Genomic DNA, 121,270 nt, shown 5'->3' with positions numbered 1-121,270 from the left:
TCATCACCCTCTCCCCAAGTCCTCCCCACAATCTCCCAGTCGTAGAGGTTTTTGCAATGCAAATATTCTTAAAAGCCTATGCTATTAGTCACAAGGGATGGGTCCTTCCTGCTGTTAGTCACAGCGATGGGCAATGGACTCTTTCCATTGGTTTATGCTTTTTATGAAGTGAAGCAACTTCCTCTGCAGGTCACCGCCTCCTGGGGAGAGCAGGCGGAAAGCACTGCCTCTGTGTGCGGGGGCGCGGCCGAGTTCAGGTTTGTGGATCTATTTGATCTTCAAGCCAGGATACAATCAGAAGAGCAGCGGGGCAATTATTTATATTAGCGACGGGATGTATATTTTATACATAGTGCCTTATACTTGCTTTAACTAAATATCAGGCTTTCCCAACTCTAAAGAAAAAGCGTATAGTGAGAAGGAAGCAGAAATATGTTTGCATGTCATGTCCCACAAGCGGCTTGCGGCTGGGGCGGGAGGCTGGGGCTCCGCGGAGCTCTCTGCACCTTTAAGGCTCTCTGTCCTCAGTTTTCCTGTGACATTTGGGAATGCATCGCAGCGACTCTATAGCACACTTCCATTGCTGAAACAAATGAACTTTAGAGATGTAAGATGTACAGGAGACAGAGAGTGATGCTAAAAGCATTTGGCTTCCGTTCCAGGCCTAGTTTCTCCCTCCACTTCCCTCTTCAGCCCATTCATTCACTGAGTATTTGCACGTTCCTCCCACGTGCTGGGCGCTCTGGGTGCCGGCAGCCCAGCTGAAGGGCAGATGGCCTCTCAGAGCTTGCAGTCCGGAGAGGAGCCTGTGGAGGGGGAACGGGCAGGTGTAGGGAGGGGGACACTGAATAAGAAACTTTAAAGAGAAGGTTTCGGTCAGTGAGACGTGAGAGGTACGGAACCTGAGGAAGGGGCAGCGAGCTGTGGGAGGCTCTCCCGCCAGCTCGGCAGCGGCTGAGCTGAGTGCTGAGGAGCCACGGGGTGGGCGAGCGCACCGATGACCAGCTCTCCTCACAGGAGAAACAAAAGCTCTTGGAAGGAAGAAAATCTGGAAAGTTTAAAAAAACAGAAATAAAGTCTGGAGTTCAGTGACTCAGCAGGAGTATTATGGAAACAGTCACCGAGGCAGGAGGAAGCCCAGGGCTGTGGGCAATAAAAAGAAGATCGGATTTTATTCTAGGCAAAATTAAAACCTGTTAGGCAGTTTAAAGCATAAAAGAGATATAATCTAATTTACCTTTTAAATATCATGCTAGTGATTAAAATCCCACTAAGACGATGGTCACAGAGACGGGCAGTCCCCAGCAGAGGGCATGGGACGCTGAGGCTGTCACACGCAGCTCTTAGGAGAACCATCTGCTGTTTTCCACTCCAGCTAACTCAGCCAGCCCCTGAGGGACACACGTAGAAATGCACACGTACTAGGATATTGCACAAAAGATATATTTGCTAGAATGCTCATGGCAGTAGTATTCATCCCATAAAAACTAGAATTTACCCAAGTTGCCATCAGCAATAGAATAGGCAGAATGACATGCATACCATTGTGGGAAAGTGAGAGGACCCCTCTGTATCTCCCCTTCAACCTACAGCTAGTTGGACATTTCTAACCCAACACAGGCTCCTCTGCTCAGGACAGGGAGCCGCCCGAGAGGCCGCACAGCGCTGCCTCTGAGGCAGGTGTTGGGGCACACGTCCTGGGACAAAGACGAAGCCTGTCTCTGCAGTCAGACTCGGGCAGCCTCAGCCCCAGCCAGCATGGCAGCAGAGGAGTTAACGGACAGCGCCTGCACACAGCCAGCAAAGGGCGAGCCGGGCAGAGCGTTGTCAGCGCACAGAACCCAGTGCCCTCTGTGATCGCCGCGCTGCTCACATCACCAGAGAACCTAGCAGCAGTGGCCATGGAAACCAGGGTAGCAGCATGGCAGGGTGGCAAACTCAGCTCCTACACACACACACACACACACACACACACACACACACACACCGGCCACACCCCCTCCCGTTATGCTGGTGCTGCCCCAAGACCCAGGAAATCCGAACACATCTGGGTTAGCCATCACCTGGGTCAGCCCTGCAGCCAGGGAACTCACAAGCAGCACACAAATAAGAGAAAACTAAAAGTTGCACTATAGCACCATCTACTGGGGAGCCAATAAAAAGACCTTTATCAATCGGCTATATCCTTAAAAATAAAATGGTAGGTACCTAAGAAAAGTGTTCACTACTTCAGATGCATCAACTCACTTTGTACAGAGATGACACAGTATTGCAGAAAGCAATAACAATTCTCCAGAAACCAAACTCAAAGCCATGAAGATTGTGATATAAACGATAGAGAATTCCAAACAGCAGGAATAAAGAAACTCAATAGGATACAAGAAAACTGAGAAAGGCAGCTCAGCGAGCTCAGGAATAAAAATTAATGTAGATGAGCCCCTTACAGAGGTATTAAAACTCTAAAAAGTAACTAAACAGAAATTTTAAGCTGAAGAATTCAATAAATGAGATGAAGCAGACCATATGAAAGACACAATTTGTGAGCTTCAAAGATAGAAATCTAGAATTGATTCATGTGGAAGGGGAGATAGAACTAACACTTTTTTAAAGTGAAAGAATACTAGAGAGAGATTAAAAATGGCAGCAGAGTGGGGAGGGGACAATGGGGGAATAAGCACATGAAAGATGAAATAGAGAGGGCCGGAGACCGGGATGCCAGGACACAGGCTTTATTGAAGAAGAGTACCACTGCCGGCTGCTTCCAGAGAGAGAGAGCGCGAGGAAGAGAATGAGGGCCGGGTTCATGCCCTTTTAAGGGAGGAAAGGGGACAGGGCTTAGGGCACTCAGCACACGCTGATTGGTGGTTCCATGTAAGGCCTATGATTAGGGACCTAGGAACTTAGGAATGGGGGCTTAGGGTATTTGTCAGGTGCTGGTTGGTGGTTCAGTGCTCAGGAATATCTGGCTGCAGGTGGAGTTTATGTCTGTCTATCAATTAGAGGAAGGGAGGATCTATCAGGACACATATGTAATACCTTAACCAATAAAGGGGGAAAAATGGCAGCAGAGTAAGTGTAAACTACACTGACACTCTCCCAGGACTAAACTGGAAATACAACCAAAATACAGAAAAACACCCTGAAAAATCAACTGAAGACTAGCTGGAGAGAAAAGGTGGTGGTGGAGGATGGAAAGTGGAGACACACAGAGACTGGTAGGAAGTACAGAGGGGTGGGAGGACGGCGGCTCCCACAGACAGCACTGGAGGTCCAGAGGGCTATCTCAGCTGTGGGGTTCCCACTGAGGACTGCAAAAGAACCCCACAGAATACCTGGCTGTGGAAAGCAGCAGTTGCTGTCTGCCTGCCAGAGATGACTAAAATTCAGGCACACTCTTAAAGGGCCAATGCAAAATATTTGATGTGCAGCTACTCACCTTGGGCTCCGACAAAGGGAGTGGAGAGGACTGAAGCTGTGTGAGGAGAGGACAGAGTTGGGGCCCTGGGGTGAAGCTCAGAGGGCAGCCACCCCGGTTCCTGTGCCGAGTCTCCTTCACACTTTGGAGGACATCTTTCTCGGGCAGAACTTTGTTATCCAGGTGGATTTTGCCTGGAGAAAGGCAGTTCCCCCCCTGTTGGGAGACCTTGTGGTCTATAACTGGAGCCAAACGGAGACTCTGAGAATAACAGTCAGACTGCAGACAGAGGTGGATGTCTGGAGGCTTTGAGTCTTTGCCTGCTCTCCTTCTGGGCCCAGAGCTAAGAAAAGCAGAGCCTGCTTGGTCCTTTCCAAGGCACTCGGCCAGCAGAGGGAGCCACGAGCTGTGGTTTGCTGATAGCTCCCAGCAGGGGATCCAGGGCCCATCAGAAACAGTCTGACATGGTCCTGGCTAGAGGTAGGGAGTTGTAACATATCCCCTCCCTCTGTGGGGATGATGCATATGTCTGTGTATATGTGTTATACATAGACACAAACCCAAACAGGCAGCCAAAATTGGGAGACAAAAATAACCCAAAAGGAAGAACAAGAGAATTCTCCAGAAGAAATAAACGAAACAGAGATAAGAAATTTATCAGATATAGAGTTTAGTATAATGATGGCAAAGATGCTCAACAACATGAGAAAAGATATAGTAACTGAAAAAAGAACAGTCAGAAATAAAGAATGACAGAGACAAATAAAGAACACATTGGAAGGAATACACAGCAGAGTAGGGGAAGTGGAGGATCAGACCAGTGAATTAGAAGACAGGGTATTCTAGAAAAAAATCACTCAACCGGAGAACCAAAAAAGAAAAAACAAAACAAAACAAAAAAACAGAAATCAGGAGGGCAGCTAACCCATTATACTTCATAAGCATCTGCAGACACAGCAGTGGGCCTTCCCCAAAGCCACATGTGTCTATAGCCACCAGCCTCACATATCAACTCTGATCACCCAATTGTAAATTCAGACTTATTAGTGACATCTCTGGGTTTGTAAAGAAAATTATGGTAATTTAAATTCGTAAACATTCCAGCACATATGGAAGAAATTCCAATATCGATATATAGGGCTGCCATTCAGACATGCTAGAGCTTAACACTGCGACACTTGAGATTTCTTTTGCTGTTCATTGTGACACTTGAGATTTGTTTGTGTTATCATGAATTTCATGCCTAAATTGTAAACATGGTGTGCATTCTTCATTATTTTTTTTACAGATTTAGTCTTTGGAATATCAACAAAATTTAGGGTTTTTGAAGCTTTTTGTGTCGATGATTTATTTTTATTTCACTTTTGTTTTTGTTGAAATTTCTGTAGAATTGAAAATTATCATTATTTTATTATTGAATTTATTGTTGCAATCTGTAATAATAAAAATATAATATGCAAATCAACTGAACAACCAAACAGCAGAATAACCATTTGGATGACCACACCATGACACCTACTGGCACCAGGTCAGCCAAGCTGAGTGCAATGTGATTGGTGGGGAGTGTGGCCATCACCCCATGGTCACCCTATAGAGGAAGGCCCAGGCCACCAACAGGCGGGCTGCGTCGGGCGGGTGGGCGGGGCCTCCCTCTGTTGGGATGACTGGTCATGGGGCTTTTGGACTGTGACAGGACACAGGCCAGGCTGAGGGACCTACCCGCCTCCCCACCCAGTGCACAAATTTCATGCATCGGGCCTCTAATATATTATTTTGTGCAAATAAAATTCAATCCCCATAAATGGCATCAGTTGAAGAAATAAGCAAACAAAGCACCCCACAAGCAGAAAAAATGACATCCTTTATTCAACTCCAGAGTCAGATGATTTTTAAAATTAAATTAAAAATATTGTGGTGTGTGAGGTGGTGGCAGTTAATAGGTTAAGTGAGCTGAGGAACAATGTGAAACATGATAATATTTGCATAGCAGGTGTACCAGAAGGAGAAAACAGTAAGCAAGGGATAGAGAACATGTTTGAAGAAATAATGGCAGAAACCCCCAACCTGCTGGTGTAAAAAGTCAGACAAGTACAGAGGCCTAGAGTCCCAAGCAAGAAGAACCCAAACAGGCCCATGCCCAGACACAGCAAAATTAATATGCCAAAAAATTAAAGAAAAAGAGAGAATCTTAAAGGCAGCAAGAGAAAAGCAATTTGTTACCTACAAAGGAGTTCCCATAAGGCTGTCAGCTGATTTCTCATCAGAAACTACAGGGCACATGGGAGCAGTCATCTTGTGTGTTGGAGTGATGGTCAATCTGCATATTACTCTTAGATAGGATAGAGGCCTGATGCATGGGTGGGGGCCAGCTGGTTTGCCCTGAAGGGTGTCCTGGATCAGGGTGGGTGTTCCCTTGGGGTGTGGAGTGGCCTGGCGAGGGGCCTGTGGTGGTTTGCAGGCTGGCCATGCCCCCCGGCAACCCAAGCAGAGGCCCTGGTATCTGGGCTTTATTTATCTTCTACAATTGAAACTTTATAGCCTGGAGAGGAGCCCACCTTCTGCTGGCTCCATGGAAGCAGCCATTTCTGTTGGAATTTATTTATCTTCTATAATTAAAACTTTGTAGCCTGGAGTGGAGGCCTGGGCCGGCCAGGGCTGCAAAAACTTGGCTTCCTCCATTGCCCAGGGAAACCTTAGCCTCCAGCTCTTCCAGCTCAGTGGCTGCCACCATTTCTGTTGGAATTTATTTACCTTCTGTAATTGAAACTTTGTACCCTTGAGTGGAGGCCTTGCCCTGCCAGGGTGTGTGTAAAGCTTGGCTTCCTCCATTGCCAGGGAAACCCAAGCCTCCCTTCTGCTCTCTATGGCTGCAGCCATTTTGGTTGGGGTTAATTTGCATACTCTTTCTGATTGGCTGGTGGGTGTGGCTGGTGGGAGTGGCTTGTGGGTATAGTGGAGTGATGGTTAATTTGCATATTGCTCTTTTATTAGATTGGATAGTTATATTTATAGGACTACAATGAAGTGTGAGTACTTATCTTTAGAATTTGAGTGATCTTTTTCTTCCTTATAGTTTTCAGAAATTTCTACATTCTCTCCAACTAACATTGTTTCCATAATACAAAAAGGTTTTTTTTCAGTTTACATAAGAAATGTTTCTACTACAATCAACTTGCAGAGGGATGACATACCAGCTTCCTAAGAGCCTCTCCCTTACCTTTCACTCCTTCCTGCTTACCCTGCAAGCAGTGCATCTTCCCTGGACGTTATTCCTGATGTTCTCCCAGCCAAGCACCTCCACTCACTGCCACGTGCCATGCCCCTGGGTCACCTCCGGCCAAGTGTTCCAAGGAAGACAGGCTCTGTGGGGGAAGAAATCTGGAAGCAGCGGGGCAGGTGTGAGGAGCAGCAGGTCCTTCAAGTCTGTCCCAGGTCCAGGAGCTGCTGCACCCTCGGGACTCTCCTCAGCGCTGGGCTCGAGCCCAGGGAATGCCCAGGACTGAGGCACGCTAATCATGCATGCCATCCCTGGGAGAAACTGGAGCACGTGAGTTGAGATGGGCACGTCTTCAGTGTCAAAGGTTAATAACCATTCTAAATAGTGTCATACGCTTCCTGTAACTCTTGTTCTCCCTAAATCTCTCTCCCTCCCCGACCCCTCTCTTTCACACACACACCTTCATATTTTGGTTGTAAATATATGTTATTACAAAAAAAAAAATAGTTCCTTCCACCTGGGTGCCCATGCTCATTTCTCCAGGCATAGCTTTTTTTATAAATTACAACTGCCTTTTACTCTCATGATTCATCTGTGCATTTTTAATAAAAAGAAACAACTTTCCCCTTCAAGGCTGAAAGGGTTAAAGAGAATAAAACAGGGCAGAGAAAGACTTACTGTGCTTAGCAGCAATCCTGCAGAAAGCCTTGAGCACAGCATAGTTCAGGTAAGCAGGAGACACCCCGCATGGAAGGAACCAAGGCCGACCAGACCCCTTGTCAGCAGAGTGGCTTGCAGCCAGCAAGGATGAATAAAAACCTCTCTCCCCCTGCTCTCTTCTCTGATGCCTTTCTCTGTCTCAGCCCACCTGCACCCAGGTGCCCAGAATAAAATCTCTTTTGATACATTATGGCCTCATGTCATAGGTACATGACCCTGACTACCCTGAACTTCTCAAAGGCCCAGATTGTTCTCTGCCCCAATGGCCACTCCCTCTGTGGGCTCCACATCGCCAATCGCCACATGCACAGATTCTTGACCCCAAAGGGAAAAGATTTTCTTCTGACAAATTAGCTTGAAGAAATCTCTGATTTTATAATTGTAGTAGGGGCCCAGTGCATGAAATTCATGCATGGATAGGGTCCCTAAGCCTGGCCAGCAATCAGGGATGATTGGGGCCTTCTGGCTGCCAACTGGGGCCTTCCTTTGTTTCAAGCTGTCCCCCTGGTGGTCAGTACATGTCATAGCGAGCAGTCGAACTCCCATGGGTCAAACTCCCAAGGGGACAATTTGCATATTAGACTTTTATTATATAGGACTAGGGACCCAGTGCATGAAATTCACTGTATAATAATGATTATACTTCAATTAACATTTGGGGTGGAGGGTCCCTCAGCCCAACCTGCCCCCTCTCACATACTGGGAGCCCTTAGGGGATGTCCTGCTGACAGCTTAGGCCCACTCCCTGTCTGGCCTCCCTTTGTGGGAGGCAACCGGGCTGATCAGGGGAAGGCACCAGGCCCATCACCCTGTGCTGCAGCCACTGCCAGTCACCACAGACACCAAGGTGTTTTCATCAACATGGACTCCAGTCCCTTCACCAAGAAAAAATGACAACTTTCTTTAGGCGTTTTCAAGATGTGTCTTTCATAGGATATGACATTTCTTTATTTTTGTTTTTATCCTCACCTGAAGATATATTTCCATTGACTTTTAGAGAATGTGGAAGAGAAAGGGAAAGACAGAGAGCAACATCAAAGTGAGAGGAACATTTTGATTGGTTGCCTCCTGCATGAGCCCTGACCTGGGCCCCAACCAGGGAGGAGCCTGCAACCTCGGAACAAGCCCTTAATCAGAATCCAACCCAGACCCTGCAGTGGGCAGGCTGGGGCTCTATCCACTGAGTCAAACCGGCTGGGGCAGGATATGACATTCCTTAGCCCTCCAGCAGCAGACCTTTGTTTTTTTCTCCAGAAGTGTGGTGGAAAAACCCTAGATCACCTTTCTGGATTCTTAATACCCAAGTTACTAAGAATATTACCAGTGGCATACAGGGAGCTTAGCCAATGTGCAGTCAGTAAAGGTGTTTCCTCTGTAGTTCACACCAATTGTGGGCTGGGCCCTGCCCAGGCCTAAAGCCTCTTGGGCAGGAGAGGAGCTCCAGCTCCCTGTGCCCAGGCCTTACCTCACAGTGACCTGGGTGCCAGGATGTACCTGGGACACAGGCCCTGGTCGTCTATGTATGCAAATTAACCGACATCTTTTTGGGGGTTAATTTGCATAGTCACTCTGATTGGCTATAAGCATAGTAAAGGTATGGTCAATTTACATGTTTGTCTATTATTAGGTAAGACTAGTGACCCTTTACACAAAATCACGTGAGATCCAAGACCCATCGCCCCTCCTGAGCACCATGGGACTGCCCTGAGTCCCAGAATCCCACCCTGCGTGGCTGGTGCACCATGGGATGGTCCCAAGTCCTGGAGTGCCACCCTGATGCCCCACCTCTGGGCTGTGCTCAGGGCCACCAGGCCCACACCCACAGTGTGCACATGGGACCATGGAAACCGTGGCAGAAGTCAGCCGCCAGCCCCACCCCCACTGTGGGTGGCACCATCTTATGACAGCATTGTGAGGGTTAATTTGCATATTACTTCTCTATTATTTATATAAGATAATGATTATACTTCAATTAACATTTGGGGAGCCCATTATGTCAAAATACCAAAACAGGATTAACTCACTAAAATTGTATTAAGTAAAAGCTACCAACATTTTAAAAAGTTAACACCAAGATTATACAACCTGCTCTCCCTCCACATCCCAAACCTTAGAATTTGAAAAAAGACACATTTTGGATAAATAAAAATTTCTTTTGTCTGTACTGACTAAGAGCTAAACTTAAGAAAATATATTTTGTCTTGAGATTCCACCTAAGTTACTGTTCAGGGGCTTTGACACATATAAAACCTTGAAACACTAGAAGTCCCATTTTACAGATTAGAAAACTGAAATTCAAAATAACCAAGTGCTTTGCTCCAGTTTCAAAACTGTGACAGTGCAAGAATTTATTACACTCAGGTCTCCTCCCACCAGTTGGAGAAGTTATTCTAAAGACAACAAGAACATGAAAGCTATTGTAAGGAACAGTTATCTGATAAAAAGAGGAATAAAGAGCCTCACAACAAAAGTAAGACTTTCAGATGGCTGTATTGACTTTCCTGTTTGTTGATACATTGGTTTGTAAAACAACCAAAATACTATCCTGAAAAACTTGCTGAATTCTTTTATGAGAAACTGCGCATAGGCAAGCTTTCTGAAGACCGGATTCTAACATTTTTATGTTCTTACTAGAGGCCCAGTGCACAAATTCATTTTTATTAAAAAATCTCTTAGAAATGTGTCAATCTTTTTTCTATTTACCACATGTGTCAAACACAAGGCCCGCGGGCCAAATCCGTCCCGCCAGGCCTTGCAATGTGGCCCGCACCGCGCTGTCATCACTGCACTCCGCTGCGTTTCCATCACAATGACAGTTTATGACTGTTCAGTAAACCATTCGGCCCGCGATTTAGGCTGGATTTTAGATTTTGGCCCCTTCTCTGATTGAGTTCGACACCCCTAATTTAGACCATCAAACACCCTTTAGAGCTGGGGCTGGCAGAGGGTCAGTGCGAGCGCCAGCCCAGCCATCAGTGGCCAGTGACCACCTCCTGGGCCGCGGGACCCGAGCTCCCAGTGCCCTCACCAGGGCATCGTGCTGTCTTCTCCCGTCCTTGGCTTCACAATGGCGTGGCCTCCTCCCGTGGCGTCAGTGGTCACCCCAGTTCTATCTCTCTACCCATTCTTCTGCTATGACTGGAGACAGCAAAGCTTATGCATAGAACTGCCAGTAGCAAAGCTGCCATTTTCTGAGGACCTGCTGTTTGCTAGGCACTGTGTATGTCATAACCTACTTCTTGTCTTTAACCCTCACACAATGCTCTGAATTAGGCGTTTTGTCCACTTTATAGGTGAGGACACGGGGGCTCAAATTGTTGGACCAAGTGCTGATACCATATGGACAGTGGAGGCAGGGCTGAGGGAGGGAGGGCTCACACCATGTGGACGTGGAGGCAGGGCTGAGGGAGGGAGGGCTGAAGGAGGGAGGGCTCACACCATGTGGACGTGGAGGCAGGGCTGAGGGAGGGAGGGCTGAGGGAGGGAGGGCTCACACCATGTGGACGTGGAGGCAGGGCTGAGGGAGGGAGGGCTGAGGGAGGCAGGGCTGAGGGAGGGAGGGCTGAGGGAGGCAGGGCTGAGGGAGGCAGGGCTGAGGGAGGGAGGGCTGAGGGAGGGAGGGCTGAGGGAGGCAAGGCTGAGGGAGGCAGGGCTGAGGGAGGGAGGGCTGAGGGAGGCAGGGCTGAGGGAGGGAGGGCTGAGGGAGGCAGGGCTGAGGGAGGCAGGACTGAGGGAGGCAGGGCTCACACCATGTGGACCTGGAGGCAGGGCTGAGGGAGGCAGGGCTGAGGGAGGGAGGGCTGAGGGAGGCAGGGCTGAGGGAGGCAGGGCTGAGGGAGGCAGGGCTGAGGGTGACCCCACCCACTCTAGCTGACTAGCCCTTGGTGGACCAGCTCTGAGCGGAAGAAAGGCCCTGCCGGTGCTGGAAGGGAAGAGCTGTCACCAGGTCTGCTCGTTGGAGCTGCAGTGACACCACGTGTGCCCGTTGTGTTTGCCTCCTGGTCAAAGAGGAAAACAAGAGACCTTTTGTGAAAGTGCCAGTCTGTCCACACTCCCGCCTTGCTGGGCGGCACAGGTTAGTAATCACACCATACATTGCACCCCTCTCAGGAGCAGCAGAGGGAGCACCGAGGCCCTGGTGGGGGCGCTCACTGCGGGCTCCGGGCCCTGACCCTCCGGGGAGGGTGCCCTCGCCCTCCGTTGGGCCGGGCATGTGGTGTGAGCGGAGGGGGCGCACAGACACTGCCACGAGAGCCCTCAGTGCCAGGTTTTGACAATTTTATTAGAAAACAAGTACAGCCCACTGATCGATGATACACGCTGTACATGAACTGGTGTTTTCACTAAAAATATATTTGCCATCTGCTCTGACTCATTCACACACAGGAGTCTGCGGCAGCTCCTCCTCATTACGGTTACAGGTGTAACTGTCAGTGTCCGCCATGCCGCTCCGCACGCACCTGCGGTAAACGGAGCCGGAGGCCAAGCAGCGCTGGAGCGACCCCTTCCTGCCCCCGCCGACCGCCGAGCACTCGCTGGCAAACTGCCGGCGGGCGCAGTGAGCCCAGCTCGCGAGGAGGCCCTGGCAGGGCAGGCTCAACGGAGGGTTTGAGGGAAACAGCAGAACAGAGGCAGCTCCCAGGGAACTCGGGGTCCACCCTGTGCCTCCCCCGCCAGGCGTGGCCGCCCTGGTGTCTGCCGCACCTCAGCTCCTGGCTCAGAGTGGCCTTCCTGGACTCCTGCAGGCATTTCTAAGCTGAGCCCCTCACCCAGCAGGGTGTGAGGCACCTGATCGCCTGTGGGAGGGGACAGACCCCCTTACACCCCCCAGGTGTAAGGGGGAGTAAGGGGGTCTGTCCGAGACCCCCGAGGCTGCGGTGGAAAGAGGCGCTCAGTGGGAACAGCGGCTCCCACCACGCTGTCCGCACGGCTGCGGACGGCATCCCAGAGAGCGTGGGAAGGGGTGGCAGTGAATCTGTTTCTGTCCAGTTCTGATTACTTCTGAGGAAAAAAATACCAATGGAAGTTTGTGTTCCCCTAGAATGTTAAATATTAAAAAGGCAGAAAGCAAAGGCCTGCATGTCCAGGTGACCTCAGCAGACGCGCACAGCGGTGCAGTGCTGTTTCTCTGCCCGTCCTGGGCTGCTCCGTTTTAAATGTTCTACACAGAGCACAGCCTGCTCTCCTTATTTACCAACATGCCTTCACTTCAGGGAAGAATACACGGAGGCAGAGCTTTTCCATAACAATCTAACGTGATCTTGTTAGTTCCGACATTCACAGGAATGAGCAGCAGGCCTGTGCTCGGCCCCACCTGTGAACCACCGTTTCTCCCTCAGGGGGGGCGGGGAGGACAGCGTGGTCGAGGTCACATCCGCCGCCTGGAGGCCGGCCAGCGGCTGAGTGACCTCACACAGCCCAGGCGGGGAGCCGGGGAAGCAGCCGGCGCTCACAGCGCTGCCCGGCCTGGGGCCGCGGCTGGACCAGCCCCGCGGGCCAGGCAGTGGGCGCCGGGCACCAGCTCTGCTCCTCGCCGCAGGCTGGGGGAGAGCAGCGCTGAGGGGCAGCTGACCTGTGGGTCTGTGTGGCCCCGTGGAGGAGGAAGAAAAGAGCCGTGGCATGCGGAGGGTGGACAGAATGGCCACCGGGCACCACAGAAGTCCCTCCTGCAACTCTGGCCGTGGACTCTCCGGCCTGTGGCTGCAATGGCAGCGTTACAGTCTGAACGGCAAAGCTCAGGCTCAAGCTGCTGCTGGCGGGCGTGCATGGACACGCAGCCCGTGGGCGGCTCTCCCACTCGTCTCCCCACCCCCTGCATCGAGGGCCCGGCCATCCCTAGCCTGGCACAGTCCCTGAGCCGATGGCGGCGGCGTCCATCTCAGTGGCTGGTGTTTGCTCAGCGCGCTGTGGGCTGCTCGCTCCCAGGGCCTTTTCTCGGCAACTCACGTCCGAGGGCAGCGAGGCCGGGCAAGGCCTTCCCCTCTCTGCTGTGGCCACCCACCTGCTCCCCAACAACCCGGCTCCCGGCCCGGTGCAGGGCCACGCGAGGGCTCTGTGCGCATCAGCAAGGCGCCGGGCAGCCCGGCACCCCGGGCTCTCCCTGGGGCCGGCCTGCGCGGGGCCGCAGCGGCTGCTGCACGGGCATGTGGTACCGGACCTGCTTCCAGAACCTTGTCTTTGCGGACTGGGGCCTCCCCGCCGTCCAGTCCCCGGACCAGCGGATGGCCCCCTGCTTCCGCCTGAGGAACTGGATGGACTCGGGCATTTTCTCGTAGTCCTGGATCTTCTCCAGCTCCAGCAGGATGACCTTGACCCCATCCTGAATGAGGGCGTTGTACAGCCCGATTTGCTCTTCGGACATACTCCCCAGCCAGCTGAATCCCGATGTTTCTCGGACCAAAACAATAATGAGCCTTCTGCTCTTCCTTATGTTTTCATTCGTGACCTCAGCAACGTCTAAGAAACAGGAAGCGGCATGGTAAGCGCAGTCTGTTTACAATCATTCTCTCCAAAACTCAACCCCAGAAAAACCCGCCCCCTGTCCGCTGACCCTCGGGGCCTACTTAAGGGCTAAAGGAGGGTCCCGCTGAGAGACCAGCTCGCACACTGGCCCCAGGAGCTGAGCATCCTCTTAGGACTCAGAGCACTTCCAGTAGAAGTTTAAACTCTGTTGTTAATCCGGTTGTCCTGTTTCTCTTTTATTTTATTATATCGGCTGTAAAGCAATTTTCAGATTTTTCAGATCTAACTAGCAATTACGTTTCCCAAAACGAAATACAATTTACTTAATCGTTGCTTCAACAAAATATGAGAAAAGTAAATGCTTTGCATTAAATAGTGTGAAAATCATCATTACGCACCACTGAAGAGGGTCTTAAAATTGTCAAACACGTGGGCCTATGCCAGTCGCCCAGAAAGATGAACACCAATTTAATTAAACCAATTAACTAATAAATTAGTTTCAAGACGAGACTTTTACTTTTCCCTTTACACTCATACCTTCCCCAGGGTAGTCATCCCTTCCGTAAATGAACAGCTTGTAGCCACACTGTTTCTCTAAGACCTCAGGCAAGATCCTAAACACAAAAGCATCCAAGTGAGAGGTGGCCCCATCCCCAAGGGTCTTCGGATACAGGATGTACGCATCGTAGGTCTTTCTGTCCGAAGCTGAAGGGGAAATGCGACATTTTAGAACCACAAGGAAAAATACGAGGCTTGGAAAAGTCGATAATGCACACATGTACTTCAGAATGAACGATTCTTCCGTACGATGGCAAGAATGAAGTTTCAATACAAAGCGCAGCACACCTTTCCGAGTGCTGTGCCCACACCTGTCTCTGTCACATTTACTGCAAAGCTGTTCTGATGTCACTGACTGCACCACATGCAGCGCCCTCCACCTCTGCACAGGGGCCTCCAGTCCGCATGTCCCTCTCCACGCCACAGTGCCCTGTTCTACCATTTTCCCTTCTATGCATTGTGGCAGCATTCATTTTTTTTGCAAGATTTAAACAAAAGAGAGAGTGCACGCATGAAAATTGAGTCCTTTCTTTGATTTGATAGCAAATCTTGGTTGACCTGTCTTCTGCCAGCACAGAGCAGGTCCTCAATAACTGGGCTTTTGAAAATGCTCTAAATGCCACTTACCCACCACTATCAGCCTAGAGCAGTAACTTGGAAAACAATGTCAGTCTGTTCAGTTATGAAACTATAATTATATATATAAGAATAACTAGTATTTTTATATGTTACATTTCATTTTAAAATTTAAGTAAAAGCCCTCTTAGTTATCTTATATATCTCTTAACTATCCCCTCTCTTAAACAAGACAATGTTGCATAAAATAAAAATTGTACCTTTTTTCGGGAAAAAATCATAGCAAGAATCCCTGTACCAAAGTACAATGTCAACCTTGAAGATTTTATAGATGAAAACAACGCTCGTAATCACTACTGTTAACATGACAAATATGCCAATTATGAGCTTCTGGAAATTGGGGACTAAAGCAGAAAAGAGACAAAACTTTTATTAGAACCAAAAGAATTAAAAATTTGAGCACAACAAATTAAACATCTCTATCCCAGAGAAACCATATTTGGGACTAGCTATAATCCCAAATCTCAGATAGTATTAATTCATCCATTATCACTTAGTAATGGGTATTAATGTATCGAATACAAAGACATCTAGAATGGATACCATGTAGAAAAACTACAGTGCATTGTACTAAATGTTCACCTAAGTAATATAGTATACAATCTCATAGAAAAATAACAAAGACCAAGGTCTAGAGCACTCTATAGTAAAAAAAAAAAAAAAAAAAAAGTCTAAGTTATTCAAAAGCCAGCAAAAGTTCCTAGAGGTAGAAGCGTCAGGTGGGAAAGGTGAAGGCTAGGGGGAAAGAGAGGGTTGGGGATGTCACATAGAATGCTTAACACTTTGATGTTCTCCAGGCTTCACGGGCTAATTATTCATCCAATGATTGATTACCGGGTGGGGGTGGGGAACAGGAAGAAGGTGAAAGAAAGATAAGGAGAAGAGGGTAGAGAAGAAGAAACAAGAAAGGGACATACAAATGTCAGCAGTCCGGAGGAGAACCAAGAGGGTGGTATAGGTAAACACTGGTACTCACCACCTTGGACAATAACATTGAGACTACAACTAAAATACAGAACCACCATCATTCAGAACTGCCTGAAACGTGGCTGACTAGAAGTCCTACAACGAGAGAAGTAAATATGAAAGTACACTGAGATGGTAGGAGGGGTGCAGACATGGAATGGGCTGGTCCAACAACGCCCATGTGTGGCGTTTTAATCGGGAGGGAGATCATCTCTGTGGAGGCCTCTCATGAGGATCAAGGGGTCCCAGCCCCACACCAGACCCGCAGCCCAGGGTTACAGAGCTGGGAGGAGAAGTCCCTGTAACTTCAGGTTGTAAAACCAGTGGGAATTGTGGCTGAGTGACTCATAGGCAGCTGGAGACCCACATGTTCTTCTTAAAGGGCCAGAGCACAAACTTACTCAGACTTGATTTCTCTGAGCTCCATCACCAGAGCAGCAGCTTGAAAGGAACCTGGGACATTCAGAGAGGAACTGGATTGGAAATTCAGGGGCAGTTTTCTTCCAGACAGGCCATTGTTCCTAGGCTGGGACCTTCCCCATTGCAAAACTGACTGGCAGCCATATCTTCATTTCCATCAGTCAGGCTCACACTGTTAGCTCTGCCCTGGTGATTCTGAGACCCCACCCCATCCAATGTGCAGTGCCACCCAAACTATTTGCAGTGACTTTTTCATATGAATGGCCTATCCTGGCTCTGGCTTCAGATTTTCCTAAAATCTCTTAAACAAGCAGCATCTGGCATCAACATGCCCCAAACCTATCAATAAGAGGCCCAAGACTTCCTTGCTTCACAGCTTGACCTCTCCTGGGCACTTCCAAGTCAAATCCAAGTAGCAGCCATCTGCAGATATCTCTGTAGCTCCTATCCAGTGGCCCCAGGCAGTGACTAACTTTGCACCTCCTGGGAAGGCCCAGAGCCTGTACACCTGGTGGACAGGTTCAGACCAAACTAGATTACAACTCTACACATACTCAGTGTGCACCAAAGCCCCACTGAAGCAAGTCTGCTTCACAGGGGTGCTGCCTGCACAACAGCTCTCCCACTGTAGTCACAGCTGGTCCTCAGCCAATTGGCCTAGAGACCAATTCCTCCCGGTCATGCCAACAGCAATCAAGGTTCAACTACAAAAGACTGTGCACTCAGTCCACACAGGGGTGCACCTAGAGTGTCCAGCTCAGGTGCCTGGAAAGGCTGAGCCATTGGGCCCTACAGGACACATACTACACAGGGCCACTTTACCAATTCCAGGACACATAGCAGCTTTATCTAATACATAGAAACAAACACAGAGGAGCAGTCAAAATGCAGAGACAAAGGAACATGTTACAAATGAGAGAACAGAAGAAATCTCCAGAAAAAGAAATAAATGAAGTGAAAGCATGCAAACTACTAAATACAGAATTCAAAACAATGGTTATAAGGTTGCTTAAGGACCTTAATGATAGATTCAAGGAGCACAGTGAGACTTTCAAGAACCTTTGTGAGAACATCAAAGACATAAAAAAGGACCAGTCAGAAATTAAACTAAAGGTGGTGTCCGCCAACTAAACTGAAGATGCAGCATTTTAGTCGTTCACAGATTGATGTTTCTACAGTATTGCTTGCTAATGATCTGAATGCATTGGTGATGATATAAGTCCTCATTCTCTCGCCTGAGTGGGAGACCTTTTCCGAGTGGCATTTCTCAGGGAGTGTGTACAGTGGGCCCGCAGGCATGTGGGTCTGGGTGGTGCATGTGCTCTCCTATTGTGCCAGTGTATTGGTGTAGACTTGCTCTCTTTTCAACTGTATTTATTGCTGAATTTCTCAGCATAAACTTATCCCATTGTATTTTTTATAAATAAATATTTTAACATTAAAAAAAGAAATGAAGCACACACTAACTAAAATAAATAATAACTTACAGAGATTCAATAGTAGATTAGATTATTCTGATAGTCTAATCAATGATTTGGAATATGAGGAGGCAAAAAACACCCAATATGAACAACAGCAACAACAACAAAAAAGAATCTAAAAAATATGAAGATAGTGTAAGGAGTCTCTGAGACAACTTCAAGAGTATCATTATTCACATTATGGGGTGCCAGAGAGAGAAGAGAGAGACAAAGATATTGAAAACCTATTTGAAGAAATAATGACAGAAAACTTCCCTACCTGGTGAAAGAAACAGACTTGGAAGTTCAAGAAGCACAGAGTCCCAATAAAGAGATACCAAAGAGTCCCAGACGAAGACACATCATAATTAGAATATCAAGGGTTAAAGACAAAGAGAAAACCTTAAAAGCAGCAAGAGAAAAGCAGTTAATTACCAACAAGAGAGCACCCATATGACTATCAGCTAATTTCTCAACAGAAACTCTGCAGGCCAGAAGAAAGTGGCAAGAAATATTCAAAGTGATGAACAGTAAGGACCTACAACCAAGATTAGTCTACCCAGAAATACTATCATTTAGAATTGAGGATCAGATAAAGAGCTTCACAGACAAGAAAAAGCTAAAGGAATTCATCACCACCAAACCAGTATTATATGAAATGCTGAAGGGCATTCTTTAAGAAGAGGAAGAGAAAAAGGAAGAAGGAGAAGGAGGAAGAGGAGGAGAAGGAAAGAAGAATATGAACAATAAGATGGCAACAAATACATATGTATCAACAATTAAATCTAAAAGTCAAAGTACATAACAAGGAATCTAATAAACAAAATAGACTGATGAATAAAATAGAACTAGAGGCATGGAAACATGGAATAGACTGATGAATGAATCTCAGAGGGAAGGGGGACAGAAAGAGATTAACCAAAGATCTTATATGCATGTATGTATTACCTATAGACACAGACAAAAGGGTGGTGAAGGCCTGGAGTGGGGTGTGAGCTGAGGCAATGGGGGAGGAGGGCAGTGCAAGGGGGTATCTGTAATACTCTCAACAATAAAGATTTAAAAAAAATAAAAAATAAATAAATAAATGTCAGGGATATGTAGGCATCAAGAAAAAGAACCTGCCCAGACAATGGGCTCAGTGGTTGAGCATCAACTCATGCACCAAGAGGCCATCAGTACAATTCCCAGTCAGGGCACATGCCTAGGTTGCAGCCTTGGTGAGGGGTGCATACAGGAAGCAGCCAATCAGTGTTCTCTCTCGTTGTTTCTATCTCATTCTCCCTCTTCCTTCCTCTCTCACTAAAAAGACAAAAACAAAACAAAACATATTCTTTAAAAGAAAAAGAGAACCTAAAAGCTCTCTTATTTTACTTTTTCAATTTATGTCTTTGACCCATCTGCAATTGATTTGGGTAGAAAGTAGAAATCAAGATATACCATTTTCTAGACCAATAGCCAATTGGTTCATTTGATTGGTTATATTTACAATCTTCACAACTTTAACTTCATACAAGATCATGGTATCTATAGTATAAATATTATACACTTGTCATTTTTATTTAAGACCATCTTGACTGTTCTTGACTCTAGATTTCCATATGACTTTTAGAATAAGCCTGTCCACAACACACACACACACACACCCATACTTGCACAGACAGTGCTGAGATTTTGAGTGGGATGTTTTTTAATCTATAAATTCACTTGGGGACAACTAACGTCTTTATAATATTGAGTCTCAACCCATGAACATTGTATATTCCTCCATCTATTGAGATATTCTCCAATTTACTCAATAATATTATTGTTTCTTTAGTTTGTATTACAGAGCTCTTGAACCGCTTTTGCTAGCTTATTCCTGTCTTTGATAATTTTTGATGCTACTATAAATGATATCTTTTAAATTAATTTTATTGGTTTGTTGTTGGTATTTATAGATATACATAGAAATACTACACATATAGAGATTAGTTATCTTGCTAAATTTATTAAGTCTAATGGTTTGTCTGTTCAGAATTTCTTGCATGTACACATTCATAAATACCCTATTTTAACTACAAATAATCTTAAGTTATTTCACAAATTAATCTCAATACTGTGTCTTAAGATTATACAACTCATGAAAATCAATAACTTCTGACTCTCTGGAAAGTGGATATTTAAACTTCCCCTATAGTTGGTTGTTTAGGTTTAGTGAATAGAGCATTGGCCTATGGACTGAAGGATCTGGGTTTGATTTGGGTCAAGAGCACATGCCCGGATTGTGGGCTTGATCCCCAGTAGCAGGGCTGGGGGAGGGAAGGCAATGCAGGAAGCAGCCAATCGATGATTCTCTCTAATTATTGATGTTTCTATCTCTCTTTTCCTCTCTGAAATCAATAAAAAAAATTTTTTTAAACCTTTAAACTTCCCCTGCACATTCATCATTCACCTAAAATATGCATCAGATACCTACCACAACCAGACTGAAATTGCTACTAGTCCTGGAGATAGAATAGTTAGGAAGATAAATGGTCTGCAGCACTGCAGAATTTACAGCCAAGTAAAGAAAACCAAGTATGACAACTCCTGTGGCGGCGGGGACACACACACACACACACACACACACACACACACACACACAGAGTGCTAGCGCCCTGACCTCCTCTGTTTTGGCAGAGAACAGGACAGAAAGGCTCCCTGGCAAAGAAACAGTTCAGCTGAGAAGTGGAAGAAGGACGATGTTATCCAGGTTAACAGGAATCCCAGAGCATTCTGGGCAGAGGGAATGGCATTGCAGACCCCCAGGTCACAGAACCCTACCCTGGTAACATAAAAGCGCATTTCCAATAAACAGTTTTATTGTTTACCTGGGTGTATGAATTGGACATATGCTGAGTTTATACCATATTTATTCTTGGCTATGCAGGTAAATGGATATAGATAAAATTCACTTTTCACTTTTAAAATATTAAGCATTAGGATGACTGTATTCGCGTTTTTGGATGAAGGATTTTCCACTCTGTTCAAGAGAGAGAGAGAGAGAGAAAGAAAGAAAGAAGTTGTTTTAAGTAAACTGCATTAACAACAAATAAGACACATGCATTGTTTTTCTCTTTATTTGTTGCATAAATTACGGCAGAAACAATCACCAGCCTACCCACAGGTATAACAATCAGGTTGTTAGAAACAATGATCGAGATGTTGTGAACCTAAGTTCACTACTGTTAAAAGACTCAGTAGGAAACACCGAAACCGGTTTGGCTCAGAGTGTCGGTCTGCGGACTGGGAGGTCCCAGGTTTGATTCTGGTCAGGGGCATGCACATTGGTTGTGGGCACATCCCCAGTAGTGGGTGTGCAAGAGGCAGCTGGTCAATGTTTCTCTCTCATCGACATTTCTAGCTCTCTATCTCTCTCCCTTCCTTTCTGTGAAAAATCAATAAAATGTATTTTTTTAAATTAAAAAAAAAGACTCAGTAGGAGAGAAATCAATAGAAATGAATAAAAATCACCAGCTTCCAAAAAAAAAATATGAACATATGCATTTTGTCTCCATGTGGCACAGAAAAGAACATATGAACAAGAGTAGAGCAGGCAGATGGCAAAGGGTCTGAAGGTGATGCTAAGGAGTCAGGAGTTTATCCCTAGAGAGGTTAAGGAGCCCCTGGGACTTGGGAAGTGGAGGGCATGATTCTCGGCCCCATGTTATGCGTCCTTTTTAGATTACTTAATAAAAAGTGGAATAACATGAAGATTGCTTCACCAGAATGTTGCAACATATGTAACTAATATAACAGAAAGCCTTCCAAGTGGTCCTGAATTTGCACCACGATGACATGAATTTTTAATTAAAATAGAGGCCCAGTACATGAAATTTGTGCATGGGGGAGGGGGAGTCCCTCAGCCCGACAGACCTGCACCCTCTCCAATCCAGGAGAGCCCTCAGGGAATGCCCTCCTGATGGATTAGGCCCATTCCCCATGGTTCTCAGCTCCCTGCGGGGCCTGCCTGCTCCACACCATGGCAATGGGCAAGCAGGCCCAGCTGGGTGCTGTCTGCAGGTCCACTTGCCTGCTCACAGGTTGCCACAGCTACAGCCAAGCAGGCCCCACTGTCTGCTGTCAGCTGCACAGCCGCTGATGGTCCTGGGAGCCTAAAGGTGTGGCTTGGCAAGGCTGCCCTTGCCTCCCAGGGCCAGCAATAGTATGAGGAGGCTGTGTGCTTGGCACCCATCACTGGGACCCAGGCCGCTTGGCACCACCCTGCCCCTGGCTGCTTGATGCCTGCCTATGCAAACTAACCTGCCATATTTGTCAGGCTAATTTGCATACCCACTCCTGATTGGATGGTGGGTGTCACAGAAGTATGGTCAATTTGCATCTTTCTCTTTTATTATTGTAGATGTGCAAGCTCTTGTAAGTCCTGTTTAGCTTTACAAAACTCAATATGGATGGCAAAGTGTTAAGAACCAATCAACTGCCAAGTAACTTTTGCTATTAGGTTAAACCATCAAGAATGTAAAAGTATGATGTGCAATTTAACATCAAAATGTCTCTGCTGTGGCTGGCACTCAGCATACTTACTGTATGTAGTCTTGTACCAGCACTGGGTCTTCATCATCAATTAGCGACCCTTTCCACTTCCAGTAGACATTGTTAATGTAATGGCTGGTGACATTGCACACCAACTGTAGCTGGGATCCTGTGAAGCAGTGTATTTTAAAGCCTAACATTAATGAATTTTTATGTGATCCATTTATACATATTAACAAATGCCTACTGGATAAGAATTTTAAATTATAGGAAAGCACAAAGAAAAAGAAAAATCACCCTTCCACTTCCCACCTAGAAATAACCACTATTAGCAACGTTACGTATCTCATTCCTTACTTTCTCTGTTACACATGTGATTACTAAATGGGGTATTATCACTATTTGTAACTATTACTGTGCTGGCAATGTTGGCTCACACGATTAGCCTTCCAGAATAGGCTCCTCTGTGGCTGCTCAGCACTGCACAGTCAGACCGAACATGCCAATCATTTCCCTGGTGCTAAGGACCATCTGTTCCTAATTTTTATTACTGTGATTACTATTCCAATGAGCATAGTGGTCTTGTACTTCAATATTGTACACTCTCTAAACCAGCCCCTCTCACCCACCCAAGACTGCACTTCCCACTCACCCAGCAGGGAGCCGTGCATCCACCCCAGGCTCCCCCCCTACCCCCCAAGTCAGTGCCGACACTCACATCTCTGCCTGTATTTCTTGAATTAATGGTGAATTGACACATTTTTATAAGCTTAGTGCTCATTTGCCTTTAAGAACTGCTGGTTATCCCTATTGCCCGTGACTTACTGGCACCATTGCAACATCTCTATCACACATGGAACTACTCCAAAAACCCTCGGTGTTCCTTGCTTTCATCTCATTTTTGTTTATGGAAATCCTTTGGTAAAGATTTTGTTATTTTTTTGTTTGGTCAAATTTATAACTGTTTATCTGTTTTCACTATTTTTTCCCCCTAAAATCCACCTCTACCATCAAATTAGGAAAATATCCATGTTTATTTTTTTCCCCCTAAAATCCACCTCTACCATCAAATCAGGAAAATATCCATGTTTATTTTATTTGGGGCATATAATACCAAGAAAGGCTTAGCTGTTGCAAGGGTTTGTGGCCCTCAAAGGGCCATAGTGCACGGACAGACACATCTGTGATGTTCAGTTCTGAGAGGAGTGGTGCTGGAGGGAAATGCCTCTTTAGGCTCCCAAAGGGGCAATGAAAAAGGCCTGGAAGTACTGTGTCCGCCTCTATAGGCCCGTATGTAATTGTGAGTTATACATGCTTGTCCGTTTATAGCTAAGAATTTCTTTGTATTAACGTACATCATGAATAACAAATCAACAGAATCCATAGGTCATAACTCTTCCTTTTGAATCCTTGTCTTCTTTCTGTTCCTATTACAGAAGAGGAGTCTTTACACTAACTTGATTTTTGATCCTCTGGTACCAAAACCTGTCTTTGCACTTAGACCAGCGGTTTCTAATGGAATGTTCAGTGATGGTGAAAATGTGCTCAATATGTGTTAATCCTGAAGTCACTGGTCACATGTGGCTATTAAGCTCTAGACTGAGAAAATAATATTCAATAGAACTAAATTAACTTACTTAATTTAAATTCACATATGCATAACTACATGTGGCTAGTGCCTATTGCACTGTACAGGGCAGGGCTGGATGCTTATAAGATTTCTTTATTCTTAAAATAAACAATGTACAAGTTGACTGCCTTGTGAAATGATTTCCTAGAACGACATCCTTTTGCCTGCAGTCTAGCTCTCCTGCCTAAAGGCTTACTCCGGTGTCAGAGACACACTGCGCAGAAGGCACATCTCACCCTCTGCCTGTGAGGTTGGCCTTCGGCTGTGTTCTCATGAGTAAAAGTCTCCACAGGAAGGTAAGGACAGCCAAACCAGATGTGGTTCGATTTGTACTACAATGGGCAATAAATCCAGAGGAACATTTAATATACAGCCTATGCCACTTTCTCTCCAATTATAGACATGTCCAGTAAACCGCGTAGGCTCTGTGTAGTAAAGGTAAATTTATCTTCTCTTGAATTCAGAATAAATGCTGCAGCCTGTCCTGATTGGAGGCTACTTACCCGGGACCACTTCCATCGTCTCGTTCACCGGACTCACAATCTCAGGGCTCTGGGGCCTCTTCTCCTCTGAAATGAACACCCATAGGCTCTAAGTCTCGCACAGACCAGAGTCTCAAATGATAACAACACTTGGCAAGTACATCGAACTATACATGGCACCTGGAAGATATTCCCTCAGTGCCAGACACGTTTACATCAGGAGACAGAGGCAAGAAGTGGAAGAGGCCCCAGCCAAATCACAACAACCCGCTCCGGAGCCTGCCCCTCTGAGCCCAGCAGCTCGGGCTCCACAGAACCACGGCGGTGCAGGCCGCCCGCAGACACAGGCTCCCCAGAGCCAGCCCGCACGGGCAGGGCGGTGCGTCCCTGGCGGAGCATCTCCCCGCAGAGGCCTGCAGCGCTGGGCCTGCTCAGACACGGACCTTCACTAATGGCCGAGTAGAATGTCAAGAATTTTTGCACAGTTTATTAAAACAGGACGAAAATATTAAGTAGCTCCAGAGATCAGTCTGTTATTTACAACAAGATTGGCTTCCAGGGGTAACTGTGGCCACGCCTGGGGAACTATGAACTTAAGCATGAGCTCCATAAGGCAGGGTACGGTCTCTTCGGTTTGCTCATTCGGTGTACACCCAGGACAGTTCTGGCACGGAGTAGGTGCTCAATAAATCATTCTGAATCTCTCTTTAGAAGATTAAAAGTGACCTCACCCTGATTGAGCACGCTATGTCCACACAGGGACCAGAAAGGACGGTGGAGACTGTCTGCTGGCTGCCTGCTGCACATCCAGAAGGACAAACCGAGCTACACCAGGCCCAGAGCGAGGCTGCTCACAGCTCGAGAGGCTGTGGCTGCTGAAAGTTATGATTCACTGGTGCTAGGTATTAATTCTGACTCAACAAAATAATATACTTTGAAGAAATAAGTACGGTGGAATTAAGAAAGCTCAGCTGTGTCAGGCGGCTGGTTCTGGGTCCCTGCCCGGGGCGCGCCCTCCCGTCCTGTTTCCCAGCACGGCTGTCAGTAGAGCCCCTTTAACACTCAAACCCGGAGTGAGCGTCTCTGTGGTACCGACGCTGACAAACCGGATGCTTACAGAACACTCATGCACTCTTCCCTGCCCCGGTGATTTTTAAGAGTGTATTTTGTTGTGAAATAGTTTTTAATATGAAGCAATTGGAAATTGAAAGCTCAGGAAATTAGTAAGAATAATTATCATACACGACTTATGGGGCTCTCAGAAAGAACCACCTTTAGCCACTGGAGAGGGAGCCTGCCCACTCAGCTGGACACATGGCTCCTGTCTGTCTAACCAGCACTCGGCCTCCGCAGGGCATTTAGCACAAACTTGAAAACCATGTGACTCTGGCAAGCCATCCAGCTCTCGTGGCGCAGCTCCTCCGGGCAAGCAGGTGCCGGCGGAACCGGCTCCGGGCCTCCGGATGGGAGTCCTGGCCGCAGCTGACTCACCGAGAGTGAGGAGCTGGATCACCCGCGTGATGGGGTAGCGCTTTCCCAGGAGCACGTAGGACGTGCGGCAAGTGTAGTTCCCTTTGTGCGCTTCAGTCACGTTCGTGATGATGAGCTTATTTGATTCCCCAATGAAGTTTTCTTTGTCAAGAAGTAGAGGTTTGCAATCCTAGATAGAGCAACAGGGAGTATTGAAAACCAATTAATAACTTTCTCCAATCTGCCAGGAGGAAAATTCCATTTTCCCGTATCAGCAAATGTGTTATACATATGTAATATGTATATTATGTTTTATATATACTTATACATATATACAAATATATATTTATACACACACTCACGCACACACACACACACACACACACACACATATCTATCTATCTATCTATCTATATATATATAGATAAAGATAGAGAAAGGAAGATAAAGAGAGATTCCTGCATAACAAGTTTTAATGTTGTGATTTTTGTTGCAAAAGTCCTAATTATATGCCTAGGATATTAAGTACTCACACCTATGAGCCTTGCACTTTGAAAACAAATTTACTTGGAAATAAAGGGAAGCCCACTGGAAAGAATGCTCCCACTGGAGTGTGCAATGCTCACTCCCTCTCCCCAGATATTACTGATTGTGTCTTACCCCGCACAGCACGCTTCCCAGAGAGGCCCAGCAGCGCAGGCAGAGCTAAGGTAGCAAACTGATCTGTCCATGGAGTGCCAGCCACTCTCTTCTCGGGCAGTTACACACTGCTGCCCTGGTGCGGTGGCGCAGTGGTTTGGAGCATCCTCCACATACCAAAAGGTAGTGCTTCAACCCTCCGTCAGGGCTCATCCCCAGGCTGAGGGTTGGATACCCAATCGAGGTGTGTATAGGAGGCAACCTATTCATGTTTCTCTCTCTCTAATCAATAAAAACATATCCTCAGGGAAGGGTTAAAATAAAAGAAACTATGAAGTTATTTGAGGACCACTTGATATTTTAATTAAACACAAAAGAATAAATTTTGTGCCCTGTGTTACTCAGTGGTTAGAGCACCATATACCAAAGAGCTGCAGGTTTGATTCCCAGTTAAGGACATGTGCTTGGGTTGCAGGTTCAATCCTTGGCCCCAGCTGAGGCATGTGAGGAAGGCAACAATGGATATATCGTTCTCACATTGATGTTTATCTCTCTCACCCTCCCTCTCTTCCACTCTTTATAAAAATCTATAGAAAAAATATCCTTGGGTGCCCAGCCGGTGTGGCTCAGGGATTGAACCTATGAACCAGGAGATCACCGTTCAATTCCTGGTCAGGGCACATGCCCGGGTTGCAGGCTTGATCCCCAGTAGGGGGCAAGCAGGAGGCAGCTGATCAATGTTTCTCTCTCATCATTGATGTTTCTATCGCTCCCTTCCTCTCTGAAATCAATAATACACACACACACACACACACACACACACACATACATACACACACACACACACACACACACACACACACACATATATATAATGTATCTTTGGGCGAGGATTAACAAATAAACAAAAAAGAATACTTTTTAAAAACAAATAGTTATCTCTTAAAAACCCTAAATTTATACTGCCTTATCTTTAAACTTCTTTTCTTACTATACTTTTCTTCGACTGTATCTTCTTAAGAAAAATAACAAAAAATAAGCTTTTAGTAAAGTTGCAAATTAAATATATGTAGTCTTACAACTTTTAAAAATATGTCCTATTAAGTTTTACTACTCAAAAGTAAATGATATGCCAAATGAAAATGTACTTTGCAGATTCAACATATTGTCTGTGAAAGAAAACTATTTCATATGTTGGAAAAGTAAAATACTATATTTAATATAACATTACCGGATACATAGAAGCATGAACAAACTATTGGACCTCAGAGAGAAGGCAGGGAGGGTGGCTGGGAAGAGATCAAACAATGAACTTGTATTCATATATGCATGACCAATGGGCATAGACAATGGGGTGGTGAGGGCCTGGGGCAAAGGCCTGGAGCTGGCTGGAAGAGGTTAATGAAGAAAAAAGAGGACCTGTATAATACTTTCAACAATAAAGATTTAAAAAGTAATAATTAAGACATTACCTTATCCCACTCTATTTTGGGTAACTTATTATTTTCATCCTTAAAATAATCCAAATAAGGACACACAAGTTTTCCATTTCCTGCAATGATGAGTTTCTGTTTGTATATGGTTTGTGCACTGTAACACAAGTCAGGTTCATGTTGTACAAACTTTGCAGTTAGTTCAATCTTGAGGCAGTAAGTTGAATTGCTAAAATAAATCAAAACAGGTGGATCAATCATTATTAAAGGACATTTCTGTCTTAACTATGGTAGGAGCACAGCACACATGTCTGTAACACGTAACTTCTTCCTTACCTCACGGTGCAATAGTACTGTCCTGAGTCCTCGACCTTAGCTGGAACAAACCACAGCTTATCTCTGTACTGATGGATCCTGGAGCCCCTTTCCATAGATATAGATGTGTTGCTGTCATTTTTATACCAATTTATAGTGCCTTTGTTTTCATTTGTGTAAAGAGGACATATACGAACTCCAATTTCATATGCAGAAGAAATTAAAATTATTTCTTCTTTACGTTCCTCACATTTACCTTTAGAAGGAAGAAAGGAAAAGCAAAATCTGTATGAAATCTGTCAATGTTTCTTGATATAATATCTACATATAAATGTATCAATTACTGAATACATAATTCATAAGAAATATTTACAGCCTTATGATTAACACCACTAACTTGGAAGTCTGAAAGATTTATATTAAAATTCAGTGGTGTTACTTACTACCCGAGTGCCCTTGAGCAAGTTATGTAAGCTCCCATCCCCTCGCAAGTCATCTAAGAACGGGTGAAAGTGTAGCAGGTGAGAGATGATTCAGGACAAGATGGAGTATAAGGGCTAGACTTGCCCTCTGACCTGAACAACTGAAAAATGGACAATGTTTATGAAACAGTAATGTCCATGACACTGGACATAAAAAATAGAAGTATCAGAAAGCGGGGACTCAAAGGAGGCGAGCCCTGTAATTCTCCCAATCACTGGGATTCTGGACCAGGGCATTGCGAGGAGAAAGGCCAGGCCACGCCTCACATTCTCTGGGTGAAGAAATGGAGCTGGGAACCCCAGGGAACCAAGTGTGCGGGCAGAGCACCGATCGATCAGCCCTGCACCCAGAGCGAGCAGGAGGGAAGGGAGCAAGCACTTTGCTGACCTACAGAGCCTCCCTCTGGTTCTCAGTTGAATACTGATTAGCTTAAGTTTATAAGAAATGCTACCCAAGGTCAGAGGGTGAATTGCCAAAAAGATTAGAGTAAGTAATCCCTAACCCACACACAATTCTGGAAATAGGTGGTTTACAGCTGGAATGGAAAACCTCAATAATTGTGGGGCATCAGGTACAATGCCCAAAAGGGTTTTGACTCAGTAGATGGGGAAATCAGGCCAAAAATAAAACTTTTCCTGATCATAACTAATAAAGTTTAACAGAAAGACCTGAAATGATCAACTGTTTTCAATAATAAACCTATGATGCTGACAACGCGTTGCCATACTAGCAGTCAGTAGCTGTGCATCACTGCAGGTTGCCCAGGACCAAACCAAAGAGGGTCGGACCTGCATTACCGCCATTTGTCCATCATCCAGAACTGAAATATCATTGCTGACATGCACACATAAGGGACTGCTTGACATTGAAATTGGGACTCAAACAACAAAAAAAGTTGAGTTACACTGACTTAATTCAAATTTTATTACAAAGCCACATGAATTAAGACAATGTAGTATTGACATAGAGATGAATAGGTCACTGAACATAAACCCCAGAAATAAATTACACAAACATATTCAACTGATTTTTTACAAAGGCAAAAAGGAAATTGAGTGGAGAAAAGATAGCCTTTTTAATAAATTGGGTATCCTTATTAAAAAAAAATACAAAAAAAAAAAACAACACAAAATCTGATCCAGAACAGCAAGAATGAGGGTCTCCATAAATTCACTCCTTTATAAAAAATAACAAAAAGGCTGGACAACTGAGAAAAAGCTGCTACCATGACCACCCAAGGAAAAACTGCAGTCCAAGAAGCCACTGCCACCCAAGGAGCAGCCCCTGCACAACTCGACATCTAGATCAGTTGGTGAGACCAAAAATAGGTAGGCAAAGATACCCCCAAAGGAAAGAAAAGAAAGAATCACCAGAAGAGCAGCTAAGTGAAACAGAGGTTGGAATATGTCAGAAAAAGAATTCAGAATAAGGGTCATAGCATTCATAAACTGGATGGAAGAAAAAATCAACACCTTGTGTAAGAATCAAGAAGAGATGGATGAAAAAATCAACAACTTATGTAAGAATCAAGAAGAAATAAAAAGTGATATAGCTGCATTAAAAAACACCATGGAAAGTTTCAACAGTAGACTAGGAGAAGCGGATAACTGAATTAGCGAATTAGAAGACAGGGAAGCAAAACACAGCCAAACTGAATTGAAATTGAAGAAAAAAAAATAAAAGCCAGGAGGAGAGCCTAAGGGAGCTATGATAAAACATGAAACAAAGCAACATATGAATAATAGGGGTGCCAGAACAATAGGGAGAGGAACAAGGGTTAGAAGACCTATTTGAAAAAATGTCAGATAACTTCCCTGATGTGGTGAACAAAAAAAGTCACACAAGCACAGAGAATCCCAAACAGGATGAACCTGAAAAGACTCACACCAAGGCACATATAATTATGATGGCAAATATTCCGGACAAAGAGAGAATCTTAAAGGCTGCAGAGAGAGACAGAAAGTTACATACAAGGGAGCTCCCATTAAATTATCAAATGATTTCTCAACAGAAACAATTCAGGCTAGAAAAGAACGGAAGTAAATTTTACAAAATGATGCAAACCAAGGGACTAGATCCAAGAATACTCTATCCAGCAAGACTATCATTCAAAATTGAAAGGGGAATCAGGAGCATCACAAAAAAAAAAAAAAAAAAAAAAAAAAAAAAAAAAAAAAAAAAAAAAAATAATAATAATAATAATAATAATAATAAGGGAGTTTATCACTACCAAGTCAGCAATGCAAGAAATGTTAAAGGGAATGCTGTAAAAAGAAAAAAAAAAAAAAAAGAAGAAGAAGAAATAAAAAGGTAAGAAGGAACAGTGACACAAAATTTTAAAAAGACTACAAACAAGTATCTTTCAATAATAACTTTAAACGTAATTGCTCTAATCAAATGATTAAATGCTCTAATCAAAAGACATCAAGTGGCTGAATAAAAAAAACAAAAAAACAAAAAAACATGACCTATATATATGCTGTCTACAAGAGACCCATCTCAGAAAAAAAGGGACTCACACAGACTGAAAGTGAAAGGATGGAAAAATACTGTTCAGGCAAATGAAAATGGAAAAAAAGAAAAAAAAAAAAAAAAAAAAAAAAAAAAAGCTATGGTAGCAGTACTTATATCTGACAAAATAGACCTCAAAGTAAAGACCATAAGAAGAGATAAGGAAGGCTACTTCATAATACTAAAGGAATCGATACAACAAGAGGATATAAACCTGGTAAACATATATGCACCCAATTCAGGAGCACCCAAATACATTAAAAAAAATCAACAAAACAAAACTCCTGGAAGTTATCAAGGGAGAGATCGACATCAATACAATCATAGTAGGGGATTTTAATACACCACTGACATCACTGGATAAATCAACTAGACAGAAAATCAGCAAAGAAACAGCAATTCTAAATGACTCACTAGATCAGATGGACCTAATTGACATCTTTAGAGCAATTCACCCCAAAGCCATGGACTATACGTTCTTCTCAAGTGCACATGGGACATTTTTAAAAATAGACCACATATTGGGTCACAAGCAAAATCTCCCCAAATCCAAGAGGACTGAAATCATACAAAGCATCTTCTCAAACCACAATGGTATAATATTAGAAATGATCTACAATAAAAACATTCCAAAAAAAGTCAAACACTTGTTACTGAATAGCAGGCTATTAAGCAATGATTGGGTTACCAATGAGAACAAAGAAGAAATTAAAAACATTCTGGAGACTAATGACAATAAAAACATAACAATGCTACAGGACATAATGAAAGCAGTTCTGAGAGGGAAGTTCATACCTCTACAGGCTTACCTCAAAAGAAAAAATGGTAGTAAATCATCTAATTCTACAACTCAAAGAATTAGAAAGTGAGCAATAAGAAAAGCCATAGTGAGCAGAAGGAAGGAAATTATAAATATCAGAGCAGAAATGAATGACATAGAGACCAGAAAAACAATACAAAATATCAATGAAACCAAGAACTGGTTCTTTGAAAGGATAAACAAAATTGATGAACCTCTAGCCAGGCTCACCAAGAAGCAAAGAGAGAGGATGCAAAATCAGAAATGAAAGAGGCGAAATAACAACAGACTCCAGAGAAATAAAAAGGATTGTTAAAAAAAAAATACTATAAATACCTCTATTCTAACAAACTAGACAACCAGGAGGAAATGGACACATTTCTAGAAAAATACAACCTTCAAAACTCAATCAGGAAGATTCTAAAAATCTCAATAGTCTGATAATTATGGAATAAATTGAAGCAGTCATAAAAAAAGCTTCCAGCAAACAAAAGCCCAGGGCCAGATGACTTCACAGGGGAGTTTTACCAACATTCAAGGAAGAACTAACACCTATCCTTCTGAGACTATTCCAAAAAATTTAAGACGAGGGAAAACTTCCAAGCTCTTTATATGAAGCCAGCATCATCCTAATACCAAAACCAGATAAAGTTAACACAATAAAAAAGAATTACAGGCCAATATCCCTCGTGAATATATATGCCAAAATCCTCAACAAAATTCAGGCAAATAGGATCCAGCAATACATCAGAAAGATCATACACCATGACCAAGTAGGATTAAGCCAGGAATGCAAGGATGATACAATATCTACAAATCAATAAATGTAATACATCACATAAACAAACTGAGAGATAAAAATCACATAGTCATATCAATTGATACAGGAAAAGCATTTGACAAAATCCAACATGCTTTCTTGATAAAAACTCTCAGCAAGGTGGGAATAGAAGGATCATACCTCAACATAATAAAAGCCATATATGACAAACACACAGCCAACATCATACTCAATGGACAAAAACTAAAACCATTTCCCCTAAGAACAGGAACAAGATAGGGATGCCCACTCTCACCACTCCTGTTCAACATAGTACTGGAAGTACTAGCCATCATGATCAGACAGAAGAAAAAATAAAAGGTATTGAAATTGTAAAAGAATAAGTAAAACTGTCCTTATTTACAGATGACATGATACTGTACATAGAAAACCTTAAAGACTCCATAAAAAATTTATTAGACTTAATAATTGAATTTGGCAATGTAGCAGGATACAAAATTAATGCCAAAAAATCTATGGCATTTTATACACAAATAGTAAACGTACAGAAAGAGAAACTAAAAAAGCAATCCCATTTGCCATCACCTCAAAAAAAATTAAGATACCTAGGAATAAATTTAACGAAAGAGGTAAAAGACCTATATGCGGAAAAGTACAGGACACTGAAAAAAGAGATAGAGGAAGACAGATGGAAGAACATACCATGTTCATGGATTGGTAGAATCAGCATCATCAAAATGTCCACACTACTCAAAGCAATCTATAGATTCAATGCACTCCCCATTAAAATACCAATGGCATATTTCACAGACCTAGAACAAACATTCTAAAAATTCATCTGGAATAAAAAAAGACCCTGAGTAGCTGCAGCAATCCTGAGAAAGAAGAACAAAGTAAGTGGGATCTCAATACCAGATATCAAGCTGTATTACAAAGCCATTCTTCTGAAAAACTGCCTGGCACAGACACAAGAACAGACATAGAGACCAATGGAATAAAATAGAGAATCCAGCTATCGATCCAAACCACTATGCTCAATTAATATTTGACAAAGGAGGCATGAACATACAATAAAGTTAAGACAGACTCTTCAATAAATGGTGTTGAGAAAACTGGACAGATACATGCAAAAAAAAAAAAAAAATGAAACTAGACCACTAATTTACACCTTACACAAAAATAACTCAAAATGGATCAAGGACTTAAACATAAGATGGGAAACCATAAAAACACTAGAGGAATCCTCAGGCAGTGTAATCTCAGACATATGCTGAAGAGATTTCTTCACTGATACTGCTCCTAGGCAATGGAAGCTAAAGAGAAAATAAACAAATGGGACTACATCAAAATAAAAAGCTTTTTTACAGCAAAAGAAACCATCAACAAAACAACAAGAAAGCCCACGGTGTGGGAGAACATATTTGCAAATAATACCACTGATAAAGGTTTAATCTCCAACATTTACAGACAGCTTATACAACTAAATAAAAGGAAGATGAATGATCCAATTAAGAAATGGGCAATGGACCTAAATAGAATATTTTCAAAAGAAGACAGAAGGAAGGCCAAAAGGCACATGAAAACATTCTCAAAGTCACTAATTGTCCGAGAGGTGCAAATCAAAACAATAATGCGGTACCATCTCACACCTGTCAGAATGGCCAACATCAACAAATCAACAAATGACAAGTGTTGGCGAGGTTGTGGAGAAAAAGGAACCCTCGTGCACTGCTGGTGGGAATGCAGACTGGTGCAATCACTGTGGAGAACAGTGTGGAGTTTCCTCAAAAAACTGAAAATGGAACTCCCATTTGACCCAGTAATCCCACTTCTAGGAATATATCCCAAGAAACTAGAAACACCAATCAGAAAGGATATATGCACCCCTATGTTCATAGCAGCACAATCTACAATAGCCAGAATTTGGAAACAGCCTAGGTGCCCGTCAGCAGATGATTGGATCCAAAAACTATGGTACATCTACACAATGGAATACTATGCTGCCATAAAAAAGAAGGAATTCTCATCATTTGCAGCAATGTGGATGGAATTGCAGAACATTATGCTGAGTGAAATAAGCCAATCAATGAAAGAGAAACACCACATGACCTCACTCATTTGTGAATGATAAAGAACATTATAAACTGATGAACCAAGAGACAGATATAGAGAAATTAAAGCAACAGGCAGACTGTCAAATTACAGTGGGGAGGGGAGGAAGATCGGGGGGAGATAATAGATCAACCGAAGGACTTGCATACATGCATATAAGTACAACCAATTGATATAAAACTCTGGGTAGGGAGGGTATGTATGGGAGGGAGGGTGGGGGGCAAAAAAAAATCAATAAAATATATTAAAAATAAATAAATAAAATAATAAATAAATAAATAAATATATTTATTGATTTTGTACAGAGAGGAAGGGAGAGAGATAGAGAGCTAGAAACATCAATAAGAGTCATCGATCAGCTGCCTCTTGCACACCCCTTACTGGGGGTATGCCCGCAACCAAGGTACATGCCCTTGACCAGAATCAAACCCAGGTCCCTTCAGTCCCCAAGCCGACGCTCTATCCATTGAGCCAAACCGGTTTTGGCAATAGGTGTACGATTTTAATTCAGTCTCTCCCTGAACCCCCCACAATCCTTTCCACCTGATAATTATCAATCCACTCCCTTTCTTTGCCCCTGATTCTAATATATTCACCAGTTCCTCAGATTTTTAATTCACTTGATCTTTAGATTCACTTGATATATATGTATTTGTTGATCATAATTTTTATCTTTTTTCTTCTTCTTCCTCTTCTTAAAGAATACCTTTCAGCATTTCATATAATACTGGTTTAGTGGTGATGAACTCCTTTAGCTTTTTCTTACCTCTGAAGCTCTTTATCTGCCCTTCAATTCTGAATGATAACTTTGCTGGGTAGAGTAATCTTGGTTGTAGGTTCTCACTATTCATCACTTTAAATATTTCTTGCCACTCCTTTCTGGCCTGCATAGTTTCTATTGAAAAATCAGCTGATAGTCATATGGGTGTTCCCTTATAGGTAACCAACTGCTTTTCTCTTTTCTCTTGCTGCCTGTAAGATTCTCTCTTTGTCTTTTGCCCTTGGCATTTTGATTATAATGTGTCTTGGTGTGGTCCTCTTTGGATTCCTTTTGTTTGGGGTTTTGTGCACTTCCTAAACTTTTAAGTCTATTTTTTTTACCAGTTGGGGGAAGTTTTCTGACATTATTTCTTCAAATAGGTTTTCAGTATCTTGAGTTTACTTCTTCTGGAACCCCCATAATTCTGATGTTGTATGCTTAAAGTTGTTCCAGAGGCTCCTTACACTATCTTCAACTTTCTGGATTCTCTTTTCTTCTTGCTTCTCCAGAGGAGTGTCTGTTGACTCTTTGTGTTCCAAATCTTTGACTTGATTCTTGTGTTCCTCTGGTCTGCTGTTGGGTCTCTGTATAATATTTTTTATTTCAGTCAGGGTATGTTTAATTTCTAGTTGCTCCTTTTTCATATCCTCGAGGGTCTCATTAAATTTATCAGTCTTTTCTAGGAAATTCTTGAAAAACCTTATAACCGTGGTTTTGAACTCTATATCCAGTATTTTGTTCTCATCCATTTCTTTTGTTTGAGATCTTTTTCCTTGTCTCGGCATTTTTGCTGCTTCCCAGAGTTGGTAGGATGGTTTTGTGTGTTTGGTGTCCTATATGGCCCAGTGGGTCAGCCTCCCCAGTTATCTGAGGTAGACACTCTTGGTGCTCCCCTTTGTGGACTGTGTACAGCCTTGTTGTAGCTAAGTCTTGATTGTTGGTATCACTGGAAGGAATTGACCTCCAGGCCCATTGGATGTGAGTATCATCTGTGTCTACTCCGGGATACCTTCTGTATTAGAGACAGTCTTATAGAATCAGACTTGCAAAATTGCAAAAGCCTCTGTGCTCAGCTTGGATGGGGTGGAGTCTCAGGGCTAAGCTGATAGTCTTGGCTTCCAGTTAGTCCTGCCCTTGTGCGTGTGAGTCATACCTCTGCCTTCCGAGGCTCCCCTGAGTTTCCACCTGAGAGTCCCAATTCCCCCCTGCAAGAGTGTAGGTGCTCCAGGTGCTCGCCTGGAATTGGGTTGGGTCTCTGTAGTCTGGAGCTTCTGACTCCTTCTACTATGGAGAGGCAGCAGCAACCTCTGCAGTCAGACCTCTCTGTGTGAACTTACTTGCACGTGACCGTAGACCCTGCCCACTGCGGCACCCAGGTCCCCTAAGCCTCTCAATCTCTGAGCCTGTTGGTGCCTTTCTTTACAGTCCAGACTCCACCCATATAAGCCTGGGTCCACAGGGTTTTGGCTGAGGCTGGGGTTCAGTGCAGATGAAAATAGTTCAGTGCAGTCAGGGGCTTTCTTTTACCTCCTGCCAGCCAGGCACTCATCACTGTTCCTCTCTGCATGCAAGCGTCTCCCTACCTCAGTGCTTTGTGGCTCCCCTGATCTGTGAGCTTCTCTCCTTCTTTCTAATTGTAGATTTTTCCATTCAGCCAGCTTTCCTGTGTTTTTAGATCATATCCGTTCTGTCTTTTAGCTGTTGTTTTGAAATTGTTGTGCGAGGTGGCAGCTTAGGCGCTTACCAAGGCCGCCATCTTGGTTTCTCCTCTCTCTCAACCTAAGAATTTCTAAGGTGTGCAGGCTGGTTAGATTTGCGCACAGAACCATTGTTCACACACTTGGGCTTTTCCTTCTTCAAATCCTTGCTTCTGATTACTAAGCCCAATACATAAGATCACCCAGTTGGGGACACCCTGGGAGACTCCAGGGGAAAGTTGTTTTTCTGGAACCTGGGGATCAGAGCGGGGAGGAAACATCAGAGAGCCAGCTCTGAGGCAGCCCACTTCCACAAACAGGTAATGAGTGCCACAGGGAAAAAAAGATTAAACACAGGCTAGAGAGTCCAAATAGATCTGGAAGTCAATCCAGAATCACTGCCATCCAGGGGCTGAATCACAAATCGACTCTTGCATAATAAAAAATAAAGTAATACAAGAAATTAAGATACCACCTGCTTAAAAATCAAGACTAGCTTACAACACTGAGGAGCAGCGGAACGCAGGGAACTGCAATACTGTCAGGACAGAAAAACAGATGTGCCAAACAGAATAGAGAAAGTGAATGACATTTACTACTGCACATTTTTTTATAGCTTGTTTCATATTTTTATTTTCAGTTTTTGCATCTTTTACCTAATAAACCATTTTTTTTCTTTTTAACTCACTTGATTTTTACATTTTTAATTATTAATTTTTATTTTCAATCAGTATTATTGCTACTACTGTTTTACTTTTTTTTAAGTGTCATTTTATTTTCTCTTTATTTTATTTTGGTATTAGTATTCTACATTCTATTTTTATCTTTCCTTTAGCATCATTTTACTCTATATCAACTCTACCTTTATGACATCACTCTCCTCCTAACCTTTCTCATTTTGGTGTCCTGTTTATCTTATCCCTTTCCTGATTTAGATTTTCCCTATTCTTTCTGTTTACCCCCTGTTAAAAATTTCACCCTACTTATAAATCTAATTTCCAACCCACTGCTCCAAGTCCATACACAATTCTCTCTTCGCTGTCTTAACTATCCAAAAAATTGTTTTTCTCTGTGTCCTTTTGTTGTCGTTTGCTTGAATGTTGATTATATTGAATTTTTATGCTTTTTTTGTGAGATTGTTTTGCTTATTCTTTGTATGCTTCTTTTTTTGCTTTTTTGCTTCTATTTTCCCTTGTGTTGCTTGATATTAGTTGTAGTTTTTATTAATCTCCAGATACTTGTTGCTGGAATTTGCTGGAACTAGTAGTTCTATTGGATTTTTCTCCCCATATGTATAGTTTGTTCCCCTTTTCTTTCTTAGTTTCTTTCTTTTCCCTCTTACTTTTTTTTTTCTTTTCCCAATTTCATTTTGTCACTCCATTTTTTTTCTCTTTCTTTTTCCTCTTTTTCTTATTCTCCTATCCCTTAATTTGTCTTTCTCTGGTGGTCACCTTTATTGTATGTTATTAATATCGTCAATACATTTCTGTTCATTACCTGTGTCTTGTACCTGGTTGTGTTGTATTTTTGCCTTTAAATCAATGCAGGAGAGAGAGACATACATAACCAGACATCCAGAGAAGAGAGACCATGGGGAGACAAAGACACAGCCCGCATAAAAAAAAAAAAAAAAAAAAAAAAAAAAAAAAAAAAAAAGCAGGCATCACCAGAAACAGCAGTAAAGAAAATAGAGAAAAGCAACCTATCCAAATATGAGTAAGAACCAAGAGGAAACAAAGAAGAACCAAGAAGAAATGAAAAATGATAGTCCTGCTTTAAAGAACTCAAGAAAAAGATCTAGGAGGAGGATCCAAGATGGCTGCTCTGGTAGACATATAACCGCAGCAGCACACAACAATTTCAATGGAATACAACTAAAATGTAGAGTGGACATCGCCCAGAGCTACAGGTAGTCAACTGACTGAAAATTCTACAACAAGAAGGAAAGAGAAAACCAGAAGGAAAATCAGAGGAGATGAAAAAAAGCCTAAGGTATGGAGACATGCTGCTCGCCCGCACACACGTGCGCAGAGAGGTCACAGCCGGAGAGGAGGAGAGGACTGGGTGCTGCCTGGCGTTCCCTAGCAGGAAGGAAATAAAACCCCCACCCTGGGCTGAACCCCCGAACCGGCAGCGCTGAGCCCCAGTTATGGGCCAGACCCTGGGGACCCAGGCTCCGGCAGGGGGAGACGGGGCTGTGAGGCAGAATCCCAGGGGAGCAGCGAAAAGCAGGGCCCCCAGAGTCTCGCGCACATTGCGCGCAGAGGACTGAATGTTGACTCTGATGCTGGATTACCCTAGCCATAAGAAACAAAGCCTCTGGCGGCGCTGAGCCTCAGTCCGGACTGCTCTGAATCCCAGTTCTAGGCCAATCCCTGGGGACCCAAGCTCAAGCAGAGGGAGACGGGGCTGTGAGGTGGAGTCCTGGGAGAGCGGCGAAAGGCTGAGCCCCATTGCTTGCAAGGGAAGGAATGTTGACTCTGATGCGGGATTGCCCTGGAGGGAAGGAAACAGGAGCCCCGGCCATGTTGGGCCCCAGCTTCAACTGCTCTGAACCCCAGTCCTAGGCAAGACCCTGGGGACCCAGGCTCAGGCAGGGGGAGACGCGGCTGTGAGGCAGATCCCAGGGGAGCGGCGAAAAGCGGAATCCCCAGAGTCGCGCACACTGCGCGCAGAGGACAGTCTGTTGACTCTGATCCTAGACTCCCCTAGCGGGGGAAGGAGAAAAAAAAGCTCCAGACTGGAGGAACGCGACAAGGAGCAGGAGCCCCTGCTGGACACCGGCCAGCGGGGCACCAGCAAGGAGCAGGGCGACAGGGCCCCCGGGGCGGGGGGGGGGGGGGGGTGTGCCCCTGAGCCCTCGACCGCTGAGCGCGGGCAATGGAGCCAAGGCCGGGGGCTGCTTCCTGGGTGGCGCCGACCCCGGCAATAGGCTGAAGCAGCACAGGAGCCCGCGGAGAACAAAGGGGTGCCACAGGCCAACCTGCTGAGCTCCCAGGACAAGGAGGAAGAAACCAAAGAAGTTCTCAATGTGAAGAAATCAAGTGAGAGCAAAAGATAGTAAAATTACTTAAGAAAGAATACAAAGAAGGTCTTGAAAAAAATCAAAGACTAAGTCAGAACTCAACTCACCAGCCAACATTGCAACATATAATAAATGCGAACCACAGATCAACAGGAAACTTCAGAAAGCAGTGAGTATATATTCATTATCTTCATTGTGATGATTTCAAGAGTGGAAATGTATGTCAACACACCAAATTGTATTCTTTAAACATTAGTGGTTTATTATATGTCAGTTATTAACTCAAGCTACTAAAAGAAACACAGAATTGAAATGAAAGGGGCTAGGTACTTAGCATAGAACTGTGCAGAGTGAGGACTCCTAAATATTTAGATAACGAAAATAGCAGTAGCAAAATCAACAGAAATCTATATTTATATTTATCTCTATAAAACCCTAATATGTCAATCAACCAAATGGCCAATGACTGGCCAAATGACCAGTCACTATGATGTGCAGTGACAACAAGGGGACAGACGCTCAATGCAGGAGTTTCCCCCAGCCCATAGGCCCCGACCAGCAGTGGTGGGGGGGCAGGGCTGGCAAGTGGGTGGCACTAGGCCAGCCAAGGCAGGTGTGAGAAAGGCCCCCAGATTACCCCACTGGTTGCCACACAGAGGGAAGCGACCAGTGGGGGGGGAGGGGGTGAGGAAGGGGGCTGGCGAGTGGGCAGTGCCAGGACAGCCAAAGCAGATGAGAGCAGGGCTCCCCAATTGTCCCACTTATCACCCCACAGAGGGAGTGACTGGTGGCAGTGGCAGGAGGCAGGGCTGGTGAGTGGGCAGTGTCAGGCCAAAGCAGGTGTGAGTGGAGGCCCCAATCACCAGGGGAGGGCAGTTAGAAGTGGCCAGGCCTGCAGAGGAGGGCAGTTAGGGTCAAACAGGCTGGCAGGTGAGTGGTTAGAGTGTGATCAGGCTGGCAGGCAGAAGTGGTTAGGGGCAATCAGGAAGGTAGGCAGGTGAGTAGTTGGGAGCCAGCAGTCCTGGATTGTGAGAGATATCCTACTGCTAGTTGGATATCTGATGGGATCAGGCCTAAATGGGCAGTTACACATCCCCTGAGGGGTCCCAGATTGGAGAGGGTGCAGGCTGGGCTGAGGGTCACCCCCCACTCCCATGCACGAATTTCGTGCACCAGGCCTCTAGTAATAGTAACAAAAAGAATAAAATAAAGTAAGGTCTCAGCTAGATATACACTTAATTCTATTTATCTGGGGTTTGACCCACCCATCCACCAAAATTGATCTGATCAATGTCTCCTATGACTTTTAAGTTGCTAAATCAAATAAACAACTTCCAACATCATCTTAGTTAGCATATCTGCAGTGACATATATTATTAACCAAATGACCTCATCCCTTATACTGCCCTCATTTCTCCCTTGGCTCCCACCACGATGGTACTGAGTGCCCGGAGCATGCAGTTCCTTGGGGTCTCAGCACATCCGCCTGCACTGTTTCCCCATCCCCAGTGTGAGGTGTGACTCAAAAATCAACTTCTCAGTAAGTGTTTCTGGTCACACTATCAAAAAAACTTAACTTTCTGCCACCCACACATTCCTAAAACTTCATTTTTTAATACATTTTTATTGATTTCCAAAGGAAGGGAAAGGAAGAGGGAGATAGAAACATCAATGATGAGAGAGAATCACTGATCAGCTGCCTCCTGCACGCCCCCACTGGGGATTGAGCCTGCAACCTGACTGGGAACTGAATCATGACCTTCTGGTTCACAGCTCGATGCTCAACCACTGAACCACATTGGCCAGGCCCAAAACTTTATCTCCCTTTCCTGCTGTTTATCTCTACATTTATCACCAATAACATAATAAAGGTCTATTTTCTAAACCCACTGGAATGTAGACCTCCTGCAGTCAGATTTTCTGTCTTGATCATTCACTTCTGTACCTTGCTCATTCACTCAGCACCTAGCGCCTGGCACAGGGTAGGGGCTAATACATTTGTAGTAAAAGGAGGAAGAGGGACAGAGTGAAAATGAATAAACGGAGAAAAGAAAGAACTGTCTCTTGATGGCTTTCAGCTGAGGATTCATTAAGACTACATTTAACGCCTCTTCCTAATGAAAGCCAGGAGTTCCTGTATCATACTCTTTGACCAGAATACAGTGGGAAAGAGGCCTGGATCAGACACTGGAGAGCTGGATTTTAACTCTTGCTCTGAAACTAGAGATATGGCCTTGGGCTCTTAACTCACTGGGCCTGTTTCCAAATATGTAAACAAGAGAATGAGAAGATGCTGAAAAGAATACTCATCAGTACAGTTCTGTGACCAGGAGGCTCTATGTATTGGGATTCAACAGAAAAGAAAAATGATTCTGTTAGATAAGGTACTTCATGTATTCTAAATAATAGATTCTCTTAGCATATAATAACACAAGGAAATGCTTAACTTACCAGCTTCCAGAGAAGAAATCAGTAGAGCTATGAAACAAACAAGCCTGAGTAACACTTTCATATTCTCCTAGAGAAACAGGAATGAAAGAAAAACAAAAATTAGAAATGTTACTATTCCAGATACTTTCAAGATGGCAGTAGAGTAGGTGAATCTTGAACTCGCCTCCTCGCCAAACCAAACTGGAAGTACAAGTAAATTGGGGAACAGTCACCCTGAGTAACCAACTGGGAACTACCTGAAGAGGAGTCTTATACTAGGAACCAAGGATTTGCAGCAGAAGGTACACTGAGACTGTAGGAAGGGTGGAGATGTAAGAGGGACTGCCCCACGCCGGCGGCAGCTGAGGTGCTGGAGAGAGATCTTAGCTATGGGGCTTTCCCCTCAGAAGTGTGAGGTCTAACCCAGCCGCGCTCTCAGCCCAGAGGCTACCAGCCTGGAGCACCAGAGCTGGGAAGAGGCGCCCACATAGCATCCAGCTAGGAAAGCAGCAGGGTTCCTGTTCACCCAGGGGAGGCGAGTCTGCTGGAGACACCCGTTCCCCCTTCAGGAGCAAACTTTAGGAGGGAGGGTGGTGCTGGCTGCAGTCCCTGAGCAGAGTGTGGGGTTTGTGGTTCTATGTGGGGGAGGGGGGGAAACAGCTGCCAGTCATTCTCGGAGACCGCAGCAGCACCTTCTGGGCGGGGCAATCCCCTCTGAGAGCATGGCCTGGGGGAAAGGATTACCCCGCCCCAGGAGTCCCTCCCACCCCACCCTGCACGGAGTCCGCAGCACGGAGCACGGAGCAGAAGTCTGGGCAGACTGGGTGTCAGTGACTGGGTTTGAGGTGAGGCTTTATACCCACTTGTGAACCAGACCGGTGCTTCTCCATTGCAGGAGATCCCACAGAAACACCCTCCCCGCCCGGGAGGCCCGCCCTCGGGGCTCGGAAGCCCGTGTGCTGTGTGCTGAGCGTAGAGGATCCGCCCTGCGAGGCCCGGGCAAAATCCGGACGGACTCAGCCACGTGGTTCTGGGGTGGGGTCATCCCACCACCTCCCCTGAAGGCGAACGCACCTCCCCTCGGGAAGCCCCACCGCCGGAGGCTGTCTCAGCGAATGAGCCTAAAACAAGGAAGGCAGAGGCAGGTGGCAGGGTGCCTCGTGCTCGTGCCGAGCTGCCCCAGGGCCCAGCACTGCAGCCAGGCCCAGCAGAGGCAGCCATTCTGTGCACCAGGCACACGGCAGCGTCTGACACTGGCCTGCACCACGGCCCTTCCCAAAATGGCCAAAGCAGCACACCAAGCGTCCAGCTTCAGGCAGCCCTGGAGCGGGATCCAGCAAACTCCACAAACCGCAGATGGCAGCAGCACTAACAAACTCTGAGGAGGTGCGTGCCACTTCTTTCTTTTCCTTTCTCCTTTCTATTTCTTTATTTTATTTTTCTTATTGTTTTTTTCTTTTCTTATGATTTTTTTCTTATCCTTTTCATTCTTTCCTTTCATATTCTTTTTATTCCTTTTTATGTTATTATTATTTTTATTTTTTGGTCAACATCTGTACAACAGCTCACATACCATGGTTGGGGGTTCGGCGCCACAGTTAGACAGCCTGAGGGTTGGTCCCATGAACAGGCCAACAGCAATCAACTCAACTGCAACCAGAGGGCCCACAGAACCCACACAGCATCCCTGGTGCATCCAGCCCAGAGGGCAAGGAGACGGCACCACTGGGGCCCACAGGACACCTACTACACCTACTAGACAGCTAAATGGGGAGACAAAGAAACAGGCCCCAAATGAAAGAACAGAGGAATCTCCAGAAAAAGAGCTAAATGAATGGCAGCAAGCAATCCATCAGAGATAAGAGATCAAAGTAATGGTAATAAGGACCCTCTAGGTACTTAATGAGAACTACAACAGCATAAAACAGAACATAGAAACCACGAAAAGGAGCCAGTCAGGAAAGAAGAATACCATATCTGACAACAAGAATACACTGAAAGGAATAAAAAGTAGGCTGGATGAAGCAGAGGATTGAATCAGTGACTTGGAAGACAAGATAGAAAAAAGACAATCACAAAGAGGAAAAAGACTTTTTAAAAATGCGGTTAGCTTAAGGGAACTTTGGGACGTGAAGCACAACAATATCCGCAGCATAGAGGCACCAGAAGGAGGAAAGAAAGAGCAAGGGATCAAGAACCTATTTGAAGGAATAATGACCCCAAAACTCCCACTCTGGTGAAGGCAATGACATACAAGTCCAGGAAGCACAGAGAGTCAGAACAAGATGAGGCCCACACCAACACACTCCATAACTAAAATGGCAAAGATTAAAGACAAAGAGAGAATCTTGAAAGCAGCGAGAGAAAGGCAGTCGATTACTTACAAGGGAGCTTGCATAGACTGTCAGCTGATTTTTAAAAAATATATTTTATTGATTTTTTACAGAGAGGAAGGGAGAGGAATAGAGAGTTAGAAACATCAATGAGAGAGAAACATTGATCAGCTGCCTCCTGCACATCCACCACTGGGCATGTGACCAAAACCAAGGTACGTGACCTTGACCAGAATCGAACCTGGGACCTTTCAATCCGAAGGCTGACACTCTATCCACTGAGCCAAACTGGTTTCAGCCTGTCAGCTGATTTGACAACAGAAACATTTCAGGCCAGAAGAAAGGGGCATGAAATATTTAAAGGATGAAAAACAAGGACCTACAACCAAGGCTACTTCAGTTAAAATTGAAGGAGAAATACAGCGATCTCCAGATTACAAAAAGCTAAAGGAGTTTGTTATGTGAAAATTTAAAGGGCTTGCTTTAAGAAGCAGAAGAAAAGGGGGAGAAAAAAACATAGTTAAAAAAATAAAATGGTGCCCTAGCCAGGGTGCTCAGTGGATAGAGCGGTGGCCTTCGGACTGAAGGGTCCCAGATTTTATTCTGGCCAAGGGCACATGCCTGGGGTTGTGGGCTCAATCCCCCATAGGGGGCATGCAGGAGGTAGCCGATCAATGATTATCTCTCATTGAGATAGTAGATCTGCTATTCTCTCTCATCATGTTTCTATCTCTCTCCCCCTCTCCCTTCCTCTCTAAAATCAATAAAAATACATATTTTTTAAAATAAAAATAAAAGAAATGGCAATAAACTTGTACCTAACAATAATCACTTTGAACGTAAATGGCCTGGATGTTCTAATTAAAAGGCATAGGGTAGCAGAATGGGTAAGAAAGCAAGACTCGTGTATATGTTGTCTTCAAGAGACACAGCTCAGAAGGAGAGATACACACAGACTAAAAGTAAAGGAAAGGAGAAAATGTTTCATGCAGATGGGAAGGGAAGGAGCCGGGTAGTAACACTTGCATCTGATAAAACCAGCTCGCGCTCCTTCTGTGGATGTGTTCCCGCCCTGGGCGGTAGCCCCCTTGCCTAAGTCCCCCCAAACTTTCAGGCCCACTACAAAGCTCACACTTTCGTTTTACAAGGTGAGACACTAAATTGTTTGTATAAAATTATATAGCTGTATGAAAACGCACCAAAAATGACTAAAAACGATAACAACAGATTAACACTGGGTTGGTTCCTGGGCTGGTGTTTCCCTTCTCCGTAGCTTTCTATCTAAAAGCCCTGTAATGAGCATGTGTTAATTGTATCACAAAGTACAACACAAAGCAACCGCTTCTCGCCCCCTGCCCCTGGGACTGCACGGCCACGGCCCAGCAGCAGCCAGGGCCGGTCTGCTCCGCGGTGAGCAGCACCAGCGGGCCCGGGCCCCTGCACACCGCTCTGTCTGCAGCACGCAGGGCGAGCACCTTCGGGCCGGTTTCCCGCTGGAGGAGACACCACCACTGCTCATCTAGGGAAGCAGCCACTGAAACAGCACTGCACCCCACCCCCCTCCCCACCTTCCCGACCCCCGTGAAGTCCGAGCTCGGCAGAACCTTTGCTTTCCCAGCTCCTGCTCCGGAGATCAGGTCACATGACCACTGCCTCTCCTGCAGGGACACCTTCACCTGCAGCCAGTTCCTCTCAGAGCGCCGGGGGCCTTCGCACAGACCCACGGGAGGGCCTAGAGGACCCGAACTCCACCGGCCCCAACCAGCTCTCCGCCACCCCGCTCCCCACCCCAGTGACAGTGCAGCACTGCCCTGCACACCCCCTGAGTGCCCCCAGCCCCCAGCACTGCCCTGCACCCCCCTGTGAGGGCCCCAGCCCCCAGCACTGCCCTGCACCCCCCTGTGAGGGCCCCAGCCCCCAGCACTGCCCTGCACCCCACTGTGAGTGTCCCCAGCCCCCAGTACTGCCCTGCACCCCCTGTGAGTGCCCCCAGCCCCCAGCACTGCCCTGCACCCCACTGTGAGGGCCCCAGCCCCCAGCACTGCCCTGCACCCCCCTGTGAGGGCCCCAGCCCCCAGCACTGCCCTGCACCCCCCTGTGAGGGCCCCAGCCCCCAGCACTGCCCTGCACCCCCCTGTGAGGGCCCCAGCCCCCAGCACTGCCCTGCACCCCCTGTGAGGGCCCCAGCCCCCAGCACTGCCCTGCACCCCCCTGTGAGGGCCCCAGCCCCCAGCACTGCCCTGCACCCCCCGGGCCAGCCCCCAGACTGCCTTGCACCCCCCTGTGAGGCCCCAGCCCCCAGCACGGCCCTGCACCCCCCTGTGAGGGCCCCAGCCCCCAGCACTGCCCTGCAACCCCCTGTGAGTGCCCCCAGCCCCCAGCACTGCCCTGCACCCCACTGTGAGTGCCCCCAGCCCCCAGCACTGCCCTGCCACCCCCTGTGAGGGCCCCAGCCCCAAGCACTGCCCTGCCCCCCCTGTGAGTGCCCCCAGCCCCCAGCACTGCCCTGCACCCCACTGTGAGTGCCCCCAGCCCCCAGCACTGCCCTGCACCCCACTGTGAGTGCCCCCAGCCCCCAGCACTGCCCTGCACCCCCCTGTGAGGGCCCCAGCCCCCAGCACTGCCCTGCACCCCCCTGTGAGGGCCCCCAGCACTGCCATGCACCCCCCTGTGAGGGCCCCCAGCACTGCCCTGCACCCCCCTGTGAGGGCCCCCAGCCCCCAGTACTGCCGTGCACCCCCCTGTGAGGGCCCCAGCCCCCAGCACTGCCCTGCACCCCCCTGTGAGGGCCCCAGCCCCCTGCACTGACCTGCACCCCCACTGTGAAGGCTCCAGCCCCCTGCATGACCCTGCACCCCCCCTGTGAGGGCTCCAGCCCCCTGCACTGCCCTGCACCCCACTGTGAGGGCCCCAGCCCCCTGCACCCCCCTGTGAGGGCCCCAGCACTGCCCTGTACCCCCTGTGAGGGCCCGAGCACTGCCATGCACCCCACTGTGAGGGACCCAGCCCCCTGCACCCCACTGTGAGGGCCCCAGCCCCCTGCACTGCCCTGCACCCCTACTGTGAGGGCCCCCAGCCCCCTGCACTGCCCTGCACCCCCACTGTGAGGGCTCCAGCCCCCTGCACTGCCCTGCACCCCACTGTGAGGGCTCCAGCCCCATGCACTGCCCTGCATCCCACTGTGAGGGCCCAGACCCCTGCACCCCCCTGTGAGGACCCAACACTGCCCTGCAACCCCCTGTGAGGACTCCAGCCCCCTGCATTGCCCTGCACCCCCACTGTGAGGGCTCCAGCCCCCTGCACTGCCCTTCACCCCCACTGTGAGGGTCCCGAGCCCCCTGAACCCCCTGTGAGGGCCCCAGCACTATCCTGCACCCCCCTTTGAGGGCCCCAGCACTGCCCTGCACCCCCCTGTGAGGGCCCAAGCCCCCTGCACCCCACTGTGAGGGCCCCCAGACCCTGCGAGGGCCCCAGCCCCCTGCACTGCCCTGCACCCCCCTGTGAGGGCCCCAGCCCCCTGCACTGCCCTGCACCCCCCTGTGAGGGCACCAGCCCCCTGCACTGGGCGTGAACCCAGAAGCCTCCAAGGCCTCAGGGAACGGAAGGAAAGTGAGTAAAGGGCGGTCCCCTCCCCCTTAAGCCGTGGTCCGAGCAGACCTGCTGTGGGGCTGTGCTCTGTAGGCGCCCTTGGTTTGCGGGGAGATGGCACTGGCCTGTTATCTGCAGCTCCCGTTAGCTGCAAACACACATGTTTACCCAAGCCCTCCCTCCCTCCCACATGACATGCGACCCTCTGACAGGTCCCAGAAAGGGCTCTAGCGAGAGTGTGTTAACATAATGACAGTGCTCCCTGTGCATGTCCATGAGGGAGGGGAACGGTCCCTGAGCTGCCTCGGGCCGGAAACGCACCTGGAGCAGCAGCCTGCATCCTGCAACGTCCTGAACTCATTCCCGTTCGCAGAAGGGGGCCTTCTCCCAGCTTAGCCGGGAATGGCACCCTCCGCGTCTCACGTTCCTCTGAGCCGTCAGCCGCGGCCCCGCCTGGCTGCTGCTCCCTCCGCAGGGAAGGAAACTGAGGCTGCAAGTGCTTCCCATGCCTGGCAGTCACTCACGTCAGTGCATGGACAGCAACGCAGGCTGCGAGCCCGGGAGCGCCGGTGCGGCCCCCCGCCCGGCTGAGCACGGAGCACGGAGCACGGCAGCTGCAAGGCCAAAGCCCGCAGCCGAGCCCAGCGCCTGCCGGGTGTGACGGCCCAGCTGCGGCCTCAGGTCGGAGGGGGCGTGAGTCAGACAGCCTGACCTTTCCTGTTCCCAGAGCTGGTAAAGCTCGGGGTGTGTGTGTGTGTGTGTGTGTGTGTGTGTGTGTGTGTGTAGACAGGCTGCCTCAGGCCCAGGCTGTTCTGGGAAAGCAGGCTGGGCCTCCGCCGGGGGCCGGGCCGTCTGGATCCACCTGAGTCAGGCGCTCCAGGCTGGAGGAACCGGTTAGGGTCACGTGACCAGAGAACAGGGCAGTGGGAAGGGAAAAGGGAAAATGCACCCAAGACTAAACAAACCACGCTCCCAACAAAAGTCAGCATCAACCCCGTGGCACCCAAACGACAGAAATCCGGGGTGCGAGGCCAAGCCCGGCTGCCGCCCAGGGCCGCCCGGCCTCCCTGCGCTGCCGGTGGCGGCGGCCGGGCAGGGGCAGCGGCGTGCAGTCGGAGTGGAAGCAGACCTTCTGGGACGACCGCGCGGCCAGACGCCTGCCTCTCCCGGACACACCTGCAGGCCCCCGCGGTGCGGGCTCATGCCCAGAGGCGCGGGGCCAGGGCGGGCCTCTTGTGACCTGGAGCAGCTGGGGTCTTGGGTCAAGGGCCTGGATGCGGCCTTGACTGGACACTAGAGGGCGGCACAGCACCCCAGACAGACAGACACAGGGCCCCAGACAGACAGACACAGGGCCCCGGCCAGACAGGCACAGCGCATCCCCAGCCAGAGGTGCAGTGGCTCATCCATGGGACTCAGGCACCACCAAGTCAGAGGAGGTCAGAGAAGGTGCCGTCCTCGCTCACTTCCCACCCAGGGCACCCCGCCCCCTCCTCCCGGAAAGGCCTGCGCTGATCGAGGGCGAGGCAGGCAAGAGGAAGGCCCAGAAGCCTTCCCAGCACCCCTGTCCCCCAACACTGCACTTCCTGCCTCCTCTGCAAGAAATGGTCCTCCCGCCCCTCCACCTCCCAGCACTGCTCACACCCGCCCCTCCACCTCCCAGCACTGCTCACACCCACCCCTCCACCCTCCAGCACTGCTCACACCCACCCCTCCACCCTCCAGCACTGCTCACACCCGCCCCTCCACCTCCCAGCACTGCTCACACCCGCCCCTCCACCCCCCAACACTGCTCACACCCGCCCCTCCACCCTCCAGCACTGCTCACACCCGCCCCTCCACCTCTCAACACTGCTCACACCCGCCCCTCCACCCTCCAACACTGCTCACACACGCCCCCTCCACCTCCCAGCATGCTCACCACCCACCCCTCCACCCTCCAGCACTGCTCACACCCACCCCTCCACCCTCCAGCACTGCTCACACCCACCCCTCCACCTCCCGGCACTGCTCACACCCACCCCTCCACCTCCCAACACTGCTCACACCCGCCCCTCCACCTCTCAGCACTGCTCACACCCGCCCCTCCACCTCCCAGCACTGCTCACACCCACCCCTCCACCCTCCAGCACTGCTCACCCCCGCCCCCCCCACCTCCCAGCACTGCTCACACCCACCCCTCCCCCCTCCAGCACTGCTCACACCCACCCCTCCACCCTCCAGCACTGCTCACACCCGCCCCTCCACCTCCCAGCACTGCTCACACCCACCCCTCCACCCTCCAGCACTGCTCACACCCGCCCCTCCACCTCCCAGCACTGCTCACACCCACCCCTCCACCTCCCAGCACTGCTCACACCCACCCCTCCACCTCCCAGCACTGCTCACACCCCCCCTCCACCTCCCAGCACTGCTCACACCCGCCCCTCCACCTCCCAGCACTGCTCACACCCGCCCCTCCACCTCCCAGCACTGCTCACACCCGCCCCTCCACCTCCCAACACTGCTCACACCCGCCCCTCCACCCTCCAGCACTGCTCACACCCGCCCCTCCACCTCCCAGCACTGCTCACACCCGCCCCTCCACCTCCCAGCACTGCTCACACCCGCCCCTCCACCTCCCAGCACTGCTCACACCCACCCCCTCCACTCTCCAGCACTCGCTCACCCCACCCCCCCCCTCCAGCACTGCTCACACCCGCCCCTCCACCTCCCAGCACTGCTCACACCCGCCCCTCCACCTCCCAGCACTGCTCACACCCGCCCCTCCACCTCCCAGCACTGCTCACACCCGCCCCTCCACCTCTCAGCACTGCTCACACCCGCCCCTCCACCTCCCAGCACTGCTCACACCCGCCCCTCCACCTCTCAGCACTGCTCACACCCGCCCCTCCACCTCTCAGCACTGCTCACACCCGCCCCTCCACCTCCCAGCACTGCTCACACCCACCCCTCCACCCTCCAGCACTGCTCACACCCGCCCCCCACCTCCCAGCACTGCTCACACCCGCCCCTCCACCTCCCAGCACTGCTCACACCCGCCCCTCCACCTCCCAGCACTGCTCACACCCGCCCCTCCACCTCTCAGCACTGCTCACACCCATCCCTCCACCTCTCAGCACTGCTCACACCCATCCCTCCACCTCCCAGCACTGCTCACACCCGCCCCTCCACCTCCCAGCACTGCTCACACCCACCCCTCCACCTCCCAGCACTGCTCACACCCACCCGTGCCTCAGCGCCCACGGCTCACACCCGCCCCTCCACCTCCCAGCACTGCTCACGCCCGCCCGTGTCTCCCGCGCCCCTGCGCTCCGGGACTACTGTCCAGGCCACCACCAGCCCGGGCCCTCCACACCAAGGGCCCTCGTCTCCGTGGTACTGGGCAGCTCAGAGCACCTGGCCCCCCACCTCCCACCCAACCTCTGGGGTGGGGCTCCCACCTCCCACCCGACCCCTGGGGTGGGGCTCCCACCTCCCACCCGACCCCTGGGGTGGGGCTCCCACCCTGCTGTTGTTCCTTTGCCTTCCCTCTCGCTGCTGCTCGGGCTGTTCTGCCTGCCACCTGTGTCTGCACGGTTCCCAGGATCCCGGTCCATCCTGCACATCCCAGCTCTGACTCTGCCCGGCTCTGACCCTGCCCGGCTCTGACCCTGCCCGGCTCTGACCCTGCCCGGCTCTGACCCTGCCCGGCTCTAACCCTGCCTGGCTCTGACAGATTCGGGTCAGAGCCTCTCCCGGGGCCATGCAGACACTGCTGCCTCAGGGCCAGGCATGCCAATCACAGAGGTTGGCTCTCGGGTCAATGATGACTCCCCTGTTGCTGCATATTTTGAAACATGCTAGGTGGTTCACGGAGCTTATTACATGGAAAGCCACTTCTCTATTGAAGGTAGAATGAAACGTGACATAAAGCAATTTCCTACTAGACCCAAGATGAGAAATGTCAACGTGAGCTAAACTACAGCAGCAGAGATGGAGTGTAAGAATCAACAACGCCACACTGGCCCCAGCAGAAGCCCGCCTCCTGGGAACCCAACGCTGGTGCCCCACAGCATCCTGGGAAGTGACAGCTGGGGAACAGGAGCAGGCAGTTCCCTTCACACTCATCGGGGTTTGGGGGAGGGTGTGTTCCTACTTATGACCACATGGCACCTGTCATCGCCTTCCTGGTCCTGAGGAACCCCCGCATTGAGAATGCTGTCTTCTAAGCAGCTGGGCATGGAGTTGGGGGGGAGTGTGGGGAGGCCATGGACCCAGGCCCTGGGATGCACAGGGGTGTAGCTCTGTCTGTGGGGCCAAGGCAGCAGAGGCCTGGCACTGGGGGTGCTTTCCTATCTACATCGCCCTCCAAGCCTGCCTCCAGCTCCCTCCCACACAGTGAGGGCCCTGAGCACGCCGAGGTAGTCAGCCAATCCACGTGTCCACGTCCATCACCCACGGAGGCGCTGGCCACTCCACAGGTCAGAAAGGCACGCGGACGGTGGGGTCCACAGGATGACTGGAGGCTGCAGCGTGGGTGCAGGCTGCCGGCGGGGAATCCCAGCCCCCCACTGGGTACATGGTCATGGTCAAGGGGAAGTGCTGGTGGGCACAGGTTCAAGTGGGCACATCTGCTTGGCCCTCCAGACTCGACCATGCCAAGGCATGTGGCTGGCTGTGGAGCAGAGCAGGACCCGGGCCTGGGGGGAGCTCTCTCGCTGAGTCTGAGGGGAGCTCTGCAGCAGCCACACCTCTGCAGAAGCCCAAGCAGGTGGCCGCTCCTTCCCCCAGGGGCCATCAGTGCAGGCCCACTCCGGCTGGCGCACATCCCAGGTCCCCCCCACCGGCTCCCCCTCCCGGGGCCTCAGAACAGCACAGGGCAGTCGCTCCATCCCAGCGCTAATCAGCATCGGATGCATGTGCACTGGGCAAGGTGAAGAGAGAGTCAGAGAATGAGGCTCCAGCTCACTGACTGCAGTTGAGAGGGGCCGTGGATGAGTCCTGGGACAAGCGAGAATGAAGAGGCTCCTGAGTGAAAGTTCATGAAATATCACAGCCTCCTGTCCCACTGAGAACCAGAGGCCACGTAGGGGGAACAGGTTACGGCACTCAAACAAAACCCAAAGTGATGGTCTTCCCCTTTTAGAAAGAGTCAAAGAGCTAGTAAGCACTCTTCAATATTCTTAAGACCAAAAAGGTCAGCTCTAAAGACAAGGCATAAGAAAACGTACTTACAAAGCCAGAGAACCAGTGAGGAGATGGCGGCTGAGAGGACGGAGGTGAGGCAGAGGGTGAGGGTGGAGGGGGAGTGTGTGGTGTGTGTGTGAGTGAACGAGGGACAGTTAAATCTGGCCAGAGTGTCAGGGGCTGGCAGACCAGGCTCTCCTGGACAGGGAGCACCTACCACCGCTGCAGGGTAGGGGCTCAGGCACAAAGCCCACGCCAGCGTGAAGGGGAGAGCAGAACTCATCAGCACCACCACCCAGACTGGCCTTGGACACTGCGTGCGACCCTGCAGCCACACAGCCAGTCCTGCTGCGTCGCCCGCAGACCTGCAGACCCTAGGACATCCACCTCCAAGGGCACACGGCTCCCGCAGCAATAAGTGCGACTTCCCACTCCCCAGCTGCTGACTCTGGACACCGCGGTCACCCCAGACCAGTGCACGGACTCCCTGAGTCCTCTGCCCAGCAGATCCTCCCGGGTGCCTCTGAGCCACTGCTGGGTGCACACAATCCAACCAAGGGCACAGGCCCCGGCAGCAGGAACTGGGACTTGCCCTCCCCGGTGCTGACCTCCGGACACTGCAGGTGCCGATCCAGCCCACAGGCCCCCTGAGCCCGCTATCCCAACAGGCGACTCCTGACTCCCGGTGCCTCTGTGAGCCCCCACTGGCACTCACATATCCAGCCAAGGGCACACAGCCTGGCAGCAGAAACTGGGACTTCCCCTCCCTGCCTGTCTGCCTGCCACAGACACCACAGGGCTTTAGTGTGGTCCCCCAAGCCCACCACCCAGGCAGGCGGCTCCTGGATGCCTCTCTGAGCCTCCACTGGGCACGCTCACAACCAACCTCAAGCACAAACTCAGACTTCCTCCTCCTAGGCTGCTGACCTCCAGCACTCAGTCACATTGATCATGCGAGCAGGCCCCTGACCCTCGGCCCCAGCTGGTGGCTCCTGGATGCCTCTCAGAGCCCCTGCAAGGCGACCCTAGCTGCCAGCATCCAGTCCCCTCAGAGCATGACTCCAGCGTGTGGGCCCCCGGAGCCCACTGCCCCAGAAGAAAGCTCCTGGGAGTCTCTGTAAGCCACTGCTGGGCACGCAGCTTATCCAACCAAGGGCACACAGCTCCCAAAGCAAAAACTGGAACTTCCACCTCCCTGGGCTGGCATCTGGACACCATGACTGCACACCATGATCACCTGGACACCATGACTGCACTCCAGCATGTGGGCCCCACAAGCACACAGCCCCCGCAGAGAGCTCCTGGGCCCTCTGTGAGCTGCCACCGAGCATGTGTCTCTCCAACCAAGGGCACACAACTCTTGGCAGGATCCACACATCCCCCTCCCAGCTGCCTACCTCTGGACACCTCGGTGAGTTACTGAGGACTCGCCTCACTGGACAAGGCCATGTTATTTCAGCCAGAGACTCAAGATTCCCACATCCCCAGCTGTTGGCTTCTGAACCCCCTCATGATTCAGATAGGGAAATGACTTTGGCCAGAGTCCCACTGCCTCAACTCCAGACTACGGGACAGCTATCCCCCACCATCATAGGTTCCAGGACCCTCACAGTGAGTTGTAGAGTGATGCTCCTCCAGCAAGAGTCATACAATACCAGCCAAAGTCACAGTACCTGAGCCTCAAGCCCCAAGACCCCTTCCTCCCAGGCTGTGGGCTCCAGGAACTCACAGTGAACAAATACCAGTGAGACTTCAGGCAACCCTTTCCACAAGAGCTGAAACCACGATCACATCCACAACAGCTTGCACATTGCCAATTTGTGACAAGACTTTATCCATGAATAAGAAACTAACATCCAAGATCCAACTACATCAAGATTACCCAAATAGTTCAGGTATGGGGCTCTGCTAGTTCACCAAGCACAGGAGATCTGAGAGACTGTACCACTGGCCCCCAAAATCACCAGCTACATATCACCACCCCCAAAAGGACCTGGGTAGCAAAGCAGTTGGATCTAAGACATAGAAACATCTAAAATGTAACAGCAAAAAATAGGGAGACAAAATAACAATCCCCAAAGGAAAGAAAAGGGAAATTAAATGAAATTGAGGCAAGTAACTTGTCAGAGAAAGAATTCAGAGTAATTATTATAAGGATGCTTATAACTCTGGATGACAAAATACAGATAACTCAATGAGAATTATAAGGAACTGAATGAGAATGTCAACAACATGAAAGGGAACCAAGAGGAAATGAAGAATGACAGCTGCAATAAAGAATACAATGGAAGTCTTCAATAGTCGACTAGAAGAGGCTGAGAACCACATCAGTGAATTAGAAGACAAGGTAGAAAAACACACAAACACAGCAGCAAATGGAAAGAAAAACTTAAAAAGCAGGAGGAGAGCCTACGGGAGCTTTAGAACAACACAAAAATAAACAATATCCAAGTAATAAGGGTGCGAGAGGAGAGGAAGAGGAGCAAGGAATAGAAAACCTGTTTAAAGAAATAATGACGGAAAACTTCCCTGATGTTGGGAAGAAAAAATCCCATACAAGTCCAAGAAGCACAAACAATACCAAATAAGATGAATCCAAAAAGACTGACACCAAGACACATCATAATTAAACTGGCAAACATCAATGACAAAGTAAGAATCATAAAGGCTGCCAGAGAGAGACAGAAAGTTACCTACAAGGGATCTCCCATTAGAATATCAACTGATTTCTCAACAGAAACACATCAGGCCAGAGGTGAGTGAAATGAGCTATACAAAGTGATGCAAAGCAAGGGACTGAATCTAAGAATACTATACCCAGCAAGGCTATCATTCAAAATTGAAAGTGGAATCAAGAGTTTCACAGACAAAAAAGGAGCTAAGAGAGTTTATCACTACCCAGCCAGCAATGCAAAAAATGCTGAAGTGTCTGCTGTAAAAAGAAGAAATAGAAAAGCAAGAAAGAACACAGCCATAAAGAGTAAAAATTGTGACAAACAATTACTTATCAATAATAACATTAAATGTAAATGGGTTAAATGCTCCAATTAAAAGTCATAGGGTAGCTGAATGGATAAGAAAACATTTACTATCTACAAGAGACCCACATCAGAATACAGGATTCATACAGACTGACAGTGAATGGATAAAGAGAAATCTTTCAGGCAAAAGCAAATGAGAAAAAAGCTGGGGTAGTAAAACTTGTTATCTGACAAATTAGACCTCAAAGTAAAGGCTGTAACAAGCGAGAGAGGGCCACTTCATAATACTAATGGGAGCAGTTCAAAAAGGGAGAAATTCAACAAGAAGATATATTAGTAACTCTGGTAAACATATATGCACCTAATACAGGAGCACCCAAATACATTAAAAAAAAAAAAAAAAAAAAAAAAAAAAAAAAAAAAACCTTTTAGGAGGCTATCAAGGGAGAGATTGACAGTAATACAATCATAGTAGGAAACTTTAATACCCCATTGACCCCACTGACACCACTGGATAAATCCCCTAAGCAAAAACTCAGCAAAGAAATAGCAATCTTAAATAACTCATTAAATCAAATGGATTTAATTGACATTTTCAGAACATTTTACCCCAAAGCTATGGAATATACATTCTTCTCAAGTGCACACAGGACATTTTCAAAAATAAATTTCATATTAGGACACAGGCAAAGTCTCTTCAAATTCAAGAAGATAGAAACCATACCAAGCATCTTCTCAGATCACAATGGCATAAAATTAGAAATCAACTACAATAAAAACAATTTTAAAAAATCAAATACTTGGAGACTAAATACCATGCTATTAAACAATGATTGGGTTACCAAAGAGATCAAAGAAGAAATAAAAAGCATCCTGGAAACAAATGACAATAAAAACACAACAATCCAAAATCTATGGGACATAGAGAAAGCAATCCTGAGAGAAAAGTTTATAGCTCTCTACAGGCCTACCTCAAAAAACAAGAAAAAAATGGTAATAAATTATCTAACCTTGCAACATAAAGAATTAGAGAGAGAGCAACAAGAAAAGTAACCATATGGAAAGAAATAATAAATATCATAGTAGAAATAAATGACAGAGAGACAAAAAACAACTATATATATATATATATATATATATATATATATATATATATATATACATACACAGAGAGAGAGAGAGAGAGAGAGAGAGAGAGAGAGAGAGAGAGAGAAGAAAAGAAAAGAAAGAAAGAAAGAAAGGGGGGGAAAAAGGAAAGAAAAAAAGATTAATGAAAATAAGAACAAGCCAAAACCAGTTTGGCTCAGTGGTAGAGCATCGGTCTGCGGACTGAAAGGTCCCAGGTTCGATTCCGGTCAAGGGCATGTACATTGGTTGTGGGCACATTCCCGGTAGGGGTCGTGCAAGAGGCAGCTGGTCGATTTTTCTCTCTCATCGACGTTTGTGGCTCTCTATCCCTCTCTCCTCCTCTCTGTAAAAAATCAATAAAATATAAATAAATAAAAAAAGAAAAAAAAAAGAAAATAAGAACTGGTTCTCTGAAAGGATTAAAAGATTGATGAATCTCTAGCCAGGCTCACCAAGAAGCAAAGAGAGAGGACCCAAATAAACAAAATCAGAAGTGAACTAGAGAGGAAGTAATAACTGGCACCACAGACATACAAAGAATTGTAAAAAAATAAAATAAAATAATACTACAAATAACTCTACTCCAACAAACTGGACAACCTGGAGGAAATGGACATATTCCTAAAAAAAATACAAGCTTCCAAAACTCAATCAGGAAGAATAAAAAATCCTGAGTAGGCTGATAACTACTGATGAAGTAGAAACAGTAATCAAAACACTTCCAGCAAACAAAAGCCCTGGACCTGATGGCTTCACGTTCAAAGAAGAACTAAAACCTATCCTCCTCAGACTATTCCAAAATATTCAAGAGGAAGGAACACTTCCAGCCTCTTTATATGAAGCCAACATTACCCTAATCCCCAAACCAGATAAAGATACTACAAAGAAAGAGAATTACAGGCCAATATCACTCAAGAAAATAGATGCCAATATTCTCAAAAATATTCTAGCAAATCGCATCCAGCATTACATTAGAAAGAGTATACAGCATGACCAAGTAGGATTTATTCTGGGGATGCAAGTCTGGTAAAATGTCCAAATCAATAAAAGTGATACATTACATAAACAAATTGAAAGACAAAAATCACATAATCATAACAATTGATACAGAAAAGGCATTTGACAAAATCCAACACCCTTTTCTATAAAAACTCTCAACAAACTGGGAATAGAGGGATCATTCCTCAACATAATAAAAGCCATATATGATAAACCCACAGCTAACATCATACTCAATGGACAAAAACTAAAGCCATTTCCCCTAAGAAAAGAAACAAGACAGGGATGCCCACTCACACCACTCCTGTTCGATATAGTGCTGGAAGTGCTAGCCATTGTGATCAGACAAGAAGAAAAAATAAAAGGCATCCAAATTAGGAAATAAGAAGTAAAATTGTCATTATTTGCAGATGACATGATATTGCACATTAAAAACCATGAAGGCTCCATCAAAAAACTACTAGACTTAATTAATGAATTCAGCAACATAGCAGGATACAAAATTGACACCAAGAAATCTATGGGTTTTTTATACAGCAATAATGAACTCACAGAAAAAGAAACTAAACTAAACTAAAATAAAATAAAATCCCATTTACCATCACACCAAAAAAATTAAGATACCTGGGAATAAACTTAACTAAGGAGGTAAAAGATCTGTACTCAGAAAACTACAGGACACTAAAAAAATATAGAGGAAAACATAAACAAATGGAAATATATACCATGTTCATGGATTGGTAGAATTAATATCATTAAAATATCCATATTATCCATAGCAATTTACAAATTTAATGCAACCTTCATTAAACTACCAACTGCATATTTCAAGGATCTAGAACAAATTTTCCTAAAAATTTATCTGAACTGAAAAAAGACCCTGAATAACTGCAGCAATCTTGAGAAAGAAGAACAATGTTGGAGGGATCTCAATACAAGATATCAAGCTGTATTACAAAGCTATGGTTCTCAAAACTGCTTGGCACAGGCACAAGAACAGACATAGAGACCAATGGAACAAAACAGAGAACCTAGCATTCGATCTAAGCTATTATGCTCAATTAATATTTGTAAGGAGGCAAGAGCATACAATGGAGTCAAGACAGTCTCTTCAATAAATGTTGAGAAAACTGGACAGATACATGCAAAAAAAAAAAAATGAAACTAGACCAACTTACACCATACACAAAAATAAACTCAAAATGGATACAGGACTTAAATGTAAGACAGGAAACCATAAAAAGCTTAGAAGAAGCCATAGGCAGCAAAATATCAGATGTATGTCATAGCAATATCTTTACCAACACAGTTCATAGGGCAATGAATGCTAAGGAGAAAATAAACAAATGGGATTGCATCAAAATAAAGAGCTCGCACAGCAAAAGAAATCTTCAACAAAACAACAAGAAAACCCACTGCATGAGAACATATTAGCCAATGTAATCTCCAATAAGGGTTTAATCTCCAACATTTACAGGGAACTCATACAACTTAATAAAAGGTATATAATCCAATAAAAAAAAAAATGGGCAAAAGACCTAAATAGACACTTTTCGAAAGAGGACATATAGAAGGCCAGGACACATATGAAAACATGCTCAAAGTCACTAATCATCCAAGAGATGAAAATCAAAACAAGAATGCGATACCATATCACACCTGTCAGAATGCTTATCATCAACAAATCAACAAATGACAAGTGCTGGCAAGGATGCAGAGAAAAAGGAACCCTCGTGCACTGCTGGTGGGAATGCAGGCTGGTGCAGCCACTCTGGAGAACAGAATGTTGTTTCCTCAAAAAACTGAAAATGGAACACCCATTTGACTCATTCATCTCACTTCTAGGAATATATCCTAAGAAACTAGAAACACCAATCAAAAAGGATATATGCACCCCTATGTTCATAGCAGCACAATTCACCATAGCTAAGATTTGGAAACAGCCTAAGAGCTCATCAGCAGATGAATGGATTAAAAAACAGTGGTACATCTACACGATGGAATACTACGCTGCTGTAAAAAGAAGGAATTCTTACCATTTGCAAGAGCATAGATGGAACTGGATAGCATTGTGCTAAACGAAATGAGCCAGTCGGAGAAAGGTAAATATCACATGATCTTGCTCATTTATGGAATATAATGAACATCATAAACTGATGAACAAAAATAGAGCCAGAGACATAAAAGTATCGAACAGACTGTACAACCTATGAAGGAAGGCGGGAGTGAGGGGGTAAGAGATAACCCAAAGGACCTGTATGCATGCATATGAGCATAACCAATGGGCACAGACAGTGGGGATGGGGGTGAGGGCTTGTGCTGGGGGATGCGGGCCACCAAGGAGAGGTCAATGGGAGAGGGGGGAGGAGACTTATATAATACTTTAAACAATAAAGAATTTAAATTTTTTAAAAATGCCAAAGAACCACACTTAAGATTAAGAAAACACTTGAGAACTCTGTAGTTATCCCAAGGAGGCATCACAGGTAGCAAGGCACCGCGGTCTCTCTCTTCCTGAGCTGCCGATCTTCCCCTAAGAATTTCAGGGGTGGGGAGACAGCCTTTTCACATTCTATGGAATCTGGCTGAAGCATGATGTGGAAGAAAAAGCTCCAGGAGGTAAAACATGAGGCAGCAAAGCAACAGCTCTGAGGGTGAGGCTCTGCCGGCTCAGCTAGGCTCTGCCCTGGCCAACACCCACGGTCCTCTCTCTCCTGCGGACCGCCAGGTCCCAGACTCCCTCCCAGGGGCCAGGCAGGCAGAGCACCTCCCCAGAGCACCACTGGAGGCTCCAGAATGAAGAACATGGCAGTGACCCCAGAGGAGTCTCCAACTGTGCCGCGTCTGTCCCCGCTTGCACATATGAGCGACATACACTCCTCCACACAGACACCTACTCAACAGCCGTGTGGATGTCCCCTCGAGAGCTATGAGCGGGCAAAACCACCCCACCGCTGGGGCCACAGAACACACACGTCTCAGAAACCGGAAATCCCAAGAAACCCCAAACGCTTGCAGCCCTCGGATCAGCAGGTGGGGCCAAAGCCCAGCTCCCAGGAGATTTATTCAATTCTCTACCTGACAAAGGAGGCCAAGGGCGCTCTTTAATCATCACAGGGGCAGTGCTCAGGGTGTGAAGATAAAGCAGAGGCAGCACAGAGCTCTGGGGTTGCTAAGAGACCTAAGTGCCCAGGTGTGACGAGCCCACCCACCAGACCGGTGCTTCCCATGGGCTGAAGGGCGTGGGGACAGTAAGCACAGGGAGGTGGCTGCGGTCGCCGGAGGCTGCAGAAGGAGTGGGCTTGCCAAGCCTCCTAGCCCGGGGATGCAGTTCCACAAGCTCCCCATTTTGCCCCTTCAAACCTCCTAGGGCTCCTGGACCACAGGAACCAGACCAGAGACAAGAGGTTCTGGTCTAGTTTCTCCCACCCTTCACAGATGCTCTGCCTGCCCTCGGTGTCTCCCAGCCTCCAGCGCAGCTCCGGCCCGCGCCAGCAAAGGCTGGGACAGTCCTGCCGTGGGCTGGTCACAAAGCTGACCCTGAGCCGTCCCCGCACGGCCTCCACCAGGCCGGGGAAGGGTCTGCAGGTACAGTCTCAGAGGATCAGCTTTCTCCAAAACAATGTCATCGCTTTCATTTCTGTGGGTTTGCCATTGAGGTAAAATATGCGTATAGTAAACACACAGCAAATCTTAAGTGTGCAATGCCAGGAACTGGGACAACTGCATCCACCAGGCATATCCTTTCAGGATATAAACCACTTCCACCCGCCAAGTCCCCTGTGTTCCTCAGCGTGGGCCCTGCACACGGCCGCAGTGTTCCAGTTTGTTCCGACACTCTCCAGCTCCATGGACAGTTAGCTCCCCGGGCGGGTGCACCGTCTGCTGCACCCCCTCCCGCGTCCAGGCCCAGCATGGTTCTCCAGGGCAGTGTGCCCGAGGGAGCAGGGGAGCGGTGGGAAGCTTGCTGGGGTGCTCCCGGTAACGCCTGCAGCACTGGCAGCCGGGGTGCTACGTTTCCAGAACAATGGAAGACAGTTCTGCCCAAGAAAGACGTGCCCTCACCCTGCATGGCTGCCAGGCGTCACACAGCCATTCGTGCCAACGGAAAGTGTCACTTTTCATTTCTGAGCCCAGCACCTACCGCCTCCCACACTAATGTAAAGCACGTGTGTGTTGTTGGCACACATGTCATACACACTCACTGGGACCACTGAGAGACCGGCCTCAGACTACCAGTGAGACCTTGGCGAGAGTCGCCCACGGCTCTGTGGCCCCTGGACCCAGGACTCGTCTGCTCGGCCGCAGCGGCAGCTGCCCTGTGCCGGCCCGGTCCGTCCACAGAGGCGCTGGCTGGTCTCATTAGTGCCAGTGGCTCTGCCCAAACATCCACACACCAGAATGCGCAATTTCATACAGGTTACCTGTACCTCTGGCTACCAAAATGATTAGTTGGAAATTGTGTTGTAGGTAAGATTTATTGTACTACTTCAGAATTTGTAAAGGGCATTTTAAGACATTTCAGTGAGGGGTTCTGGCTGCGAACAGGGTGCACCGGGCTGCCCTGCTGCCCTGCAGCTCCGTGAGCCCCGGGGGCGAACAGCCTGGTGTGTGGACCAGGTGCCTCCACCCACCCCCTGACCCCAGCGCCTGATCCCTCTTCCCGCAGTCACCGCAAGAGACAGCCTCCATCTCGCTCATCAGCGGGACCTCGGGAACGCCCTGCCTCTGCACCAGGAATGCTCACTGCCCAGTGCTGCTCTTCCCCCTGGAAACCCGGACAGCCTTGCCCGCCGGGTGCCGGCTCCACTGCCTGCGCAAGCGGAGAGGGCATGGTGCTATCAGCCGGGCATCAGGCTAGACTCATGTCGGGGCTAGACGCGGCATGCCCTGCGCACGCAGAGCTGCTTCTCCAGTGCAGTCCGGTACACCTCAGTGCCAAGGTGCCGCCCGGGGCCACCAGGTCATCCACGTATGCAGCCCCACGTGGCGACTTTATAAATGTCCAGTACAGTGGCTCTTCCTTACCCCGGTGGGTGCCTGGAGCCCGGGACAGCAGCAAACCTCTTGATTAAGTGCTTTTCTTTATACACACACTTCTCCCTCGGGGCTCCCGTTGGCATCTCCGATGCCAGCACCACACTCCTGTGCTTCGGGCGAAGTAGGGTGAGCTGAGCCATGCGCTGACACTGCGAAGTGACCGGCAGCGGGGTCCGCAGCGCGGAGACGGGGTCTGTGGCCTGACACACCTCCGGGCAGGGCGAGAGGATGATGCATGATTTCTCAGAGCCGAGCACAATCACAACTATTTCTGGAACTTTTCATTTAGTACCTCCAGGCTGCGGCTGGTCGTGGTGACTGAAACCGTGGAGTGAGGCTGTGGGTGGGGACGGCTGATTCATTCCTGCACTCGGCTTCACGTTGTCTCTGATCCAGTTTTGACTGTGCCCTACTTTTAACTCACAGCCTCCTCCACGTCCTTTCTAGAAGAGGCAGGAACGGAAACCTGCCTCCATTATCCCTGCTTTGCCACATGCATGAAAAGGGGGACGATGCACGTCCGAAGGTGTGAGGCAACCAGGGGAGGGAGGGGCCCTAGGTGGGATCACTGGCACCAGGACCCTCACCGCTCCCGGGTGCCTTAGGCAGGAGGCTGCGGCCGCGCTTCTGGGCCCGCGGGCCAGCAGGGCAGACCCTGCCAGGCCACATAAGCCTCAAAAGAGGAAGACAAGCCGACACCTGAGGACAGCAGCCGATGGGCCGAGGTCTGGCCTGCCAGGGAGTCACAGTGCCCCCATGACTTTGTCCTTGAAAGTGGCACGTTCGAGGCGCGTCTGTCATGTGGCATCGTTATCGTGATCTCTGCACCTCCGTGCCCCCAAGGCTGTGTAGCTTCACTGCAGTTGTCCACTTTGCCACCTTGAGAACGAGATGTTCTCTCCACAGCACCTCCTCTGCCTCCGGGCTTGCACCACCTCCCCCTGCGGCATCCAGGTTTCCCATCTGCCGACCCCAGCCTCCAGTCCAGCTCAACACCTGCCGCTCTTTGGGGAACCCAGGCACTGTGCCCCTGCCAAGCTCCCCTGTTCTCCGTCCACTGCGGGCGCGGAGCCGAGTCCGGCTGTGAGCAGCCAGGGGCCCGCTCCCAGGGCACAGTCCATATGCACTGAGCTCCCCGTGTGTGCAGCGAGGCCCCCAGTGCCGCCTCGAGCCGGGGGCTCACAGCACCGGGGCGTCAGAGGGCCGGTTTGCCTGAGAAGCCCTGCTGTCCTCGGCGCTGCCAGCAGCACCTGGCCAGTGCACTTGTTAGCTAGATAAATGAATATACCATCAAAATGTCTCACCGCGAGTGCAGGAATGACTCAGAAGATGCTACTTGCTTCAAAGCCATAGAGCACATGTGTCAAACACAAGGCCCGCGGGCCAAATCCGTCCCGCCAGGCCTTGCAATGTGGCCCGCACCGCGCTGTCATCACTGCACTCCGCTGCGTTTCCATCACAATGACAGTTTATGACTGTTCAGTAAACCATTCGGCCCGAGATTTAGGCTGGATTTTAGATTTTGGCCCCTTCTCTGATTGAGTTCGACACCCCTACGAAAGCCTAGTGCCGCAGCTCCAGGTAGAGCCTGTGTGTTTGGTCATGTGGCAATCCAGGTCAGTTACTCTTTGTGAGGACACAGGAGGCCCCCATCAGCGGGGGTACAGCACTCAGCCAGCCAGTGAGACTGCACATGCCAGGGGCCCGCACCTCCACCAGACCCCCATCCCAAAGGGCCCTCTTCGTCTAGCACATGACACAATATAGGCTATGCTTATAGAATACTAAGTGAAATGACATTAAATAAATAAGAAACTAAAGGAGTCAATGGAGAAAACAATTCCCAGGGCCGCATGGTAAGTAGAGAGGAAAACGGGCCCAGCTCCCAGCAGCCCACCTCCCCAAGGTCATCACAGCAGGAGCCACCACAGCCAGGAGCCATCCTCACGCCCGCCGTCCAGCGCGGCCGCTGGCCCAGCCCAACTGACCTCTCTTGCGTCACGGCCTCGCTCCTGTCCAAGCAGAGCAACCCAGCGGAGGTGCCGGCCCCCTGCCCCGGGAAGCCCTGCAGACAGCCAGCGCGGCAGGAACTGGAACTCGCACCGGCCCGGCCACATTCCTCCTCCCAGCTGGGAGGGCCCTGGAGGGCACGCCCAGGAGAGGGCTGGGAGGGCCCCGGAGGGGGCTGGGAGAGGGCTGGGAGAGGGCTGGGAGGGCCCCGGGAGAGGGCTGGGAGGGCCCCGGGAGAGGGCTGGGAGGGCCCCGGGAGAGGGCTGGGAGGGCCCCGGGAGAGGGCTGGGAGGGCCCGGGAGAGGGCTGGGAGGGCCCGGAGAGGGCTGGGAGGGCCCGGGAGAGGGCTGGGAGAGGGCTGGGAGGGCCCGGGAGAGGGCGGGGAGGGCCCCGGGAGAGGGCTGGGAGGGCCCGGGAGAGGGCTGGGAGGGCCCGGAGAGGGCTGGGAGGGCCCCGGGAGAGGGTTGGGAGAGGGCTGGGAGGGGGCTGGGAGGGCCCGGGAGAGGGCTGGGCGGGCCCCGGGAGAGGGCTGGGAGGGCCCGGGAGAGGGCTGGGAGGGCCCGGGAGAGGGCTGGGCGCGCGCTCAGACCCGGGTGAGCGGGTGAGCGGGCTGCGGGGAGTGTCCGGCGCTGCGGGGAGGGTCTGGCACTGCGAAAAGGCCACACAGACTGAAGGGCTGGGCGCACCTGGGCCAAGGGCGTCCTCTTGGAGTCCCCGGAGACCCCACAGCGGCCGCCCCCTGTGCTCGGCCATCACCCCAATCCTGTCCGGGAGCCGGACCTCCTGACCTAAACCCTCAACGGGTGAACTCCCGACCCTAAGAGGGACACCCTGAACCCGCTGAACCTGGCCGGTTACACACACGAACACACACACACACACACACACACACACACACTCACACACACACCACACACATACACACACACACACTCACACACTCACACACACACACACACACACACACACACACACACACACACGTGCGCGCCGCCACCTGCGCACACACCTAGACCCGCCATCCAGAGCCACCGGCAGGCCACGCCTTCAGGGGTCCAAACAGCCTTAGCAGGCCCCCTTCGAACGGGATGGAAACCGCAGGCACCCGACCAGCCGCCCCCACCCCGCTGAGACCGGGGAGCCGGGAAGGACGCCCGCCGCCCGCCTCTCCTACCTGGCGGCCCCGCGGACCTGGGCGCGGCCCCCCGGGCCCCGGAGCGGAGCTGGGGGCAGTCACATCCCCGGCGGCGCCCTCGGCGGGGCAGGTCCCTCCGCCGTCCGGCCCGGCAGAGCGATCCGGCCGGGCAGAGCGATCCGGCCGGGCAGAGCGATCCGGCCGGGCAGAGCGATCCCGCCCGGCAGAGCGATCCCGGCCGGCAGAGCGATCCGGCCCGGCAGAGCGATCCGGCCGGGCAGAGCGATCCGGCCCGGCAGAGCGATCCCGGCCGGCAGAGCGATCCGGCCCGGCAGAGCGATCCGGCCCGGCAGAGCGATCCCGCCCGGCAGAGCGATCCCGCCCGGCAGAGCGATCCGGCCCGGCAGAGCGATCGGGCCCGGCAGAGCGATCACGGCCGGGCAGAGCGATCCCGGCCGGGCAGAGCGATCCGGCCCGGCAGAGCGATCGGGCCCGGCAGAGCGATCCGGCCCGGCAGAGCGATCCCGCCCGGCAGAGCGATCGGGCCCCCGCGGGGCGGGGCTCCGGTCCGGCCTGGGCGGGAGGCGGGGCGGGGCGGGCGGAGACTGCGAGGGCGGCGACCAGTAGGGAGCGGGCGGGCGCCCCAGCCTCGCCCCTTCCCGCCGCCGCCCCGCCTCCCGCCCCGCGGCCGCGGGCGCCGGGACGCCGGGAGGCTGCGGGCCGGGACCAGGGGTGTGGGGGGACCGCCCGAAGCGCCGGACTCCTCACCTTGACCTGGAGATGGGCTGCCTCCCAGCGGTCAGGCCCAGGCCTGCGTCCCGGAGGCGGACACTGCCGCCCGCCCTCTCCGGCTGGCTGTGACCTCGCTGGGACCTCGGACATGTGAGGATCCAATGAGCAATGCCTGCGGACCAGCGCTCACAGACCCCGCTCCGGAGCCATAACCATTACAGACACCAGTGTCCGGCTTGTTGGCCAGATGGACTTTCTTTTAAGCTTAAAACCCACTTAGTCCAGGGACTGACAGCAAATGCGCTCTTACTCAGAGAGATGCAGTGAATGGCTGGGGCACCCCTCACATCCCATGCAGCTGGGGGGTAGGGGGAACTGCGCCCTGCAGCGGGCCAAGGCCAAGGCCAAGGCCAAGGCCAGGAGCAGCCGGCCTGCTCTCCCCACTGCCTCCTGCCTCGGCGCCAGCAAGCAGCGGCAGCCCGCCTGCTTTGAGGGCTCCTGGCCCTCTTCCCAGGGCACAGAGTAAAGGATGGCGGCTCCTTCCTGCCGTAGCTCAGCCTGCCACCCTCCCGCATCTCCCTGCCCATCCTCCCCTACCCCATCACCTGCATGAAGGAGCAGGCCCAGTAGTCCTCCCGCCGCCATGCCTGTGGCCTGGCCTCAGGACAGTTTCCCACTGTGTTTATCTGCTTCTGGAGCTCACGGTGTCCTCTTCTCAGGGGAACAAGCTCAGGAGGAGGCCAGTGAATAAATACTATGAGGTTCTCAGAATTCCCTCTCTCCCTACACCTCTTCAGGGTGCTCCTTCTGCCAGCCTGTCTGCAGTGGCAGCCCGGGGAGACCTGGCCTCGGGCGCCCACATCAGCCCTATCTGAGGCATGACCTCAGCGCTGGGAGCTCCAGGGTCCGGGTCCGCTGCGCAGCCAGGCTGAGGCAGCTGTTCTCACAGGCCCTCAGGAGCCCTCCCCCCACGCCACCTGGCTCCTTCAGCGCCGCCTCCGAAACAGGCAGTGGCTGACGCTGCAGCCCAGGCCCGCGCCCCCCGCTGGGGAGCACCAACGGGTCGCCCCCTCATGCTCATGCTCATGCAGTGAAGGCTGTTAACACTTTGCAAGTAGAGAGAAAGACTGACTTGTGCAACCATGTGGAAATGAAGTTATACTTTCCTTCTATTTCCCTTTCCGTCCTGCACCACCCACCCACTCCTGCCCCAAGCTCCCTACCCAGCACCTGGACTAGGGGGGATCTCACACATGCACGAGTGGGAATGGGGTTGGGGACCTTCCCTTTCCGTCTCTCCTATAACCACTCTCCTCTCGGAAGTCCCAGCTTCCTCCCCCGCTGCAGAGTGCACACCCTCTCCCCTCTCCCCCCTCCCCTGTCCCCTGACCCCTCTCCACCCCCCTCCCCCCTCCCTTCTCCTCTCTCCCCAGTCCTCTTCCCTCTCCCGTCCCTCTCCCTGTCCCCTGTCCCCTCTCTCCTCTCCCCTGTCCCCTGTCCCCTCTCCCCTCTCCCTTCTCCCTTCTCCCCTCTCCTCTTTCCTCTCTCCCCTTTCCCCTGTCCCCTCTCCCCTATCCCCTCTCCCCTTTTTCCTCTCCCTTCTCCCCTCTCCACTCTACCCTGTCCCCTGTCCCCTGTCTCCTCTCTCCTCGCCCCTGTCCCCTGTCCCCTGTCCCCTCTCCCCTCTCCCCTCTCCCCTCTCCCTTCTGCCCTCTCCTCTTTCTCTCTCTCCCTGTCACCCTGGCCCCTCCCCCTCTATCCCCTCTCCCTTTTTCCTTCCTCATCTCCTCTCCCTCTCCACTCTACACCTGTCCCTGTCCCTGTCCCTGTCCCCTCTCCTCACCTCTCCCCTCTCCCTCTCCCCTGTCCCTTGTCCCCTGTCCCCTCTCCCCTCTCCCCTCTCCCTCTCCCCTGTCCCTTCTCCCTCTCCCCTCTCCCCTCTCTCCTCTCCCTCTCCTCTCTCCCTCTCCCTCTCCTCTGTCCCCTCTCCCCTCTCCCCTCTCCCCTCTCTTCCTGCCCCCTTTCCTGGCACCTCAGGATCCAGCGGCCTTGCTCCCCTGGGTGGAGGCTGCCTGCTGGGTCTCAGAGCCGCACAGGTGCTCTGAGTGTGTGCCTCAGTGTCAGACACAGCCTCAGGATGAAGGCGGCAGACACAGCGGGAGGGACGGGAGGAGCAGACAGCACCCGCAGCCGGGGGATAGCAGGTGGAGCACATCCTCCCCCCTGCCCTAACCCAGGACGCACCGTGTGGAAGACGGGACGGTCTGCCAGCCGGGCACCGTCCTGCAGAGCGGGCATGCCCCGCGGGTGTTCGGTCTCTCACCTGTCAAGCTGCTCCGAGCACCGGCCCCTTTGAGGAGGAAAACCTGGTAATGCCCACGAAAAGCCAGTGACCGGGCATCCTGACCAGTGATCTGAGAAATAGCCCACCCTGTGCCCTTGTGCCCGTGTGCCCATGTGCCCCGTGTGCCCCGTGTGCCCGTGTGCCCCGTGTGCCCCGTGTGCTTGTGTGCCCCATGTGCCCCATGTGCCCCCTGTGCCCCGTGTGCCCCGTGTACTTGTGTGCCCCATGTGCCCCATGTGCCCCCTGTGCCCCGTGTGCCCCGTGTGCCCCATGTGCCCCATGTGCCCCGTGTGCCCCGTGTGCCCTGTGTGCCTGTGTGCCCCCTGTGCCCCGTGTGCCCTGTGTGCTTGTGTGCCCCATGTGCCCCGTGTGCCCCGTGTGCTTGTGTGCCCCGTGTGCCCCATGTGCCCCGTGTGCCCCGTGTGCCCGTGTGCCCCCTGTGCCCCGTGTGCCCCGTGTGCCCCGTGTGCCCGTGTGCCCCGTGTGCCCCGTGTGCCCTGTGTGCCCGTGTGTCCCGTGTGCCCCGTGTGGCAGGGCACTCGGAAGCACTGCTGGCTTCACGAGGAAGCTCGTGGCCTGGTGCCTGGGCACAGGCTCTGCCCCGGAGCCCGCACTCAGCAGCTGTGTGCCGGCTCTCGGGCCCACCTCTGGGTGCAGCAGTGGCTCCAAGCCCCCGAGAATGACAGGAAGAGGACGAGGCTGGAAAGTCGGCCAAGAACAGCATGGACCACATGAGCAAGTAGGGGGCAAAGCCAAAAAGAAGTGGTCCCAAGGCAGGTCCAGACAAGCTCAGTAAGTGGGTCTTGTTTGACCAGGCAGCCTGGACGAGCTCTGTAAGGAAGTGCCCAGGCCCAGCCGTCACCCAGCTGCTGTCTGGAGAGAGGAGACCCGGACCCTCGGCCAGGGCCGCCTCAGGGGCCTCGTCCAGGACTCGCTACGCTAGTCTCCAAGCTCAGAGCGCAATGAGTCTCGCCGGACTGCGGTGGGGTGCAGGCTGCTGGGGGGAGCTGGTGCACACAGAACACGGGTGCTGCTGTCAGTCAGGGCTGCCCCTCGGAGCAGCAGGGAGGTGGCTGCTGGGGAGGTGGCACAGCTCACCCACCCGTCAGGACAGCCAGCGAGGCCGTGCCCACGCCCTCTCCTCTACCGCCCCCCTGAGGACGCCAGTGAACACCCAGAGACAAGGGTCTGAGAGGGAAGAATTTTGAATGAGGGTGCTGCTACCCCAGGGTGAAGGAACCATGGGGCCTGAGCACTTGCATTGCAAGATCTTCCTGGCAGCAGAGGGAAATGAGCTCAGTTGCCTTTAATTGTGGCAAATAAAGAAAATCGCCTTCTTGCCCCCAGGGCCTCTGCAATTCCTGCTGCAGCTATTTTCGTTATTTATGGACCTGCCAGCGCCGCTCACTGAACCGCAAGTCCCTGCGACAGACTGAGAAACCACTGCCCTACATGGACTTCCTCCGCAGCCTACTTCTCTGCCCCTTCACACGCTCCCAGCGCTGGCCGCCACGGACCACTCTCGACCTCCTCTCTCACCACTTTCCGCCCGCGACCTCTCAGTTCTGAGCAGCTCACACTCTCCCTTTCTCCGGCAGTGCTCTGTGGCTTCCTCCGCCCGCGGCTCCCTGCCTCTGCAGGACCCACCGCGCAGCCCTGGGAAGCAGGGAAAGCTGCTGGGACCCTGTGAGGTCAGACAGACTGCCTTCGGGGCCTCCCCTCGAAACGCGGCCTTACAGTGTGTGTGTTTAATTGGTTTTGATTGATTTTTCTCATTTTTCTCCTCTTTGCATACGTGGTAATTTTTGTTGTTTTTGTTGTTCATCCTTACCTGAAATTGTTACTGTGGCTGTCCCACCAGCAAAGAAAGGAAAACTGAGAGACAGGAGATGGCAAACAAGTTTAGCTTCAAACACACTTAGAAATGTTAGACAAGCATTTTTAGAATAAAAAAGTAACTATGACTTTGTTCTTTTCAGCAAATACTAACTGCAAGCATGATTACTTCTATAGTTGTTATTGGAGGGTTTTCCAAGAATGCGTGCGCCCAGGAGAACAGGCCTCGGCCAGCGAGGGGGGATGGGGGAGAGCATGAAGGGCGGCCCTCCTGGCCGCAGAAGCAGAGGGAAACCTGCTCGGACTCCGAGGGTCATGTTTGACGACCCATTCACCTGGTTCAAAGGTTGTGTTAGCGCTTACCTATTCCCTTCTCTCCTCTTTCCCAGAACAATTTGGCAACAACTCAGCAGCAAGTGAACTGCTGTTCAACGATAGTCTATCCATGGCTGCCCTGCGGAGGGTGGGGAGCCGGACAGCTTTCAGCCTTGGGTTCAAAGGTGGGAGAAGAGGCCAGAGAGCCAGAGATTCTTCTTCGCCTCTCACATCCTCGTAAGTAAACCAGTGAACTGGGCCTGGATGTGTGTGCTGACTGTCCTACTCCAGGACAGTTAGATCTGCTGGTGAGCATGGCACACCATGTCTTCAGAGGAAGAGGAAAAGCCTGAGGTCTCAGTCCCCCAAAATGGCATCAAAGATTCAGGATCCCGAGTGGACCTGACTTGGACAGGAAGCACAGACGTGCCCCTGAGTGAGACGTGCATGGGCTCTCTGAAGGCATGCTCCTCTAGCTATGTTACCCAATCCATGCAGCTTCTAGAAACCCGAAGTGTTCAAATCCTGTGTAATTCAATAACTTTAAAGACCCTGCTCCTGAGCGGCACCAGCTCTGCCCACGGGGCCCCCAGTGACTGTCCCACCACTGGACATGGCTGCTCTGAAGTCTGGGACAGCTGTCACTCCCCCACCCCCGAACTCATTTTTACCCAAATGGACATTCTGCTTGTTGGAAATGTCCACCTGAGCAGACATGGCCTTCACAGCCCCCCTTTCCTCCCAGCCAGCCACTCAGCGAGTCACATGTCAGCCCCTCCCTCGTGAGCAGCCTTGGTCTGCGGTCTTCCCTTCTTGTCACCTCCTGTTGGGGTTTCTTAGTGTGTTTTATTTTTATTACTAGAGGCTTGGTGCATGAAATTTGTGCACAGGGAGAAGGGTGTCCCTCACCCCAGCCTGCACCCTCTCCAATCTGGGGCCCCTTGAAGGATGTCCTACTGCTGGTTTACAGGGTTTAGGCCTAAACTGGCAGTCGGACATCCCTCTCGCAATCCGGGAATGCTGGCTCCTAACCACTCACCTGCCTGCCTGGCTGCCTGATTGCCCCTAACCACTCTGCATGCTAGCCTGCTCACCCCCAAATGCCCCACCGCCAGCCTAATCACCCCCAACTGCCCTCAATGCCAGTGTTCTCGCCCCCTGACTGCCTCCCCTGCCAGCTTGCTCACCCCCAACTGCCCCCCCCCGCTGGCCTTCTCACCCCCACCCTCTCTCCCCACTGGCCTACTTGCTCCCAGCTGGCTGCCTGCTGGCCTGCTCACAACAAACTTTCCCCCACTCTCCTGATCACCTCCAACTGACCCCCTCTGCCAGCCTGATCACCCACAACTGCTCTCTCCTCTTGGCCTCTAACTGCCTCTACCTCGGCTCCGCCACCATGGCTCTGTGCAGAAGAACATCCGGAAGGTCTCCTGGAAGGTCTCCCCGTCTAATTAGCATATTACCCTTTTATTACTATAGATAGAGGCCTGGTGCACAGGTGGGGGCCAGCTAGTTTGCCCTGAAGGGTGTCCAGATCAGGGTGGGGGATCCCTTGGGGTGTGGAGTGGCCTGGGCAAAGGTCTTGATGGTTTGCAGGACAGCCATGCCCTAATGGGGTGAGGGGCCCCACTGGGAGGGGGGGGGCATGGCCAGCCTGGGTGAGGGGCTGAGGGCTGTTTTCAAGCTAGCCACAGCCCCTTCAGGGTGGGGGTTCGCACTGGGGTGCCTGGCCAGCCTGAGTGAGGGGCTGAGGCTGTTTACAGACTGGCCAAGCCCCCTGGTGATCCAGGCTCCCAGACCCTCCTTTTTTTCTTTTTTTAAGCACCTCCTTGAGTGGAGACCAGGACTGGCCAGGGCAAGTGGGAAGCTTGGCTTTCTCCAACACCAGGGGAAACTCAAGCCTCCTGCTTGCTGCAGCTGCATGGCTGCCGCCATCTTTGTTGGGCTAATTGGCATACTTCACTCCTAATTGTCTGGTGGGTGTAGTGGAGTGATGGTCAATTTGCATGTTTCTCTTTTATTAGTGTAGATTATTATTTCAGACAGAGGAAGGGAGAAGGAGAGGGGAATAGAAACATCACTGATGTGTGAAAATCATTGATCAGTTTCCTCTTTCTGGGGATCAAGCCCACAACCTGGGCATGTGCCCTGACCAGGAATGGAACCATGACCTCCTGGTTCATAGGTCAATGCTCAACAACTGAGCCTCTGCAGCTGGGCTCCTGTTTGGTGTTGATATCTGGGCAATGCTACCCTCATGGAGTTGGGAAGAACTCATGAGTTTGAAAGTGTTTACTGTAGACAAATTGTTTGAAAGTCATCTAATTCAAGAAAGAATAACTTGAAGAGCTCTCTATCTATTAAAGAAATTGAATTTGTAATTGAAAACTTTCCTGCAAAGAAACTTCAGGCCCAAACAATATCCTTGATGAATTCCACTGGACACTTAAGGAAGAATTAATATTAATTCTGTACAAACTCTACCAGAAAATTGAAGAGGAGTGAACACTTTCCAGCTCACATGGTCTTCTCAACTCCATGAGGCTGGGAAGCAAAACCAAACAGTGGCTGACAAGCAAAAAGACTGCAGACCAAGATTCCTCATGAGAGAAGGTGCTAACAGGTGTAATTTCACTCACTTGTGGAATTTAGTGAACAGACTGAACTAACACACAAAATAGAAACACTCATAGATAGAGAGCAGGCTGACAGCTCTGGTCGGGGAGAGTGTTGAAGGGTGAGGGGATTGAGGGGAGAGAGAGAGAGAGAGAGAGAGAGAGAGAGAGAGAGAGAGAGAGAGAGAGAGAGAGAGAGAACTCATGGACATGGCCAAGTGTGGTGATTGCAGTGGGGAGGGGGAGCAGAGGTGGAAGAGGGCATGAGACGATAAATGGTGATGGAAAAGAAAAAGATCCTATATAACAAAAACCTAATATGCTAAGTGTCTGGTCTACTGGTCAGCCATTCAACTAATCAAAGCATAATATTCTAATGATACGCTAAAGCCGATCAACTGGTAACTATGACGTGCACTGACGATCAGGGGGCAGACACTCCAACTGGTATGTTAACTTGCTGCTAGGGCCCAGCTGATCAGGACTGAGGGAGATGGGCCAACATGCCCTGGAGCCCTCCCGCAGTTCCTCCCTCGCTGGCCAACCTCCTGTGAACCTCTCCAGCCTGATCATGCACCAGTGAGGTCCCTCAGGCTGGCCTGCACCCTCTCACAATCCTGGACCCCTCAGGGGATGTTGGAGAGCCAATTTCAGCCCGATCCCACAGGCCAGGCCGTGTGATGCACCCACTGGTGCATGCATTTGTGCACCAGGCCTCTAGTAATTAAATAAATAAGCAAAAAGTCTGTCCATTTCACTTCAATTTCAATGTTTTTTGCATAATTTTCCCCAATAATTTGTTATTATTCTTTTAATACTTGTAGGATAGTGCAGTGATATCACTTAACTCCTGACAATTCTTAATCATTCTTTTCAGATATTTGTCCATTTTATTGTCTTCTCAAAGAAGCAGCCTTTGGTGTCACTGAGTTTCTGTTGTGTTTCTGTTTTCTATTTAATTACATTCTGCTTTGCTCTTTATTTTCTCTTGTCTGTTTGCTTTGGATGTAATTTATTCTTCTTTTCTAGTTACTTAAGGTGGAGGCTGTGGCACTGATTTGACACTTTTTCAGCCTTTTAAGTTAGGCATTTAGTGCTGATCACTTCTCCATGGTGACGTGTCAATTCACATGCACCAACCTCACCGCCCTGCACTTCTATTTCTCCTGCAGGCCTGTGTGCTGTTTCTGTCACTCATTCCACTTGTCCATGTTACCAACCTAACACTATGCTATTGTGAGTTCCATTTAGATGGTTAATCTTCTTTTGAAGAAATTTAAATAATAATTTTGTTGCCATTTCCAGTGCTTCTAAATTCTTCTGGATATATCCAGATTCTCTTTATTTTTTTCATTTTCCTTTTGCCAAAGGGTTTCGTTTAATATTTCTGTAGTGAAGTCTGCAGGGGAGGAATTCAGCTTTTTATGTATGAAACAATTTAGTTGTGCCATATTTTTAAAGGATAGTTTTACAGAGTATAGATTTCTAAGTTGAGAGGTTTTTTGCTTCGGGACCTTAGAAATAAGGCCCCAATGTCTCTGACTGCATTGCTTCCACGGCAAAGCGCCCGCCTTCTCACCCGGGTTCCCCGTGGGATGTTTTTCTTCTGGCTGCTTTTAAGATTTTTTTCTTTTATCACTTTATTTATTTATTTATTTTAATATATTATACTGATTTTTAACAGAGAAGAAGGGAGAGAGATAGAGAGTCAGAAATATCGATCAGCTGACTCCTGCACACCTCCTACTGGGGATGTGCCTGCAACTAAGGTACATGCCCTTAACCGGAATGGAACCTGGGACACTTTAGTCCGCAGGCCGACGCTCTATCCACTGAGCCAAACACTTTTTATCACTTTAAGTAATTTATTATAATAAAATATGGTTTTATTTATTATAATGAAATATGGTTTCATAATTGTGATAAAACATAATTTTCTCTGTGTTTCTTAGGGGTCATTGAATTTCCTGGATCTGTGGATTTATAATTTTCACCCAACTGGAAAGAGTTTGGGCCATTGACTTCTAATCTTTGTTCTGTCACCTTCCCTTCCTTCCTCTTGGGGTCTTCGATTACACGTGTTCTTGTCTGCTTAAAGTTGTCCTGCAGTTCGCTGGTGCCTGGCTTGTTTGTTTGTTTGTTTTCCTCCTCTGTGTTTCATTTGGCTAGTTTTTATTGCTCTGTCTCTAAATTCATTCATCTCTTCTTTTGCAATGTCTAAACTCTTGTTAATCTCATCCAGTATATTTTTTATCTCAAATATTGTAGTTTTCATTTCTAAAAGTTAGAAGTGGGTCTCTTTGTTTGGGAACTTTCATTTTTCTACACAGGTCTTCCAACATATAGAATACAATTATAATAATTGTTCTAATGCCTTCACCTGTTAATTTTAACATGTGTGTGTGTTTAATTGGTTTTGATTGATTTTTCTCATTTTTCTCCTCTTTGCATACGTGGTAATTTTTGTTGTTTTTGTTGTTCATCCTTACCTAAGGATATTTTTTTCCCATTGATTTTTAGGAGTGGAAGGAGGGAGAAAAGGAGGGAGGGAAGGAGGAACGGAGAGAGAGAGAAAGAAAGAGGGGGGGCGAGAAACATCAAAGTAAGAGAGACAGCCCTAGCCGGTTTGGCTCAGTCGATAGAGAGTCAGCCTGCAGCCTGAAGGGTCCCGGGTTTGATTCTGGTCAAGGACATTAAAATAAAAAAATAAAAAGTAAGTAAGTAAATAAATAAATAAATAAATAAATAAATAAAAGTGAGAAAGACACATGGATTGGTTGCCTCCCACACATACCAGACCAGGACCAGAGGATCAAGTCTGCAACCGAGGTAGGTGCCCTTGACCAGGAATCCAACCCACGCCCCTTTAAAGCGCAGGTGTACACTCTCACCCCTGAGCCACACCGCAGGGCCATGGTGACTTCCGTGGCATGCCACGCACTGTGGAGTTAAACTTGGTGGATTCGGGGTGGTTTGTGTTTTGGATATATTCACGTTATTGGAAATGCTTTGATTCTTTGAATCTTAGTTTTATGACTTGTTAGGCAGGGCCCAGCAGCCTACCCCTGGGTTCACTCTGTCTGCCTGCAGAGGCACGATCCTCCTCGTCTTCCTCCGAGAGCCGCTGAGTTGGAGGTTTCCGGTCTGGCAGGTGGGGAGAGAATTATTCTGGCTTGCTGCGCTGCCCACTCTCCTATCTCACCTTTGGGGCAGTTCTTTTCTGGCCTCAGTAGTTTCTTCACACACATGTACTGAGTCTAAAGGGGACCCTCTGCCATCCGAGCCCTCACTGGTCCTCTGCTCCTTCCTCGCCTGCCCGCCCTGTGACCCCAAGCCCTGTGACCTCCCTTGGCTCAGCCCTGGCTCCTCCAATCAGGAGGGTCTGATTTGTGTCGGGCCCTGCCCTGTGGAAATGGTGGACATGCTTCCGTGTCTGACACCACACTCCCCGCCACAAGCAGGAGCAGTGGGAGGGCGCGGCCTGCTTGGCTCCAGTCACTCGCTGGTCTCCACCATCTTACACACTGGAGTTCACGGACTTCATACAGCGTTGGGGTGTCTGTACAGAGCAAACGTAGGCCCCGTCGCTCACTCTCAGCCGCAGCACAGTTCTGCTCCGTTTCCGAAGTTGGCTGTGAGCAAGCCTAGCATTTTCACACATCTCAAAAAATGTTCATTTTAATTTTGCTTGGAAAGTTTTAGAATTATTTATAAAACATAACCCAGAATTGATCAATGTTGGATCCAGTCTTTTGAGGAAGAGAACTGAGAATGTTGTCAGGTAAAAGCCAGGCCCAGAGTGGCGGTGAGGCCCGGCCTTAGGGAGGACGCCCGGTGTGTCACCCAGACAGGAGGAGCCCTGTGAGAGGGAAGTGGGAGGAGGAGGAGGGAGGAAAGGCAGGCAGGAGGGAGGCGAGCTGTATGAGGTCCAAAGAGCAGGACCCTCCATCTCCAGGTTTGCCAAACCAAGCCTTTGGAAGGACCCACGAGCCTTTGTGATTGGCTGGTTAAACACAGCCTGAGGAGGAAAAAGTTGCGAGGAAATTCTAAGGATTTAAAAAATGTGAAAGAGGAAGTGACATTCTGCACCAGTGTCTCTCAAAAGCCCCTGAGACACTTTCAAGAATCCACAAGTCAAAACTACTTTAACACCCGCACTGGTTTGGCTCAGTGGACAGAGCGTCGATCTGTGGACTGAAGGGTCCCGGGTTTGATTATGGTCAAGGGCACAAGCCTGGTTTGGGGTTCAGTCCCCAGTAGAGGGTGTGCAGGAGACAGCCAGTCAATGATTCTCTCTCATCATTGATGTTTCTATCTCTCTGACATCAATAAAAATATTTTTTAAAAAATAACTACTTTAACAACAACTCACCGTGTTCCTTGTCCACACACACCCCGCCTGGCACTTAGGAGCCGGGCGGGACCCCCTGGAAGGCCGGCATGGCGCAGCCCCGGCCTTCCTCTGTCTCCCGGGAGTAGCGAGAGAGATTTCCATTCAGTGTGAAACACCGCACTGCTCTCAACTGTTTTCAAAATACGTATTTTATAAGAGGAACCTTATTTATGTTAAAGGTAATGAATTTATTGTTATTTAAATTACCAATAAAAAGTCGCTTTTAAGTTTGTTTCTATTCTGACACAATGAATATCAGTAGTTAGCCATGGGAACACATCTCTTCAGAGCCCTCCCCAGTCTGAGTGCAGAGGGCGCTGAGCAGGAGTCTGGCCTGGGCTCTCCAGGAGCGGGGGCAGCCCCGTGGCCCCCGGAGGCGCCGGACAGAGCCATCAGGAAGCTGCCGCAGAGCCAACGACCCCCCCTGGCGGCTTCGCCTGGTGCCCAGGTCCCAGGTGGTATGGCTCCAAACCCTGCCCAGCTTCCTCAGGGCTGTGCGGAACCTCCAGGCACTTCCCACTTATTCCACCAAAACATTGCCAGCTGCTCTTCCCGCCTGTGCCTGCCGACTGCTCACTCCTGTGGGAGGAAGCGCCTAAATGCTGGGCGCCTACTGGTGCCAGCCAATGAGGCAGTCTTAGGAGGACATCGAATTTCCTGCTCCTTGTTTCAGAGACAGGAAGACAGGCCCCAGTTCTCCAGGAGCTTGCCTGGCTCCCAGGCTGCTCCTCCAGGTTCTCCTCACTCTGAGCTGCTCTCCCAGGGACTCCTCACCCCCAGGCTGCTCTCCCAGGGTCTCCTCACTCCCAGGCTGCTCTCCCAGGGACTCCTCACTCCTTGGCTGCTCTCCCAGGGTCTCCTCACTCCCAGGCTGCTCTCCCAGGGACTCCTCACTCCCAGGCTGCTCTCCCAGGGACTCCTCACTCCCAGGCTGCTCTCCCAGGGTCTCCTCACTCCCAGGCTGCTCTCCCAGGGACTCCTCACTCTGAGCTGCTCTCCCAGGGACTCCTCACTCCCAGGCTGCTCTCTCAGGGACTCCTCACTCCCAGGCTGCTCTCCCAGGGAATCCTCACTCCCAGGCTGCTCTCCCAGGGAATCCTCACTCTGAGCTGCTCTCCCAGGGACTCCTCACTCCCAGGCTGCTCTCCCAGGGAATCCTCACTCCCAGGCTGCTCTCCCAGGGACTCCTCACTCTGAGATGCTCTCCCAGGGACTCCTTACTCTGAGCTGCTCTCCCAGGGACTCCTCACTCCCAGGCTGCTCTCCCAGGGACTCCTCACTCCCAGGCTGCTCTCCCAGGGACTCCTCACTCTGAGCTGCTCTCCCAGGGACTCCTCACTCCCAGGCTGCTCTCCCAGGGACTCCTCACTCCCAGGCTGCTCTCCCAGGGAATCCTCACTCCCAGGCTGCTCTCCCAGGGAATCCTCACTCCCAGGCTGCTCTCCCAGGGACTCCTCACTCCCAGGCTGCTCTCCCAGGGAATCCTCACTCCCAGGCTGCTCTCCCAGGGAATCCTCACTCTGAGTTGCTCTCCCAGGGACTCCTCACTCTGAACTGCTCTCCCAGAGACTCCTCACTCCCAGGCTGCTCTCCCAGGGACTCCTCACTCTGAGCTGCTCTCCCAGGGACTCCTCACTCTGAGTTGCTCTCCCAGGGACTCCTCACTCTGAGTTGCTCTCCCAGGGACTCCTCACTCTGAGCTGCTCTCCCAGGGACTCCTCACTCTGAGCTGCTCTCCCAGGGTCTCCTCACTCCCAGGCTGCTCTCCCAGGGACTCCTCACTCCCAGGCTGCCTGTCTGTTCACACACACTGCGCCTTGCAAGGTGGCTGTCATCTGCCAAGGACAAGCACCCTGAAACAGGCAGGAGTGGCTGCAGGCCACACCCTTCCACCCCCAGCACCCGCTGGGTTGCTGAGCAGCCATTTAGCTCTCTGTGCCTTAGTGTCCTTGACGATAAAATAATGTCACAATAGTCCTTATTTTATGGGATGTTGTGCGGTCTGAGTAAGTTAATATGTTAACACATTTAAGCATCGTCTGACGTGGTGAGTGGCAGAGATGATCATTCTCCGTCTGTGATTTACTTGGGCAGCTCACTCCAGCTTCTGACCCTGTGAAATGGGAGTAAGGATCCCTGCCCACGGACACTGGCGAGTCGCTGAGAAAATCACAGGCCATCGAGGCCCTGCGTGTGATGCACCGTGCTATCAGTGAGCGAGTGCGCAGGAGTTCAGGAGGCGAACACGCCTGTGCGATGCACTTGGGAGCAGGGTGTCCTGGTAGAGCGGCCGGTGTTTCTGGCTACGGTCACACTCGTCAGCACCGCTGACAGATTCCTCTTTGGGAAGCACAGCCGCCCACACAGAGGCGCGGGCTCCGCGCACACTCAGGTCTGCAGGGACCCGGGATGGGAAGGGTCCGCGGTGGCCCGGGCCGGCGGCTCATGCGCGTTCTGAGCCCATCAGGAACTGAAACCCAAATAGTCCACAGGAAGCCAAAACTTGAAGGAAACCAAAGGTCAGTTTGCAACCAGCAGTTTCTCAACCTTCCCTGCGTCAGCGCGAACTCTAATCATTACCAGGCGCAGGGCTGTGGCTCTGGCTCTCATGGCTGAAACGTTTGGTCCCTGCTCGAGTCACATCCTGCCCTGACAGCTGCCAACTTCAGGCCCTCTCTCCAGGCTCCTCTCCCCCTGCCACATGGGCACCGCCAGTCCTCAGCTCAGCCCTGTGTCCTCCCACGTGCCCCCCCCCCCACGCACGTGCACCCCCTCCCATCTGAAGTCCTCACTGGTGCTTCCCAGCCCGTCACCATCAACTGCCTCTTCTGCTCTGCGGCTCTGCTCCTGACCTCTCTCCCTGCTGGCAATTGAGCAGCACGAGGGAAGGGCCTGGGTTTGTTTCGCTCATCGCTGTCTTATCCTTGTCTGGAGAGAGCCTGGGTGTGCCCAGTGCATGTAAATGACGCACCCAACGAACTGATGAACAGACGAACCACTTAACTCCACACAGTGAAAGTCCTGTACCTGATCCCAGTGTGTCTCGTTTTTCCCATTTAAGAAGAGTTCATCTTTTGTGCTCAGCCTTTTCACAGCAGCCTACTGTACACGTGCACACAGCACCTGTGTCTCCCAACACCTGTCCCTGCACCTCACCTGTCCCTGCACCTCACCTGTCCCTGCACCACACCTGTCCCTGCACCACACCTGTCCAGCACACACCTGTCCCTGCACCACACTTGTCCCTGAACACACCTGTCCCTGCACCACACCTGTCCCTGCACCTCACCTGTCCCTGCACCTCACCTGTCCCTGTCCTGCACCTCACCTGTCCCTGCTCCACACCTATCCCTGCTCACACCTGTCCCTGCACACACCTGTCTGTGCACCACACCTGTCCCTGAACACCTGTCCCTGCACCTCACCTGTCCCTGCACCTCACCTGTCCCTGCACCACACCTGTCCCTGCACCTCACCTGTCCCTGTCCTGCACCTCACCTGTCCCTGTGCCATACCTGTCCCTGCACACACCTGTCTCTGCACACACCTGTCCCTGCACCACACCTGTCCGTGCACACACCTGTCCATGCACACACCGGTCCCTGCACACACCTGTCCCTGCACCACACCGGTCCCTGCACCACACCTGTCCCTGCACACATGCAGCCCATCAGCTTCAGGGCAGCTTTGCTGTCCCGGTTCCAGCTGAAGGTTGGTGGGAGGTGGACTCAGCCGATGTGACATCAGAAGATGGGGATCTGGAGAGAGTGTTTCTTGTTCTTAAAAAAACGGGGGCTTGGGCATTGGAAGAAGCAAGCAGAGAGAGCTGAAGTCCCGTCACCAACCAGCCATCTCCAAGCTGCCTTCCGAGCCCAGAGGAGGGGTCACACAGGTGCTCAGGGCAGCAGCCAGCCCGCCCGCCTTCTGTGCTGCGGAGGTGGGAAGAGACCTGACACTGGGACCCTAACCCTCCTCACACCCAGGCTGGGCAGCCCGGGCCCCCACATAGGGAAAAGCTACCTCATGAATCCGACGAAGCGACGCTGGCCCAGTAGGCTCACACCACTGCACTTCACACTCTGCTGGGCCTCCTAACCTCTGTCTCCTGACAGACTCTAAGGGTCCCCGGGAGCCTGTGTGCCTGCAGAGCTGCCAGTGCTCCTGAGACACACACTTACTTGGTAGCCAGTAAGACATGGAGCCCCCAGGGCTCCTCTGCCCGGGTGCAGGGGCAGCGGATCTGCGGGCAGGGGGCCAGGCAGAGCGGCCTCAGGCCAGTGGCAGTGTGCCATGGCCTGTCTGGCAGAAGCTTTGGTTGGGACGGGGTGGAGGCTGCTGGGAGCGCGTGGTGCTCAGGCTGAGCTGCGCGAGGACCACCTCTCCTGCAGAACTTCCAGGCCCAACCAGGACGTGGGCAGAGCTCCGCCTGGCCCCATCTGCTTGTCAGAGTCCCAGACGCTTTGTGGTCAGTGTTAAGTACGTTTGAATTTTCCAGAAGTGCAGCTGCCAAGAAAATTGAGGGGAAATAGAACTTCATATGTACATACATACACATACATCAGAGCTTTGGAAATGCTGTTTCACCACAGGAGAACTCACATCGCCGGAGGCAATGCTGTCCCTGGTGTCTGACTCTCCAGATGCGGCTGCTCCCATTGCCACAGAGCCTCCTCGCCCAGACACCCCTCAGTGTCTGTGCCACGGCTCCTGTCTCCCCCAGGCCGGCCGGCCACTTCCGTGCGTGGTGGATGAATGAGAGAACCCACACGTCTCCTTCACATGTGGCAGTGGAGCATAGCCAAGTGTTTCCGTCCTGGACAGGTACGCATGTGATCCATGAATTTCATTATCGGAGAGTAAAGACAATGTTATAAAGTATTTTTTTAATAAATAAACAGCGTCATCCTCACCAGTGTTGCCCAGTGATTAGACATCAGCCCACGCATGGAGGGGTTTTATTCCCCACCAAGAGCACGTACCCAGTCGGAGCACATGCAGGAGGCATCCGTCAATGTCTCTCTCTCTCCTTCTTTTTCTCCCTCCCTCCCTCTCCGCCTGTTTGCCTCCCTCTCTCCCTTCCTTCCACTCTGAAAAGCAATAGGAAAAATATCCTCAAGGTGAGGATTGACAACAACAAAAAAGAGTAGTAGGTATGATGAAATTAAGAACCATTGACCTAAACCTCTTAATTCATCCCTCAAAGCAAGGCTACTGCCCTCGCAGGTTTGGCTCAGTGGAGTAGCTCATTTTCAGGTTCCTTACATATTCTGTTCACTGTAAGTTATGGTGTATACAAAATCAGAGGCCAGTGCCTTCTTAACAAATGTCAAGGTCATGAAAGAAAAGTGTCCTTTTGATCAACACATCCCGGGTTGGATTCTGGTCTAGGGCATGTACCTTAGTTGCAAGCTTCTCCCCAGCCTTGGCCCTGGTCAGGACTTGTGCAGGAGGCAACCAGTCAATGTGTTTCTCTCACGTCGATGTTTGTGTCTTTCCCTCTCTCCTGCTCTCCCTTAAAAAACAAACAAACAAAAAGCTCCTGGGTCAAGATGAAAACTGTTTTCTTTGACTGGTCCTTGTCTACTTGTTTGTCCTTGACCTATTCCATTATTCAGCCAGTCTGGGGCACAGACAACAATGTGAGGGCTGGGGCTGGGTGGAGTGGGACGAGGCAGAAGGAAATGGGGGACATCTGTAATAATATCAACAATAAAAATAAAATATAATTTTAAAATAAAGTGTAAGTACAAAATTAATTGATTGATTAATTAATTAAATTTTAAAGAAGGGCTTGACCCAACATTGTTGGCTGACATCCCTGAGCAATAGCTACCACAGTGAAGATTGAAGGTCTTAACATGTTATCCTTCTCCCTTTTCTACATCTGATTCCCACTCCTCACCTGAGCTGCAGTGTGCATTGTGGCTGCTAAATGTTACTGACGTTTGAACTCACCTTTGTGACTGCCCTTCACTTATGCCAGAAACTCTTCCCTTCCTCAAGACTCTCAGTCAGAGAAACAGTAATAAGGCTACCAGGAGATGTGACCAAAGGGAGAAGGAGACATTCACCAGACTAAGCCCTGGCTCAGAAACACCCTCACCCAGAGACGATGCAGGAAGCTGCCAGAGTAGGTCCTCTATGTGGTTCCCCAGGCGGCTGTGCAGAGAAACCAGAACATCTCGGTGAGCAATGCATTCTGGATACGTGTGTGTATGTGTGTGTGTGTGTGAGAGAGAGTGTGTGTGTGTGAGAGTGTGTGAGTGAGAGTGTGTGCGTGTCTGTGTGTGTGTGAGTGTGTGTGTGTGAGTGAGTGTGTGTGAGTGAGTGTGTGTGAGTGTGTGTGTGAGTGAGTGTGTGTGTGAGTGTGTGTGTGAGTGTGTGTGAGTGTGTGTGTGTGTGTGAGTGTGTGTGTGAGTGTGTGTGAGTGAGTGTGTGTGAGTGAGTGTGTGTGAGTGTGTGTGTGTGTGTGTGTGTGTGTGGTAGCCAAGGAGGAGCCCTCAGCAATCCTCCCCCTCATCAGCTTCAAGGGTGAGGAGGTGGCCTCTCGGAGCCATCGCTCACCAGCCTTGTCTGCACTTTCTCTGTCCAGGGGTGGTGGGGCTTTGCTTGGATGATCTCGCCCGATAGGCCCTTCCTCTCCCTCTTCCCCTTTCGTCTTCCCCCTTTTCCTCTCCTTCCTGTTCTCCATCTCCCTCTACCACCTCTTTCAAGTCTCAGTTCTCACTTTCCATCCACCATGAAAGGCCCTGTCCATATTTCTATATTTTCATGGAAATGTATTAGTAGACATTATTTTGAACTGTAATATTTTACTATTCCATATATGAAAAGTATTGATATAATTCAGAATTATTTCCCCTAGCCCATTAATAGTAAATTTTGCTTTGATTTACTCAAAGATTTATTTCAAGCATAGAATTCTGGGAGTACTTCATTCCAAAAAAAGCTAAATATATTTTTAAGAAAATTCAGCTTGCTGCTCAAAGTGGGCTTCATAATGCTTTCCCAATGAGATATAAGCACAAAGGTCCATGTAATAAGACAACGTTGCATTGGTATATCTGTGGTTAAATGGGTTTGACTGATGAAACTGTCATTATATTATACTAGAGGCTTGATGCACGAAATTCATGCCAGGGTCTTGGCCCCGACCCCCACCCTCTGCCACCACAGCCAGGGGTCCCAGCTGCCTCTGCCTTGGCCCCTGCCCGCTGTGGTTTTGTCTGGAAGTATGATCTAATCAGCATAGTAAGCCTTTATTATTATAGATTATCCTTTTACACACCTTAGATTAGAATGCAATGTCACCTTAAGGAAATAATATACTTGAATATTTAACTCAAAGCCACAGTCACTCTTTCCTGTTTATATAGATGTCATTGGGTTGGCTTTTCTCAGTGTTTCGCATGCTTCTATTTCTCAGAAAAGCAAACCAATTTGCTGACCCCTGCCCCAGGCTTCTAGGTGTGGCCCTGGAAGACACTGTAGACCTGGCTGATGGCACATCCTGCTGAAATGCGCAGAGCTGACTTCTGTGTTAGCCATGAGTCAGAACAAAGAAGGTACAGCTCTGCTTTGAACTCCTTCTGGGAGATGCAAGGTGTCTGTTTCCCTTCATACAAACCGGAAAAGCCAAGAAAGCCAGTTTGTAGAAAAAGAGAAAAAGCAAAAGGTGGCGAGAAGATGCGGAGAAACCACCTCCTTGCTGGTGCCAGAGTCCTCGCCCACCCACCGGGGCCGTGGGAGGCTCCCCAGATGCTGACCACCAGGTCTCTTTCTGCTTGATCAAAGTTGCACATTTGAACTAACCCGTGGTTCTTGCAATGACCAACTCTTACTGTTTGTAATCTCCAACCTCTAATTGGGTGTCCCCTGCTCTTATAAGATAACATTTTTCTAAGATTTGGTTGTTATTGCAAGATTTGGCACATCTCACTTCCTGTCCACACATCCATTATTGTGTGTTTGTATGTATATGTGAGTGTGAGAGGAGACCACGTGTGGATGGACATCTGACTTCTTACTCAAAATAAACTCTGGCAAAGGGACAAGCCACTGTGCCTACTGGCAGCATTTTCTTGTCCAGGAAGGACACACAGGAATACAAGATATCATCAGGCGTGTTCCTGTTGACCAGGGCTCACACAGGAGGGCGAGTCCAGTTCTGACAGCACACGTGACCCTGGCGGTGCTGCGACGGCCCAGGGCCGGGGGACACTCCCCGCTGTCTGTGGCTGTGTCCTGCCTCATGGCAGGCCCAGCCTCTGAGACGGTACATCTTCTTTCAAGCTGCATCCCGGGGTACAGCTTGAAAGCCGGCCTATGGCATGAGGATGGCCCACTCCCATTTCTATTGGTTCACAGGGTGATCATCTGAGCTGGGAAGTACATACTTTGAACATATGAGACCAATGTACCTCTTTGCAGGCCAGCCTTGCCCGGAGGCCTCGCCGCTCTGGAAAAGAGACATGCATCCCCTGGGGGAGGAGGATGCAGGGGGAGCAAAGAAGGCATTGCTCCCCTTTGAACTTCAGAGCAGAATCAAAGGCCATGGCCATGGAGCTGTGAATAGGGTTTAAGTTCATGGCCGTTACAGTGGAGCCTAGCCTCTCCAGAAGGCTGTTCGAGAAGTGATTTGTTCCAGAAGGCTGTTTGAGAAGTGATTTGTTCCGAAACTGAACCATTTCCTCTTAGGAATAATGTAAGTGGAATTAATCTGTCCCAGGCCCCAAATGATCCCGTGCTGACCTTCCCCATGCACAGCGCGTGTCTGACACGCTGTTTACTATGAACACACACTTCTCTGACATCCACCGGACCGCCTCCCGCTGAGCTTAAAGGAACCACGCCCCGCACTGGCCCAGGTGTCCGTCAGGCAGCCTGCGGCATCTTCGCTTGTTCACAGGGCACTGCCCGGAAATGCTGCCACGGCTAACGGCTCTTCCTTCACCAAATCAGCCAGTATTCCCAGCTCTCCGTGCCTGAGCTCATTGCTGCTTTCACACCCTAGCCACAGTAGCACGCTTTTTTCAATCTTTAATTTCTTTATTGATTAAGGTATTATATATGTGTTCTCATTTCCCCATTAACACCCCAAACCACCGTCACCCCCCTGTTGTCTGCGTCCATTGGTTAGGCTTATATGCATACATACAAGTCCTTTGGTTGATCTCTTCTCCTTACCCCCACTCTCCCCTACCTTCCATGAGGCTTGACAGTCTGATTGATGCTTCTCATGTGGGTAGTATATGGAGTCTTTAGGGTTTTCTATGTATAGTATCATGTCATCTGCAAATAAGGACAATTTTACTTCTTTCCAATTTGGATGCCTTTTATTTTTTCTTCTTATCTGATCACAATGGCTAGTACTTCCAATACTATGTCAAACAGGAGTGGTGTGAGTGGGCATCCTTGTCTTGTTCCTGTTCTTAGGGAAAATGGTTCTAGTTTTTGTTCATTGAGTATGATGTTGGCTGTGGGTTTGTCATATATGGCTTTATTATGTTCAGACAAAGAGAGACTCTCTTTTTGTCTTCTACTCCCACCTTGCTGAGAGTTTTTATTAAGAAAAGCTGTTGGATTTTGTTAAATGCTTTTTCTGCATCAATTGATATGACTATGTGATTTTTATCTTTCAGTTTGTTTATGTGATGCATCACATTTAATGATTTGCGGATATTGTACCATCCTTGCATCCCTGGGATAAATCCTACTTGGTCATGGAGTATGATCTTTCTGATGTATTGCTGGATCCGATTTGCTAGAATTTTGTTGAGGTTTTGGTATTTATGTTTATGAGAGATATTGGCCTATAATTATCTTTCATTGAGTTGTCTTTATCTGGTTTGGGTATTAGGGTGATGCTGGCTTCATAGAAGGAGTTTGGAAGTGTTCTTTCCTCCTGAATTTTTTGGAATAGTCTGAGGAGGATAGGTTTTAGTTCTTCCTTGAATGCTTGGTAAAACTCCCCTGTGAAGCCATCTCGCCCTGGCTTTTGTTTGCTGTGAGCTTTCTGATGACTGCTTCAATTTCTTCTATAGTTATCGGCCTATTGATATTTTTAGAATTTTCCTGATTGAGTTTTGGAAGGTTGTATTTTTCTAGGAATATGTCCATTTCCTCCAAGTTGTCTAGTTTGTTGGAGTAGAGTTGTTAATAGTATTTTTTAACAAATCTTTGTATTTCTGTGGGGTCTGTTGTTATTTCACCTCTTTCATATCTGATTTTGTTTATTTGGGTCCTCTCTCTTTGCTTCTTGGTGTGCCTGGTTATAGATTTATCAATATTGTTTATCCTTTCAAAGAACCAGCTCTTGGTTTCATTGATCTTTTGTATTTTTTTTTTTTTTTTTTTTGTCATTTATTTCTGCTCCAATCTTTATTATCTTCTTTCTTCTGCACACTCTGGGCTTTTCTTGTTGCTCTCTTTCTAATTCTTTGAGTTGTAGAGTTAAATGATTTACTACCATTTTTTTCTTGTTGTTGTTTTTGTTTGTTTGTTTGTTTGTTTTAGATAGGCCTGTAGAGCTATAAACTTCCCCCTCAGGACTGCTTTCATTGTGTCCCGTAGACTTGGATTGTTGTTTCCAGGATGTGTGTGTTTGTTTGTTTTTAAATATATTTTATTGATTATCTTTCAGAGAGAAAGGGAGAAGGATAGAGAGCTAGAAACATCAATGAGAGAGAAACATCAATCAGCTGCCGCCTGCACAACTCCCTCCCCCCCACTGGGGATGTGCCCACAACCAAGGTACATGCCCTTGAATAGAATGGAACCTGGGACCCTTCAGTCTGCAGGCCAATACTCCATACACTGAGCCAAACTGGCTTCAGCTTCCAGAATGTTTTTAATTTCTTCTTTAATATATTTGGTAACCCAATCATTATTTAATAGCATGCTATTTAGCTTCCAAATGTTTGAGTTTCTTGGATTGTTTTTATTGTAGTTTATTTCTAATATTATGCCATTGTGGTCTGAGAAGATGCTTGGTATGATTTCAATCTTCTTGAATTCAGGAAGACTTTGTTGTGACCCAATATGTGGTCTATTTTTAAAAATGTCCCATGTGCACTTGACAAGAATGTATATTTTGTAGCTTTGGGGTGAAATGCTCTGAAGATGTCAATTAGGTCCATCTGATCTAGTGTGTCATTTAAGACTGCTGTTTCTTTGCTGATTTTTTGTCTAGAGGATTTAGCCAGTGCTGTAGTGATATATTAAAGTCCCCTACTATTATTGTATTGTTGTTTATTTCTCTCTTGATATCTTCCAGGAGGTTTTTTTTTTTTTTTTATGTATTTCGGTGCTCCTATGTTGGGTGCATATATGTTTATCAGGGTTATATCCTCTTGTTGTATCAATCCCTTTAGAATTATGAAGTGGCCTTTCTTATCTCTTATTATAGCCTTCACTTTGAGGTCTATTTTGTCACATATAAGTATTGCTACCCCAGCTTCTTTTTCATTTCCATTTGTCTGAATGGCATTTTTCCAACCCTTCACTTTCAGTCTGTGTGAGTCCCGTGAGTCAATTGTTCTGAGGTGGGTCTCGTGTAGACAGCATTTTTTTAATACATAACATGTTTTTTTATCCACTTAGCCTCTCAATGTCTTTTGATTGGAACATTTAGTCTGTTTACATTTAAAGTTATTACTGAAAGGTACTTGTTTGTAGTCATTTCTATTTTTGTGCTCATGTTCTTTCTTATCTTTTTATTTCTTCTTTTAACAACATTCTCTTCAGCATTTCTTGCATTGCTGGCTTGGTAATGATTAACTCCCTTAGCCTTTTTTCGTCTGTGAAGCTCCTTATATCCCCTTCAATTTTGATTGATAGTTTTGCTGGATAGAGTATTCTTGGATTCAGTCCTTTACTTTGCAACACTTTGTATACCTCCTTCCATTCCCTTCTAGCTTGACATGTTTCTGTTAAGAAATAATTTAATAATCTGATGGGAGGTCCTTTGTAGATAACTCTGTCTCTCTCTTGCAGAGTTTAAGACTCTCTCTTTGTCATAAACATTTGCCTAAGTTATGACATGTCTTGGTGTGGGTCTTTTGGGATTCATCTTGCTTGAGACTCTCTGTACTTGTGTAACTTTTTTCTTCCCCATATGTGGGAAGTTTTCTGTCATTGTTTCTTCAAATAGATTTTCTAATGCTTGCTGTTCTTCTTGAACTTTTGGCAGCCCTATAATACATATGTTACTTCATTTCATGTTGTCCCAAAGCTCCCTTAGGTTCTCCTCCTTCTTTTTAATTTGTTTCTCCAGTTGTTGTTCATATTGAGCTTGTTTCTCTATCTTATCTTCTAACTCACTAATTCGGTCCTCTGCTTCTTCTAGTATACCGTTGAAACTTTCAATGTGTTGTTTTTGATTGTAGCCATATCACTTTTCATATCTTCCTGATCCTTGCATATGTTGTTGATTTTCTCATCTATCCAGTGAATGAATTGTACAACCATTACTCTGAATTCTTTTTCTGTCTTGTCACATGCTTTAACTTCACTAATTTCCTTTTTTGGTAACTACTTATTTTCTTTCCTCTAGGATTGTGTCATCTCCCCATTCTATCACCAGAAGTTTCAAACGTCGTGTTGCATGGGCCTGGGCCATGCACAGTGGGAGCTTTGCACCACCTGAGTGTCACTGAAAAGCTCTGACACCAAGATGTGTTGCTGCTGTGGATTGGTGGGAACCAGGCTCATGCAGAGTCAGCATTACCAGTGCGCAGTGTGGCCTTGTGTGTTCACCTAGAATCAGGGATCCCACCTGCACCATGCTGAAACAGAGACCCTGCTGGCATGTACCCAAAATCAGAACCCCAAAGCATATGCCAGGAGTCAGAGTTCCCTGTGCCTGCACCAAAATCGAGTACCAGAGTCTGTTATTTCATGCAGCCTTGTGCTGAGAATCAGGGTCCCTGTGTGCACATACAGCAAGAATTGGAGTCACTAGCTCTTAGTGTGAATGCACTGGGAGTCAGGGACCCCAGGCACATGCAATAAGAAACAGAGTCAAGTCACTGGTGCTTAGTGCTGCCTCCCGCCCAGCGAATTGGGGTCCTAGTCAGCTTGGGGAACTGGATTGCACAGTAGCACTGTGTGGGCAGGAAGTCCACTCCTACCTTGCGGAAAACAGACTTCTGTGTGCGCTTGCCCAGAATCAAAGTGAGGTGGCACTGCTACCCTGCCTGGGCTTCGGGTTTGGTCACCTGATTGTGTTGCAGGGAACAGATACCAGTGTCCTCCCACTCCCAGTCTCAAATTTCTGTACGTGTAGTGGAGCCGCAGCCTGTGCGAGGGCGGGTCTATCAGTTACTATGGCGCTGCCCTCGAGCCTGTGGGAAGGGGGATAGGCTCTTTGACTCACAGAAATCTGCGGCCGGGATGTCTGGATTCTTGGTGTCTGTGGGTCTGCAGCTGTGGTCGCAGGTCTCTATCTCCAGTGGCTGCTGGGTCCTGGTTTGTATCTGACACGTGACTGGGTGGCCAGGATCCTAGTCTCAGCAGCTCTGTTTCTCTGACGGTGTGGTCTCTGTGCCCACACTGGCCACCCCAGAGTGTCCGCATGGGGAGCAGGGCTCTGCTGTCTAAGACTGCTGGTTTGGCAGCCCCTTGGAAAACCTTCAGAATCTAACTGTCTCCAGCTCATACACACACACCACACATGCCCACATACTTCTCTATCGCTCCCTCACTCTCGCACTTTCTCCCTCCCTACCTTCCTGCCTGTCACCATCTTCCTTCCCTCAACATTAGCACTCTGGATGCTTCTTTATGTTTTAAAATTGTGCTAACATCCATTTTACCCACAACAAAAGCAAGCAAAACAACAAATAAAACAAAAAAATACACAGGCAATATTCACAGCGCCACAAACTACCTCACACTCTCCTTTGTTTGAAACCTGAGAGACTTTTTATCGTGTTGATGTATCAGCATGAAAGGGTTGTCAGGTCCATAACTGAAGTTTCTTTAAAAAACAGAGACACTTTTCCATGAACAACTTGGTCAAGAACCAATATATATATTCCCTTTCATCCACATTATGTTATTAGTAAGGCTTCCTTTGGTCAACAGTAAGCAATTGGTTGTTATACTCTGTGGACAAAAGGGGCCACATGCTGACCTGACAGCTCAGGGGAGGCCTGTATGACGGTCTGGCAAACTCAGAGACCTAAAGGCACCACAAAGGATGGCCTGAAATTAAACTTTAACTAAAAGCAGTTGTGGTGGGTAGTCACTGAGAGGGCAGGGCAGGGCAAGGATAAACTCCAGACTCCACTGTGGGGCAGGGCGGAGTTATCCTCCATTTTGTGTAACTGGACCCTAGCCCTCATCCAACCAATCAGGGTCAGCCAAAGCAGTGACATCACCACCGGAGAAAACCCCTGGACTGGTCGAGCTCTCGCCCGCCATGCTGTCGGCGTGAGTGGGACAGAGCCCATGTTAACATGGAAGAGGCTCTTTTGTTTATTGCATCAGACTTGGCTCCCTGCTGGTCTTTGGGGATCACGGAATCTCGGTACGACAGTCTAGGCCAGTATCTTCCCTGACAACCTTTACCTGAACTGAGCCTATTGTCCTTTTGCATCCATGATAACATATCATTGAAATGTGAGGGTAACTTGTAATTTCCCTTTTTCCAGACCCCTTGGGGCACAACCTAATGCCCTGGGCGTCAGGACAGAGACCACAGCTTCCTTCATTGTTGTTGTCATCCTGTTTGTTGCTGTTCACTATCCTGCACCCAACTGAGTAAAGAAGCATGTGTCTATCATTTGACTTTTTATCCAATCCCAGGGGTTTCCCGCTTTGCTTTCTCCTGCCTCTCTAATCCATCACCAATGAATTTCATGTCTCCTCCTTTGACTGTGATGTATAAAAATAGGTGAAAAGCCCGCCTTTCTCCTGAGCACTATCCCAGTCCATGGAGGTTCTGCATCCCAGGAATTGTCGACAGTTTGGCTCAAACAAACTCACATTCTTTGCAGGTTTGAACGTTTTTATGTTGACAGCTGAGATTTGCTGTGCACCCTCAGCGTCCCCCCTCCGCCCCCCTCGCTGCGCCAGAGTCCACCGCGTTTACGCCCACAGAGCCTTAGGAAACCAGACCTCCCCGACCAGCCAGCCTGGGATGGATGACAGACAGGGTTTCTGGGAAATGGCCGCGTTCCACAGCAGGGGGTGTGGTGGCACTCGGCCCGCCTCGCTCTGGCAGCTTCTTGTGTGCGTGGCAATCACCGAATTTGTGGCCATCCACCTCCCAGGCAGTGCTCCTCCACTGCCCAGGACATCAACTGCCCAGGACATCAACTGCCCAAAGCTGGGGTGGGGCCAGGAAATCAGTGTTTTTAAGGCCCCCGGGGTGATTCCAATAAACAGCCAGACTGACGGCAGTGCTGCGCTCCGGGGGCACGGGCACTGGCAGCAGTACTCTGTACGTGACTGAGAGCACACGCCCTCCCCTCGGGTGCTTGTGGCTGAGATCTGTGTGTACCTGAGCGCTGGCAGGGCCCCTCTCCCGTGCGACTTGGCAGACAGCGAGGGAGTGGGAGGAGGCGTGCCCCCGGGGGCCTGCCACAGGCCACAGCTTTGTCTGGAAAAGGCCCCGGCTCCCCTGGGCTGGCACTTCTCCCTTGCCAGGAGCTGCTTCCTGTGCTGTCCATCAGCGCGCAGCTTCTTAACCCTTTCAGCAGGAAACAGGTGGCTGAACCCTGATCTCGCCACTAAACACATCTCGGGATTGGAGGCTGATGGTGAGCATTCAAGCGTGATGATTCATCCTGGTAAATCCCGTATGATTGAGAGTAAAATGTAGCCTCCGCTTTCCCTCTGAGTCAGCTCAATCACCGCTGAATTCGTCTGGAGGAATGATTAAGCTGGGGAAGGTTTGTTCAGAGAGGCAGTCACGTAAAGTTGGCGTGACATTTTAAAGCCAGCCACGTCTGAGTCCACCTCCCTCCCACCGACTGCAACTCCCTCAGCTCCTCTCCAGGAAAGCCTGTGAGTCTGTGCCAGCAGTGTAATAGATAACCTCTTTCATTTGTTCTGTTTCCAGCTTTATTTAAAGTGTGCTTGATGCGTGGCCGTGCAGAGTGTAGGTGTGCTGGGTGATGTGACGCGCACATGTATTGCAGTGTGAAAGCATGTGTTGCAGTGTGAGAGCCTGTGTTGCAGTGTGAGAGCAGGGCTAACGATCGCCACCAGGCTCTGCAGGGAGGACAGGGAGGACAGCTAAGACTCACTCTCTTTGCCACCTCCAAGTGTATGATGCCGAGTCACTGACCTGGCCACATGCTGCTCATCTTATCACTGCCAGTCTGCACCCATTGACCAGCATCTCCCCATTTCCCGCTTCAGCCCCTGGTGACGCCCTCTGCTGCCTTTCTCTGGGCGCAGCTCCTCAGACTCACGTGTAAGTGACATTATTTGTCTTTCTCTGTCTGGCTTATTTCACTTAGCTCAATGCCTCCATGTGCCATCCATGCTGTTACAAACAGCATGATGTCCCTCTTCCTCACTTCCTCATGACTAAATTGTGTGTGTGTGTGTGTGTGTGTGTGTGTGTGTGTGCGCGCTCACGCGCATATATATAAACACATAAAGTTATCTATTTATCCATTAGCAGACACTGCCCAGTTTCCATGCCTTGGCTATTGTGACTGCTGCCATGAACTGGGGTGCAAGTCTCTCTTGGAGATCCTATTTTCACCTCCTTCAGACAAATGCCCAGAAGGGGCTGCCTGATCACATGGCAGACAGCAGCCCTCTTAATTTTGTGAGGAACCTCCCTACTTTCCACCGAGCTGGGCCAGTTTATCGGCTCACTCATCGTGACAAGTGTTTCTTCTTTCAACACCTTTGCCAGCACTTATCTCTCATATTTTTTAATGACTTGTTCTTTTTTAATTTTTTAAATTGATTTCAGAGAGGGAGAGAGAGATAGAAACATCAATGATGAGAGAGAATCATTGATTGGCTGCCTCCTGCATGCCCCCTAATGGGGATTGAGCCCACAACCCAGGCATGTGCCCTTGGAATTGAACCCAGAACTCTTCAGTCTGCAAGTCAATGCTCTATCCACTGATCCAAACCAGTGGGGACTATCTCATATTTTTTATGTATGGATTATTCTTTAATGGACAGGTGATACTCTGTGAAATTAGGTTTCTCCTAGCTAATTCAGGCAAGTTCCATTTAGTCATTCCAGAGAAATATTTATCAAGTCCCTATTATACTTGAACTTATACTTTATTATTATACACCAGGGGCCCAGTGCACGAATTCATGCACCTTGAAAGGAACTGTGTGCACAGGGGCAGATCTTGGCTCATCCTCCTGCTCCCTGCCTGGCCCCTGGTCCCTTGCCTACCTGCAGCCCCCTCCCACTGCTGCCATTGCCACTCCACGCACTGACAGCGCCAGTCCCTGCTTGCACCCACGGCTGACCCTGGCCCCAGTTGCTCCACACCATCAGCGGTGCAAGCAGTGGCTCCAGGGCCAGCTGCAGGTGCAAGTGGGGCCGGCACCGGCAGTGGGTCTGAGAGGCAGCTACTGGCCCAATTGCCCCTCAGGAGCAGGGGGAGGTGGAGAAGCCCTGAGGGGCGATTGGGAACGACAGCTGCCACTCGCACCCGCTGAAAGTGCTGAGAGATCAAGGCTGGTGCTGGACACCAGCAATGGGTATGGGCAGGGCCAGTGCAGGCAGCAAGTGTGAGCACGGGCAGGACGTGGTGCACAGGAGCAAGGAATTTTCAGTAACCACCAAAGGTTCAGCCCATGATAACGACCAGCCTTGGTCTGGTGCTCCCACTCATCTCCTCCACCATCCGGCCTTGGCCGACGCCCTCCATGTTCCCCGCTCTGCCACCTGCTACTAATGCCCGCCAAGTTCCACGCACCCCCTGGTGGTCAGCACACATCATAGTGACCAGTTGTACAGTTGTTATGCCATTCGGTCTATTTGCATATTATGGTTTCATTTCATTTGTATTGATTTTAGCCTAAATACTACCTCCTGACCATTTCAGAGGCTGGAAAGTTATCCTCCTCGCACATTTAAAAAAAACTATCTTCTAGTCCTGTCCAGTCATCCATTGGTTATAGCATCATCCCACACATCAAAAGGTTTGATTACCGTCAGGGCCCATTCCTACCTTTCCAGTTCAGTCCCTGGTTGGGAGGCAACCTGATGTACTCTCTCTCATATCGTTGTTTCCCTCTCATATCGATGTTTCTCTCTCATATCGATGTTTCTCTCTGACATTGATGTTTCCCTTTTTCCCCTCCCTCCCTTCCTTCCTCTCTTTCTTCCTTTTCTCCCTCCTTTCTTCTTTCCTCTCTCCCTCCCTTTCTCCCTCTCTCCCATCCTCCCTTCTACTCTCTCTAAAAATCAATAAACATATCCTTCAGTGAAAATAAAAAACAAATAAACCAGATAAGACAAGCATGTCCAACTCAAAGGCTAACACTGCCAAATAAACAAAGATTGTGTGGGCCACACAAAAAAACAAAAGCTTCAATTTTCATAGAAATATATGTTTATTTCCATAGAGACGTGCTGACTACAAAGGGCTGAAATAAATGAGTCATCATTAACACAACATAATAGAACATTTTAAATAAAAATTAATATTTTTTCTTGAACATGAACTTACCAGAGACCGAATAACTACACAAATTAATTAGCATAATGCAAATAAACTTATTTTTCTTGTTCCCTGAAAGTGAAATATTTCCTGTTGTGCAGACCAAACAGATCAGTACAAGACTAATGACATGGCCATCAGCTACTAAAATATTTGCTGCAGGTATTAGTAGAGAGAAATGGTGTGCCTGCACATAAGGGATATTAATGTAACATGATTATAGTAACCAGTCATTAGCGAACCTTGTGGTTAGTTATTAATAATTATGTATAACAGGATATTGTGAAAGTTAAGTTATGAAATATTTATTAAAACATTTCTTACATCCGTTACATTGGCTGGGCTGCAAAAATGGTCCTTGTGGGCCGCGTGCTGTGAGTGTGACATGCCTGCGCTAACAGGTCATGTGCCATTTGAAGATCATGTGCTGCCCCAGGGTGTGGGGCACGTTCTGCGCTGACATTTGGATGGGCACTGGCGCCCGCATGGGTCTGGCTGCAACAGCTGTGCCTCATGGAGACCTGCCCACAAGCTGTGGTCCTGGGGCTGTGTCTCCGTGGCTGCAGCCCAGCAGATGTAGAGTCTGGGGTCCTGCAGAGCTGCCTCCACAGCCTCGCTCTTACTCGTTGGCTGCTGTCTTAAGAAGAAAGAGCCACTTTTAAGAAGGCTAACTCCTATTTTCTAAAACTGCTTGATTTCTCTGCTGTTTAGTTTCTTATTCTGTAAAGTCAGCTCTGCTATTTTTTAAACAGCCCCTTATTCTGAAAAAGTAACTGCTTTCCAGCTGCGCTAGCCTGCTGGAACAATGAGGAAGATACACTTAGCCATCTGACCTTGTAGGCCAGAGACTAGACACACCCGTGCTCTCACACGGAGCCAGGAGCATTTTCATTGGGTGGAACTGTGTTGTTTTCCAGGCCTCACGCTTCCAGCAAGATAACAACTGAGCACACACAGGGCTGGCTCTTTAATAAGAAGGAAGTTCTGCTTGTAGCTCTGCTTAGAATTTGAATTCATTTTCTCTGAGCCCACTGGTGACTCCAAATCTCTAAGTGTTTCTTCCCGTCCTCTGCAACACCACCTCGGGCCTCAGTTTCCTTCGGGGCAATTTGAAAATTGTAAAACCTGAGTGAGGAACAGGCTTGTCTGGGGAGCAGCGAGCATGCAGGAGGAGCTGGGAGCTGGTGGCGTGCAGCTGGTCCTCAGTGGGCGAGCACAGAGGCCCGGGGCCAGCAAATGGGGTTGTGGTCTAAGGACAGTTGCCTGGGAGGTGGGAAGCCCAGGGGTTTCCAGTCAAGTCCTACCTCAACTCTGGAAGCAGAATGGGGAGCACGTGCATCTTCGTGGGACTGACTCCATCTGGGAGACTGGGTTTGTGGCTCGTGTGGGGCATGTTGTTGGCATAAACGACTGCGGCTACAGTCACTAAAGGCAACAACCAAGCTCGGCGGAGGCTCCCGGTCCAGGGGTCAGCAGTTTGGAAGAACGAGCATCACTCTTAAGCACGTTCACTCCCAATACTTTCCCTCAAGAGACTAAGAGAGAGGCAAACTTCCACACAGACATGCACCCAGGGCTGCTTCTGCTCGGCCGGGCTCCTGCTCGGACCGGATGCCGGATGTTCGGGCCTCAGCCCTGCGGGTGCCCCTGCCGCGCTGTCCTCTCTGAGCCTGTGGCTCTGGGCTGGACAGACAGACACCCACCTGGGAAAGCCAAAGCCTCCTTGCCCATTACCGCCTGCTGTGTCCTCGGTGGGGAGCGGGGGAGAGGGGGGAGGGACCATTCACCTGCCCTCACCCCCTGCCCTCACCACCTGCTCTCACCCCTCTCACCACCTGCCCTCACCCCCTCAGCTGGTGTTTCCACAAAGGCGTTGACAACTAGCATGCACACAGAGACCGCACATGGATATTTGTAGCCATTTCTTTCTTCATTTTCTAAATTTGGGAGCAGCCAAGGCGTGTGTCCTGGGCGCGCAGTGCCCCTGGCAGGTCCCCCGTGGCCTGGCATCCGTGCCCGCAGGAGGGGCCACCCTGCACAGCCCGGCCCGCTCACACCACATCCTCCCCGATCCCCGGGGCCCTCTGGGGACAGGGAGAGACATGTTGTCAGCTTGGCCTTCATATCAGCCAGGTGTTGGAGGGGTGGGACTAGACACGTAAATCCTGGTATGCGAGGGCCCACGTAAGAATGCACATAAGTTGGTGATATTCCTGGTGTTGGGGGATAAAATAAATGCGCCAGGAGGGTCGTCCTCATCGCCTTCCAGCAGACAGGATGGCGGCCCACCCGGCTCCCAGCGTTAAATCTATCTCTGTGTCTTCTCTCTTTCTTTCTATTGTATTATTTCTCAATCCCTGGCCGCCTCCACTTAGAACCCGGTTCGTTCATCTCCTTTCTGAGTGGGACGCTGACAAGGGAGATCCCGCCATGGCCGGCCTCCTCTCCCAGGGCTCCTGAGGCCTCGGGCACCCAGGGCAGCACACAGGGAGACTTCTCTCCCACCTCCCGGTGCGGGGTAAGGGTCTAGCCCAGGGGTCGGCAAACCGCGGCTCAGGAACCACACGCAGATCTTTGGCCCCTTGCGTGTTCTAACGCCTCTTCTTCAAAGCAGACTCACCCAGGCGGAAACCGCCTTCTGAGTGTGGCCACGGAGTTTCACTCACCTGTACGTGCGCCCGTGTGGTATTGGTATGTGGCTCACGAGCCGCGGTTTGCCAACCGCGGGCCTAATCTGCTGGGAGGAGGGTGGACAATTCTGAAATAATTACTGACATCCGGAGTGCACACAGCCTTGCACCCACAGCCCCCTGGTTCGCTGCCCGGACACGCCCACACGGCCCGGAGGGACAGACAGGGGCCGCAGCGAGGGCGCCCAGAAGGCCCTCCCTGGGCAGCCATGGCTGTGTTCCCTCCCCCTCTTACGCTCCGGGGACTGAGCGGTGCCTGCACCCGAGGGGAGGGAGTGTGAGGGGGTGTGGGTGTGACAGTGGGCCCCATCTGCCCAAGAGATAAGGACTCTGGAGACAGACCTGGCCAGGGGGGGAAAGTTAAAAAAAATAAAGTCAGTTATAACTCAGTGCCCGGAATTCCTTTGTAGTAAGATATGCAGACCTCCCTCCAGACCTGGCTAGGAGATTGGCGTCATCAAAACAGCAGCATCCACACTCCGGTTTGGAGTCAGAACAGACATTCTGCTTGAGGCAAAACAGGCCAGGTTGTGTAAACTACCTGAGAAATAGCTCAGGACGGCCAGGTCTTTGTCCTGAGGGCCAGTCTGGGAGTGACATACCATCGGTGGGAGGGGTGGGGAAAAGAGGTATAAGAGGAGGGACTGCCCCTCCATGGGGCTCTCACCTGGGTGTTTGCTGGCTGCTGCGTCAGCCAAGGTTTGAGCCCGGATTCGAATCTGTAATAAACTCTAGCATGCTTAATCAAATTGGCTCCGGTGGTTCATCTCTTGGGGCCTCGCTTCGTAACATTGGGCATGGGCTGTGGCATGAGAAGTGCCCCCTGGCGGCGGTGCTTGGAGCCTGGCGGTGAGAGCGGTGGGGACAGGGCAGCCGGGCTGGCCAGGAGGGAAGCGGGTCTCAGTTGGGAGGCCAGGTAGGGCCCACCTTCCTCTGCCTTTTCTCTGCTTCGGCCTCCGCAGCTGGGATGGCGCCAGGCACACGGGGGAGGGCGTGGGCTCAGCCACCGATCCCGATGCCAGTCCCCTGAGAAGCTCCAGACACCCAGAAGCCATGTCCAAGCTGCTCTCTGCCTCGCAGGCAGGCACCATGCCAGGTAGCCCCAGACCCCGTGCCCCCCGCAGCCCTGCGCCTGCCAGGCAGGGAGCGGCCTTCTGGGCGCCCTGCTGCCCGGGGAGGGCCCTCTGGGTGCCCTGCTGCCTGGGGAATAGCCTTGGAAGGAGAGGGGACGAGCTGGGGAGGGAAGAGACGCACTGAACAGCCTTTAAATGGTGCGATATCACTCACAGGTGTGTAAGCCGGTGTTATCTACTTAAAACCTGTAACTGCCACATCTTACTGAGAAGCTTGTGAGGAAAAGAAATGAAATACAATTTAAAACGATATCCTCATCTCCGTTTATAACGGGAACAACTCAGCCGGAGGAGACAGGAAGTGGCCGGAGGAGGGGAGCAGCCCACTGCCGCCCCGGACCTGGCCCAGCCCTCACGCTCCTAAGCCTGGAGCAGTGACGCCAGCCTTGCGAGTTTGTGAGGAAGGTTAGAAGTGAGGGTGCAAAGAAGCAGAACAAGGCATGTTCTTGGTAGGAGTGGAACACATGGTGCCCATGTAACCGGGGGGAACAGCACTGACACCCGTCGTCCACACCGCCTACCGCCGCCTGCGTGCCCGCGGCCCTGCCACACCGTGCCTGGCGCCAGGGAGGCCGCCTGCTCCCCAGCCCAGCGGGCACCCCCCACCAGGTGGGCAGGCAGTCCTCTGCCTCACTGACCTGCCTGCACAACCAGTAGCAGTGCTGGAGGGCGGGCACCGACAGCAGCTCCATGTGGCAGGGAAGTGCCTCCTCCTCACTCAGGGCCACGTTCAAACCACGATGAGGGCCGGCCTGGTCCTCACGCCTCAACCACACACTGAGCTGAGATCAGAGGGAGCTGTGCTCCCAGCCAAGTCTTCACACTCCCACCCAGTCCCAGAACCTGGCACCCATCACCCGGAGACTGGCACCCAACACCCGGAGACAGGCACCCAACTCCCCAGACAGGCACCCAACACCCGGAGACTGGCACCCAACACCCAGAGACAGGCACCCAACTCCCCAGACAGGCACCCAACAGCCGGAGACTGTCACCCAACTCCTGGAGACAGGCACCCAACACCCAGAGACTGGCACCCAACACCCGGAGACAGGCACCCAACACCCGGAGACTGGCACCCAACACCCAGAGACAGGCACCCAACTCCCCAGACAGGCACCCAACAGCCGGAGACTGTCACCCAACTCCTGGAGACAGGCACCCAACACCTGGAGACTGGCACCCAACACCCAGAGACAGGCACCCAACTCCCGGAGACTGGCACCTATGAGAGTGGAGCTGTTCTCCTAGCTCTCCCAGCCCTGCATTCATTGGCTAATATCCATGGAGTCTAGAAGTTCACTCAGTAGAAAAGGAAAGCAACCCAAACAAACAAAATAGTCACTGAACCCCCAGAAAAGCGTCCTTTCAGATGTGGCTGTGGCATGGAGTGAGGTAAAAGGTCCTCAGTGCCCTGCATTGACCCCTCAGGAGACATTTCTGGAGCCCCAAGCCAGGCCCTACAGGGAAACGGGGAGGCCCTCCCGCCTCTGAGCTCTCCCTGTGGTCAGAGCAGAGCCGAAGACAGGGCACTGCACCTGTCCTGTGTGCACCGACACAGAAAACAACCAGATGCAAACATGTTTAATCTAAAACACACTCCTGCCAGGATGTCCCACACCCCCAGGGGGCACCTCATGCACTCCCGCCAGGGTACCCCATGAGCTGCCACTGGATTAAAGCCAAACACCATGCGGCATGCACACTGCCAGCTTCCGAGTCTACAATTAGAAGACATTCAGCTCTCCAGACACCATCCTATCTAATAAAAGGGTAATATGCAAATTGACCATCACTCATACACACAAGATAGTAGCCTCAATGTGGTCAAAGATGGTGCCTCCATGTGGATACAAGATGGCCACCACAATATGGTTGGCAGGGGAGGGCAGTTGTGGGAGACCAGGTCAGCAGAGGAGGGCAGTTGGGGGGGGCGGGTGGACCCAGGCCTGCAGGATAGGGCAGTTGGGGGGACCAGGCCTGCAGGGGAGGGCAGTTGGGGGATACCAGATTGGCAGGGGAGAGCAGTTAAGAGGGACTAGGCTGGCAGGGGAAGACAGTTAGGGGCAATTGGGCCAGCCGGGGAGCAGTTAGGCATCGATCAGGCTGGTGGAGGAGTGGTTAGGGGATGATCAGACTGGCAAGCAGAAGCAGTTAGGGGCAATCAGGCAGAAGCAGGCAAGCAGTTGGGAGCTAGCAGTCCTGTATTGTGAGAGAGATGTCCATCTGCCACTGGGATCAAGCCTAAACGGGCGGTTGGACAGGGATCCCAGCTTGGAGTGGGCACAGGCTGGGCTGAGGGACACCACCACCACCCCAATTGCATGAATTTTGTGCACTGGGCCTCTAGTCTATGATAATAAAAGCATAATATACTAATTAGACTGGACAGCCAAACAACCTTCTGGACATCATTCCAGACATTCTTCTGGATGAAGCTACAGTGACAGTGGTCAAGGCAGAGGTGGTAGGGGCAATCAGGCTGGCAGGCAGAGAGATTAGGGGTGATCAGCCAGTCAGGTGAGTGGTTAGGGGTGATAAGGCAGGCAGGAAGAGTGGTTAAGGTTGATGAGGCAGGCAGGCAGAATTGTTAGGGGGGATGAGGCAGGCAGGCAGAGTAGTTAGGGGTGATCAGGCAGGCAGACAGAGTGGTTAGGAGCCAGCAGTCCCAGAATGTGAGAGAGATGTAAGACTGCCATCTCCTAATGGGTCTCAGATTGCAAGAGGGTGCAGGGTGCAGGCTGGGCTGAGGGACCCCCCATGCACTAATTTTATGCACCAGGCCTCTAGGGTGCTCTATAAAGTCAGACATAATAAACTTCACATACAACCATAGGAACAGTGTTTACTTTCTTTCCATTGGAAGAACTTCCCTCTACCTTGTCCCTTTCTGCTCTTAGCATGATCATGTGACCATGTAGTGAGGTGGAAATCCAGTTATCTCTAAGTTTTAAAGATAAAAAGGAGATAAAACCACACTGACTGAGGTTTGCCTCAAGTTGTTCCAATGGTAGAAAGTCAGGTGGAAAGCATCCGATTCCCTCACACTCAGCAGCAAAAATGAGGTCAAAGGGCTGAGAAACTAGGTTGACATAAGTTACCGTAAGAGATGCTTGCTTTGCTATGAGTAGCCAGAAAGACAGAAACAGCTCAAAGGGGCAGAACAAGAAGCCAGAGGTTTACAAGTGGTTTCCTTAAAGCAAACTAAGGCAGCAAAGTAGCCTCGCCAGCGGGTGCAGGATCAAATATTTTATTGATTTTTTACAGAGAGGAAGGGAGAGGGATAGAGAGTCAGAAACAGCGGTGAGAGAGAAACATCAATCAGTTTCCTCTTGCACACCTCCTACTGGGGATGTGCCCACAACCAAGGTACATGTCCTTGACCAGAATCAAACCTGGGACCTTTCAGTACAAAGGCCAACGCTCTATCCACTGAGCCAAACCAGTTTCAGCAGGTTAGGACTTTTTTAATGTCACAACCTGATGTTGATGAAGCTAGGGAAATGATATTCACACAGGGCTGCAGGGTATAAATCAATAGTGTTTTCCCAAATTAACTGAATAGCCAGCATCAAGAGCTTCAAAATGTTAGTGCTCTTTGGCCCCGCAACCCCACCTCTGGGAACTGGTCCAAGGAAATAGTCTGAGTGACGCCAGTCTCCCTACCACATGGTCAGTCTTGGCAGTGCCACTAATAGCAAACAAGGAAACACGGACCTACATAGTCAGTAGCTCCCTTGCAATGGAGTTAAAGCTTTGTAGGAAGAAGCCTGTGGGCATGGTGAGATGCTGGCACCACTGCTGACAGGAGCGCAGCTACAGCCAGCAGGCGCCTAGCAGGTTTTCTCAAATGCCAAAGTGCTCAGAGAGAAAGTGGACCCACCAAAACGGTGACAGTGTTGGTCTCGAAGGAGGGGTTTTGCATTTTGAAAAATGTTTCCATTATAGATGTCATTCCCTGTTATTTTATAACTAGAGTTCTGGTGCATGAAATTTGTGCCCAGGGGGAAGTGGTGTGTTTCCCTCAGCCCAGCCTGCACCCTCTCCAATCTGGGACATCCCTCTCACAATCCAGGACTGCTGGCTCCCAACCACTCTCCTGCCTGCCTTCCTGATTGTCCCTAGCTGCTTCTGCCTGACAGCCTGATCACCCCCTAACCACTCTCCTGCCAACCTGGTCACCCCTGATTATCCTTCCCTGCAGGCCTGGTCACCCCCAACTGCCCTCCCCTTCAGGTCTGGTTGCCCCTAACTGCCCTGACCTGCAGACCTGATTGATTGCCCCAACTGCCCTCCCTGCAGACCTGGTGCTCCCACATGCCCTCCCCTGCAGACCCTGTGGGATCAGGCCTAAACTGGCAGTCGGACATCCATCTCACAGTCCAGGACTACTGGCTCCTGCTGGCCTGCCTGGTTATCCCCCAACTGCCCTCACCACCAGCCTGCTCACCCCCTTTCCCTCCTCCCCCCGCTGGTCTCCTCACCCCTAAATGCCAGCCTGATCGCTCCCAACTACCCTCCCCCACAGGCCCCACAGGGATCAGGCCCAAATCAGCAGTCGGGAAATCCATCTCACAGTCCAGGACTGCTGGCTCCTAACCGCTCACTTGCCTGCCTGCCTGATTGCCCCTAACCACTGCCTGCCAGCTTGCTCACCCCCAACTGCCCTTCCCTCCTGGCCTGATCAACCCTAACCACCTCTGCCTTGGCCTCACCATCATGGCTTTGTCCAGAAGGACATCTGAGAAGGTCTCCAAGTCTAATTAGCATATTACCCTTTTATTAGTATAGATAGAGGCCTGGTGTATGGGTGGGGGTAGGCTGATCTGCCCTGAAGGGAGTCCCAAATCAGGGTGAGGGTCCCCTTGGGGGGTGGGATCTGTCTGGGTGAAGGGCCTAGAGTGGTTTGTAGGCCAGCCATGCCCCCATCAGGGTGAGGGTTCCTGTGAGAGGTGTGGCTGGCCTGGGTGAGGGGCTGAGGGCCATTTGGGGGCAGTTTGCAGGTCGACCAAGCCCTGGGCTTTGTCCAGAAAGATGTCTGGATGGTCTCCAGAAGGTCTCCCAGTCTAATCAGCATATTATAGAATTAGTATAGATAGGTTCAGGTGCCCAGGGGCCACTAGACTTACTACAGGGGTTACTTTGTGTGGACAAAAGAGGCCACGTGCTGACCTGACAGCTCAGGGAGGCCTGCATGATAGTCTTGCAGACTCAGAGACCTAAAGGAACCACAAAGGATGGCCTGAAATTAAACTTTAACTGAAAGCAGTTGTGGGTAGTCATCTCCTAGGCCGGTATCTTCCCTGACAAGGTCAACCTTTACCTGAACTGAGCCTATTGTCCTTTTGCATCCATGATACAGTATCGTTGAAATGTGAGGGTAACATAACTTCCCTTTTTTCTGACCCCTTGAGGTACAACCAAATGTGCTGGGCACCAGGACAGATACCACAGCTTCCTTCATTGTTGTTGTCATCCTGTTAACTGCTGTTCACTATCCTGCACCCACCTGAGTAAAGAAGCTTGTGTCTATCACTTGACTTTTTATCCAATCCCAGAGGCCCCCGCCCTCACTTTGCTTTCTCCTGACTCTCTAATCCATCACCAGGAAGTTTCATGTCACCCACCAGAGTCCTGTCTCCTCCTTTGACTGTCATGTATAAAATAAGGTGAAAACCCGCCATTTCTCCAGAGCACTATCCCAATCCTTTCAGATTCTGCTTTCCGGCAATTGTTGACAGTTTGGCTCAAAAAAACTCACAAAAATTACAGGTTTCAATGTTTTATGTTGACATTTGCATACAACTATAAACACCGGACCACCATGCTGTGCAAGGATAGGGGTTTTTTGTCATTTTAGTTTATCCGTATGCACTTTCTTTAGCTTCACTGTGGACAGTGGGCAGTGCTGGAGGACATTGTTAGGATGTGGTTTAGGAGTGGGTCTCAGCCAGGCCTTTACCAGGCCTGCCGAAGCCGTTTCCCCTGAGCAGCTAACAAGCAGGGGCTTGGGTTTGTGGTGAGAAGGTTAGCCATTGGGGGCTGTTGTCAGAACACCCACTAGCATCTCCTTGAGTTTGGAGGTCACACCCTCAGGAGGTCACACCCATCCCACAGTGTGCTCTGCTCCTGGCAGCTCCGTCCTCCGGTGCCCAGCAGGCCCCACATTCACAGCGAGCACACTCGGCTTCCGACCCACCGTGGGCCCCAGTCACCTGAGGGCCAATCTGCAATCCCCAAACAGCTGTTACTAGCCATCCTCCAAGCAGCCTCTGACTGACTCCCCACCCTCCATCGAAGCCACGGCGCAAACTAGCGTTTTGCATAAGACCAAGGAGTTTTCAGCTACTTAATGATAAACCTCATTTTGTGCTCCCTTTTGTTTCCTTATTTTCTTTCCTGAATCTGCCAGGTTCTGTCCCATTTTCTTATTCTTTCCCACAACAACGGTGTTGATAGGAATTACGGAGGACAGGTGTGTCCAATTAGAACACAGGGCAGTGCCCTGGCCTGGGAGAGGGCGGACCTTCCTGACAGCCACAGCTGTCGCATTTGCAGAGAAAACAGGCTCCTGCCTTTAGGGTTCCATTTCACACCCCATGGAAGAAAGCAGGACAAGTCTTCTCACTTTAAACGCACCCATTTGTTTGTTCAGAATAACGCAGTGTCTTCAGCAAACCCTGGCCAGACCATGACCTCCAAGTTGGAGATTCTGGATGGAAAGTAATAAAATAAATCTAATTCTAACATCAGCAACAAGCAGCATACTATAAAGACTTCATTACAACACCCTTCCATTAAACCTCACAATTGTCATCCTGTTTATGGCTTATGAGTAGTGGATAGTGATAAAATATATTTCCCATGTAGTGTGGCTAATCTTTCATAGAATAAAACTTCCACAATCAGAGGTGACTATTAATATGATGCCCAGGCACATAGCTCTGAGAAACCTTCGAATGATGTTGTCTCAACAACAGCACAACACGACCAGTTCCATCAGGTTCCGTCTGTGCCTCCTGAGTGGTCCCCACGACAGGGAGCAGGAAGGAGGAGGGAGACAGCCAGCCCGGAGCAGGCCTCTGAGTCCGTCCAGGCCCGGCCCGGGCATGGGGAAGGCTCCTGCGGGATGCGCCCCACGGAGCTGACCAGACGCCAGTTATTAAACACAAACTGCATTTTGAAGTCAAGCCTGGCCGGGCTGACCCCCTTTCCTTTCCAGAGGAAGCGCTGAGACCTGGCGATGCAGCAGGAGGGGGACGCCTCCTCACGGGCCAGCACCTGCCCTGCGCCCCTTCAGCAGCCTGGCCTGTCTGGGGAGACGGTGCTGACATATGTTCCTCTCTATGGCTCTCCTGGGTCTGCACCCGGGGTCCCGTTCTCAACTGACACAGGCTCCAGTGCATCACAGTGACACTCAGACCTGGGGGGTGGGTGGGGGGGGAGAAGAGCACTCAGAACTGGACATGTTGGGGGGCGCTCAGAACCTGGACAGGGAGACACTCAGAACTGGACATGGGGGCATTCAGACCTGGACATGGGGATCACCTGGGCTCAGTGGTGGGGCATGGTTCCATGCACCAAGAGGTCGCTGGTTCTGTCCCTCGTCAGGGCACCTGCCTGGGTTGTGGGCTTGATCTTAGATGCTTCTCGATCATGGATGCTTCTATCTCCCTCCCTACCTCTCTCAATAAAATAAAAAAGAAAGGGTAGTAAACCTCTGTTTGACTAAGTCCAACCATTTTGTAATTAAAGAAGTCCTGACCTGAGCCCCAGGACCTGGACAGAGCCTGTTGCGCCTCACCTACAGGCTCTCGCAGAAAGGACCAGGGAGTGTGGGGGTGGAGCTGTAGCATTCCCCGCACCCAGGACTGCAGGCGGGGAAAGGCTAAGGGAGCCAAGCCGGAGGCTGGGAAGGGAGCCGGGCTCAGGACAGATTCCTGCAGCGGAAGGGCAGATCTCGCAAGCTTTTGCAGGAGGGGAGACCTGGGCTTAACTGGGCTGCAAAATCATGGGCCGAGCAAACCGAGGACCCAAGAGACCCCCTTAGGTGGGCAAAATCTAACAAAGGAAATTTAATAGAGATGAAGCTAAAACCCTAGTGTTATGTCCCACACCTGGTTTTTAGGCGCAAGGCAGGGCTCACCCAAAACAAAAGCTGGATGGAGAACGGTAGCCCAGGTGCTGGGGCCTCTTCCTAAGACAGCCCCGGGAACTCAGTGTGAGGGGCTGCGTGCGGCCGCCTGGCAGCAGCACAGCTTCCAGCACAAACAGGGGCCGCGCTGGGGGCTGTTTCCAGCGCAGGCTTTTCCAAAGTTCCCATCACTGCGGCAGAGAAGCGGGCCTGCCCCTCTGGGCCTCAGCCCACAGCCACAGCCACAGCCGGCAGTGCTGTCTGCACACCTGGAGGTCACCAGGCCACGCCAGGCCCCGCGCTCCCCAGATTTGGAGCCAGGACAGTGGGGTGTAAAGAAAAACCTTCGTAACCACGGAGCTTCAGCCATCAAGAGCCAGAGGCCTGCCCCCCTATCCCCCACAAGTATCTAAACCAAGGCCCCTTGGGGTGCCTAAGCCTTTGTGGGAGCCCTCCTGTATTTCTCCTGGGCCTCTGGTTCTCTCTCATTTGTCAATGTGCTTCATCGAGGGCAGTTTTCCAATCTCTTCCTGTTGAGAACCACTGAGCCCCTTCCTGAGCGCTGAGGCGTGATTGGGTCCCCGGCGGCCGGATCAGGAGGGCATTCCATCAGGGCTGTGCCCTCCGTCGCGGTCACCAGGAGGAATTCAGCCTGGATTCCGGCTGCGGCCCTTTCCCCCCTGCCCCTGCCCATCATCCACCCAGGTCCCTCTCCTCCCAGGAGCACAGAGCAGCGATGGTGGGCGAGGCTGACAGGATCTCTGTGGCTCCTCAGGCTCCACCCTGTGAGCATCAGCCTCAGTCCAACTTGCTCCTCACTGGAGCCAGTGTAAGCGCTGCCCATCGCAGCCGTTCTGGGGGCAGTGCGGGATGGGGAGGCCGAGGGGCTCCCACCCACTCGGGGAGTCACCTAGCTGCCCCCCTCGGGGCCCCTGGGGCCTGGTGTGTCACCCCACCAGCCACGGGACAGCCGCTCTCTCCCAGCCCACTCTCCGCCGATCAAGGGCTGGGAGGGAGGAGGTTCACTAGGACAGAGGGCACCAAACCACTTCCTGGGGGGACAGACCTCCCATCCTCTGGCTAGGCGGGGTGACCACCTCCCTCCCACTTGGAGGGGCGGCACAGGCCCAGCCTCTCTGCCCTGGCCCAGCACCTTCTGCTCCTTCTGTGCCCTCCCACCGCTGCCTGCTGGACAGAGGCCTCCCGCCTGACCTGGGCTATGACCTCATCTATGACCTCAGCATGGAGGCACTCCAAGGGCACTGTCACAGGCCCAGCCACAGCCCAGGAGCCCTCAGAGGCCACGCCTGTCTGTCCCAGGAGAGGGCCGGCTGGCCAGGTGGCTGCCATGCCCGCTCCCGGGTGGCCCCTTTGTGCAGGGACAGGTGGGCAGTGGCCCTTTGTTTGGTGTCTAGTTTGTGGGTTCCTTTGTCTTGTTTTACCCTCATGAAAAGTCAATGTGCTAGGCAGGACATTTCCTCACTATTCACATTTGAAGTAGACAGTTGGGACAAATCCAAGAGTAGAATTAGTTTTAAGATTTTAAAATTTGAATTCAGAGAGAAAGAGAGGAAGAGAGAGAAACATCAATGGTGGCAGAGAATCATTGATCAGCTGCCTCCTGCACTTCTCCTACTGAGGATGGAGCCCACAATCCAGGCGTGTGCCCTGATCAGGAAGCCAATCATGATCTCTTGGTTCATAGGTCAACACTCAACCACCTAGCCATAATGGCTGGACTAAGACTAGAATTAAGATCTATAAACTTCGCCGAAACCAGTTTGGCTCAGTGGTAGAGTGTCAGTCTGCGAACTGAAAGGTCCCGGGTTCGATTCCGGTCAAGGACATGTACATTGGTTGCGGGCAAATCTCCAGTAGGGGGTGTGCAAGAGGCAGCTGGTCGATGTTTCTCTCTCATCGACGTTTCTAGCTCTCTATCCCTCTCTCCTCCTCTCTGTAAAAAATCAATAAAATATATTAAAAAAAAGATCTATAAACTTCAACACCTTTCTCCTTTACTCTATTTCAGCACCTGGCTGTACATTCTGTGAACTTTGGGTGCACTTTGCAGATTTTCCAATGAATAAGAAAGTCACTGATTTTAATAAGGCAAGATGATATATTACTTGTCGATTTCCACCCCACCACAGGCCTTCACCACCCTATTATCTATGTCCATAGGTAATGCATATATGTAAGTAAAATCTTTGGTTAATCTTTCCCACCCCTTTTCCTCTGAGATTTGTCAGTCTGATTCATGTTTCCATGCCTCTGATTTTATTTTATTTATCAATTTATTTTGTTCCTTTATTTTGATTTTTAGATTCAATTGTTGATAGATATGTATTTGTTGCCTCCTTCTCCTCTTCCTCTTCCTCTTCCTCTTCCTCTTCCTCTTCCTCCTCCTCCTCCTTCTTCTTCTTCCTCCTCTTATTAAAGAATACCCTTTAGCATCATTAACATTTAATATGATGAAAGGTTGAAATTATATGCATATATGCAAATATTGATGTATCTCATGGTTTATATGAAAAGTCAATAACCAAGTCTTTCCAACAGATGGACTTGAGAACCCATCTGCTAATGGAGTGAGGACAGAGCTAAGCCACATAGGACCAAGTGTGAGGTTAAAAGCATCCCACACATAAAGGTAGAACTCAGGAAGGATTAAAACCTTCTAGAATTATGAATAGGAAAAGAACTCCCCAGAGGCAAGTAGTGGAGAGAAATGTTATCTCCACCTTGTGCCTGGGTTCAGACTGAGGCAGCAGTCTCCCATGCTAATGCACGGCTCCTGGCACCTCCGGGGGCGTGGGTGTCGGGAAAGTCACAAACCTGTGCAGAGTAGTCTAAGGCCGCAGACTGGGGGAGACATGAGCTCTGAAGGAAGCCCTCACAAAGATGTTCACCATCGATTCTAAACAAACACAATTTCACTATTAACATTCTTAAAACACATAAGGATATCAACTATTAAGTATGCACTGGGAAAGAAATCTAAGAAAACGGGACTGGTAAAAGATAAGGTACTACATGATCAAATATAGACTGCAAAATAGATATGAATATGTTTCAAAATTTGAAAGTGAATCAAAACATAATAAGGGGAAAAAACAAAAAATACTCAAGCAGATTTTTTAAAAACTCAGACCATAAGTTTAGAACAAAGTTCTGTCTTAGTTACAGACCCTAATTTTCTACTATAACGCAATTAAGTTAGAAAGAATAACAAGGACACACATTTGAAAAGGTAAACTCGTGGCAATAACAGAAACTAGAATATACAATATCTATTGTTTTGATATGCAAACAAGTGATAAAACTACATACATTCTACACTCAAGAGAGTAAGTATCTCTGGGGAGGAAGCAAGAAGGCGAGAGGGGCCGGTAGCAACCCATAAGATGTTCTTCTTCCCAGAGGAGCTGGTGGGCTCCCGGTGCAAGCTTGCTAACTTCAAACCTTATACTTTACAAAGTACACTTATTTCTTTGTAAACTTGAAGTATTTTGCAACCTAAATATTAAAAAATAACCAACCCCCCACTCACCTTTTATTTTAAAAAAAATTGCAAACCATTTTGTTGTGAAACTTGATCAGATAAAACAGAATTTTTTTTTTTTTAAGTGGCATTATTTCTAACAGAAAGTTTGGCTTCCCTTTCTGCATTTTTTATCATCACCCCAAACATCTCTTTTTTCCACAACACAAATTGGGTCGAGTCAGGTGTTTCCCCCCGTGATTATTACCAAAAAATGGCATCACCACTTCTGCCAGGAAAGGGCTGTGTGTGTGACTCTCAGGAATGTGGGTCATGATGTGGCAAGAAGAAGGCCCATCGGGGAGGAGGGGTGAAGCTAAAAGGTTAAGTGCTTGGGAAATAGTGGGAAATAGCTGCAGAGCAAAAATTTTGTTATGGTTTTGACATTCATGACTATGTCATGAATCTGTGACATAATCACTACCATCAAGATGCTGAATCTATCCATAATCCCTCAAATGTCTCATGTCCTTGGCAGTCCACCCCCGTGCCCCTTCCCAGGCCCCCACTGACCTGCCTTTCTGTTACTACTGATTTGTTTGTAATTTCTAGAAATTTCTGTGAATGAAGCCACACAGTATACCCTCTTTTTATCTTTTCACTCCAAGTTATTTTAAGATTCATCTATATTATAGTGTGTCTCAGCAATTGGTTTGTTTTTAGTGTGAACATCATGTATGGATATTCCACTGTTTTTCCACTCCACTGATGATGACATTGGTGGTTTCCAGTATGGGGCTATCACAAGTAACACTGCCATGAACATGTGTACAAATCTTTGTAGGCTTTCATGTCTCGTGGGTAAATACTTGGAGTGAAATGCCTGAATCAGACAGTAGGTATATTTTGAACTTTTGAAGAAAAAAACAAATTGTTCCTCCTGTCCCAGCAGAGTCGAGTTCCATTCTCCACTACTCCACATACTCACCCATAGTTGTTTTGGTACGGTTAGACTTTTTAAAATTTTAGTAATTCTAAAAGTCATTTCCCTAAGGACTAATGATATTGATCATATTTTCATGTGCTTATTCCCCATCCATTTATCTTCATTTAAGTTACTTGCCCATGTTTAATTGGATTTTTTGTTTTCTTATTATTGCATCTTAGGAGTTATTTAAAACTGGATACAACTTTATTAGGTATAAAAATTACAAATGTCACCGAAACTGGTTTGGCTCAATGGATAGAGCTTCGGCCTGCAGACTGAAAGGTCCCGGGTTCGATTTTGGTCCAGGGCCCGTACCTTGGTTGCGGGCACATCCCCAGTGGGGGGTGGGCAAGAGGCAGCTGATCGATGATTCTCTTTCATTGATGTTTCTGACTCTCTATCCCTCTCTCTTCCTCTCTGTAAAAAATCAATAAAATATATACTTTTTAAATTACAAATGTCTTCTGATAAAGCCCAATTTGTTAAAAATTTTCTTTTATGAACTTTGCTTTTGTCATACATATCTTTGCCTAACCCAAGATCTCTTATGTTTCCTTCCAGAAGTTTTATCATTTTAGGTTTTGCATTAGTTCTACAATCCATTTGGAGATCATTTTTGGTGTGAAATATGGATCAAAGGTTTTGTGTGTGTGCTTTCATTTTGCACATGGATGCCCAAAGATTTCAGGACCATTTGTTAAAAATACCATGCTATCTCCATTGCCTTTTTAAAAAGAAGTTTTTATTGACTTATTTTGGGAGAGAGGGAGAGAGCAAGAGAAACACCAATAATGAGGGAGAGAGAGAGAGAGAGAGATCTGCTGCCTCGTGCATGACGCCCACTGGAGATGGAGCCCTGACCGGAAATAAAACTGGGGACCTCTTGGTTCATGGGTTGATGCTCAACCACTGAGCCACACTAGCTGGGAAATTTCTGTTTGAAGTTGTCAGAAACCTGTTGTCCATATGTGTGTACTTCTGTTTGGGGGCTCTCTATTTAATTGATCCACTTGCCCGTCTTTACACCTGTGTCACACTGCATTGATTATTGTAGCTTTATAACAAATCTTAACACTGAGCAGTTCATGATATAGCAAAGATAAGAAAAGGTTCTGCTGGAGGGAGAGGAGTAAAGGGTAAAGGTTAAATTCTTGGGAAAGTCTGCTTTTTATTCTCTGTGTGTCCCTGTACAAACTACCAGAAAATTGAGAGAGAGAGAGAGAGAGAGAGAGAGAGAGAGAGAGAGAGAGAGAGAGAGAGAGAGGACTGACTGCCTTCACTTTGATAAGTAAAATATTTCTCCTAAAAAATGTCTTTCTACATTTCTGCTCTGCTCAGCTTTAGTAGCTGGCTTGTGTGTGTTTTTTTTATCAACAAGTATAAATATCATGTCCCGCTCATCATGTTCAGTACAAATGCAGCATCTCCTCACCTGACCTGTATTCGTCTACCCAGTCACATATTCTTATCTCTGACTGTAGTCTGCAGTTGTTTTCTAGATTCACTGTCTAATAGCAAGGAGCTAGCCTGTTTTGGTAATAGGGCAAACGGGAGCAGCTTGAGCAATGCTCTGGGCACACAGCAGGCATAACCTCCACAGTGCATTGGTTTGTTTTATTCAATTGTGTTTGTTTTTTCAGGTTTACAAGGCTTGGTGAGCTTTCTTAATGAATAAAATTGGTAGCATTCCCTTAAAATGACTACTCTTTTCTTTTCTCATCTGAACTACTGCTTCTCTCTTCCCTCCTTCACCACCCTTAACTACCTTGGGGAATTCAGCCACAGGCACTAAAATCCCCACAATAGCAACATTTCACATGATCCTGAGAAAACTCCCATCAACAAGATTCTCTTTTCCTGGGCTGCAAAAAAAGTCATAGAGTCAAAAGCCCTGAGGCTGGGCACCCAGCCCCTCCTTTGCCTCAGGGTTGCCCGCTCTTCTCCCATCCACCCTGCTATGCAGGAAAGCCAGCTCTCAGGAGCCTGCCAAATGCTTCTCTGTGCTCCAGTTCACATGTGTCTGCAAAATAGAACTGTCATGTTATCATTGGCACAGGCCAGAATGTCATTTAACTCACTCATGAGGAAAGGAAGAAGGAAGGCAAAAAAAAAAAAAAAAAAAAAAAAAAAAAAAAGGCATAGGATATGTAGAAAGATGGCGACTAGCAGTGTTACGCCCAGATTTGTGATCCCCAATGACCACCAGGAAGCTGAGTTCGATGCAATTGCACAAAGCCTGAATTCCATGCTTGCATGGGCTCTGTCCCACTCATGCCAACAACGTGGTGAAAGAGAGAGCGGGCTTCAACAGGTCAAGGGTTTTTATAGGAGTGGTGATGTCACTGCTTTGGCTGACCCTGATTGGTTGGGTGAGGGCTAGGGTCCAGTTACACAAAATGGAGGATAGCTCTTCCCTGTCCCACAGTACAAAATTGATTCAGGAGTTAGCCTCACCCTGCCCCTCTCTTTCCCCCCTTATCTAATGTGCATGAGTCAAATCATTGACTCAGCCTACTTTCTTTTAGGGCATTCGCTGTTCTGTTACCTAGCATTTCTTAGCCCTGGATTTTCTCACTGGCTAGTAAAAATGTCCTTGACAACATGAATAAGAATCAGCATAAACAACAAATACGGTTACCAAGACCCTTAATACCACAGTTCCCATCAGTATTGTCCTCACTGAAGTCCAGTTCCCTTCCTGCAGGCATCAAGTCTCCTCTAGGCCTGCGTGGATCCCAGGCTTGGGATCTCACAGGTGAGGCTGCTAGTTGCCAGGATCCAGGCCATGCAGGAGCTGGGAGTCATGTAGTCAGGTCTGGGTGCCGTCTACTTCAACAGCAGTGGGCGTGCTCAGGATAACAGTATAGCATCCCTTTGAGTCCTTGGGCACTGAATTTCTTTACCCACACTGAGTTCCTGGGCTACAGGGTCTGCAGTGGGTATTGGCAGTGCATCTGGAACAAGCAAACTGCAGAGCCTGTAAGGACTTGAGCAAGAAAATGGTAATGAATTCCAGTTTTCTCCTTCTCCCTGACCCTGAGAAGGATGGAGGGAGGTTTACCATAAATGGTCCCAAAAAGAGGGGGGAAACCCATCCCAGTAGGGGTATACCTGGCCCATAAGAGGGTGAAGGACATGGGGTCGGTCCAATTTTCACCAGTTCTAGGACACATTTAGTTAAACTTTTTTTCAGAGTCCTGCTCATGCCTGTCCTAAGGCTTGAGCCATACTTTAAGATACCTTGGCTACAAAGGTTGGGCTGTTATCTGATCCTATGACTACTGGCAGCCCGAATCTAGGTATAATCTCCTGGAGCAATCTCCTGACCACTATAGAGGCAGTTCCTGTCCCAGTGGGGGTATACTTAAACCTAACATGAAGTGTCTACAAAAACTAGACCTTAATGCTGGTGGTTTAATCTCTGAAATCCACCTACCAATGCTCTCCTGGGGAAGTTCCCTAGGACCCGAATTCCCAGGGGGACCTCCTTACCTTGCTTAGCATTTACCTGTGCACAGACAGTACTTCTAGCAAGCTTGGTAGTATCTGCCTCACAGAAATTCAGAAGTCTCGGTGACACTAAGTAGGTAACCTGGTGTCACTGGGCAACTAACGTCTGACCTAGAGCCTCTAGGACCAACAGTCTGTCATCTGGAGGGTCCACCAATCATCTGGTCCTTCAGTGGCTTGCTTCTGTTCAGCCAATTTCTTCCGACTGCAGTTGATAACCCTCTTTTCTCTGTGGATGGCACAGTGTTCCCATCAAAGGGCCTGGATCAAGGCCAAAAGTTCAGGAGCTGTGCCCAAATGGTGTGGTCCAGGGTGACAACCGCTACCTCTGCCTCGTCTGGTGATGATGGCAGCACTGTGTCACCTCCATGCAGCCATGAATGGGCTTCTCTGGACCATCATCTGGAAGCAGGCCGGCAGGGTTGACGGCCAGTGTAGCTCCTGACCCAGAGTCTGCTTATCTGCCTCCTTCACCAGCAATGCTGTGGTGGCCACTGGCCGGAGGCATGCTGGCCACCCTGCTGCCACAGGGTCCAGTCTCTTAGGCAACAGGTCTCTTCCAGGGACCTAGAGTCTGAGTGAAAATCCCTTTGGCAATGCCCCTTACCTCAGTCACATAGAGGTGAAAGGGCTTCGAGTTGTCTGGCAAGGCTAAGGCAGGTGCTGAGATGAGAGCCTTCTCAAAGGCCCGTTGTTCCACTTTGGTCCAGTTCAGCAGCTGCATTCCCCCAGTACGTGTTCCTTCCGAGGTCCACAGTCCTTCTTTGATGTCCAAGGAAAACAGGCAGTTTGTCCGGTGGCTCCCTGGACTGGTGTACTGGTCCCATCAGCTCTGTCAAGACTGAATAGGCTGCCCCAGAAAACTAACATGTTTGCTCTCCACCTGTCAGGTTACCCTTGGGGGCTTATGGAAAGGAGCCCTAGTCCTGTCAGTCCTTTTTCATCACAGGTACAACCTTTACAAAAATCCTTATCAGATTAACTTTTAAACCTTCTTTCTATATCCTTCAAAAATACATAACTGTGCCTCAAATTTTATAGAAAAGGCAAGGGAGGAGGGAGCAGGTCCAGTACCCTGTTCCCAAGCCTCCAGCCGCTTGAAGTTTAAAATGCCACATTTTTCCTACAGATACAGCTCTAGCTGCACCTCTAAGCCCCCTAACAGAACATCGGTGAAATTGTCCAAGCAGTCGCCGGGGGTTAAATCACACAAATAATTATTCTCACACTGTTTTAAATCCTTAAAATATAAATCAAACATCATACTAATATAACTATAACAGTTTCATTGGGGGGCAAGGCGTCACAAGGGAATTTCTCTCCTTGTCCCTGCCACCGCTACTCAAGACAACCCCTGGAGGAGATGGATGCCGGGTGGGCAGAGCCAGGGAGCGTGGCGCAGGTCCCAGATGCCGAAGGAGGTGTTCCCACTGAGGCGTTTTCATCCGGCAATCCACTCTGTTCCCACTGGGAAAGGCGCTTGCCTCCTGCTAATAGGGGGCATGGTGATCCCTACATTGCAATCAGACCCCCTGAATTTTCTGAAAAGCCCCTCTGCTTGAGGGGATTTCTTCTAGAGACTTTACAATGTACTATAATCATTAATCACATCAAACTTAAATGGCCGATTGAGACAAACAGTAGTAAACTTTAGAATTTGGTCTCTGCTTTTAACCTTTTGGACCACAATTGTTACAACTGCATACTTTCAAATACAGAAATTTTGTTAGGTGGGCCGATGCCCCTCTGACAGAGAGCAAGCACCCCAGGGAAAAGGAATTCCAGGGGCCACTAGGGGGTTTGCTATGTGTCAGAGCACTCAGCCTTAAACAAATTAAAGGTTTCTTTCTTTCTTTTTTATAAATCAGACCAAATAAGTAATATATCTTGAATTCTTAATTATTTAAGAGAAAACACATTTTATTTTCTCAAAAACAAGTTGCTATACTCTAGGCATTTAGTTACCACAATTATATAACTTCTCCCAATTAATCCGAATCCCAAAACCTTCAGAGCTTGCAAGTCAAATATCCAGCAGCTCCCCACTGATTCAAGAACAAATTCTAAAATCCAACAATGAACTTTAAAGCACGTTTTTTTCTGCATGGGAAAACTGAGACGTTTGTCCTTGGGCTAGCAAAAGGCAAAGCCATTCAAATGCAAATGAACACATTCTTTAAAGATAGCTGCTGGCTGGAATTGGATTACCTATTGGGGGGGGGGGGGGGAGGGAGCATGTCCACCTCTTCCTCCATTAAAAATAAGGTGTAGTTTTAAAACCTCTTTATGGCAAGAGACCTTAAACCTCTCAGAACTTTACATTTTTCAGGTAGCAAATCAAATACTTAGCATTTCCCAAATCAATAATACTTTTACATTTTTAAAGCAATTCTCTAGACTTCATGCAAGGCATACTTAGATCAACACTTCAATAAACCTGTTATCTACTTCCTGCTGGTTACTTGCCTCAGGGTGGGAATTTCAAAAGCTGCTTAAAATGCCTTGGGAAATTAGCTTTAATTTATCTCCCAGTTCATCTCCACCATCCTTAAAGCTAAAAAACAGTTTAGAGTTTTATTCTGTACACAGAAAGGAGTTAAGCCCAGCCCAAAACTATGCACACTCATTTTGAACCAGCCTTTCCACCTTACATTGAGTACAGAAATCCCCGAAGCCTAAAAGATGGTGAGTATGAGGCCTCTTCTCCCCTCCCCCACCTCCTGCCTGCTTTTGGGGAAAGAATCAGAAAATTTACAAACAAGAGCAAAGTGAAACCCTTACTTATACAAACATACATACAGGGAACACAGAAACAGACAGAGGGCCCCTGAGTACAGTCTTCCAACTCTGTGGAAGCCAAACCGAATGACGGCCTCCCGCCAACCAGTGGCCCTTGGACATTGAAAGCTGGCTACTCACTAAAACAGCAAGTCTGCCATCAGCCCTTCCGGACCTCCACAACACAGAAAATCACAACAACCAACAAGAGGGAGCCCAACATCAATGTATCAACTTAAAACCAGACCTGGGAGAGGTTTCCACTTCTCTCCTGCCTGTGAAACATCAACCTCACGAGGCCACTCTCCTCGTCCTGGGCGGTCGGAACGTCTTCCGAATTCTCCGG

At 49.5% G+C, this 121,270-nt stretch overlaps 1 protein-coding gene across 2 annotated transcripts; it reads right to left on the bottom strand.

Annotated features, from left to right (window-relative positions):
* Positions 1 to 11,615: 11,615 nt before the first annotated feature.
* IL1R1 (interleukin 1 receptor type 1) lies at positions 11,616 to 67,461 on the bottom strand. 2 transcript variants are annotated; one of them, XM_045587289.1, is made up of 11 exons: positions 67,359 to 67,461; positions 42,958 to 43,024; positions 28,360 to 28,594; positions 28,063 to 28,252; positions 25,973 to 26,141; positions 24,503 to 24,568; positions 22,421 to 22,538; positions 20,707 to 20,858; positions 15,209 to 15,352; positions 14,352 to 14,519; positions 11,616 to 13,808 (listed from the first exon to the last, which is right to left on the bottom strand). In XM_045587289.1, exons 2-11 carry the CDS (start codon positions 43,016 to 43,018, stop codon positions 13,414 to 13,416), a joined length of 1,698 nt encoding a protein of 565 aa, XP_045443245.1. In that variant the 5' UTR covers positions 43,019 to 43,024; positions 67,359 to 67,461; the 3' UTR covers positions 11,616 to 13,413. The 2 variants fall into 2 exon arrangements, 1 of the variants encoding a protein (XP_045443245.1); XR_006742677.1 differs by lacking the exons at positions 11,616 to 13,808; positions 20,707 to 20,858; positions 67,359 to 67,461 and having other exon boundaries at positions 14,408 to 14,519.
* Between the last annotated feature and the right edge of the window lie 53,809 nt (positions 67,462 to 121,270).

The sequence above is a fragment of the Pipistrellus kuhlii genome, unplaced genomic scaffold (assembly GCF_014108245.1).
Source record: "Pipistrellus kuhlii isolate mPipKuh1 unplaced genomic scaffold, mPipKuh1.p scaffold_m20_p_27, whole genome shotgun sequence".
Classification (NCBI taxonomy): Eukaryota; Metazoa; Chordata; class Mammalia; order Chiroptera; family Vespertilionidae; genus Pipistrellus; species Pipistrellus kuhlii.
Note: the sequence above shows the minus strand (reverse complement) of the source record. Positions and strands in the feature narration are given on the sequence as shown.

Bases quoted from the DNA above. Each gene is read 5' to 3' on its own strand.
- IL1R1 (XM_045587289.1), bottom strand. From the start codon at position 43,018: ATGAAAGTGTTACTCAGGCTTGTTTGTTTCATAGCTCTACTGATTTCT. The intron at 28,595-42,957 runs GTAAGTTAAGCA...TTCCTTCTAAAG, and splicing joins GATTTCTTCTCTGGAAGCTG to GTAAATGTGAGGAACGTAAA. The intron at 22,539-24,502 runs GTAAGTAGCCTC...ACTGCTTCACAG, and splicing joins GACGATGGAAGTGGTCCCGG to GATCCCAGCTACAGTTGGTG.